Here is a 126,092-nt window from a genome sequence, read left to right as displayed (position 1 = left end):
CAAGTTCTCTAAGCATATATAATTGACCATCTTGGACTCTTCTAACTCTAAATTAAACTCTCTTTCAAATAGAACAACAACAATATTTTTTAAGTCTTCATTTATTCTCTTTGCCCTTGCCTTTGTGATTAGTCTTTGAAGTTTTTTCAATGCCTTCAAGCTTTTGTCTTCAATGGGTCTTCTTTGATTCTCATCAAATGTGACGTGACAGATTTGAGAAAGATGGTTGTGGACACTGTTGAGCTGGCAGAAAAGTTCAATGTGTAAAATTTTATTTGGGGTGAGAAAGGGAGTGGTGCGGATGGTGGTAAGAGTGTGGGTGTTAGAGAGAAAGGGATGTGAGACAGGGAGAAGGGTGGTGCAGATGTGAGGAATGGATGTGAGTGTTGGAAAGAGATAGAATTGTAAGTGTTGGAGGGAGAAGGATGTGGGAAAGGAGTGGAAGTGTGGGGATGGTGCGGATAAGAGAAAGGAAAGGGGTGATCTGAATGGTGATAAAAGTGTGGGTGCTGAAGAGAAAGGAATGTGAGAAAGGGAGAAAGATAGTGTAGATGTAAGGAATGAGTGTGGGTGTTAGAGGGAGATAGGAGTGTGGGTGTTGGAGGGAGAAGGGGTAGGGATGTGGGAATGACGTGAATAGGAGAAAGGAAAGGGGTGAGGGAGGGGGTGGTGCGGATGGTGGTAGGAGTTGGGTGTTGGAGAGAGAAAGATGGTGCAGATGTGAGGAATGGGTGTGAGTATTGGAGGAAGATAGGAGTGTGGGTGTTGAAGGGTTGAAGGGAGAAGGAAGTGGGGATGGCACGAATAGGAGAAAGGAAAGGGGTGGGGGAAAAGGTGGTTGATGAATCCATATTTTTACTAATATTTTAATATATTTCTAACCCATTTGAGAAGAAAAATATATAAGAAAAGCAGAAAAATTCAGAAAAATATAATGATTGAAGGTTTTCTCTGAATATGTAGTTATTTTAGCATTTGTAAAATTTTCTAAAGAATTTAAGAATCTAATCTTGTTGTTGTAAGAATAATCTGAGCAAGGTTCATGGAAATGGAAGATCAATAGAAAGAAAGGCAATTCTGGACTCAAAACACAAGAATTATGGAATGCAAGTTAGGCATGATCACTATTGTTAGTGAAAGTGATCACTCCATAGCTTAAAGGAGAAGTGGAGTCTGGGTGTGGTCACTTTTACCAATAAAAGTGAGTGTTCCAGAAAAGCCTCAGGCTTAACAGCCTTTGCATTACCACTTTTATCAGCAAAAGTGAGTGTTCCAGAAAAACTGAATCTCAGCAAACCTCTGCTTGACCACTCTCGCTGGCGAAAGTGAGTGTTCCAGAGAGATTAAATTTCAGCAAGCTCTGCGTAACCACTTTTACCACTGAAAGTAGATGCTCCAAAGAGAAGTGTTTCAAGGCAACTAACGCGTGGTCACTCTTGCTGGCAAAAGTGAACATGCGCACTACTCGACTTCCTGCATTGCTACTCTTATCAACAAGAGTGATTGTTCCAGTCTTCCAGAATCACATGAGCCTCTGTGTGACCACTTTTGATGAGAAAAGTGACAACACGCAAAGGCTGGAAATTCTATAAATACTTGTTTAAGCTTAGAACTCAAAGTCTTTTGTTCATTTTTCGTTTTTTCTATTAGATTCTCTTCTTCTCCTTCTTTCTTTTTCTCTGTTGCAATGTGTGCTTAATTCTTCGTAGTTAGGAGTTTATGGACCTTGAATTAATGTATTGATTCAAATTTTTCTTATGAAATTTGAGTTCTTGGATTAATTGAGTTATTAATTTTGCTGTTATTGCAATCTTTGAATGGAAATTCGTATGATTAACCAAAGAGGAATATTTGCCAATGGAAGTTGGGTTTGCTTCTCTGATTTGAATTAGCAATCAGAATTAGGGATTTCTTAGAGATAAGGGAACCTAATTCTGTAATCCTAAGGTTATAAGTCTTAATGCAACTTGAAATTAAACTTCACCTAAGGGATTAGGGTGGTTTAGTTGCTTGTTAGGGTCAATGATTTAAGGAATTAAATTTTGACTATTAATAAGAGAAATTGATTGTCAATTAACCAATTACTTGAATGTTCAAAGGCATAATTGAATTAATATTGACATTCTTGTGAAATAAATTTTTAACTATCTTTTATTCTTGTCCCATCTCAATATAACTGTCATACTCTGTTTTTACTACAAGTTTCGTACCTTTTAATTATTCTTATTCCTTACTTTCTGAATTATACAACTCTTCCAAAATTGTTTGGCTCAACTTGTCATTATTCTGTGACGTGATAATTGATTTTCTAATTCCCTGTGGAGACGATACTTTGATCTTAAAATTTACTCATTACTTGTTGCAATTCCTAGTGCACTTGCTAGTATTTAGAATTGTAACAACAGTGGTGATAATGGTAGGAGTATGAGTGTTGAAGAGAAAGAGATGTGAAGAAGGGAGAAGGATGGTGCAGATGTGAGGAATGAGTGTGAGTGTTAGAAGAAGAAGAATGTGGGGGAGGGGTGGGGGAAATAGGTGATAGAGAAGGGGAAGGGGTAGTGCGAATGGAGGATTGAGAGTGAGTGAGGGAGAGGGTGGTGCAGATGAGAGCGTGGGGGAAGAGGAAGGAGAGGGGGAAGGAAAAAGGACTTTTTTTATATAATTATATAAAATAGCTTTAGGAATTTATTTGTAAATTTTAATTTTAAATAAATAAAATAAAAAATAAATAATGTAACATATCATGTGGAGTGCTGAGCTAGTTAGCTCAGCACTTAACAGAGAATGACTTAATGACAGGAATTAAATCCTAAATTTTAAACTTTCTAGAGACTACTTATTAACAAAAATATTTATAAGACTTATCATAAAATGATCTACATTTATAGAGACCAATAATATATTTAAGCTTAATTATTTTTAATATAAAAAAATACTAAATATTTTTAATATACTAAATTTATATATTATTATACAAAAATAAATTAAAAAAAAAAAGAAAATTAAGATTCTATAAATGAGAGGATTTTAATCTAAATCTTCTTTGACAATTATACAGTAAAATAAAAAATATATAAATATTTAATAGAATTTATATGTTAAACAGAATTTATTGAACTTTATCTATAATTTCACAATTATTCTCAAACTTGAGCAAAGGAGAAGGTTGCATTAGATTTTTAATTATTAAATAAATTTGTTGAAATTTATATATTAAAGTGTGCGTGAATTTTTTTTAATAATTAATAATTTTCTAAAGTATTATATTTTAAATAAGATTAATATACCCTCATTTTATTTATTTTTAAAAAGTTAATATAAAATTTACTCTATATTAACAATGGATACTTTTGATTGCTTTAATCATTGAAATTACACTTTTACGTATAAATTAGCCTGATTCTATGTCAACAACTAGGAAGAAGAAGGGTTAACAATTTAGTAGGAAAATGGGTGAAAAAAATTAAGATTATTTGTTTTATAACAAACTATAATTAATTATTATTGAGTATTGGCAACTAATAGTTTTAGAACACCGATTAAGAATTTTAAAATAAATTTTTTATTAAAAAATACGTTAAGATGTATTCAAAATCATAAAAAAAGAGTGTGTTTATAATAATATTTTGACAAAAGTTTGTTACTTTTAAAAATTTGTAATCAATACTTTAAGGGCCATAGTTAGCATTTTCTTTTACTATTTTATATATAAAAAAAGGAAATTGGCATAATTCATAAAACTTTTACTTTCCATAATTTTATTAAATAATATTAAAATTTTAACGAACATTAAATATTTGTAAATCATCAAAAAATAAATTTACACTAATTAAAATAATGTTTTAGATTTAAAAATTTTAAGTATCTATATATTTATACTTATTATCAGCAAAAAGATTATTTATCAATTATATTAATTTCATATACTGTTTTTTATATTTTTATAAATATACCTCACCATTGAACAAAATATTTATCAATTATATTAATTTATATTATAACTTATGATTTCTCCTTATATAAAAATATACGAATTTTTTATAGAGCATAGAAGATTGAATTATTTGCAGACATCAGTTTAGCTCTTGAAAGGATACCAAAAAAATGGAAGGATTGTTAATTGAAAATTTTATTTTAATGCAATTTTCATGAGTTTTGCAACCCTTCTTTTGATTTCCAAGCGTAATATGATCATAGCTTTATTTTAAAGCATATTGTCGTAGTCTCAAATTGCAATACACAGCAATATTGTCATTTTCTAGGTTTTCTCAATAATTTTCACAATTTGATAATTGCGTGCAACCGCAATTACGAAAATCTTGCTTACTATGCAATTAACAACAATTTAAAGACATTTTAAGTTTTGAATTTAATTTAAAAATTAATATGAAAATGGCCTATAAGCGAATAAAATAATTGTTTTAGCCTTCACACGAAAAAATATACTATGAATATAATTTTAATTTAAAAATTTTATGGGCTAAAGATAAATGGTTAATAATAATAAAATTTTATTAAAAATATTTATTATATTTTTATAATTTTAATATAATAACTGTATATTTTTTATAAATTTTTTTATTTATAAATACTTAAACTTAATATTAAGAACTTAAATTAACAAAATTCTTAATTTAAAGTATTTTGTAATATTTTTCAATTGTTATACACAATCATACTGCATTTTAAAGTTGTTTGCAATTATGGTAATTGCTTGCAACCACAATCATCACTATAATTTTAAATCTTTACAATAATAGATTATTGTAGGTAGTTTTAGAATTTACACATGTTCTTGTATTATAAGTTCTTACCAAAGAAATTCAGCAAATTAGTGAATATTTATATATAATTTGAGTCTTAATTTTTTAACGAGAATATTTTAGGGGTAAATTTTATTTTAGTTTTCAATTTTTAATTTTTAATTTAAATTTAAATTCATACTTTATATTTTTAAATATATTTTTCTTTTCAATTTATAATAAAATAAATGACAGGGGGATTACCTTTTACGGTGAGAGTGTTTGTCCCTGTACCCAACTTTTCACACACACACTCTCTACCCACCGAACCGAGAACAAGAGAGAGACACTATATATTCCAAATTGTTACACCCAACTTTGATTTACTGATTAGTGCCTCTTCTCATCGCAATCCAATTCTATGTCTCTGTCCATCTTCAACCCGAGATCTGCTCCTTCAAAACGGTGCCGTATCAGATCCTAGCAACAATTTCAAACAAGGGTTAGTGAGTGACATATAAATTTGCTTATGATTTAATGGATTATTTGATTTGTGGGGTACAATTATTTGCTACTTGGTTAATTGTTTTGTTTGTTGGTGTTGATTAGGTGAGGCATAAAAATGAGTGATGATGATAAGGATCCTGATTTGATCAGTGACCTTCCTCAAAGCATAATAGAGAGCATTTTGATTCAGCTTCCAATAAGGGATGCTGTGAGAACTAGCATTTTGTCAAGTAAATGGAGGTACAAATGGGCTTCAATTACTCAACTTGTGTTTGATGATAAATGTGTGCCCTTTAGTAATGATAGAGATGTTGTTGAGAAGAGTATTGTCAAGTTCATTACTAGGGTGTTGTTTCTTCACCAAGGGCCAATTCATAGGTTCCAAATAACGAATTCCAAGCTTCAGAGTTGCCCTGAAATTGATCAGTGGATTCTTTTCCTTTCGAGGAATGGGATCAAAGAGATGGTTATGGAATTGGGAGAATGCGAGTTTTTTAGAATACCCTCAAGCCTTTTCAACTGTGGGAAGTTGATTCGATTGGAGCTTTCGCGGTGCGACTTGGATCCGCCGCATAATTTTAAAGGATTTATGTGCCTCAAGAGCCTCAACCTTCATCAGGTTTTGATATCCCCTGACGCAGTTGAGAGCCTCATTTCGAGTTGCCCTCTATTGGAGAGTTTATCACTGTCATACTTTGATAACTTGGCGCTTACTATCTGTGCCCCCAACCTCAAGCACTTGTATCTTGAGGGTGAATTCAAGGATATATGTCTTGAAGATACTCCACTTTTGATTGAGATATCAATTACAATGTATATGACTGATGACATTGCTGAGCACTTTGAACAAAGCTCAAATTGCAATTTTGTCAAGTTTCTTGGTGGTGTGCCTAATCTTGAGCGGCTCGTTGGGCGTATCTACTTGACAAAGGTAACATTGTGATATCTGTTTATAATGTTAGTTCATTCTCAAACGAAGAGGGTGTTTTTTTATCATGTATGGCCAAGCTCTTTCTTTTATTCATCTCTGCACTTTCTTGAAGTATTTGAGCATAGGTATTGACTCGGTGTATCTTCCAATAATGTACAACAATTTGGAGACTGTTGAATTATATCAAGTAAATTTCGAGGATACGAAAGAGATACTTGTCATCCTTCGCTTGATTACAAGCTCTCCCAGTCTGAAGGAACTTCAAATTTCAGTAAGTCGTTAGTCCTTGTTCATTGCAAAAATTAGAGATTACCCCTCCCCCCTAGATTTTACCAAATGATGATGAATGCTTTTGTTATTCTTTTTTTCCAATCAGGCTTGTAATCACATATTTAAAATTTATTGCTACACATTTTATGCAATTGACTCTGGCAGGGTTCATCAAACATACCAGTTGCCATAGATACCCCGGACGTGGATTTTTGGAAAAAAGAGTGCCGTTCAGATTCTACACTTTGCAGGCTTAAAATTGTGAAGTTGTCAGAAATGGGTGGTTGGCCACATGAGATAGAATTTATGAAATTTTTGCTTGTCCGTTCACCTGTGCTTGAGACAATGAATATTATTCCTTGTGTATTTGATATGGAAAATAATTTGAAAATATTGCTCGAATTGGTGAAATGTCGAAGAGCTTCTACTAGAGCAGAAGTTGTTTTCGCACATGAGTAAATTGTGGACTATGTTCTGAAATGCATAATTTTATACTTTTCTATCAATTCCAATGTTACTTCTCCTTGGTTACAACAATTAGGATATAGCTTTGCATAAGCTTTAAAATACAAGTATTACTTATCGGACAACTTGTAAATTTTATATAGATGGACTGAGCACATAAGTGTAAGATGCAAGTTCGAGTCCATTTTACTGACAGAAAACCCAAGTATGCACCTAGAAAGTCAAAACAATAGAGCTGCTGAAATGCTAGCGACATACTATTTTTCATATGCTCCTGGTTATTGGTTAAAATTTATTACAAAATCATAAAAATTATGTGAGTTAACACTCATACTTGATTTAATGATTTTTACTCCTAAGTTAATAATTCTTTCTCATACTTTTATAGTGTACATTAATTTTTAACTAATAATTAGAAGTGTGTTCTTAGCACACCTCTTGAGCTGATTAATGATATTCAATTTCTATATAGGAATGTCAGTTAGAATATCATCTAATATAATTTTTTTAACCCCTGTTGGCAGGGAAGCTTTTCCTTATGGTAGTTGCCCGTCTGAACTTGATATGCTATCTTGAATCATGGCATATTTACAACAAACTCAATTCTTCTCGACTACTTGCTTGCAGTCTTTGTAGTAACTTCCACGAGAGACTTGAATATCATCTTGTGGTTGTGGGTATGACTGGGAGTAATTCTAATAAACATTTATCTGCCATTTAGTGTGGTTGTATGAAGATTATGCAAGATTGAAACTAGTCTGAAAAAAATGGTTTGGGAGGCAGTATGGCTACCGGTTATTTTCCCCTGGCAACTTTGTTTTAGGATTTTATTCCACATTGAAACATTCTGGCCTCTTAAACCATGTAAAGGTTTATGCATTAAGACTTTGTTTGGCTTAATATAAGATAGGTCACACTGAACATTTCAGTGTGCTACGAGTTTCTAATTTACAACAGCTCTTGCCTTTTTATTTTCTCTTTTTCCCCATCAGCTATTTCCTCTAGTATGGGTGCCCTTGGCTGGCAAAAATTCCTGCTTATTTGACATCATGGGTGTCTTATTTTAAGAAGAGTTCTTTTCCTCGGCTACTCGTTGATTCAGTTCTGTGAGGCTTCCCTTTTCTTAGCAATCTTATTTCCTTCAAGCATCTGAACTACTTCTGACATGTTGGGTCTGTGTGGCTTGGAAGGTGTTTAGTACATAAAATAGATGAAATATTTCAGCAAGATCAATACTGTCATAATTGTTTTTCTTGTCAACAAACTAGTCAAATTTCTTCTCTCGATGCACTTTTTTCACATGCGTTTGTAGTCAACTTATTGTGAATACATTTTAATGAAGCAAAGAAATATACAATAAACATGAATGAGGATAAATAAAGCAATTCTGTTTAGCTCACCCACGGCAGCGTGAGTTCTCCTTGGTTTTCTTCTTTCCCTAAATTAACAGCTCTTAGGCTAGGATATTAATTTGAGTAAAAAGATTTCAAACTCAAAAACTTTTGTTTTCTAAGAAGATTGGCCTGTTAAAAGATATTGTGGGGCTATGTGCCCTAAAATTTTCCTCAGTGCTATTGTCACATGTGAAAACCTTGTGATCCAGCAGCTTTACCAACTCAAAATCTCCAACTATCTTATCACAATTATCATCAAGCAAGATATTTGCAGCCTTCACATCTCTATGAATAATCTTGGGGTCACTACTACACATGCAAATATAGCAAGCATCTTGTGCAAGTCCTAAAACTATTCTCTTCCTTGCACCTCGAGTCCAAAATAGGCTTGGCTATCTCAAAAAGTATTATGCATAAATTTAAGCTAGGATCTTTTTGAAAATAAATAAATAAATACGCATCTTATAAATGTGTAAATCTTTAAAAAATTAATGAATCACCATATCAAAAATAACTTGAAGTGTCTGCACAAAGAACCACCAGTCTTGTAGAGTCAATAAACAATATAGTATAGATGATAAGTACAAAAAAAAGACAAAGAAAAATTGAGATCAAGCCGTTTTTGACCTTTTTGGGACTCAAGCAAAATAGAAAATTAGAGTCATTTAAAAAAAATTATAAAATATAATAAACAAATAAAAGTAGATATTAATAATTTTATTAAAATAATACTTTTTTTAAGTGGCTATAATTTTTTTTAATAAAATTATAAAAGAAAATATTCTTTCATTCAAACAACTTCCATGTTATAATTAATTACAAAAATACAAAAAATCATAAAAAATGGATTCTATAAGCATTCTGAGATGCAAAATCATTAATGATAACATTAACATCAATATTTTCTAAAAATTCTTTATCAATTGATAAAATTGCTAGACCATTCAATTGTTCTTGTTACATTGATGTCCTTAGGTAGGTTTTAAGTAACTTTAATTCTAAAAAACTTCTTTCAGTTGATGATGTAGTCATTGGGACCGTAAAAAAAAATTTTATAAGTAATTAAAACATTTAGATAACAATTTGCAGATTTGAAAAACTCAATAACTTTAATTTTTTTGGAGAAAACTAAAATTCTCCATGAGCTTTAATGCTAAGAAGAGTAAAATTTTGGAATTAAATGAAGTTTTGAGTTTATAGAAGTTAAAGAGTCAACTACGTTTATAGCAAGTGAAGTGCGAGGAATTAAAAGGTCTTTTTTGTTTATTTTTTTTCAACTACAAACTGCAAAAGCTTAAATTTTTTTCAAGTGAAAATAGAATACGATTTTTACTTTGGACCCTCTTTTAAACTTGAGTTCTAGGCAATGGCACTTCTGAATTACTCTCAGTGCTGGGCCTGATTGAGATTTTAAGTGTTTTGAAGTAAAAAAAAAGTGTAAAATGAGAAAGTAATGATACCTTTGGTTGGAATTGAAATATGTTAAAATATTAATCCATTTAAAAATAAGGAAGAATACATTTTTATGTTCGTATGTTATAAACTACAAGTGCGTTTGAATTTACAATTAATTTCTGCGTTGATGCTTTCAACTCATAGTGTTCAATTCAGTGCACATTCTGAATGTGTGCAATGTGATTCCAAACCCTAAATACTTAATCTGAAAAATAGATGCTTTGTAATAAGATTCAGTGGACAGCTAAGTCAATCATCTCAACCTCATTTTGGAATGGTAACTCATCTCCAATGGCATTGTCAGCTTTAAGCCCTTTTACTGCTATAACTTTGCCATTAGGGAAATACCATTTGCAGACATTTGCAAAATCATCTTTGCCAGTCAAGTTTGAGCTGCTGAACTTATTTGTAGAAAGCTGAAGTTCTTCATAATGGAACTTCTTAAGGTTACCAAGGCAAGTATCATGGTGTGGTTGTTCTCAAAGTTTTGGGATAGGGAATTACAAAGAGGAAATTAATTATATGCCCACCAAGTAGGACTAGGATCACTAACCAATAACATCAATGCTAATTTCTTGTAGATCTTGGTCTCCACCATATGAAGAAGTCAAGCCCCAAAATTACTATGCACATGCAGCTTAGGATTGAAGCTTGCTCAAAATCTTAAGAAGCATTTCAGGCAAATGCGTTAGCATATGGGGTAAGTTGCACGCAAACAAATAAATACAAGAGGGACAAAAAATGAAGAGCAGGATTATAAATATGTTAAAACAACTTAAATGAAAATTGAGAATTTTGAAATGAGAAAATTTTAATAACGTTATAATTTGACTCCATATTTTTTCTCCTTGCTTTAGGAAAGTCAAATTGATATTTTTTGTCACAGCGCACTCTCACCCATATTCATTGTGTTTTCCAGCGTTCAACCAGATATTTCTCAGGACAAACTACTAAATAGATTCTATTGTATTGCTTAAATTAAAAATTAGAGAAAACGGTCAACAAAAATTAAAGCACTAAGGATGTGAAGTAAAGTGAAAAGTGAAGCGAATAAGCAACCCAAAAGTTTGGTTGAAAGGAGCTTAGTCAACGCTAACTAAGTGGATCGTAGAATTTTGCTGCAAGTAAATTTTGAGAGAAATAACAAACGTGCATCACTTTTAAAGGAACAAGTGGGAGGTGAATTCATTCTCAGCATCTTGAGGAAAAGAGAAGTATGACATATCAGGTATCAACGAGGGAGGACGGTTTTTAATTGAATATATTGTATCCTAAGCTGTGACATCCTAGATATTAAAGAGGGAGGACAGTTTTTAATTGGATATGTTGTATCCTGAGCATTGATGAAGGCGGAGCGTAATCACTAAGTGCAATGAGACAGGAAAATGAAGACACATGAATGAATTGAATATACATCAAAATAAGAAAAATCATAAGACTGTGTAAGTATAAGATTATATAGTTGAGGATAACTTAATAGGAATTTATTATTATTACCTATACCAACAAAATATATTTGTTTTTTGATAGTCTATCACTTAAGAACGCTAAGGTTAAGTGTGCTTAATTTGAAATAATTATGAGATAGATGACCTTTTAGAAAGTTCTTAAAAAATGTGTGAGTAAGAACAAATCATACTAAAAAGTCTTTTGTTAGTTTGTAAGAACAGTCGTTAATTTTATGTGTTAGTTTATAAGAACAGTTGTTAATCTAAATAAGTTATTAAATATTACAAGAAGTATTAGGAACACATTTTTTAATAAATACTAAATAAAAAATAAAAAATTATTTATACACCCTTCTACTTCATACAAGTGAATCATTTATGATGGATTGTATTTTTTGTTTCCCCAAATAGCATAAATATGCACACAAGCATCGTTGATCAAGTTGGGTACTGTTGACCAAAGAAAAAAGAAAGTTAGGTACTGATTTGGCCTCTTCTAGTCTTGATGCACAAGTTCAAACCCAAAATCACATATTGCACTACTGTTTGTAATTAGGGTGGTGCAACATATATCAAGCCTAAAGTTTAGAAAAATCATAAAAGAAAAGTCTAAAGTAAAATTTAAAATGAGACTTTTCCAAAAGTAATTTATTAATATTATTATAGTTCTATTTGCATTTTATCTTTTAAGCATTTTGAGACACAATAATGTTTCCTTTTCAACTAATAAAAATTTTAATCTATTTAACCTTTCTTGAGACATTATGTCTTAGGTGAAGTTTTCTTAAGCGATAGTTACTACACAAGATTTTCAATGCTACTCTACAAGAAATATATGTATTTAGAAAAAAAAAATTCTAATATAATGGATCATGTCAACTGTTGTTTCACTTTCTACTTGCATAGATTATTTAAAACTTTTAATTATAAAAAAAAATTTCATTTATATCTGATAAATCATTATGTTCTACGAATTTTTCAAGGTCAAAATAATTTTCTTATAATCTCTCTATCTAAATGATTCTGGTGAAGATTATATAATTTTATCATGAACAATCTCTTCGAATTATTGGCTCATGAAAATAGTAAAAAGAAGGTTGAGAGGTAAACGAGATTAGCAGAAAGTCACTTCAGTACTATCTTGAATTACAATTTGAGAATGTTCATACTGCTAATGGAAAACGTAGCAGGTTTTTGGACTTTAGCATTGAAAGCGTTCGATAATAATTAAAAATGTAGATTTTAATTGAGATTAATATTAGTAAAAAGTAAAGTAAAGAAGCAAGTAGAATAGTTGTTTACTTGAAATTAAGTTTGATAAAATAAGTGACCTAATTTTAAGGAAAGAATATTCACTTTTATTCCATATTTTAAAGTAATTAATTTTCTTTTATTGTGTGAGAAGAAAATATTAGTGATAAATAAATTTTTGAGGCCCTATTTAGTGGGGGTTAAGCATTATCAACCATTTTCAAACTTGAACCACATGACAAAACCAACTACCAATGTCGGCTTAAAGGCTTCTAATTTTCTTCAAAACAACTTGAAGGCTACCTGAGCACGTGAAAGTTAGATAAAAAGTATAATATATTTGTGACCAATAATGAGTCTTATGCTACATAACTTGATTGATATGTTTGTGACCAATATTAAATCAATTTGGGCAACAACCAAGAAGTGTTACATTGATGATTCAAGAAATTGCAAGATGTTATTAATGGCTGCAATTTCAAATAGTCAGTGATAAATCAATCATAGAGCAATTACATGAATGTAAAAATAAGGTTACTAATGCATTAAACAAAGGTACGAAACTTTACAAATTCACGCTATATGAATCAAAAGAACTTTATTGATATAAATCGATCGTTGTCAAATAATTTCTAGCAACAGACAATTCTTATTTCACTATCAATATCTATATGAGCAATCAAGTATAGCTCATTATTAACCCAATCATGAGCTTTGCTTATCAATAATATTTCATGACATAAGAGGTAACAATTTTGACACACTCCAATTATTGGCTCGTGATCTATCTTTCCTTCATATTGAAACTGAATAATCAAATCGCTTGGAAAATGCTTTCAATAATCTATCCCAGGTACCTTCACACTTTCACATGGTTGTTAATGCTTGCAGATTGGTTAGTGTGTTGGGTTGAACTCCCAACTATGTGTCTAAAAAATCTAAATTTTTAAGCTCATTTTTTCATTTAATTGAGGGGAGTGAGAAGTCAGAAGAGTGGGTGAGAGAAGTCTAAATTAGAGTGTTTTTTCCTGCAGCCAAGAGTGAGTATTTTTTGCAGAGACATCAAAAGAGAGAAGGGAAGTGAGAGAAGAAATATGCTCTAGACCAGCTACTTCATTCCTACGATATCCTATTCGAAAACCGTTGGATCAGGCTGAAACTTTTAAAGCAGGTTCGTAACATAGTGTTCTTTGTTCTTACCGTTCGGATTACCATTTGTAAGTCCGAAGTTGGAGATATTGTCTTCGATCAGAAGCTCTATTTTGGTGACTCTGCACAAAATAGTCGCAGAGAAATTGTTATTTCTCCTTATTCAACCGTTGGATTGAGCTAAAACTTTGATAGTAGTTCCCAGACGTATAGTTCTTCATTCTGACCGCTGGGATCGTCAATTGGAGGTTTTTGCTGAGAGAAATCGTGTCTGAACAGTAGCCCTGTTTTGTGAGATTTTCTCTCTTTGGTTCTTCACTGTAGGCTTTATTGCTTTGTTGTATTAGGTGGTTGTTTGCATGAATTTATGCAGTATTTTGAGACTCTCTTGTAACCTCATTTGATTATAGTGGAGCTTGATTGACTGTGGGGGGTATTTTTCGCAGAGACATCAAAAGAGAGAAGGGAAGTGAGAGAAGAAATAAGCTCCAGACCATCTACTTCATTCCTATGATATCCGATTCTATCACCGTTGGATCAGGCTAAAAAGTTTACAGAAGATTCGTAACACGGTGATCTACGTTCTGACCGTTCGGATTATCATCTAGATGTCTGAATTTGGAGATATTGTCTTCGCACAGAAGCTCTATTTGGTGACTCTCCACAGAACAGCCGCAGAGAAATCGTTATTTCTCCTTCTTCAACTGTTAGATTAAGTTGAAACTTTGACAGTAGTTTTCACATGTATAGTTCTTCATTCTGACCGCTGGGATCGTCAATTGGAGTTTTTGCTGAGAGAAATCGTGTCTGAACAGCAGCCCTGTTTTGTGAGATTTTCTCTCTTTGGTTCTTCATTATAGGCTTTATTGCTTTGTTGTATTAGCTGGTTGTTTGCATGAATTTACGCAATATTTTAAGACTCTCTTATAACCTCATTTGATTATAGTGAAGCTTGATTGACTAGCTTGTGCCCGTGAGTTTTTACTTCTCACATTGAGAGGTTTTTCCTACGATAAAATTGTGGTGTCTCTTATGCGTGATTATTATTGTTGTGCTGCTATTTGTTGTTGATTGTTGCTCCTCACAAATTCTTGCAAGTATGGGAATTTATATCTGCTGCGTATTTGGAATATTTGGTAGAGTGTGTGTGTTGTTTTTCCTAAAAGAGTGGTATCAGAGCTCTTTGAGCTCTAGTTTTGGGATTATTTGACTTGCTTGAATGATGGAGGCAAATACAAAAATGGTAGCTTTGAATGGTACAAATTATCATTTGTGGAAGGGCAAGATGAAAGACTTGTTGTTTGTGAAGAAATTGCATCTTCCAGTCTTTACTACTCAGAAGCCGAAAAATATGTCTGATGAAGAATGAACTTTTGAGCATCAGCAGGTATGTGGTTTTATTCAGCAATTTATAGAAGACAATGTATATAATCACATTGCTAATGAGACACATGCTAGAACTTTGTGGGAGAAGATTGAGTCCTTGTATGCTTCTAAGTCAGGGAACAATAAATTGTATTTGTTGAATTGTCTGATGAATTTGAGGTACAAGGAGAGTTCTTCCATTTCAGATCACTTGAATGAATTTCAAGGGCTCCTAGATCAATTGTCTGGAATGGGTATCAACTCTGATGATGAGGTTTTGGGACTATGGCTATTGAATACTCAACCTGAGTCTTGGGAGACATTTCAGGTTTCAATTACAAACTCAGCTCCTAATGGTGTTGTTTCTTTGCAAATGGCAAAGAGTGGTGCTCTTAATGAAGAGATGAGAAGGAAGGCATAGGGTTCTTCATCTCAGTCTGAGGTGTTTTTCACAGAAAATAGTGGGAGAAACAAGAAAAAGGAACCGAAAGGTGGTAGAGAAAAGAGCAGGAGTAATTCCAAGTCAAGATACAAGAATGTGGAGTGTTATTACTGTCATAAAACAGGACACATCCAAAAGAACTGTTTTCTTTGGAAAAAGGAGAACAAAGGCAAGAAGGGCAAGCAGAAAGAGAAGGATCATGATGATGATGATCGTGTCACTACTACTAGAGGTGATGACCTTGTTCTTCTTCGTGACTATGAGTCTGTTAATCTTGTATCTGACGAGAGTATGTGGATAGTTGATAGTGGTGCTATACTGCATGTTACACCAAGGAAGGAGTTCTTCACATCTTACACTTCTGGTGATTTTAGAGTGTTAAAGATGGGTAATGATGGTGTGTCTAAGGTAATTGATGTTAGCGATGTTTGCTTGCAAACCAACATGGGAGTGCAGTTATTACTTAGAGGAGTAAAACATGTTCCTGATGTTCGTTTTAATCTGATATCTGTGCCTTTGCTTGATGATTGTGGTTATGACAGTCACTTTGGTTCTGGAAAGTGGAAACTCACCAAAGGTAACTTGGTTATGGCCAAAGGGGAGAAACATTCTAAACTGTATTAGACTAAAGCTTTGGTGGCTAAAGAGAGTGTGAATGTTATGTACATGGAGTCATCTTTGTGGCACCGAAGGCTTGGTCATATCAGTGAAAAGGGGCTTAATTGCTTAGCTAAAAGGATGCTCTTTCGGGATTAAAGAGTGCAGAATTAGAGAAATGTTCTCATTGCATGGCTGGTAAACAAACCAGAGTATCCTTCAAGAAGCATCCTCCCTCTAGGAAGTTAGAGTTGTTTGAATTGGTACATTCTGATGTTTGTGGCCCATTAAAGGTAAAGTCATTTAGTGGTGCACTTTACTTTGTTACTTTTATTGATGATTGTTCTAGGAATCTATGGGTCTATGTATTGCAGAGAAAAGACCAAGTGCTTGAAAAATTCAAAGAATTTCATGCTTTGGTTGAAAGACAGTCAGGTAAGAAGCTGAAAAGCATCCGTACTGACAATGGTGGTGAGTACTGTGGACCCTTTGATGTTTATTGCAGGCAGCATGATATTAGACATGAAAAGACTCCTCCTAAAACTCCTCAGCTGAATGGTCTAGCTGAAAGGATGAACAGGACCTTGGTTGAAAGAGTTAGGTGTATGCTTTCTGAAGCAAAGTTGCCTAATCATTTATGGGGTGAGGCTTTGCTTACTGCAGTGCATGTTATTAATCTTAGTCCTGCAGTTGCTTTGAAGACTAAGGTGCCAGACAAAATTTTGTTTGGCAAGAATGTGAGCTATGATCATTTGCGTGTCTTCGGTTGCAAGGCCTATGTTTATGTTCTAAAGGATGAAAGATCCAAGTTGGATGCGAAGACAAGACAATGTATCTTTATTGGTTATGGTCATGAATTTGGCTACAAGTTATATGATCCTATTGAGAAGAAGATTGTTAGAAGCCGTGATGTGCAGTTCATGGAAGATCAAACCATTGAAGATATTGGCAAAGTGGAAAAGACTACACCCAAGAAAGATAGTAATCTGACTGATGATAATCTAATATGGTTGCCTGTTCATAATTTGGATCATGCTGAGACTAATTCTCAGAATGAAGAGCAACATGGTGATGTTGATGACCAACAGGTTAGAGATGGATTAGAGGTTCCGATTGATGGTGATCAAGGGGAACATGATGATGATCTTGATGATGCACTAGAACAACCACTAGTTCCACCCAGAAGGTCCAACAGGCTGAAACAACCATCTAAAAGGTGTGATCTTAAAGATTATGTGTTTTTGACTGATGATGGAGAACCTGAGTGTTTTGAAGAGGCTATTGAGAGTGAAGAAAAGAAAAAGTAGCTGGATGGAATGCAGGATGAGATGAAATCCTTGCATGATAATCACACTTATGCCAAGTTGCCTAAGGGCAAGAGGTCCTTAGAGAACAAGTGGATATCGTAGGAATGAAGTACTCAACAGCTATGTGGAGGTGACTACCAATCCGATGATCTCACAACAGTACTCAACATCATGTTCCCCTTGATCACCATCAATCGGAACCTCTAATCTATCTCCAACCTGTTGGTCATCAACATCACCATGTTGCTCTTTATTCTGAGAATTAGTCTCAGCATGATCCAAATTATGAACAGGCAACCATATTATATTACCATCAGTCAGATTACTATCTTTCTTGGGTGTAGTCTTTTCCACTTTGCCAATATCTTCAATGGTTTTATCTTCCATGAACTGCACATCACGGCTTCTAACAATCTTCTTCTCAATAGGATCATATAACTTGTAGCCAAATTCATGACCATAACAAATAAAGATACATTGTCTTGTCTTCGCATCCAACTTGGATCTTTCATCCTTTAGAACATAAACATAGGCCTTGCAACCGAAGACACGCAAATGATCATAGCTCACATTCTTGCCAAACAAAATTTTGTCTGGCACCTTAGTCTTCAAAGCAACTGCAGGACTAAGATTAATAACATGCACTGCCGTAAGCAAAGCCTCACCCCATAAATGATTAGGCAACTTTGCTTCAGAAAGCATACACCTAACTCTTTCAACCAAGGTCCTGTTCATCCTTTCAGCTAGACCATTCAGCTGAGGAGTTTTAGGAGGAGTCTTTTCATGTCTAATATCATGCTGCCTGCAATAAACATCAAAGGGTCCACAGTACTCACCACCATTGTCAGTACGGATGCTTTTCAGCTTCTTACCTGACTGTCTTTCAACCAAAGCATGAAATTCTTTGAATTTTTCAAGCACTTGGTCTTTTCTCTGCAATACATAGACCCATAGATTCCTAGAACAATCATCAATAAAAGTAACAAAGTAAAGTGCACCACTAAATGACTTTACCTTTAATGGGCCACAAACATCAGAATGTACCAATTCAAACAACTCTAACTTCCTAGAGGGAGGATGCTTCTTGAAGGATACTCTGGTTTGTTTACCAGCCATGCAATGAGAACATTTCTCTAATTCTGCACTCTTTAATCCCGAAAGAGCATCCTTTTAGCTAAGCAATTAAGCCCCTTTTCACTGATATGACCAAGCCTTCGGTGCCACAAAGATGACTCCATGTACATAACATTCACACTCTCTTTAGCCACCAAAGCTTTAGTCTAATACAGTTTAGAATGTTTCTCCCCTTTGGCCATAACCAAGTTACCTTTGGTGAGTTTCCACTTTCCAGAACCAAAGTGACTGTCATAACCACAATCATCAAGCAAAGGCACAGATATCAGATTAAAACGAACATCAGGAACATGTTTTACTCCTCTAAGTAATAACTGCACTCCCATGTTGGTTTGCAAGCAAACATCGCTAACATCAATCACCTTAGACACACCATCATTACCCATCTTTAACACTCTAAAATCACCAGAAGTGTAAGATGTGAAGAACTCCTTCCTTGGTGTAACATGCAGTATAGCACCACTATCAACTATCCACATACTCTCGTCAGATACAAGATTAACAGACTCATAGTCACGAAGAAGAACAAGGTCATCACCTCTAGTAGTAGTGACACGATCATCATCATCATGATCCTTCTCTTTCTGCTTGCCCTTCTTGCCTTTGTTCTCCTTTTTCCAAAGAAAACAGTTCTTTTGGATGTGTCCTGTTTTATGACAGTAATAACACTCCACATTCTTGTATCTTGACTTGGAATTACTCCTGCTCTTTTCTCTACCACCTTTCGGTTCCTTTTTCTTGTTTCTCCCACTATTTTCTGTGAAAAACACCTCAGACTGAGATGAAGAACCCTATGCCTTCCTTCTCATCTCTTCATTAAGAGCACCACTCTTTGCCATTTGCAAAGAAACAACACCATTAGGAGCTGAGTTTGTAATTGAAACCTGAAATGTCTCCCAAGACTCAGGTTGAGTATTCAATAGCCATAGTCCCAAAACCTCATCATCAGAGTTGATACCCATTCCAGACAATTGATCTAGGAGCCCTTGAAATTCATTCAAGTGATCTGAAATGGAAGAACTCTCCTTGTACCTCAAATTCATCAGACAATTCAACAAATACAATTTATTGTTCCCTGACTTAGAAGCATACAAGGACTCAATCTTCTCCCACAAAGTTCTAGCATGTGTCTCATTAGCAATGTGATTATATACATTGTCTTCTATAAATTGCTGAATAAAACCACATACCTGCTGATGCTCAAAAGTTCATTCTTCATCAGACATATTTTTCGGCTTCTGAGTAGTAAAGACTGGAAGATGCAATTTCTTCACAAACAACAAGTCTTTCATCTTGCCCTTCCACAAATGATAATTTGTACCATTCAAAGCTACCATTTTTGTATTTGCCTCCATCATTCAAGCAAGTCAAATAATCCCAAAACTAGAGCTCAAAGAGCTCTGATACCACTCTTTTAGGAAAAACAACACACACACTCTACCAAATATTCCAAATACGCAGCAGATATAAATTCCCATACTTGCAAGAATTTGTGAGGAGCAACAATCAACAACAAATAGCAGCACAACAATAATAATCACGCATAAGAGACACCACAATTTTATCGTAGGAAAAACCTCTCAATGTGAGAAGTAAAAACTCACGGGCACAAGCTAGTCAATCAAGCTCCACTATAATCAAATGAGGTTATAAGAGAGTCTCAAAATATTGCATAAATTCATGCAAACAACCAGCTAATACAACAAAGCAATAAAGCCTATAATGAAGAACCAAAGAGAGAAAATCTCGCAAAACAGGGCTACTGTTCAGACACGATTTCTCTCATCCAAAATTTCCAATTGACGATCCCAGCAGTCAGAACGAAGAACTATACGTATGGGAACTACTGTCAAAGTTTCAACTTAATCCAACGGTTGAATAAGGAGAAATAACGATTTCTCTGCGGCTGTTCTGTGGAGAGTCACCAAAATAGAGCTTCTGTGTGAAGACAATATCTCCAAATTCAGACATCTAAATGATAATCCGAACGGTCAGAACGTAGATCACCGTGTTACGAATCTGCTGTAAACTTTTCAGCCTGATCCATCAGTGATCGAATCGGATATCATAGGAATGAAGTAGATGGTCTGGAGCTTATTTCTTCTCTCACTTCCCTTCTCTCTTTTGATGTCTCTGCGAAAAATACCCCCCACAGGATGCGGGAAAAACACTCCAATTTAGACTTCTCTCACCCACTCTTCTGACTTCTCACTCCCCTTAATTAAGTGAAAAAATGAGCTTGAAAATTTGAACTTTTTGAAATGTGAGAAGTAAAAATCGACAGATACAAGTCAGTCAATCAAGCTCCATTATAATCAAATAAGGTTATAAGAGAGTCTCAAAATACTGTACAAATTCGTGCAAACAACCAACTAATATCACAAAGCAATAAAGCCTACAATGAAGAATTAAAGAGAGAAAATCTCAGTCTGTTGGAGAAAGAGAAAAATTCTCTATATTTTTTATTCCTAATAGCATTCACATAAAAGAAAAAAAAAATAGAAATATAAAAATTTGAACTTGTTTCAACACCTTTTGTCTATATCTATAAATTCTCACTATAATTTTATTATTTTAAATTTTTTTGTAAAATAAAATTCCCTTGTCATTTTTAAACGAATAAAATTTTAAATCCTTAACCGATAAACAATTGTTTAAGTCTTTAATATATTCAAAGAATTACATGCTATTGTGATGAATAAAGATAAAATAAATTTTATATTTAAAATACTTTTTAATCGTTTTATTTTAAATTTTTCAACATGAGACTTAAATAAATAATTTGTCTTAATCTAACATATTCTTCTTTCATTTAAATATTCATATATTTTTTAACTTTATCATCAACTCTCCTTTTACTCTTTTAAAGAAAATTATAATTACAGGTTAACATGCTAATTCGGACAAGATAGATGACAAAGTTTCCCTACTATCAACCTAGGAGAGAGAAGTAACATAAGTTTTTGTGTTTTCCTAGGACAATATAGGAAGAGGAAAATGTCCGAAAAGTCAGAGACTAGTGCCTAAACGAAAATTGGATCCGTTGCTTCAACATGTAACGAGGAATTAGGCACCGAAAGGTCCTCTCGATTCTGAATATGCATAGCTTTTCTATAGAAATAACGAGAGTGGTTCACTTTGATTTGAAAATTGAGAGGCTACATATAAAATATTGAATAAGGCTAAGGATAATTGAACTATAGGCTGGTGTGAACTTATGCAGTTGCAAATGCGGTGTTAAAATAGGTTGAGAGTCAGGGTTAGTCCAACATAAAATATAGAGCTTAAATGAATTACAAAATGTTTTTTAAAACAATTATTATGGAAGAATTATTTTTTAAAAATAAAGAGAAACCATGCCATTATCATTTACCACAACTATAATGTTCATAAGTTCCGCAATTTAAAACCATATTTTTGAGATTTAGATGGTCAACAATGAATATTTTAGATCCAAATCCCCTTATTTTTTAGCACAAACTTAAGGTCATGTTGCTGTATTTTTACATTTTTGCTTAAATAAAAATACAAAAACATAGAATATAAAGGTTATGTAACAGGAGAGAATTTTTTCCGCGAATTTCACTGCACCAAGTTCAGAGTCAATTTTAACTATTCATTTGATATTTTTTATTTTAAAAATAAAAAAAATAACTATTTTAAGGGTGAAAATTCTCTCTGGTGATAATGTTACTGCGTGGGATCCCTTTTCTATATCTTTGTATTGTATTTAATCTCCGTGCCTTACCATGCAGTGAAAATACGTGAGAATGTAAAGCAGAAAACATAATTAAATTAATCTGAGTTATATTATAACTAAAACTCCAAGATCTCAAAATACTATTATTAACAGTTATAAGTACACTCTATTTTATGAACATTATTCTTCTAACAAATTGAAGGAGCCAGAAGGAAATTTCCCACAAAAATCTTCGCCCCAGAAATTAAGAAAAACACACAACACTTGATCTATATGTCAATGTCTCCACTCCAATCAGATTCTATACAGTCAGAAAGTACTAGCATATCTCTTTGAGGTGCTACTTTGAAGCTAACTAATATACAGCAAATTCACTTGAACTTAAACTCAAGGACATGCATTTGAATTAACATCATTTTTTTCTTCCACTGCTCAACTTAAATTGAATGTCATCTTGGTCCAGAAAGTTCCATTGCTTGTGCAAGTAATGAAGAGTCATCAGTGAGATCAGAATAGCGTTCTGAAGAGGAGAGTTCATTTCCTCTACTTCTTGTGGATTCAGCTCTTTGTGAGGCTTCCCATTTCTCTGCAAGCCCATCTCCTTCAAGCATTCTAACTACTTCAGACATCTTTGGTCTGTGACTTGGAAGGTATTGAGTGCATAAAAGAGCCACTTGAACTATCTCATCAAGCTCAATCCTATCATAGTTGTTCTTTAGGTCCTTGTCAACTAACAAGTCTATTTTCTTCTCTTGATGGATTTTCTTCACCTGCAAGTATAGTTAATGATGTTTGGTGAATACCATTTAGTGAAGCAAACCAATAAAACAAACAAATAAGGGTCTGTTTAGTTTGATAAAACGTTTTCTATTTTCACTTCCCGTTATTGAAAGTAATTGCAAAAATAGAGACTTCAATTTCACTTTTCTTCTTATTTTTAAAGATTTATATAGGAAATTTGAAAAAACAATTGTTTTCACCTTTTTTATAAACAAGTTTTTAGAAATCAAAATAATGCAAATTTTTTATGATTATTTGTAAAAAGTTTTCTATTTTCATTTTCAGTTCTTGAAAATAATTACAAAAGATTGAGACTTTGATATCACTTTATTTTTTATTTTAAAAAATTTGCACAGAAAATGGTGAAGAAAAGTTGTTATCACCTATTTCTATACGATTTTTTAAAAATAAAAAGAAAATAAAGTAAAACATAATGTGATATTTTTATAATTATTTATGAAAACAGAAATCATTTTCTCCCACCAAATCTATTTGGCTCACCCAATCAAGCATAGCTCCTTTTTGGTTTGCTGCTTTCCCAAATTCAAGAGCTCTTAGGCCAGATATCAATTCAAGAAGAAGAATTCCAAACCCAAACACATCTGTTTTCTCTGACGATTGGCCTGTTGAAAGATACTCCGGAGCTATGTGTCCCACAGTGCCTCTAACTGCTGTTGTCACATGTGAATCCCTGTGGTCTAACAGCTTTGCCAACCCAAAATCTCCTACCACAGCCTCACAATAATCATCAAGCAAGATATTTGCAGCCTTCACATCTCTATGAATAATCTTTGGGTCACACTGTTCATGCAAATATAGCAAGCCTCTTGCAGCTCCTAAAGCTATCCTCTTCCTTGTAGCCCAGTCCAGAGCTGGTTTGGCTGCATCATCAGAAGAAAAATGAGCACTCTTGCTGCATAAACCAACAGTTATGGTTGGAAACTCAAAACCATTTCATGTGCATGCAAGCACAACCAAGAATTATGTATCACATATATTGATATGAGTTAATATACAATTTGGTCCTTCAAAAGTGATCAACTTGTGTTGTTTAGGACCTTGAAAGTTTTCATCCATGTAAATTAATACTTTGAGGAATGAAAATGTTTACAAGTTGACAACTTGGTAGGAGTAGGACTAACTCGTTAGCAAGTTAACACTTCAAGAAAACAACACACGCTTTCAAGAATTAAAGGTGTGTTTAGATACATAACTTATTTAAGTGCTTGTTCAATTAAGTTCTTTTTAAACAATAACTTATGGCATAAATTTAATGGAAAACTTATTGAGACAAGTTGAAAACAACTTATTTTGATAAGCTATACCAAGAAACTTATTGAAACAACTATAACAAGCTTATGAGAGTAACAAGCTGTTTTCATAAGTTGTCCATAAGTTCTTCCAAATAGGTCCAAGCAACACGAGTTGCCACTTCCTAAAACCAATTGTATAATAACTATACATAGTAACTGTGATCTAGTTACCTTTTAAACGGGAAGCAACACTACCATTTGACATGTAGGGATAAACCAAGAGCCTCTCAGTAACTGTCATACAGAACCCGTAGAGGCGAAGAAGATTCCGATGGACGGCTAAGCTGATCATCTCAACTTCAGTCTGGAATTGGATCTCACCTCCAATGGCATTACCATCTTTAAGCCTTTTTACTGCTATAACTGTGCCATCAGACAGATAGCCTTTGTAGACATTTCCAAAACCACCTTTTCCAATCAAGTTCTTGCTGCTGAAGTTATTTGTAGCAAGCTGAAGCTCTCTGAAATGGAACTTCTTGAGGTTTCCAAGGCAAACCTCTTCGCGGTTTTGTTCTGAAAGTTTTGGAAAAGGATATTAGAAAAGAGAAGAATAAACCATTTGTATGCCTACTAAGTTGGCCCATATGTGCTTCAGTTTGTGATTTCACTAACCATTAACATCAAAGAATATTTGCTTGCTATATCTTTGTCTCCACCATAAGAGGAAGCCAAGCCCCAGAATTAGTAAGCAGATGCAGCTTAAGCTTGAAGCAAATGCCAAGGCAACTTTGTGACTTTTTGGCCTATTGGAGGATTGTGAATCTTGAAAAAGCATTTCAGGCAATTGTGTTAAGGTATGAAGGTAATTCCATGCAAACAAAAATAAATAAAGAGGTGAAGAATGATGGAAGCAGTGATTAAAAATATGTTAAGACTATTTAGAAATTGATGGTTTTAAGCAATTATGTATGAAATATTTTTGCACCCAAAAACAGTGGTTTGGACTAAAAAAAAGGTTTATACCAAGTCCATCATGAACTTGGTAGTCAAAATGCAATCACTTTATAACAGGTTAGAAGAAAAACTTTAGAGGCTTCAGGAAGCATAAAAAATCTGCAACATGTAAGAGCTATGATTACCTTGAGAATTATTCGTAGTAGAGGGAATTGATGCTGTTCTGAAGCACTTCTGCTCAACTCCAGTGGCACATATCTGAGGATTGCCGACGATACTGAGAAGGAAAAACATACAAATATTTAATCACATGTGAACAGAATTTAGATTTTTTAACTCACATGAGGAAAACACAGAAAATAGTGACCAAGAAAAATAAAATAAAATGAAAGACCAAACCACTTACTTGAATGTTTTTGCATTTAATGTAGGTACAGGGCCGCTCAAGTTATTATAAGAGATATCCCTAAGCAAAATTCAGAAGAAGACAAATTATTGATTGAAAATCAAATTCATGAGGGAGAAAATAAGTAGAAAAATAATTAATAAATTAGTAATAATAAAAGGGTAGAAGAGACTAACAGAAAGGCAAGCTGAGTCATATTAGCCAAAGAGGAAGGAATTGGTCCAGAGAGACTGTTATTGTTTAGCCGCCTGATTGAAATTCAAATTCCTAACATCATATTCTTGATAGGGAAATAACACACATTTTTCTATAAAGCCTATTGTGCAGGATTTCTCAACTTACAAATAATGGAGACCCTTCATGTGGGAAAGAGAATCTGGAAGTTGATCAATGAAGAAATTGTCAGAAAGATCAAGAGTTTGAAGCTTTTGGAGCCTTCCAATCTCAGAGGGTATTGGTCCTGTTATATTATTATCCTGCAAGAGCCTGTAGAATGTCTAATAAGATAACCTTAACAAAAACTTCAAACCATGCTCTCTTTACCAGACATAACAGGTTTACTCACACAGTCTGAAGATTTGTCAAGTTTCCTATACTTGATGAGAGTGTACCAGATATATTCTGGCTAGGAATCCCACTGAGAATAAGAAGAAAAATAAAAGAAAATGATGCAATAAGTAGAGTCTTACGAAGAAGAAAAACAGTTAAAAATAAAATATTTCTTAGCATGACTCACAGGGCAATCACAAAATGATCAGAAGAACAAGTGACCATAGCCCAACTGCAAGGATCCACAGCATCAGCATCCCAGTTATTTAAGACAGAATGAGGATCCGCCAGAGAGTACTTAATGCTCATCAGAGCTTGAACTGCATGTAAAACAAGGGAGATATCAGCTCTGCATTTATTAGGACTAGTGGGTGACCTCACATCCATGTGTGTGCTCCAAAAAATGGGGAAACTTAGAAGTACTCCTAGTCACCTTCGTAGTTAACACCTTTAGGAGAAAGCAAACCAGCCACTGAACTCCACATGAAGAACGAAACCAAACAAAAGAGAGTTACATCCGCTCTTCTTTCCATTGGGTTGAAGTATCACTTGAAACTTATTGTTTACCAATACAAAAACTGGATCAAGTTCTATCTTAAGAAGGCACGTGAGGACTAAGGAGCAGGTTAATTTTGAATGATTCAGCGGTACCAACAAATCCAACTTGGTTTGTTTTGTTACATGTCATGTTTTACATCAGAAGAGAGGAACAAGCAGGACCATTTCCAACCTGCTTTCAAGCCAGAATTGCACTCACTCTCATCCTTGTGTCAGACTCGAATAAGAACCAAGAGTTAAAAGAGAACCAGCATGGCTGCCAATGGTTCAACAAAGAGAGCAAAGCAAAGAATATATAATAAAAAGCCAAGAGCCACTCCTCCCTCCATAAACCTCTTTCTAGATAAAAGCAAAAGACGATTGAAAAAGAAAATTCCTTCAATCATGCATTGGTCTAAAGAACAGAGAGTTATTCTACTCTTAAGATATAATTAAAAAATAATAGTAAAGGCAAGTGAAATATTGTCTGTTAAGCATTGTGGAAGTTATGCTCAATTGAGAGCTTAATCAGAAAATTAAGTGGGGCAGTTAGTTTTGCTGCCAGCTACTTGGAGAGAGAGAGAAATAACACATGTGGATCACTTTGATTTGGAATAAGTACTCACTTTAATTTCTCAAATTAAAAGTATTAATCACTTCAATAGTTGATTTTATATAAAAAAAATTTAATCTATGATTTTATAAAATGATATTTATTTTAATTTTTAATATAAAATGATACTAAAAAATATAATAAATAAGTAAAATGAATATTTAAAAAATAAAAACTAAAATAAAAGTTTTATAAAATTAAAATTTAAAGTAATTAACACTTTTAATCTAAAGGAGTAAAATGAGTATTTCCATCTTTAATTTGTTAAGCTCTTGTGAGTGTCCTGTAGAAATTAGAATCCAAAAACATTCCCTGTCCCTAAGGAATGCATTATCTTTTTTAAGTACCAAACTCCACTTTCTTTCGTTTTATTCAATTATTATGAGAAAAAGTTAGAATCCCAAGGGATTGAGGTTGAGATTGATGATGCAATGGCTCCTCCTCGTGAGATCTTTGTTGTGTCAATTATGTCTCCCATTTTCTCACTGTTCATTTTCTTTAATTTTCTTTGGTCATGTTAATCTTAGTTGGGTATGCTTTATTGATTCTCAATCACTCATTTTGTCTCCAAATAATCACATTCATCAGACACTTCCTCTAATAAACAAGCCAAAAGTAGCCAACTTTTAAAAGTAAAAGCTGTATCTGAATTAGCCCCACTTGGAAAACCCAAAAGTACCCCTCATAACTAACAAGCCAAGTTGAGGGCTTTTTAGTTTCTACCATCATTGCTGTGTCATGAAGTACATGGGGTCTGTAATGTCCATTTCACTCCCGTTTTTATAGGAACCTTTTTCTTTTATTTTTCATCAATTTTTGGTTTGCATATCAGAGCTGACATGCAGAACCCACCAAACAAAAGAACTGACATGAACTTGGCATAAATTTTGTTTTCCTGCTAAGATTTTTTCAACCCTCTAAATTAGAATGACAAGATCTTCATCACCCAAATAGGATCCAGTAAAATGCCATCCACAGTCACAACTTGCAAGTTCTCTGTTGCACATAGTTCCATTTCAATTGAAGTGGTTTTATCTATACATTTTTTTAAACATAGATGAAACTCTTATCTAGAATTAACTGTTGTGTATATAATTTTATGGAGAAAATAAAGATAGCCATGTATTGCACACATGTAAGGCTAAAAACTTATTTAAATAAATCAATAGTGACCTCTACCCATAATTATAAATTCAAAAATGATTATTGAAAATGTGAAATAGTATTTATGCAGTGCTCAATGCTCATCCCTGGAACTGGAAGGTTTCCTTTTTCATTTTTGGGTGAAAGGGCGTTCAAAGTTCAAACACCTTTTCCTTTACAGGTGAAATGGGTCCCATTGTTTCCATCTGAAATAGGACCAGTTACTCCTTGATTGCATGCCGTGCCTCACTATGGCACCTTGGTGCACGTGCAATATCGACCCCACATAATACCAGTTTCGGCTATCAATCATTCTACCTCATCAATCGTCAATCCATATGAAGAAAAACTAAACACTCTCTGATTTTTTAATATATTTTAAATTATTTGTTAAAATTTATTATAAATTATAAAAAATCAAAAAATGAGACTTATATAAATTTTAATTAATAATTATAATATTTTTAAATATATATTATTGACACGTAATAATTATATGTTGTCTTTGAAATGAAATTTGTTTATGCATGGATTATATATGATACACGATAACACATAAGTATTTTGATTCTATTTTTTGTACAGTATTTATCAATTAACAATCATATACGCTTACGGTTACGTACATGTATTGATATTAAAGCAACTTAAATTATTTAAAGAGCCTTTTGTTATTTTATTTTGTAATTTTATATATTATATATGATGCTCAAATATTTATATTAGAGTTTACCTTTCATAAAAAGAAGAAAAAGTCATCAGTCGTACATTAATATCTCCAATTAAATTAACCATAGCAACTTTATATTATTCCATTTTTTCAAATACTTTGGGTGGCCAATGTTGCTTATGCGAATAATTTGATCATATAAATATTTTTTATAAACTAATTATTTAAAATTGCAATTAACATACTAATTGTTAAACTAAGATAAGTTTAACTATACAAATTAATGATGTCACGTGACATCTCTTAACAGAATATATAAATTTAAATAATTCAATTTAAACTTATAATACTTCTTGAAGAATTATCACTGAAAATATTATACACTATTTAAAATATTTACATGACATGCAGCGTCTTAACAATATAATAGCTAATTATATTTTGATTTATTTTAATTTATATTAACTAAGGTGGTATGTAAAAGTATTTTATAATATAAATTCAAATATCATAATAACATTATTTGCAAAATAATGAAATTAAATTAAACATCAACAAAAGAAATTTACATGAGTAGACTCACAAATAATATAGCAACCAGAAAAACAAATATTTAGAATATCTTTATATTTGAAAAAAAATCATTTAAATACAAATTATAAGATAACGACTCAAGTAAATATGATATAAGACCAATAATCATATAACTCCATCTTAATTGATTTTATAAATGATTTAATGACTTTAAATTATAAGATCTTCAAATAAATTTTAAGTCAAATTAAACTTTTAAAAGGTATAATCTTATATATATGTACATATGTATGTATTAAAGGCACCCAACATCCGTTAATTTTGTGTGCAACCATATGACCACTATGCACACCGTATCATATGATTTCTTGAAAGCCATTGGGGTCTTCTCTTGTTTAGTGTCAACATTCTTGTTCCTTTCTAATTTGCATGTTAAAAGCTTAGAACCTTTGCTCTTACCCTTCCTTGATTAACCAAACTCTACTTCCAAACCTGAAAAAATACTAAATATTTTACCAAAAAGTTAAAAATAATGCGGCATAGAAAAAGTTCTTTGAAGCCCAAGAACGAGAGTCAAAGCAATGGATTAAAGAGAAGTTGACCATGACCTTAATGAATATATTCAACATAGAGTAGCCCAAATGAGTGGGAAATCATTGTTCTTTTTACTCACTATAGGAATGTTTCAATGAAGGAGGAGGAACCCTTATCATCGTACCAACCCACCACATGATTATGCCGTTCGCCATGTTCATTAGAAAAAGACGACAATTATAAAGCTTCCAAATTTGTTGACAATTGACACCTTGCTCCACCAGCTTGTTCCCCTCATTGCATCAATTTCTCACCTATTCACTGCATTTTACTTATCAACTTCTTCCCTACAAACAACAATTTTCGTACTAAATACACATTTATGTCGGTCACGATGTATATCAAGATAGACTAGTCCCATTGCAAGTACAATTTAGTGTCTTTATTATACAGTATATATTACATAACTTTAATATTAGTTTAGCAATTATGGAACTATGCTTATATAAGAGAATATACATAGTTCGATTAATATAAGATATTGAGGCATCTCAAGGGCTGAACTTTAATTGATTGATTGGTGAAGCAAATATGTGGATGTAGTGTGATCACTAAGTAAAGAAAATCGTGCAAGTTCGAAGTTGATCCCAGGAATATTACACTTAAAAGATGTCTAGAAAGAACCCACTATAAATTATATAATAAGCTTTGATTTCATTGGCTGTAGTGCATATCAAATATGAAAAAATTTCACAAGCTTTCAACTCATGTGAACCAGCCAATGAAGAGTTAAAGATAGAATATATTCTCAGCCTAGAGGTACACTTTAAAGCTTTGGATACTAAACACGCTACCCTTACTTTTATTTTTCCTTTTCCTTTAGTAGTGGTTACAAGAGATTGACACCCCAATTAAATTCTTGATACCACCCCATAAAGTAAGACTCTGCTATTGTCTTTTTCTCTCCTTTCAGATCAAACCCCACTTATGCACAAGCTACTAGAAATTGTGAAAAATTCTCAGCTGAGAAAGTGAGAAGATGTTCTTCTATACTATTTAATATCAAAGTAAAACCAACATGACAATAAAGTTATAACTCAATTTCCGAATTTTGGTGTGCTAGTAAGAGTTATGAGGCTTAGAGGTTCATAAGCTAAAAATAAACTAAATTGATAGTAAAATAAACTAAACATTGTTTATAAGCTAAAATTAATTTACAATCATTTATTTTTTTAAATTGTTTTCTTACAATTTCTCTCAAAATTGATTTGTATATAATTTTATATTAATTTATTTATAAAATAAATTTTATGCTCCTTACTTTTTTATTTTCTTCTAATGTTTGCTAAAACTATCCTAAAATCACATTGATTTTTGTTCTAGGTATGGCTGAAGAAGACAACCAACTAACTTAATTAGATCACTTACTACTCACTCTCAAATGGGTCGAGATGCCAAAAATGCATTATCTACGACCTATTAAGACACCTCAGCTTGCAAACACACCACACTTCATGTAAGATTGTTTCATATAAATATAGAACACCCCCCACTAGATGTGAGATTAATGTTTCATAGAATATTACTCTATTAAAATATATACTAACTTAACTATTAATGTCTTTACATGGACCAGATCAATTTTATAAACATTAATTTATAAATAATTTGTTTCTTCCTTAATTTGTAAAGATAAGCTTATTTTTTATTTTCTCTAACTTTCAATGGCTTATCCTCTCAAATTATTTATTTTTTATTTATTTTCATGTTAGATTTTTGTTTTGTTCCAAACTTTAACTGCTGATACTCTAAATTTATCTTTTCTTTCTTTATGTGTTAAATTAGAGTATATTCTTTGAAGAGTGGTTTCGTTTTTTAACTATTTACTTTCTTTAAGACTGATATCATTTTGATTTTTTTTTTTATAAATATCGTTCTTAATTTCTTTTAAATATAAATCCTTTGACTTATCTGTATATTTTTTATAATCTTAAGAATATGTATTTTTAATGTATCTTTTTTAGATATTACATAAATTTATTATTCATACTTCTTTTGTAATTTTGAGCACTTTTATTATATAATTATCTTTATTTTAAATTACTCACATAATGCATGATGATCTAGAGTCAAATAATTGTCATATCTCTATCATTTTATCTACATCCATTGGAGCTTCTCATCGAGTTTACTACTCACTGCTCAACCTTTAGAATCTACTTGTACTAATTGAGATCCTAACCATGATTAGATATTCAATTAATGATTTGTGTTAAACGAATAGTTTGATCTATTTATAAATAAAGAAACAATTTGACAACACTTTTTTTACCATGGATAAAGAACAGCTAGATATTGCAGCTGAATGTAGGGTAGTGGAGGGGATTGAATTTGGGTTATCTATGAGGGATTGAATCCAGCTAGATCAAATGTGATTATTCTGTAACTCTTGTATCATGTGATCACCTAAATTTATATTTACTTAATTTACAAATGCCACTAATTAGAAAAGTAAATATTCGTTAACATTCAACTTTCTGCGATGCTTATGCTTTTTATTCATAAATCAACGACAATTACATGATTAGTACAGCTGTTTCGTAGCTTCAGCTTTTAAGAAATGACTTTGCAGAGTTGACTTTTAGTCCATGCTGCATACTATTTTCAAATTCGTACTGGATCTATTTATTTGGCACGTCTAAAAATCTAGGTAATAATTAATTAACTTGTTCTAAATTATATTTAAAAGTCTATACCATCGAATAACACCCTACATCAACGTTTGTGTATTGACATATACAGATATAGATATAGATACACACTGATTTAATTATTGAACCAATAAACCTTCCATTAATATCTTTACCATTTTAATAACTAGTCTGAAACTTAAATCACTGGGTACAAATATAATATATGATTAGTTGGAAATTTTTTACTTAATCTATTGACTTAGGTTAGGCCAAAAAGTTTTATTTATTTATTTAAAATAAATTAAGGTTTGGTTTATTTAAAAAGTTTTTAAATCTAACAAATTTATCTATAATAATAATAATAAATTAAAAAGTATATATTTATATATTTTAGAAGCATTTTAGCAAGTTATATTTTTGTGTATAGATTTTAAGAAAATGATAATATCTAATATGTTCCTTCTTAAAAAATAAGAGATTGTACATTAGCAAATTAAATGTTGATGATATACAGCCACTTATTTTTTACATTAACAAACATAAATGTTAATGTAACAAAAATAAAATAATAATGCATATAAATAGACCAAACTCAAGTCTTAAATTAAAGAGGGAAGTCAAACTCAAACTAATTCATTAACTTTTAATTAAATTCTGAGAGAGAGAGAGATAATTGGAATGGACATTACAACACAGACCCTTTTATCAATCATGTAAGCTGAAAAGGGAAAGGATATTATTTTGGGAGGGAAAAAATTTATCAGCTGTGGCTGCTGGGATTCGAGCCCAGGTCTCCACGGCCACAACGTGGAATTCTTACCACTAAACTACAGCCACTTTCTGATGGGCGGTGCAACAAGATTAAATAAGACCAATATTTAAATAACTTTTACCCATTATTAATGATTTTCTTCTAATATGTTTTACATGTTATAATAATACAAATATTTACACTTTCCCAAAATCTCTTAGCTGCTGTTAGACCGGGTTCAAGTTTGCACATTTAGTGGGAGGGAAAATTTTTCATTTTAGTAAAAACAAAAAAAAGACTTTGAATATGTTTGTTTGCAATTTTTAAAAGAGTTTTTTTTTTTTTAAAAAAAAAGTACATGTATTTTTTGTTTTTGAAAAGAAAAAACTCTTTTAAAAATTATAAAAAAAACATATATTAATGATAATAAAATGAACGAATTTAATGTCTATAACATTTTAGGACTGACATGGTCTCATTGCCACAAGTGTGGTACATGATCAGTTGATCACCAGGTAACATTTTTGTCCCCAGCAAGATGAAATGTTTTTAAACCTAAAAAAATGAAATAGAACTTCCCCGTCTTCAATTATGTGCATACCACAAATAGAATGAAAATTGAACCTGTAAAAGCTTGAAAATAGGAGATTTTGGGTTACCAAGAACCGCAATTAACAAGATTGCTTGTGAGGGTTGATTGTTCTTAAACAAACGAAACTTAAGATTAAAGTAACTTTGGATTGATCTTAATTGGAATTATTATAGATTATAAAAGCTTTTTTTTCTAAATATGTAACATATTTAGCATTTTTGGTACTCGAATTTGAGACTAAAAGTTGAATTAAAATAACTTTACACCAATTGATTTACGTGCTTTATTATTATGATTTTTTATAAATAATTATACTATTTATAAATATTTTATTTTATTTTATTTCTTGTTTTTAAAAGTTTTACGTAAGAAATAACAAAAACATTTTTTATTTTTATAAAATGAAATAAAATGAATTTTCAGTTATTTAATTATAACAATAAAAAATGAAAATACAGTTTTTTGTTCTTAAAAGCTGGCCTTTAAAGTAGAGAAACTTTGCCACCAAAGCTAATTATGACTTTTACTATGATTTGAAAAGAGAAATTACGTTTACGTAGCATTTGCATTGCCATTTCCTAAATAGTCCAATAAATTTATAAAATATAATTGCTACTGTTCTGAGAATGTGGAAGCATTCTAATCAACGAGACCCATGATTTTCCCCTTCCATCTTTCCAGTTCGATGTGCTTACAAAAGCGATAATGCATGATAAAGATGATTTAATTATTGAAATGAGACAAAAATTTTGATCAATAACAGTGGCTACAAATTGATTTCATTGGATTTGCTACGCAATTTTCTTAATGGGTAAAAAATAACAGTGGCTACAGTTTTGAACCATGCAAGCATTAATTATAATCAACGAGACCTATGACCTTGCCCTCCCACCTTTCCAGTTCGAAATGCTGGGAAAAGCGATAATGCATGACAAAGATGTTTTAATTATTGACATGAAACGAACATTTTGATCAATTGGATGGACTTTGTGAAAACACTGTAACTGGAGCTGTATCTAATTTCAATTGCTAGATTGATGCGCGGATGAAAAATAACAATCAAATCATTTAGATGGGATTAAAGTAAAATTATTTTACCAAACTGGTGCTCAGTGTTTACATAGGAAATCTCCAAAATCTGATACACAAATGAAATACTAGGAAGTGGTAATTAATTAACGGTAGTTAAATTAGTATCTAATTACGTTATGTGTCAAGATGATATATACAAGTAAAAAAGTTTTGAAATATATAGGTGACAAGAATTCATAACTTAATAACTTTAAATTTTGAATTTGATATACTATTTTAAGTCTATTTGTATGATTTGTTTGTATTTTATTAATGGAGATATTCCTAGTGTTTTAATCCTTTATATCCTTTAGTTTTGGTATCACTGTCAAAACTTATGGTTCACTGAGGTGACCAACTCATATAAGTATTGGGAATTGTGAACTAGAAATGTGTTTCTATAGTAGTACAAGTTGAAAAGAATATTAGTTAACACTACTTGCTATACTTTTATAGTAAAGTATGACCTTTTTTTTTTAATTACAATTATCGATGTAAATAATAAAATCAGAAGATGCATCTATCTTAATGGAGATGAAAGTTGTTAAAATTGATTAAAATAAAACATCTTGAAATAATTATCTCACGGTCCAAGTTTATAAAGGAAAAGATAATAAAAGTTATTTATTGACTTATATCTGTTATTTTAACTTGCACTAGTCATAACTTATTTAAGTTTTATTTGACTTTTTTTCTTTATTTTATACTCCTTGTCTTAGAAAATTAGGAACTTTATAGATATATGGTTTGAAGAGTGTGTGTATTAAAATTGTAGGGTGGTTAAACAAAAGTCTATGCATGTATTATAAAAAATTGTACATAATAATATTCTTTAGTTGTTGTTAGATAAACCCATGATTTTTTTTTTTTCAATTTTAAAGTAGACGATAGTTCTTATATTATGATTATATTATCTTATTTTTTATTTAAAGAAAATTATCTATGAGAATTAGTTTTTTTTTTCCTTTCAATAATGGTATTAAAGTTTATGAAACTCACCTAAGTGACCAACTCAAATGAGTATTAAGAATTATTGATAGATCAAAGACGTGCCTTTACATAAAGTAAGGATTGATCTACTCAAGTAAGTATTATGCTTGGTGATTTTAATACAATTTTCGAGTTGCAAATCGTAAGTTACAAAAGAGAAGCTCATGCTAGGATCTAATAAGCAATCTTTGCTTTCATGCAATCAAATTCAGCCTCCCCATTTCATAAAGTAAGGTTTGATCCTTGCTTTAGTAATATCCCCATCCCCCACTCCCTTGTGACCAAAATAAATAAATAACCACGGCACTAAAAGTAGGATTTTATTTCATGTTTCCATGTCATTATGTCGGTTTTCATATCTGTAGTACCAACCGCAAGGCAGAAACAAATGAAACAGTACCAAACTCGTTATAAGTTACTAGTGTAGTGTAGGTGTCCAAGTCATTAAATTTTAACCACTCAAAACGGTAGCTTTGTAAATGTTTCTATGCTTTATTAAAATAGCCATGAAAATTTTGATTGTCAATAAGAAAATCCAAACTTGCGGGGAAAAAAGTTGTTCCAAACTTCGTAGCTAAGCCTTTTCCTCTGCACTTTGAAACAAGATTTGAGCATCTAATGGAATAAGTTACAAAATTAACATATTGCATAAGGTTTGTGTGTTATTAATTTACAACCAACCCGGTAGAAATTTTCGTTCAATTTCCTTAGATTCCTTAAAACAGCAGACAATACCATTCACACAAACTAAACGACCTCTCAACTCGAACATACCAAACGTGTTCTGCAACAAACTGCTACATCTGCTAAACGAGTCAAATAGTAGTGAGCACAAATCGTCCAACAAGTCAACCTTAATTCACAAAAAATGGGCAACTGGTCCGCAATTCAAATGTCGTTGTATTTTAATTTTATATAAATCCAAATTAAGTTTATTTAATGCAATCAACATTTATTATCTCAATTTTGTAATTAGAGCAATTTATTTAAGGTAAAAACGTAAGTAACTCATGTTTAACTTTGGGAACTAAAGTTCCAGACGTCTTAAGCCAAAAATAAGTCTAAAGAGTGAAGGTGAAAGAAGGAAATAATAGCAAACACAGTAGGATTAACATCACCCAAATATTTGATTACATGAGTTAAAACAAAAACTTAATAGCCATCGAAATGGATTCAAACCAAATGCTTTGATGTTCAAAAGTAAAGACCAATAGGTGTACCTTCCACACAAACAAGTCTAAAAACGGACAACAAATGAAAACCACGAGATAACAAGTACATCAATGCCTGGAAGACCAGACTTATTTTTAATTAAAAGAAGGACCATAAAGACACTGAACTACTCTTCTTCATCTTCTTCATCTTTCCAGCACTTAAGAGTTGATCTAGGCGAACCACAGTCACAAGTTTTGACGAATCTTTGGAAGACAACAGTACCACCCATTCCAAGCCCCTCGTGGCTCCTCTCTTCGCGACAGTATCCCTTAACATCCAGCAAAGAACTCTGCTCAAATGACTTACTTGCTCTGTCCGCATGAACAGCTACAGAAAACTCAGTTGGTTGGAAACATGCCAATACTCTCTCAACCAAATCGTTCAGATTCACCACTTTCAGGTCGTACCCCACAGTTTCAAAGCTTGCATAGCTGAAACCATCTTCTGGCGTAACATGAATGGTAGACACAGCAGCACCTTCAACAGAATTCATTGAATAACCACATGGGTCGAAATCAAAATCACATATCTGAGAATCTGGAAGAATCTTTCTAATGCCAGAATTGACAGTCATCTGGGCTGCTGAATCAGACTGTTCCTTGAAGAAAACCAATGATTTCTCTCTGTCTAAGCCCGTCATGCACATCTCTAGAGTGTAAACATTGTCGGTTGGAGTCAATGAATCAGCCGAGGCAGAGTAAACATGCCATTTCTGTGCTTTGTCTGAGCCACCCATAATATAAGCCATGCTGCCTGACCCAAGCCTCCCAAAGTAGCCATCAAGGATAGCTACTTCCTCAGAAAAATTCCGATGGGGATATGGCTGAGCACCAGGAAAAATGAAACTTCCCCTCGTGTACCGTACAGATCTAACATTAAGGGAAAGGACCCCAGCTAACTTCAATATGGGTGGGATCGCATGCAGTAACTTGGTAGTGCCACAGGTTTTAATGATGATCTTGTAGGGATAAACAAAGAGGCTAGACTCAGACAGAACATAGGAGTCAACGTCATCATTTGAAAGAGAAGAAACAATGGTGCACGCAGCTGGTGTTAGAATCTCATCCAACTGGGATTTTGTAAGAGCTCTCAAACCCCTTCCTTCGGGGTCAGAAAAAACTCCTGGTTGGAAAAAGGATATTTCCAACCTCTTTTCATAACCTTCAAAACCAATTGCAGACACAGGCATGGCCATGTTTCAGGAGATATGAATGCAATAGGAACCAGCAGAGAGTACAATCGCAAAGAGAGGGATTGGAAAGATGTTTGAAGGAGAGTAGTAACTAAACCTAAAAGAAAACAAAAAAACTGCTAATAAAACACTGGTTGCATGCAAGGAAATGTCTATCCGGTGGGATATCAGGATGGCTTGCGAGCGCACTGCACAAGAATCATAAACAAAATAGGTATTAGCACAAATCAAAGACTCCAATACAGCAAATAAGTTTAAAGCATTAACCTCTTCGTATACACAATTATTTAAATCTGAAAGAAGAGAACTTACGTTGGAGTAAGCAGCAGATCTGAACTTCTTGATTCCACCGTTTGGACGAACGTCTTCAATGCTGTAGCCGAGGGGAGCTTCGTAGAACAATGATTTACTACTACTACTAGACTTCTTCTTACCACCTTTGGACTCCATTAGTTCATTCAGACCTATGACAACACAATCAACAGACATATATTAGCATTTGTCTGAACTCCTAAATCAATCCAGGAAAATAAGAGAAACAGAACGCAAGAATACCATTGGCAACAAAATAACTAAATCTAGGAAAGGGTAGAGACATTGGATGACTAAATATGCCGTGATCACCCCGAAAAATTTTATACATCTTCTAATTCATACAAAATATATATTTATAAGAATCCTCTTATTATTATTCAACAAATCATTTATTTATTATAATAATTAAAAATAAAGAAAACAAAAAAAACTAATTGAGATTTACGAAGTAATTGTTGGTTGACAAATTGCCACAATTAATTTTAATTCTTCTTGTGTATATAACCAAGATGAATTACTCTCGCTCCCATGAGTCATGACTATTGTAAATTATACTTTGTAGCTATGAAGGTATAAGAAGTAAGGTTCACGACAACATACAAAATGATTTCTTCTTCACAATGTGATGATTGATTATGTTATTTTATGAAACAAGGCTAGCACAACCTTAAAAATAAAGGTTTATTTTTTTATCATATATTATACTCTCTTTCTTAGCCTCCTTGAAAAAAAAAAAACTCTAGCTCCACCAAAATCTAGGGATTTATCATGCACTTTTAATTCACAGTTCCCGTACGCAAGACAAAAATTTGATTTATAGATTCCAAATAATGATGTATAAATTCTCTAACATCAAAAGAGTAAAAACAATTTGCCTCAAGGTTGGTAAAATCGATTGTGGGTGAAAGACATGAAAAATAAATGGAAAGTACCTGTATTTACGTTTAAAAAATTATGCTACCTCACTATTTAAATAAAATTAATTATTCTAAACTCACTTTTAAATCAATCCTTTAAACATCAATCTTTTAAAAATAATTTATTTCAAAATAAAATCATTTAAAATAATTTTAAGTAAAATCTAAAACAACGGGCCTAAATTTTCAATAATTCGTACACATCGAAATCAATGAACAATGAAAATTTTTTATAAAAAAATAACAAACTAAAGAAAACAATAAAAAGGTAAAACCAGAATAGCAAAAGAAAAAGATTGAACATACAAGATCAACCAATAAATGTATAACAGGTCCCAGTTATACAGTTCGACAGACATGACAATTATAGAGCAAATACATCCACAAACCGACACATCGAATGGAAATCTTAAATAACAGACGCAAATGATAATCATAAAAAAAAAAAAAACAACGATCAAAACACAAAAAACAGAAATATAAAGGATCAAAACACAAAAAACAGATATATAAAGAACGGAAACAGAATAATATTTATACTCCATGAACAATAATAAAATAAGCACACAAATCAAATCAAAAGATCAAAACATATAAAGTAAACCAACAAATAAAAAAGATCATCGAATCCAAAAATTACACAATCATTACAACAAAAATACAGATAAAACGAAGAACGCCATAAAATCAAGGCGGCGAAAACGAAAACAGATACCTGATTTGATAAATTCGGATTACAATGCCGCAACGAATTAAGCTCTCAACAACTTCAATCCAAGAAAAACAAAACGCAGAGAATCTGAAAATTTTAACGATAATAAAATCAGAAGCCGCAAATTACAAAGTTGAAAAACGAAAATAAATCGAACGCGGCATCATCAACACGAATGAAGAAGACTAAAAGAAGAACAGGAAAAGCGCTTACAGATACGAAGCAAAAGAGCAAAGTATATGACGGCAAAAACCCTAGATATTGAAACGAAGAATCGAGATCGAGAGAGAAAGAACGAGCGATACGGAATAAAAGAGTTGCGTGTGGTTGATTTACGCTGGTGAAGCTGAATTTATAGGGTTGGCGGTGCGTGGGGAAGGGTTTGTTTGCGTTTTTAGGGCCGTCCGTGACTAGTGTGGCGCGATATGCATTTACGGTCTTGCCCTTGCCTAGTTTCCGGGACGTTTCATCATTATTCTAGTGATTGGCGGCTGCTTTTACTATAATATCCTTTCCGGGCTTACGGGTTCGACAGCCGAAAATAATAATATCAAAATTTTACATTATCAATTAATATATCAATAAAAAATACTCATTTCACAATAATTAATTTCAATTTTATATTTTTATATATTTAACTTAACTGATGATATTAAAAATTTTAAATTAGTATTTAATCATAAGTACAAATATTTTTATATTTAATAATTTAATTTTTTTTAGACTTATTTTTAAAATATAATTTTTAAATTTATTTTCCACTTTTCAATTTTCATTTAAAGTATTGTATTTAAATAAATATATTGTATTAAATTTAATATATAATATTTATTAAATATATTTTAATACTGTGTTACTGCATCTAATGAGTCACAATAAAAAAATTCATATTCATTTTTGAATGAAAACGTCTGTAAATTATCTTTAATTTAAATTCATTTTTTAAAATTTAGCATAACATATCTTAATGTCGATATTTTTATATCAACTCTAAACGTATTAGCCCTTCGATTTGTTTTCATTTAATTTAACAATCATTGATTAAATAAATTTCATTTAAATTCAAAAATACTTGTATAAAGGATAAAAAATTGTTAATCGATCTCTATATGGAATTAGTAACAATTTGACATATTATATGAGTACTATTAAACTAAATTAAATTAAATTTTTAAATAATTAGAAAATATAATTTTTAAATTTATTTTCCACTTTTCAATTTTCATTTAAAGTATTGTATTTAAATAAATATATTGTATTAAATTTAATATATAATATTTATTAAATATATTTTAATACTGTGTTACTGCATCTAATGAGTCACAATAAAAAAATTCATATTCATTTTTGAATGAAAACGTCTGTAAATTATCTTTAATTTAAATTCATTTTTTAAAATTTAGCATAACATATCTTAATGTCGATATTTTTATATCAACTCTAAACGTATTAGCCCTTCGATTTGTTTTCATTTAATTTAACAATCATTGATTAAATAAATTTCATTTAAATTCAAAAATACTTGTATAAAGGATAAAAAATTGTTAATCGATCTCTATATGGAATTAGTAACAATTTGACATATTATATGAGTACTATTAAACTAAATTAAATTAAATTTTTAAATAATTAGAAAATATAATTAAATTGGAAATTTTGAAAAAATAATTTCCATTTTTAGATGATGTAGGGATAATTTAGCTACTTTTTTTAATTGATTTTTTATTCATAACAACAAAGAAATATAAAAAATAAAATTAATTCACTTAATCAATTTTTATAAATATTAAATTTTATTAATTCAATTATTAAAATATTTTGTTATAAAATAAATCGTGTCTATAAAAAAACTATATAAATAAAAATTTAATTATAAATTTATTAGACTCTTTTATTTTAGCGCCTAATATATATTTATAAACTACCAATACAAATAAACGTTAAGTATGTTATGTAATTACGTATGTGGAAGGTTTAATTTTTAAATAATTTAATATGTATAATATATGAACATATTACTTTGTTTAAGATAAAATTTAATATTTTAAAAAAACAATTAAGCAAGTAACATTAGTATTCCTATAATAACTTCATTATTGTCCTTGAAAGTAATATTATAGAGATTGAGTTATGACTGTAACTTCATAAATAAAAATATTTTTATAAGTATTTTTAAACAATATTATTTTTATAAATTATTCTTTATTTTGAACATGTCGAATTATCAATTTTTATATATAATTTATGAGTACAAATACTTAAACAATAGCATTTTTGTGAATTTTTTTAAATAGTGGTACTTTTAGAATTTTTTATATTAAGCATTTTAATTTAATTTTTTTAAAATTAAAATTTATTTATTTACTTATTTAATTTAAGATAATATTTATTAGTACCTGTAGTTCTATTTCTAAGAAAGACTTCCCGATATATTTTTTTCAAACTATAAGAAACAAATATTTATTTTCAAATACATTAATGATTATTTTTTTCATATTTTTATTTATAGTGAGAGTTGTATTATTAAAATATCCACCATTTATCTATGTAAGTTGATATATTTATTCATTTAACACACGAGATATCAATTAATACTATTTCACGTTCACATACAAAATTGAGGGCATTGGAATCAAGTAAAATAAAGACATAACGAACTGTAGTAAATGATATTAGGATTTTAATATGGGTCTAATTTAATAAAGAGAGTGTTTGGATTATAAGTTTAGAGTAAATTATATCTTTCTTGTATAGTTTTTTATTTGTCATTAGCTTAAAAACGTGGACTTAATATATCAACCGTCTCTCCTTTAAGTTCAATTAGTTTTAAGTTAGTTGTTGCTTGCAATTTATTTTAATTTAAACTTGTAACTTCAAAAAAAAGTATATGTATTACTTTAAGGCTTTCTTATATTTTATTTCACATATATCTTTTTTTTTTTTTACCTTTTTTCAGTTTTATTTTTGAATCTGAGTACTAATTCCATACTATAATTTGAATGCTTTGTAGTAAAGTATTTCATTTTTCATTAAAGAATGCATACATAAGACAAATGTGTCAGAGCTTCGTTAACGTCGCTAAAACAAAGTGTATGAACATATACATAACAAGAGAGAGTTAATGAACATATAGATGTAGGGTAGATTTTCGTCCAAATCAATGAGTTTTGGGTGGCTTTTAAAAACACACTTTTATTAATGGATAAATAAAGTAACCACTAGAAAATACCCATTCTTAGTGGTTGCCAGAATAAACAACTAAGAACTACCTACATTTTTTAAGTGGTTTTGTTGTTTAATCTTTGAGGGATTATTTGATACTTTAACCAGGTGGGGTATCTTGTATATAAATTACAACTTGGACTTACTTAACTTTTAATAAACAATATTTTAGGAGTTTTTGAAATAAATTGAATAAAAAATGTGTTAAATAAATTAATTATAAACAAAAAACTTTAAAAGTGAAAAAAAAAATCATTTCAACTAATAAATTTATCATTACACGTGTGAGGTAATTCAAATTGAATTTATATACTTAAGCCTTTTATCTTGGGCATATCCACAAGGTCTACAACAGAATGATATTTTATGTTTCTCATTTCTCACTTCCCCTTCTTAGATTCTAAGATATGCATGATTATGATGATCTTTTGAGCTATTTCAACTATTAGTCAAACTATTCTTTTTCTCACAATTATTAACATCATCATCATCATGAAACTTAGCTTTTCCAAACATTGTCCTCGTTTCTCTTTTTTTCCGTTCGTACTATCGTATCATATTCCAGCTTTTGTTACAATATTTTGTAGTAAAATAAAAGGATGATATTCCACCATAGACAAAATTAACCACGATAAAAGGAAATATTAAAGAATGGGCATTGAAGGTTTAAAATATTATAGATTAGGCATTTTTATATGCCTTAAATTGACTTTTGTCAAACTATACGTGTAAAAATAGAGAGACAGAGAGAGAGGAATCAGATCCAAGTAGGAAAAAGAAAGATAGGGATTGGTGAGATTGGGAGGACAAGATTGTGCAGTAGGCGGTGGTGGATAGGACTGAAGCCTACTCATCAAAAGATTCTACCTCACGTGACACACACCCAATCTCACTATTTACATTTAATTATTACATTTTTATATTTATCTTTAAACTTAAATATATTTTGTTAAGTGAACCGCGTATAAATAACTCACTTTTTGATCAGTTTTAAATCGTCGTTTCAGAAAGTTAAGTTTGGTTGGGCTATTACAAGTTAAAAGGATTTGGGTCCTACTGCGTAACATTCACGCATAAACAAAGTGTAATATAATATAGTCAATACAAATGTGTAGATATCCACAATAACTATTTATATTTTAATGACTAATAATTTAAAATTTGACTAGAATCTAACGCAAAAGAGCAATAAGATGAGAGAAAAAGATATGGTTTACTATATATGGACAAAGAAAAAAACTTATTTCAATGAAAAGTGATAATGACTTGTATTTATTTTTCCAAAACTTTATTATAGACTTTGGAATTGGGCAAATCAATTTAATAACATAAAATAAATTTTATACAATTGAAGTTAAATTCTGCATTTTTAGAAATGGCGCAAATCAAACTTCAGAAAAGGAAAATAAAATTAGAAGAGAAATCTCACATTTGACGTTATTTGAATTTTAATGACAAAGATGGTGTGGAATTACACTATCTTGGGAAAATTTGTTTGTCGTTTTGCTGAACGTTTTCTGTGCCTCACACTTGGCAGGCTAGAAAGCAAAGTTTGCCTATTAGGCATGTACCAAATGGATGACAGCCATTCATTTTTACAAAAAGTAAAATGGAGATTTCCTCCCAATCAAGAAAAGAGAAAAAAATAAACATAAAGTTATCTCGTTCCATTGTTTGGCATCTGTATTATTGCCCCTCTGCCAACTGTTGTTGAATAATGAATGCGTGTTCAGGATTTTTTTCATATTTCATGGACATGTTATATTCACTTTTTTTATTTAATAAATTTTTATATTATATTTTTTTTACACTTCTTTTATTTCATATTAATTATATTATTAAATCTTAAAAGATATGTCAATGGTCGAAGCCTATCCATTGTTGTGAGTTCACACTTGCATCACAAAAGCAAAGGAAACAAGAAAGAAAATAAAACCAGTAACGTAGCTGTATTGCATTACCCGTGTTTTCACACACGTCACACTAAACCTTTACCTATTTTAGGGAAAAAAAATATTCAGATGAACAAACGCTTTTTTATTTAATATAATTTTGATATTACTAATTAATCATAAATTATATATTAAGAAAAATAATTAGTTTATAAACGCGAATATACCAGATTCATGCTTATCCTAACACACTGCTCACGCAGATGTAAAATTTCTTATTTTCTTATTTTAATATTCCTATGCAACTCTGTCACAGCTTAAAAACAGAGATTCTCTGTTGAATTCACGTGTGGGATTGTGATTCACACAATTTATGCTTCATACCATCTATTTTGAGAGTTTCGGGACTCTCCTTTTGATTTACTTGTCAAGCTAGTGAGTTATAAGTTTGGTTAAACTTAATTTCATAAAATTAATATCAGTGGGTTTAAGTTATTAGATTTTTCTTTAAGAAATGAAATATAATTTTAAGATAGTAAATATTATTTAAATTATATTAATAGAAAAATTGTAGATCTATAATTGACAAAATATTTGACTTTTCCAAGCATAGCTGAAATTCATTTTAGTTAGTAGTAAGTTTGAGTGAATTGATGCATCCCCTGAAGAATTTATTTGAAAAGTAATTTTGATATTATATATGCATTAAAAATAACTTTATTTATCTATAATTATTGAAAGGGCATGTCAATTTTTTATGCATATATTATTAAATGAAGAAGATATTTTCGTCATCATGCATTTAAACATAATTTTATTCACTACAAAAATAACAAATGTAACGTTTACGTTTAAGGACTTCAATTTTGATTGTCTTAACAACGTCAGAGACATTATACACATGTTCGACACAATTTCTAAATCCTGAATGAGATTTTGGGTTAATTATTGTGGAACCAAACATAGCATTTTCCCCATAGGAACATCACTAATTTGTCAAAATCTGCTAATTTTTTTAACCAAAATAATAAATTGTTTATGAATTCCTTGGGGTTAGTTGTTGGGGGCAATCTTTTTAATAAATGGTGTTTTCACACCAACGTGTTCGTTATATTTTACAAACAACAATTGATATAAGGATTAACATGTTATGAAGAAGTTGTCACTTTTAGTAACACATATGCTTATTTTTAGAGACCAACATGCATAATATAAGTTGTCACTTCTTAGTTCAAACTGTGTATTACGTCCATATTGAGGAACAAATTTTATATCAAAATCTCTCATAATTTTTTTTATGTATAACAGATAAAACAAAATAAAAAATTGGTAATACTTTTTTTTATAAAATTTAGAATACCAATTATTTTTATAAAAATATAATACATAGACATAGTTTTATGCATCAATGTAGACTACACCAAAATAAAAATTTACCGACAATTATTTAGTATGCATCATCCAATGGTTATTTTAATTAAAATACTTTGTGACTATTAAACCTTAATCAGTGATATATCATCTTAGTATGGCAAATGCTTTTGATTACCTCCAAAAGTAAATATAATCTCACCAAAATATCTTTGATAATTTTGCTCCTTTCATTTTTCTATTTTTGCATAATTTCTTTCAATTTATATCAAACCTAACACAGAACGACCAACTCAAATTAGGAAAAATGAGCTCAGCATTTTCCTATATTTTCTCAGCAGTCTCTATTGATTATTCTCAAATTTTTGAAACTGCGAATGCTAAGTTACGTAGAATTTTTGCGTCTCTGCTGAACGAAACAAGTTGATTTGCGTCATGCCTAAACAACGACCGAGGTAGCTTTCAACTCATTTATTCTTCACTTCTCTATAAAATTCACTTTTTCACACTATACTTCAATTAGTGCCTTTCATACTACAATTTTTCTTGATATGATTCTATGGAGCATGGTTCCTAGCATTCGGGTTTTTCGGAAGCCTAGTTCCATTTGTTTCGAGTTAAATTAGTATTTTTTTAATCAACTTGTGGTTTGTTTTGTTTCAAGAACAAATTGTTGTTTGTTTTATGTGTGAATAGCTTTGGGCCATAAGAATGAGAGGGTAAAGGGAATTGGTGTCATTTAAAACTGGATTTCTCATGATGCACAAGGTAGCTTTAGAATTGAGATTTGAGAGGAGGTTTTTGAGGTGTATATAATATAATGGTTGCCTTACAATATATCCGATGTATTTACCAGTGGTAATTTTTTAATTGCCTTAGATAAAGTAGTGACATTATGATGTATCTACATTTGACAAATTAGATAGAATAAATATGACCAATTAAAGATAAGGGAACCAAAATCATACATTTAAAATATGAAAGAGGTTGAATGTAAATAATTAAAATTAGGGATCTAAAATCACACATAAAAAAGTATAAGACAAAAAGTGTAATTGATTTTTTTAAAAGGCAAGAAAAAAAAATTTGTTGTGCCAATAAAAAGAGTGTGAATAGACAAAAGAAGGGTATAAAAATAAATTTTATGTTTTTTTTTTTTGTCATTCAAAGAAATTTCTTTTTTTTTTGTCAAAAAAAGAAATTGCTGTTAAATATTATGCGGAAAAAACTTAAGCTCAACTTCTACATGCTCCAATGGAATTACGCTGGGCCCTCTAGCTAGGCTAAGTTGCAAGGCCTATTACCGATGGATCAAAAAGACAAAATTCGTTTGTTGTAAGAGTCACTCAGAAAAAAAAAAAAACTACTTAAATTATTCCCTGCACAAATTGTTTAAGTTTATTATTAATGGAATTTGGAAGGAACAAAAACATTATTATTCAGGATTATAGATTTACCATTTCATAATTACCATTGGTGTCAAATTTTAGGAGAGAAAACCATATTCAAGAATCTTTTATTATGTCTTGAAGTGAATCCTATCAACTGAGATTATGTTACAGTATTTCATAAATACCATTGTTGTCTTTATTATAAAAATTAATAATTTGTACTATTATATCCATCAATGGCATGTAATAGTATATAAAAAATTATTCTTTTGCAAGGCTTATTCATTTATTCTTCTAACAAATCCAATGTACATTTCATAACTTTATGACACTTTTAACAAATCCTATGAGTTTTCACGTGAATCCAATATATTCTTTCAAAAGGACTTAAAAGTTAGCATCATATTGTGATACTTTTGCAATTTAATCCAGTAAAATCCATACCAAGAAGGAAAAAAAAACTCTTTATTTCTTAATATATATCTAACAACAATAAAGGCACATAAATAAAATATTAGAAAGAAAAAAAATAAATGAAGAAATTTATTGTGTTCATATAGCTCTGGGAGGTTTTTCCAGTAAAGCAGAGAGATATACCTCATCCTTTGACTTTGGAGAAATAACCCACTTGTGTTTCTTGTACCTGAGTTGAAGAAACATGTACATATAATCATCCAAATCTTTTCTGTTGCAGAAGAATCTGTCTATCCATAACAAACCTCCTGGTCTAAGAATTCTATCCCAATCATACAATATGAAGTCCAATAAGAGCAAGTCCATCCATCCATCCATGAAACCTGTGGTATGAACCAAATCCATAGTGTTATCAAAGAATGGAAGCCTTTGACTTAATGTGACATATAAAGGAACCAAACCCCTTAGAGCAATCATCTCATTGAAAGGAGCACCAAGGTTAAGAGCAGTTGAGACAATTGTCACATTTTGTTCCCTCATTCTTGCAGCAAATGTGCCAGTGCCAATGCCATAGTCTAGTCCAATCCTAATCTGTCTTGGCTTAACTGCCAAAACATCACTGATCAAAAAGTCTGAAGGAATTAGCGAGCTATTAGAAACCCATTTCACCTTTTCCTTCTCCATTTCAAAACATCCAGTGCATTTTGAATAGCCCCTCTTTGGGTTCTTGCTAGATAAGCACTCAAAATTTCTGCATTGGTAATTCCCCCACATCACGTTTTTGTCATCTGGTAGTCTCCAGAGTGACTCATTGATAGGGTAAGGCTTCTGGTATACCTTTGAAGCCCTTGTCAAACACCTCCTTCTAGGCAAAGGATCACACCCATTAAGCATAAGCTTCTGGGCTAAATTCCAATCATCATCACAATATGAGCCAATGTCGTAGTCCATGTACTTCTCTAGCTCTTTTTTGTACAAAACACAAGCATGACCAATTGTGTTATAAACCTTGTTTGTCCCATAGAGGTTAATCTTACCAACTCTATTCTCCTTTGGGGTTATATACTTTCTAATCTCCTCGGTGATAAAGAAGTTAATTAAAGGATCCTCCTTCACTGTGGAGTTGCTTCCTTCAATCTTTGGAAGCCTAATTTGCCTTAGAGCAACATTTGCACTGTGAAGAGGCCTAACTATTTCATCTTGTAAAAACTTCTTGTCCAAGATGCTTTTGCTTTTCTCCATTTCTTGCACTTCTGACTCAAGCTTGGCCTGCAAAGTTTCCAACCTATCCAACACTTCTCCAACTCGATCAGCAAGTGATTTGGCATCAAAACCATCATAAACAATATCCTTCACATTGTAGAAATGGTGGCATATATCTTCATTGTGGAGGAAAAACCCAGCAGAGTAGAATCTAGTTAGACTCAAAATGCTTACCAAGGTGACCAACCCTCCCAAAATAATCTGCATCCAACCCATTATTCTGGCAAGTTTGCATTTTGGAAGACATGACCTCCCCATTGGACAATCCAGTAAAGATGAAAAATAATTGAACTTTCCTCTACGTATAGATGAGAAACTAGGAAGAAAATAATTGAGGAAATGAAAATTATTATTGGCACATCATACCATAAAAAAACACTAGCAAATGGTCTAAGCAGCTAAAAGAGAAGATTGTGAACAATCATTAAAATAGAATAATTAGGTCCCCCCCCCCCCCCCAAACCATGATTAATGAACTTGACATATATTGTAGAATACTCAAAGTAGTTATCTGACAACTTGTCCATAAAATGTGAACTTGTCACATGATTCTCCCATGATCCAAAGAAATATACGCAATAAAAATCCTTGAAAATGCTCCGATCCAGGTTTAGTGGTAGAAATTCTTAGATTACAAGAATTCACAAAGTAAAGGGAGGCGAATGGAATAGTCATCCTTGGTTATCGATTGCAATGCTCCTCATGATGAAACTCCATTGGTAGTTTGTGTTGAAATTAATTAATTGCCTCTATACTGAGGTTTATAGCAATTAACAAATTATCGATTTTTTTATGATATTTTATTTAAATATAATCATGATAAATTTGTCAAAACTTACACACTGACATGGGAAATGACGGTGATCCAAGCCAAAGAATTTCAAGGTCTCAACTTCTTCATGACTTGGAATTGACAATAGTAAAGGTAACGAGATTGTGCTGATGAGCTCACAAATTAAATGAATTTTAACAAATTAAGTTTGCTTAAATAACTCAAATATATCAAGTTATAAATACTAAAATTATTCTTTTCATTTATAATTAATTTCGCTCAGATTTTTAATATTGACATTAATAGCATTAGTCCCCTAAACATAATCTATTAAGACCTCTTGGATTTGTATTTTCAATTTGCTTTCAATAAAAAAATTGATTAGAGACTAGGTCATAATTGATTAGTGAGTCTTTGAGGGACATCCTTTTTTAATTGGGTGAGGAATCCCAAGATTGTGACAACATATCATGACTAATACTTTTATTTGGTGGGAAATTTTTTTCAAATTATACTTGAGGATTAAACATACAAGTCAATCACACGTGATTAATGACTAAACTAAAATAAATAGAACTTACTTTTATCTTCAACTATTTTAATTTCCTAAATTCAATTATTGTGTGTTTGAATTATTTTTCAAAAGTGTTTTTTTATGTGAAAGGTGCACAACTCAAGCCATGAGAGAGGAGAATAGATTCTAACTTTATATTACAATACTAATTCTAGTTTCAATCTATCACGAGTCCTAGGTTATTTAAAACAAATCTCATTATAAATTGTAAGTTAAAATATTTATATTGTTTAAAACATAAAAACATATTTAATAAAATTATTATAAGTTAATATTTATATATAAAAATATGCGTTTAGTCTATTTATAATTTGTTTGATGTAATATAACTCTAAATTTAAAAATTAAAATTTAACCGAATCAAATAAAATATAATCTTTTAGTTAAGAATTTGGTTAACTTATAATTTCTTTAGCATCCACTAATCGTTTGACACATTTAACATTTTGAAGATGCAAAGTTTATTTTAACTAATGTATTTTTCTGGAAAGAGCATGCAAATAGAATCTTACATTAATTAAACTAGGGAACATGCGTCAACAATACTTCATCCTCTGAAGTACAAGTTGTCAACTTTATCATAAATTCAAAGTCATGCACACGGCTAGAGGGAAATTGCATCTTAATATTCACGCCAAGGAAATATAATAAGGATTTTGCTTACGAATAAGTAATTAATAATAAAAAATATATTAAAATATATTTATTATATTTTTATAATTTTAATATAATAATTATATATGTTTATAAAAAAATTTATTTATAAATATTTAAACTCAGTCATGAAAACTAAAATTAACAAAACTCATATAATAAAGTACTGAAAATTTTATATATAATAAAAATATAATTCTAAATCTTTCTATTTATAAATGTGCTTAATTATTATTTTATGTAGTATTTTAAGATAATAAATCCAGGTATTTTTTAAATATTTTTTATAAAATAATAAAAATATAAGAAAAATTAATAATAAAGTTAACTACAACTCTCTTTTATTTATTCTTTATTCGCCTTAAAATGATGACACAGCACAAACATGTCTTACTTAAACTTGTCTACCCCGAAGATTTGTTTTTCTATTAAAAGTATTGTATACTTAATTAGGTAAGAAATATTTCTAAAATAATCTATTTAATTTTAATTATATAAAAATCATAGTTTATGATAAGCTTGTAAAATAACATAAAATTACGAGAAATACTTAAAGTATGCTTGTTTCTAATTTTTAAAAACTAAAAATACACATGTTTTTATAATTAATTATTAAGAACAAAATAAAAATTAACCAAAAATAGCCAATAATTTTTTTGTGATAGATTTTAATATATTTAATTTTAAATAATATATTTTTATAAAAATTAACCATAAATTTTAAAATCTTTTTTTAAAACAAATATCAGATTAAATAGAATTTTTAACAGTTTTTTTATACATAATCAGAAAAAATAATTTATTCCAAATATACTTTTGTATTTAAAAAAAAATCTTGCGCATGGTGATTAATTTTTACGCATGATTTACACGCATAAAAAAAAGTTTTATGTAAAATTCAGAGTGAGTTTCATATATACTTAATTAATAAATGTGTGAAAATATCTGAATTTGGTGATTAAATTGAAATTATATTTTCTATTGAATGGATGCACGAAATTTAAGAATATTATTATTTACACAATTTTGGAGACGTAGTAGCACATGGTGTGCCTTTTTTGACCAAAGGAACCAATTTCTAGGGAACCTGCAAATTTATGAACACGTTGCAATGTCAGTGATGTTAAATTATTTGTTCGATTCTTTTAATGTGGGTAAAGAACATTAAAAAAAAATAACGATATTTTACAAATTTATAACATTTAATGTTATTATCAGATATTTAGTGTATTAAATTATAAAAAACTATTATTCAGTATTATTAGATGTACATTTAAAATTTTATTATTCATTTATAATTTTTAAAAATTAATTTAATAAATCATGCAATATATATATATATATATAATTTAATAATAAAAATGATATTTTCTAAATATAAAAATCAAAATATATAAATATTTACAAAAAATTATTAATATTTGTTAAATAACACTTTCATTTATAATATAAAATTAATTAATTATTGATAAAGTGAGATATTTTTCTTAGTTTAAAAATAGACTTGAATTAAAATTATACTGATAGTATAATAATTTTTTACATCTTGTTTAATTATAAAATATTATATAAAATTTTAAAGTTTTAATAATTGATATAAAAATTTAAATTTTTGTATAATTTAATTAACAATATAAAATTAGGTGCATATCGAATTAAATATGATTAAGAATATTTTATTAAGATAGATTAAAATATGTTATATTAATAAATTTATTAAATAAATTTCAAATAATTTATGAAAGCATAATTTATTTTCATGACGTATTTATAAGCCCTTCCAAAGATATTAGTTTTCCAATAATATGTTATTGAATTTTGATGTAGTAGTAGTAGTGGTGGATGCCATTGGAATATTGATTAATTGGTATATGAGAAATCCTTAAGAAAATTTGAACCACATGTATGATATGTTTAAAATAATAAATAAAACTTAATGACTATTTATTTTGAAAACTTAGAACATCGTGCATTATATGTCTCATCACGGATGATTTATGTTTTTCTATGTACTGATTAAAGTTACAATGAATACATGCTTTTTATTTTCTATACTAATTTAAATGTTTATCTTAATTGTGTGTGTGAAATTTTGTAAAATCTTGTAATTTCTTAGGCCTCTGTTTCTTTTGCATAGGTTCATGTATGCATGCTATAAGGACAAGTTTTCAAAAGATTAAACTTTAAAATAATAATATTTTTTATAAAATATTACTAAACAAAGTAAATGATTATAATATATTAATTTATTAACTATATAAAAAAGTAAATTTTTTTACTAATATAAAATAATAATTTATCTGAAAATATTATATTAATTAACTATGATATATTCACGAGATAAATTAGATTTGTATTAAAAATTAGTATCAAACAATAAAATAGTAACATTTTAATAAAAAAATCAATTATCTAATAAATATACTATAGTCAAGTAATATAAAGTTTAATTGAACTATTAACATTTAATATATTATTTTTTATTAAATAAACAATATGTCGTGTTTATTTAATAAATACAACGTTTAATATTAATGTACAATTCATTTTATTTTTATATAATTTATTAAATTATTTTATTTGTATACAAACATATAATAAAATCTTATTTATGACAAATTTTTTTATTGTAAATCCTAAAATATCAAAGAATTCAATGAATTAATAACGTTAGTTATATATTTTTGTTGTTCTTATTTATATGTTTAGAGAAAAATTATTTATATTTATCTATGAATATAGCTATTTAAGACAAAATTAATTGTTAATATTTCACTAATATTGTTTTATTTATTTAAAATATTTATATTATTTAAACAGTGTAAAAATAAAAAGATATATTAATAAAGAATAAATAAATAAGTTAGCAATTAATTTTAATAAAATATTATTTTTTATTTGTGTCATTTCTTACAATATTTCATCGGATAAAAATTATCTGGTTTAATGAAAAATTATAACATTTAATAATATCAATATATTAAAATTTATAATTTTAAATAAAAATATAGTAATATAAAGTTTTATATATAATGTTATATTAATTATAAAAATATTTAAAATATAATACATATTTTTAATAAAAATATGATTTTGATGTGCTAAAAATGAATCTTAAAGATTGAATGTTAACACTTCCTAGTTATTTTCGATCTTGTATCTAAATTGTAAATAACAAAAAAACGATGAAAATAAAAACTTAAACGTGCTGAAAGGGTTGTTTGGAAAAAAATATGCGATGACTCCAAACATAGGAAGACGCTTTATATTTCAATGATTCATTCCATTTGCTTAGGAGAAGTGCTTCCATTCCCTTTTCCCTCCCTCGCTTTCTCTGGTCAGTTTTCATTTCACCCCTTTCATTTTCCTTTGCATTTCCCATTTCTTCATTCCACATTTGAAGCTTCCCTCCATGCTATTATGCTTCAACAAATTATTTGTTAATATTGAGATTGAACTTTTGTTTTTATTTACAAATATTCCCTTTTTTTTTCCTCCAAAAGCGCATCATTATATGCTTTTACTTTCCGGATCCGGTTGCATTTTTGTAGCAAAGTTTCCTTTTTGATCTTACCCTTTAAAGTGTTTGTGTTTGGTTTTTGAGTGGTCTTTCCGCAGTGGGAATGATAAAATTCTCGTGTGCAATTTTGTGTGTTTGTATTCAGAGGTGCTGTGCACGTGTTGATTGAAGTTTCATTTTATGCGAGGTTATAGCACAATTGGGTTTCTAGCTCTAGCTTCAAATTTGAGGTTTTGGCATGGATCCTCTGGTTCATGACCTATATTTGTGTTGTGCGGATGCTATGCTATAAGCATTCTACTTTGTATTTGTGTTTTTTTATAAAGATTGGATGGATTGTTGCTGTTTAGATCAATGGAAATCAATATTCTGGAGTATTCTTTTTGGCGTTGTTTTAAACTCAAGTTGATAGGTTTTTGTGCTTTTGAATTAAAGAGAGGATCAGTGAGTTGAAAGATTCCAATTTTTATTATTCTTTCCAGTGAACTGGCTTTTTCCGTTGATTTGTCTTCTGCATTTTTCAGCTGTCAGTTACGAAATATTGCGTTCAGTGCTTATTTGTGGACAGGAACATCAATTTTATTTTACTTGGTTGGTGAGACGCAACTGAAATACTTGCTGTGATTTATAGATGTTTATGTGTGTTAATAGACAGGCCCCGGCACAAACCTTGAATTCAGTAATGTATAACACTTATTTTTTTATAGATATTGACCAGTTTGGTGTATACCACGGGGTGATTTGAATTGGTATAACTTACAAGTATAATTTGTACTTTTGATAATCTCTTACGATGGTTTAATTTAAGTAATTAAAGTACTTAAGGGCTCCTTCTAATGTTGATTTGTTTTCGGAGGTTGTGGTTTTTATTTGGTTTCAGGGGTTTAAGCTTAAAACTGATGTTGCAAGTCTATGAATGTGTGTTTTCACTTAAGAGACTTTCAGTAATAGCTGAAACTTATGTCTGTGATAGATTGATTGGGTTCTGCTAGTGATTTGTGTAGGAAAATAATTTCAGAAGTTTGATTATTTGTCGTATTCAACCACAAAAATAGGATTTGGTACAAAGAAAATGAATAACATCTTATTTTTAATCAGGTTGTTTGATTATACTGGTGATTGACTCTTAATTGTGTCGAAGTTTTTTAATTTCTAAGGTGAACTGAACTCTGTTTAAACAATGCTTTCTACTAATAGTCAAAGGTGAAAAGCAGCCTTAAGGCACTAGTAGGTTTTAAACTGTAAGATGAGACCATGTGAGGCGTTAAAACGTGCATGCCCCACCGTAGAAAGGGCACCTAAAAAATGAGGATAACTGCAAAATATTGACCGTTTTGTGTTAATTTTCCACATAGATTAACTAATCGAGCTTAGCATTCTTATTAAAAACAAATAAAACAATGACCATATTAGCTGGTTACTTTTACTAGTCCAAATGACTGACAACTTGTTTTTGTTTTTTTTAGAAGCCTTGCTTCTTCTTCTTGTTCTGTTTTTCTCCCAGTTATCAGTAAGCTCTGAACACTAAAGGCATGCCTGAAATAAAAATTGGAAACAGTGGTTTATTAACTTGATTGATTATTACCATTTATGTCCTTTGATTCCCTCTTTGTTTCAAATATAGCTTTTAAGTACAGTTCAATTTTCCCTTTTTCTGCTTCCTTCATGGGTGCTTGTTTGTTTTCCATTTTCATGCTTTTATGTAAAAAGATTGTTTTCTTCTTCATAACTTCAGATCAATTAGTGTGTTTGATTTGGACGCCGCTTAGAAAAATGTATCCTTTCACTGTAAAATACATTTACAGCTCTGGCCATTTCTTGTCAGTTAATTAATTTGCATTGTGAATTCCCTTTTGAATTTGTTCAAGTTGGTTTTTTTATCTTGAAGTTCAATCTGATTTTTATTTTTTTTCAACTGGTCATGTGGCTAATTCCTTTATTTATTTGGTCTTGTTCTTGTTCAAAGTTCAGCAGGTTGTGCTGAGGCTTAACTAGTCCTTGAAGCATATTTCAGAGTTTTATCATAGAGAGAATGGGTTATATTGGGGCTCATGGTGTTGCAGCTCTTCATAGATACAAATATAGTGGAGTAGATCATTCCTATCTGGCCAAATATGTTCTACAGCCGTTTTGGACTCGCTTTGTTAATTTTTTCCCCCTATGGATGCCGTGAGTACTTTTATCATTTGGAACTAAAGTTCTTTCGTTGTTTTGACTTACTTATTTGATAAAAATATAAATATCTTTCCACTTCAAGGATTATAAATCATATAATGAATTTGGGCAGATTGAGTGTTATTATTCTAACCATGGAAAATTTTCTCTTGTAAATATTATGTTATTACTATTATTGTTGCTGTTACTTGATACTATCATTATCAGTTTGAACTTTTAATGGACATGCACAATGTTCACTATAGCCTTAGGACTACACAATCTTTTCCTATATTAGTAATATAGATCTTGGTTTATAAATGAATGGCTGGTTTATTTGCATTGCTAGTGTTCCTTTAATGACTTAAAAATGCTTTATACAGCCATCATTAGAGTATTACCTGCCAGATCATTTACTCTTTGGCAATACTTTGGTTTATTTTTTCTACAACTTTATTTTGAGTTCTGACTAAGTAACTTGTCCCTTTTGCTTTTTATTTATCACCACCTCTTGGCATTTGGCGAATCTTTGCAGTCCAAACATGGTACACCTTTGCCTCCTTTCTTATTGTAGTGTCATCTGTGATTGTTACTGTTATAAAAAACTATAACCTTGGCACTGATGATTCATAAATTGTTTGGTTACAGATAACTCTTACAGGATTTATGTTCTTACTAGTGTCTGCATTGCTTGGTTATGTAAGTGGAACCGAAGTCCTTTAGTATTTATACTTCTTAAAGTTCAAGTCATAACAGTTATCATTCCAATGCATCACTTTATCTCTCATTTTCGTGAAATTAAAGAAAGCAATTTGCAATTATTTAAACAAGTATATGAAGCGTTTATAAGATTGTTGGTTAATTTCACTCTATTGATACTTTCTTTCTGGAACTGTTCTTTACATGGTTAGTGAAGGGGAATCATAATAGTCAATAGCGGCCATAGAGGCCTCTATTGCGGTGGAGCAGAGCGCACAGCACCGCAATGGAGACCCAAATAGCGTTGTGGTTCAGAGGAGTGTCTGTCGTGCCGCGGATTGCAGCCATAAATGGCGGAAATCGCTACTGTTGCTGCCGCCGTTTTATTCTTGCAGAAATTTTGAACTTTCCCTTTGTTTCTGAATGTTGGGTGACTTTTAAGAGTGACAATCTTGGGATTTCGTCTCCCTCTTGTTTTTTGTTTTCTGATATCTTTTCCCTCTCTCTTTTGCGGCCCTAAGTTTTTCATTTCATCTCTCAGCTCTCCTCTCATTTCATCTTTATTCTCTATGATTCCACTGCCTTTGGTGGCCTTCATCTCTGATGAGGCTTCTTACATGACATAGACGTTCTTCGGTTATCTTCTTCTACATCTCCGGTTGTCTTCTTTTAGTTTAACAAAGCTTCCAACGTTACCCAAATATTTTTCTGTCATTTTCTACATCTCTGGCGAACTTTCCAGCAAATCTGCATGTTTTCCAGTGACTAAACATTTGTTTTTTATATTTCCTTCTCTGTTTTGATTCTCTTACTCTGTTCTGTTTCAAATTTCAAAACTTAAAGTAGAAGCGATGATTGCTCCTGCATCCTTCTTTGTTATTTATTTCCTTCTCTGATTTGAGTTTTTCTTTTTTGTTTTGTTTTAAATTTGTGTAATAATTTTGTATTTTTTGGATGTATATGTGTGTATTAAAACTTCAGAATAACTATCATCTTGTTACTGCTATCCCTGCTATAGCATTTATGAGGTTGGCTGCTCCGCGCTGCTATTCAAGATTGACTACTATGAGGGGAATATGGATATAGTGTGAATGGCTGTGGTGAAATTCCTAGACACATTATGCATAAATTTCTTTATTTATTGATTTTTCAGATATACTCACCTCAATTGGACTCAGCTCCTCCAAGATGGGTTCATTTTGCTCATGGCCTACTTCTATTTTTATACCAGGTTTGATTATATTCTCAAACTGAAATACTTGTTTACTTCATTTTCATTTTGACTTCTATCTTTATGTTGCATAGCCCTGTTTTCCTGTCTTGATGGCAAACAGCCTAATAAGTTTTACTTATGCTATCATTTGCCTTGAATCTTGATCTCATTCCAAGCACACCATATTTGCTCTATTGAATCTCGGATATCATGGCTGTGGTGTTGTTTCACAATGAATCTAAATGATTTGAATTCCAGAATTTGTCAAATGCTTATGCCTGGATTTATAATGATTGAAGCCTTTTAGTTTTATATTTATGATTGTTTGACATTATCGAAATTCTTGAAGTGAGTCTGAAGCATGTTTACAATTACATTTGACCTTCTGTTTCTTATTCCAGAGGAATTCTCAGAAAAAAGGAATCTATATTTGAACATTTTTATCTTTTCCACAATGCCTTTGCGATTATTTATACCCTAGCAGGTTTTGTTGTTCCACATGCAGTTTTTGCCTGACAACTTAGCCAGACTCTTATATTTTATCCATGGAAGAAGTTTACTACATGATGCCTAAGTTTCCATATTTTGCTGTAATTATTTTGGTTGTTGTTTTCTTGTATGTGTTTGTGCACGCTAGACATTTGATGCTGTTGATGGGAAGCAAGCTAGACGAACAAATTCTTCAAGCCCATTGGGGGAGCTCTTTGATCATGGTAATTTTCCTGCACTATGCTGTTCATTATATTGCTTTTCATTAAGCATATTATTAACGAAGATATTTTCAACTGTGTGTGCAGGGTGTGATGCACTTGCTTGTACAGTATGTCTCTTTTAACTTTGGACATTATTTTTAAATTGTTGAAAGAAAATATAGATGATCATCTTTGAGAGCTTCTTTTCAGTTTGAAGCATTGGCTTTTGGGAGCACAGCCATGTGTGGAAGAAGTACTTTCTGGTGGTGGTTAATATCAGCAATTACATTTTATGGTGCAACCTGGGAGCAGTAAGTTATCATGTTAAATTAATACATGATAGTCAGAAGACGTGTTATATTACATATATATATATATATATATATTTATTTTATTTTTTTTTTCCTTTTCTTAAACTGTTTTTTTAAGCTTTAATAGAAAGTCGTACAGTACTATACATTGCAGTCTGTGCTGAACATAAAAATTAGTTTTTGCTTCCCCCTCTATCAAATAAAAAATGGCTCTAAGTTCTAAATGAATTGTAATAGTCAGTAAAAATAAATTTTGCATTGACTCTGGAAAATGATTATATGTTCTCCTGTTTATACTGTTGTATTTTTATGGAATATCTCTTAATCTGAAGCCAACATCTTTCCTTTTGTAAAACCATACCATTGGCAATTTGGCATGATTATATATTTTAATACTATATTTCATACACACTGTTACACAGACTAGGAATATTGATTTTCTTTTGAATATTGTTTTGGATGCAGCTATTTCACCAATACTCTAATACTGCCTGTTGTAAATGGACCTACAGAGGGTCTTATGCTAATATACGCCTGTCACTTTTTCACTGCCATTGTGGGTACGGACTTTCCTTGTGTTTATACATACACTCACAGCTACAAAGTTTAAAATCTGATGCATGTTATTTATGTTATTATTTTTAATATTATTGTACAGGTGCTGAGTGGTGGGCTCAGCAATTTGAGAAGTCCGTGCCATTTTTAAATTGGATTCCTTTTATGGGGGGTATGACTCGTTCATTATATTCTTTCTAAGTTTTGGACCAAAAAGAAATGTCTCTATTCTTCAATGCTATATGTGATAATTATTATACTTTTCTAAGTTTCATACTACTACTAAGAAGTATTTTTGGTATTTCCTTTTCAGAAGTTTTTTCATGCATTTGGAGACAACCTTTTGTACATTTGATTATTTCTTTTTACATGAAAAAATATTAGATTTACATCAATATGCCTTCATTTTCAGTCCAACTATTAATTTTGCATGCTCACTGGATACCCTGATGTTCTTGTTGGTCAAGATGCTTGATAGTGTGTTATATGAGCTTCAGATTTGGGTAAAAATATACAACAGGGACATATCTAATTGGAGTTAACTTACCCATAAGTGGGGAAATCATCTGTATGGCTCGATTAGATCTTTAGAACTGTTTGGATGTATATATTTTTATCTAATTTTCTAGTCTTCAGCTATGTAGAATATGTTCTTAACTTCAATGTCTGGAATGCCAGTTTTTTCCTCTCAAATTCTTTGCTATATGTACTGCAGTATGTTCTTTACTTCAATGTCTGGTCTGGATAGCCAAATTTTTCTTCTCTTATTAGTGTATATCCCTTTATTTTGAACTCCTCAATTTATATTTATTTTTTGTGTATCTTTTCATTTCTTCTTAACTAGTGAGAATCCATGCAATCACTAAGATCATATTGTTGGTAGAAACCAACAGATACCGAAAAGATCTTACCACGTTTATTAATACTTATGACTACATGGGTGCATCTGGTTTTATTTTCATTTTCAGTTGACACTGTTTTACTACTACTTACAAAAGTGCCTCCTTGTTTTCACTGTTTCCTACTTTAAAGAATTTGCAAAGGAAATGGTGAAAACAACAAAATATTGTGTTCTCCACTTTTGCAAAATCAAGAAGCAGAGTGAAAACAAAAAGCAATTAAAAAACATATCAATTTAAAAATAAAAACAAATATCAAACTGATCACAATCTTATATATTCATTCTTGTGTACTTCACTTGTCTGATAAACTTGGACGAATAAAGTTAAGGTTGTGTAGTCCAAATAACATAAACAATCAAGGCAGGTTCCATTGCTTGTTCAGTATGAACTGAGCTAAATGACCTTTGGGCAGTGTAGTAGAGCTCAACTTAAAAATTATTGGTTTTTAGAGTCAATATTCTCTTCTTATAAATTACTGCTTGACTTAGTTTTCTTTCTGGATTTCAGGAATCCCAACATTCCAAGCTGTATTGATTTTAATGATAGCTTTTGGTGTTACGCCAACTGTCACTTGCAAGTATGTATAGCTAAAACTGTTAGTTAAATTTTCTCTAGCTAGCCATTGGCATAAACTTTGTGTGTTTAAATTTTCTCTAGCTAGCCATTGGCATAAACTTTGTGTGTTCTTTTCTAACTCAGATATTTTCTTTTAAGTTGAACTATACCATTTGGTTGTTTTCTTGTTACTAGTTATACTCATAGCATTGAAGGACTGCAACTGTAGATCCAAATTATTAGAATCCTAACTCATAATATGCTAGGATATTTTTAAGTTTCTTAGATGATCTTGTAGGAGTGGTTTCTTGATTTCATTGTATTTGTTGATTTGTTTCCTTATTTGATTTGATTAGGATTTTGAATACTAGTTCTTACATAGATGGGGACTAGTACTTCAGATTTTGTATCACATTATAATAAATCATAATGTTCTGATATTTTGAATCTCTATTCACCCTATTTTTTTCCTTACCTAAACCCTATAATTTCAACATGGTATCAAAGTTAGTCTGTGTATTCTTTTTTTGTAAAGAGGTCTAGGGGAGTTATTATGCATAAGTTATCAGGTTATTGAAGTTTTAATATATATGGGTTGAAGTACCCCTTGCACTCTATATTAGTATATTATACCTTATCTGAAAAAATAATTTCAGCTTGATGTCAACGGTTTTTGTATGAAATTTTTTAAAATAGATCTATTTGATAAGAACCTTCAAACCAACGGTTGGATTGATTAATTTCTCATTCTATGAAAAGTTATTAAGTAGTGTAAGTATTCAAGTGTGAAACTTGGTGTCGATGAATCATGACTTATGTGTGTGTAGCATAATCTACAATAAGTGTATGTCAAATCTTCAAAATAGTGGTCATTTTGCTATCATCTGTCCTGCAATTGTATTTTTGGTGTTTGCCGCTTTGCACTGTTGTATGGGATTGACAACGTTTCATAATAGATTAATATTTTTATATTATCTTAGAATAATTTAGACTCTTAGATAAATTCTTAGGAGAGGCTTCCATATTTCATTATATTTCTGGATTTGTTTCCTTTTTTAAAATTAAGATTAGAGTATAATATGAGTATAAATAAGGGGCAAGTGCTTTATATTTTGTATCACATCATATTACCCCATATCAATTTAATATCATATTATTTTGAGTCTATTCTTTTTCTCCTTCCTTACCTAAACCTGAAATCTCAATTAAATCTCTTCATCTATGATAGAAACCAAGAGTTTATGATAGTTAAGTACAAAATGATCCTTATGTTTCTATAGCCCGTTATCCTTAATTTATTTGATGGTCAACATTATCTTTTGTCCATACAGTGTTTGCAATGTTTACAAGGTTGTGAAGGCAAGAAATGGAAGCATGCCACTTGCATTGGCAATGGTAATACTTTTTTCATATTGAAAATTCTTTCTCTAAAATCTGGTTGCTTTGTTGATGTGTGCTTTTTCTTGGGCAGCTTTACCCATTTGTTATTCTTGTCGGAGGAGTGCTTATGTGGTATAACTTAACTCAAGATGCACTATTTTTTTACATTCTATTATTCTTTCGTTCATATAAGCACTTGTGTGATTTTTATGCAGGGATTATTTGTCACCATCAGACATCATAGCGAGATATCCACATTTAATTGTTATAGGAACTGGACTTATATTTGGATATCTTGTGGTAAGACGGTCATGTTTTAAATTTGAAAAATTGTGGCCTTTTTCTTTTTAATGGAGAGCTTCCTCTTAATTTCCTTTAAAGTTTTTGAGAGACCTAGAAGACCCTTAGAGAATGTTGTTAAAAGAGATCTTTTGATTAATAATATTTTTGAAAATTTAATTTTTGACTGAGTTTAATAGTGTTGTGTGATTCATATAATTGATTTCATTTAGTGGGATAAAGCTTTGTGGTTGTTGTTGTTATTGCTTATTTTAACTTGTTGCCATCCATTAGTGTAACTATTCTTGGTAAGGACTCTTTTGAGGATGAACCAATTTGCATTGGACTAGATAGCTGTCAAATTGCAATGTTAATTAATTTGGTTTAGGGCCTTATCAACTCATGCACAATCTGGTTTTCAGAAGCCATTTTTGTTTTCCTTATCAATAACTATGTTGACTTTGTAATTTATATGCTTTTTTGTTTTTGAGTGAGTCTTAGAGCTTCTTTGGGTTAGATTTGGGGAATTGATTGTTGCTAGCAGATTGCGAATTTGAAAGAAATGGGTTCTTTGGAAAAACAAAATTCATGTTCTTTCTGTCTGTTATAGAACCTTTCTTGGTTATCTGTTGTCTAGTATCTGAGCATATAACTTGTCTTGGTTTGTTTTGGGATTGCAAATTCCATAGTGGAAGGTGTATTACTTGATTTCAATTTTTATTCATGTCTACTTTACCTGCTTATTTGACTTTGTAAAAACTGATTTTAATGGTCACATTATTTGGGGGGTTAGATATTCCTCTTACTGTATGCTATCTACATTCGTAACATTATATTTAGTTCAGTCCTCAAAATGCTAATTTAATTGCTTTTTTTTATTATTATTATTATGAAAAGTATTGAACTGTAAATTGTTATAATATGTTTTTCATTGCCATGACTAATATTTATACATATATTATTTCTTATGATGTTTTTGCTAGTACGTTTTTGCAAAATTTGTGTCAAATTGAAAATGTGTTCTCTAAAGGCAAATTCTGCCGGTAGTTGGAGCTCAAGATCTTATATGATGTGAAATCTTGCATTGGCTGCCTGGTTTGTGAAAATTTGATATACGCAGGAAGTTGTCAAACTCAAATCAAACTTTTTAAAACTTAATTGAATAAATGAGATGAGTAATTAGAAGTGTTTTTGATTATGCAAATAGCCTTAGTAACTTTGTTCGTAAATTCAACTACATATGCATATTTTGAAATAAAAGTTCTTCCCACTATTCTTGTGGTAGGTTCTGTTCCTCTTGGTGGGGTTTCTTAGTAACTCTTCTGAAGATTATATATCTTGCCTTTTGCATACGAATATAACTTCATATATTATGATTTTTAATGAGGGAAGCTTAATTTTGCAGGGGAGGATGATTTTGGCTCACTTATGTGATGAACCAAAGGGTTTAAAAACTGGAATGTGCATGGTATTGAACTGTTCTACTTAGATTTTACATTCTGAGATGCTTTTATTTTCATATTTGGCTGTTGTCCTTCATTATAAAACTATAAAGACTGAATTTGATGATATTGCCAAAAGTTCTCTACAGTTTCAGCAAGCTTCACTTTCATTTATATGTGTTACCTACACCAATTATAGTGACAAAATATAAATATTTTCAAAATTAGATGGAAAGTCCACAAGGAACAAGCCCCAAGTAGAAATAGTATGTGAATTAGGACAGGAAGGCTGAATTTCAGAGAAGAAAGATGCTATCCCTGCCATATGGCTACAACACCCAAATTAACCAAGTGATCCCATGTCCCTTAGGCCCTTCATTCCCTTCATATTCATGTTCCCTTTCATGACACCAATTCTGCACTGTCGAGTGTCCTCTCTGTTAGTGCCACCTTTTCCTTGCATAACAAGATCCTACACTACACTTCCCTGCATTTCCATTCTACTATTGTGCCCCCTCTACGCTCTTCTGTACTATGCATGAATTGGAGGCTGAGGCACGTTACCTTGAGAGGCTCATCATGTTGCGTAAATTTTAAGATCATCACCTTGTCTTTAGTTGTTATGCATGTAGGCCCAAATAGAACATATTTATTACTCTAGCTAATTTCATTTATGTGATTATTTGTCCAAGTTTTAATTACACTAAGATGATGTAACCGTTATTTATATTGTACAGTCCCTCGTGTATCTCCCATTGGCCATTGCTAATGTACTTGCATCAAGGCTGAATGATGGGTATGTACTGTGTCTTTGCTTTCTGAATTTTGTTGAGATGCTGTTCATGTTCATCTGTTTCTTCTCACAAAATTCTTTTATATATTTTTGCAGGGTTCCTTTAGTAGATGAGAGACTAGTTCTTCTTGGTTACTGTGCATTTGCAGGTACAACTATCTTTTTGTTTTTGCTAGAAAAGCAAAATATTATTAGAAAGAGAAGAAACAAGTACAATAGAAAATGATAAATGTCCTGAAGGTAACCCCTTTGCACAGTAATCTGAACAAAGAGGGCAAAGTATCTAACCAGTACAAACTAGTAAATAAACCCCTCAACTTGCATCCTGAGAACCATAAATTGGCTAAGGAAACTTTATATAACAAATTTATTAATTATCCTTGAATGTGTTCATATTCTTTTCCCACAAAAAATAACTGCATTTTGCATTCTTGAAAGCATTGACAAATTCAACAAGCTTTTTGAACGGATCCAACATTCATTAAAATTACCAAGAGTTGTCAGTGAGCACAAATATCTAGCATACACCAATATTTTGCTGCTATGCTTTTATTTGGTGAATTACTTTTGTATCAGATGTTGGATCTGATTTATCTCACCTAGTGAGATAAGTTTTGGTTGCTGTTGTTGGATCTGATTTATGACTTATGACCACTGCTTGTAGTACGAAGCAACTCATCTAACTAGGAAACTACTATTCACAAATATTTTGAACTTGAGAAATTAATGCATTGGCCATTCCTGTACTTTTGAGTTAAAATTTTGTTTTTGGTTAACACTTGAGCTGTATATTATTAATTCTATTCTCTTTCTGGATGATTTTGTTTTTATAAACAGTGGCACTCTACTTACACTTCGCCACTTCTGTAATTCATGAAATTACAAATGCCCTGGGAATATATTGTTTCAGGTAAATTACTAGCATTATATTAGTGTGCTTGATGTGAAATTTGGCATTTGTTGCCCCCTTCAATTCATTTCTACTCTCTGAAAGTCTAATTTATTCTGTTAAATGCATATAGAAAATTGGTTTTTTATGGCATAGTGTATGGATTATTTGGTTAAATTAATACACCAGTCCATGTTTTTTGTTGAACTTGTATATTTGGAATAGTAAATGACAACTTGTCCTTGGCTAGTTTTACTATGGTTTGTACTTTTATATCATCCAAGAATAATGACCTTTGATACTTAATGTCTTGCCTTTTGTTCAATTGCAGGATAACTAGGAAGGAAGCTTGAATGTACCCAAGATTTCCTCTAGGTATGCATGCCCGTTTCTAAGTCATACCTGTGCTGTTGTTCCAAACTGTCAAATTTCAATTTATAAAACTAGCATTTTGTTTGCACATACTTCCTTTCCCATGTCTTGCTTAGTCTTTTAATCTTGTGATTTTTCAGCTTGGAACTCAAGAAAAATACTGGCAAGGCTTTGCTCAGTACTAATTTTGCTTTATTTGACAAATTTGACTAACATGGAACTTGTAATTATATATTGGTTTAGTTTTAGACTAGGAAATCTATTTGTGGAAACTGTAGTTTTTCAATTCAGCAACTACAACTATTAATTTTATCTGTCTTTCTGCATATTTTTTATTTTTTTAATATATGGATTAGTATGTGGATTTGGCATGGTTATTTGCGTATGGGAACTGAATTTAAAGTAATCCAAAGTGGAACTACAAATAGAGAGAATCAGCTACAAATAGTAGAACCACAAATTCTGAACGCTTGTGTCTACATATTTTCATCTCCATCATAGTTGTTAACGCGTTACTCCTAAAGTGACTCATCTACAATTTTTTAGCTACGTTTATTACACTTAACCTATAATTTGATGGATCTGACTACGATTAAACTATTCCTTACAAAAGTATCCTACAAACACTACACACCATAAACCAATTCATAAAAGTCAAAGTCAATGTTCACGGACCTAAGTCAAAGTAAATATCAACTTAATTGGCATTAATTTCAGAAATTATATTCTTAAAAATAAATACGTAAAGGTAAATGAATTATCAAATTAAATTAATTTATCAATTTTTTGCTATTTATGTCAGGTAAATGAAGTTTGGGTGCTAGTGTTTCTGTTTTGAAGCTTGATTAAGGATGCTTGTCAACTTAGATTTTGAGAATTCTTAGGTTCTGACTCTTTTTCTTTTATTGGTCCATGTATAGGATTTGGTCAAGGCCCATTTTATTTTTCTTCAATAATTACTTATTGTAATGAATAATTTGAAATATATTTCCTAGATTCAGTCGTCAAATCTGACTCAACAAAAAGTTATGTTAAATTTTAATTGGGCTTAAAATTGTCCTAGCCCAATACACCATAGTCGTTCAAACCCACCCGCAAAAACTTGTGACTTGCATACCTGTAAACCACTTCACCCGAATGTTACATTGGACAACAATGGCCCAACATACTGACAGAATCTGCTCGATTAACAATAATGAGTAGAATAAAACAGTATGAACTAATCAATTTTTGTCAGAATTAACTTTTTAAAATATGAAACAACAATTTAGAAACAATAAAATAATATAAAATTATTAAAAATTAAGTTAAGCAAATTTTAGAATAACATAAAATATCATATACAAATTAAAAATTTAAAATGAAAAGTTAAATAATAACAATTTATAAATACATATTTTGTAACGCTCTAAATTTTGTAATATAACTTGTTTATTAATATAAGTGTTTACATAGACTTTGATGTGTTGTGTATTTATTATATATTCACATATATGTATGAAGTGAATGGATTGGATTGACTGGACTGGATAGATTGAATATATATATATATATATATGTGTGTGTGTGTATATGTTAAGTATGGATGTTGCTGCAGAGCATTCTCGCTGTAGCGAGAGGGCCCTAAACATGAGGCATGGAAACTGTGTCGTTCTCGCTATAGCGAGAAGGCACTGGGAGAAGATGATGAAACTGTTGCCTTGTCACTGTAGCGAGAGGTTCCTTGCTGTAGCGACAAAACTACAGTTTGAGGTACATTTTTGAGTGTAGTCATACTGTAGCGAGATTTTGCAGAAACTTAAGTATAGTTTTGTCTAAGTTTTTCGCTGTAGCGAGAGAGGGTGTCGCTGTAGCTAAAGTGTCGCAACCATAAAATGATTTAAATGGGTTAGGGTTTGGGGAAGCTTCATTTCTCACTTTTCCTTCGAGATTTCTTTGATTCTCTTACTCCTAAATCCTATTCCACCGATTAAATTATCTCCAAAGTTATTCGTGAGCTAGATTGAAGGTTAGATTTGTGTTGGGAACGCTTGGAGGTGAGTTTCCATGGTTAGGGTTTATGATTTCTCGTTTCACTCACTATTTTCTCAGTTCTCATTGGGTTCTCATGGGGTTCTCATATGTAATTAGGTCAAAGTTTATGTGTGGGAGCGCCTACCTTGTTGTTTTAGTGCGTGGGTCTTTATTTGAGGTAAGGGAGACTCTACCGTATCTCATTTTGCTTAAAACCTGTATAATTTCTATGTTTTGTAATGTAATTGAGATAGATAATGTGTGGTGGATATAATTGTGATGATTTGAAAGTGATTTGAGTGAATTTTTATAAAGAATTGGTGTTGAATGTGATGAGTGGAATGATTGAGCTCAATATAGATGAATAAGTGTATTTGTGTGTCCCTTAATGATGTAAATGGATGGAAATGAATATAAATAGACATGTGTGTTGTGTGTGAGAATGAATGTGGGCACTTGTGGCGTGTGTGCGAATGAATATGGGCTTATGTGCCATGTAATGTTAATAATTATGGATAATTGTGCTGTGTGTTGTAGATGAGTAATATGTGTGGTTAAAATGTGTGTGAATGAGGCATGTTAAATGCTGTTGTAATGATGCTGTGAATGGTTCAATGATACACTGGAGGTGTGGAAGATGAGGACAGTAGAAATACCTTGGGAAAGAGAGAGTGGTGGTTACATCAACAGTGAGCGTGGGTGCACCATGGGTCACACACTCTCCTCTTGATTAGACCTCTGATCATTATCTTTGTTGAGTGACCCGTGACTGCTCACGCGGTATCCGTGAGGCAGGAGTAACCGACGACCATTCATGGTGTGAAACTATGATCACATTGCTACAATGAATGTGGCTAGGTGCGGTAAGCGCACATGTGAATGTTGGTGCAATGAGTGTACCGGTTGTGTTTTAAATTTGAATAAATGATGAATGATGATTGTGACTTAGATTGAGATGCTTGTTTTGTGAATGCATAATTTAAATATGTTAGTAAATGTGTAGTATTTGAGGTGAATCTTTATGTTTGTGTGTGTTGGATAGTGTAGAGTACTTACTTTTACATTTATTTTTCAAGTAACCAAGATGATCATCACTAGACTTAGTGAAAGAAAGATGAACTGCTATAGGGCATAGATTGTATTTTAAAAAAATGATGTAACTAAATTATTCATGTAGCAGTCTTTGATATAAATTGTAATCTTTTATTGTTTTGAACTGTTTGTGAAACTCTACGAGAAAATCTTTTTATTTAAATGAAAATTTTATTACCCTTATTTTACGAATTTATTACTTGAAAATTAAATTAAGGTGTTACATATTTCATATATATAAGCTTTTATTCATTTTGGTATTTTAGAATTAAAAATTTTAAAAATTAAAAAATTCAGTTTACTTTTGAAAAAATTATTATTTTAGATTCGACACTTGGATTAATTAATAACGAAGAGAGAAAGCTTCAGTAATTAATGTATTTGTCGTAAAATAGTTATAATTGAATAATAGTAACATCTTAGGCAATAGAAGAATATAAGAATTTAATAAATTTTTATATAATGTAAGATGAATGAATTTAATTATTATATTATTTTTATAATGATGTATATTAAATTTTAAATAATTACAGGTAGAGAAATGGTAACAACACAATATGTAACATATTCTTTTTGACACACTTTTTGTTATTAATTAAAATTTATTAAAAAATACAAAATTATGTGAGTTTTACTTTTTTCACTCCTAATTTAATATTTTTTTATATTTGTGTAATTTTTAATAAATTTTAATCAATAATTTAAAATATGTTAAAAAATATATTATTAGTATTTATCTTTTTAAATATATTATCCAAAATTTAATATTTACATGAGAACTGTTTGGTAAAAATGATAAGAGAAAAAATAATAAAATAAATAAATAGATAAAAATAAGATATAATAAAAAATGGTAAGCTTTTATTCTATCATGTATTTGATGTACATTAGAATAGTAAAATAAATAATATTATGTCATTTAATTTTATGTTTAAGATAAATAAAGTATAAATTACATTTAAATGACAATATTAATCTTTTATCAAATTTAATACAATTTTTAAAAACTATTTTATTTAATTTTTTTACTTTATATATATATATATAATAAATTTTGATATAAATTATAATAATTTTGTTCAAATTTTTAGGATTAAAATTTTGTAGGTAATAAAATATAATTAGAACAAAAAATTAAAAATATTAAAAATATTTTTTTACAAATATTTTTTAAATTATACTTTTATTTTAAAATATTTTTTAGTAAAAATATTAAAATAATATTTTAAAAATTAATTTGTTTTTATAAAATATTTAAAAGTATAAAGCATGAATAACAATGTAATAAAAAAATTATCTTATTCTTATATTTCCTAACTCATTACCCTCCTTAGTATAAGAATTTAAATTATGATGATAAGATATGATAGCATAACAGGAATCATCATATTTTAAAAATATAATATCTATTAAAATAAAATAATATAATAAATTACATATTAATTTTATTTTTTATAAAAATTTAAAAGTTAATCTACCTTACAAAAACTTTTGTTAAGAATTTCCCGTCATTCGATCTCTATAAATATTAAACTATTGATTAAATATAAATTTATTTTAATTTCTCTAATTATAAGAGTCAATTATTTTAGCCATCAACTTTATAAAAATCTCATTTTTTGTTTTCATTGTTTTTAAAGAACACTCATTTTAATCTTTCATAAAATTTTTTATCATCGTTTTGTATACAGAAAAAACTAAAGCGAATGTCATATTTTATAAAGTAAAATGAATGTTTATTGTTAAAGTATCCTACCTGACATAAAATTAGTCGGAAATTTGATTTCTATTATGTTCATAATTTAGCTTTTTGGTTGTGTTTTATTTTATTTTCATATGGACAAGATAATAACTGCATTCCACTCAGAACCTAAAACTACATCTCAAGAATTGAATAATAAAATAAAAGTTGAAAAGTTTTAAGAAGATGGTGATATGAACATTTGCATAAGTATTCATCCTTTTATCTGTAGTATGTCAAATTGTTATGCCATTGTAAATAATATACAACCTCAGCCATCTATCCCTTCCCAAACTCCAATAGAGAAGAATAACTTCTCAATTGAAAATATTGAGACAACTTGAACACATTTTATGGTATCAGATGGCCCTCTCCAGCCATCTTGGCAATCTAAGTGAAGACTTCATTCCCATTCTAGTAAGGAAAACGGAATACAACAGGTGGAGCAAGAACATGAAACATCCACTATTAAGCAAAACCTGAAAGCAAAAACCACATCAGAGTTTATAGACTCGAGAAACAAGTCAATACAAAGATCCTGTCAGAGAATAGTGACATACCAAAATGCCAAAAAGGGTATATATCGCATTCATTGAAGGAATAGCATTAACACCAGAGGCAGCGAGGACAAACGTGAGAGAAGCATGAATGTTAATGGTGATCTATGAGCCACGTTTCAAACAAAACAAGAGGAAGAGAACAACACACGTCAGTGGCTGCGGTATAAGATGATAAAAAGAATTAGGAGAGAATTGCAGATTTGATTACCAAAGCAAGTATATTTTCCCTTATCAAAAAAGATGAAATCAAGACAAAGCCAACCGCACCTAGTGATCGTACCTGCAAACATTATTAAGATTTTATCATGAGTAAAAGAAGAAGCAAAAATAATAACTTTAAATAGAGAGTATAAGATTTTTGAAGCAAAAGGTGACAAACATTACAATTGTGCACAAGAAAATTGACAGGTTCCAACTCGCTTCCAACCTGCAAAAAGAAGACAGCGAAGTAGTTATAGCATTATTTAACTTATTTCATTTTCAACACAAAAAGGGACTAATGGTTCACAGTTGTCATGCTTATTAGAAACATTTCAGTCTTGTGATAGGCCCCCACCATTGTCTAAGGTATATATAAGGAAAAGATTTTGGAGAGATCGGGGATCTGAGCCGCAGAGCAGCAAGGGAAATATGGTGGCTCCAGATAACTAACTGCCAATGTGACAGGGGAAAAGATTGGAGGTAAAGAATTCAGTTAATTCTAAAATGTGTGACTGAAGGTGAGGAAATTGCCTGGGCTATCTGTATTTTCCTATCTGAGCTTATCTTGATCAGCGTATAGTAAATTCACTAATACTGATAAAAAGAATATATCAAATGCAGTTGTCTATTTTACTTCTATAATTGTCCAGTTCTATCATCTTGCCACCTAACACAGCGAGTATAATATAAGAAATCAAACAACATCTGATCCAACCAAAGCAACATACAAAAGCAACTATAAATTGCTTTTTGCCCACTTTAAAACAATAGCATCTGTTTGTCATCAGAAGATTCAATGTTATACTACAAAATTCAAATTTAAGAATTTCAATAAAAGTGTGGTGAAAAGCCAATACACGTTAACTTAAATTGAAAGATAAATACCATGATCAATGATCTACAAAATTATACTACCAGAGCAGCAATCTAAATGCAACTAATTCCATTACAAAGTTTGCCACTAAGCGAAGTTTAAAAGAACATAGATTTGTGCACGATTGTAAAATACTTTACCTCCACAAAGCACCCATTGTGAAACCAACTATACCATGCTTAAGCTGCATGAAAGAAATATTAACAAATTAAGTAATTTATAGGTGTTTCACTACAGTATGCAAACTATAAAGAACCCAGCATAAAATATTTGTGAAAAGCAGATCAGTAATCCAACAAGATTAAATTGTTCAATGATCATGCTACAATTCTTACAGAAATGGCCCATGGTATACAGGTTTTTAATCCATATGCAAAAAATTGTCATGTTATGTTTAAGGTACAGTAAACCTCTTTATTGGCTATTACCATCTCTAGAGGGAGAAAATATAACCCAGGTGAGATGTTCAGCTCGGAATACACTTTATATTGGTACATAACAACTTAACACCACATTTACAGGAATGCTATGTTATATTAACTGTATACCCGCACTACTTCGTAAGCAACTTTTCTCCTCCTAAGATATAAAAATACTCGTCTCATAAAATGACAATTTGTCCCACTAAACTACATTTATGTTCTTTTGAAAACAAAATAACAGGCAACAGGAAGAAAAACACAAAGGCCGAGTTGAGAGTCTTATTGCCTAGTTCAGTTAGTTGATAAAGTTAAAAGCAAGCTCACCAGATAGGTTAGAGCTTTAAATGGACCAGACAAGACAAGCAAAAGTATAGTTGTTGCCACCTACACCAAGAACAAAACTACAACATTAAATATCAAATAGTACAATAAGGCCCAATTAGGGTAAACTTCTAAAGAAGTACTTATAGGAGAAGAAAATAAGGAGTTAAAATGAATCAAACTTCTCCAGTAAGTTGAAAAGAACTTATGCATGTTGTGTTTGAGAGAAGTTATAAAAGAGCCTCTAAAAAATAAAAGAGCAAAAGTTGATTTTAACTTTCGGGAGAAGTTTGGTTTATTTTACTTCTTTATTTTGTCTCATAGAAGTATTTATTGAGAAGTTAATCCAAATTAGGCCTAATTCAATAACAATTCAAGAATTATCTGTCACATTTTAGAAAGCAACAAGCAAACAAGTCTAACCAGAGTTTTCCTTCCAGCCTCAACACCCCATCTCATTGAGGATATCACTATTGGCAATGAGAAGAAACAACTAAAATAATTCTGCAATCAGAAAAGAAAGCCAAAAAGTGAGCTAAAAATAGCAATAAACATCTAAAAACTGATAAGAACTCCTCTACTCTATCAGCATAACTAGGAACAAGAGCGGCATCAGCTAATCAATTTCTGTAAGAACTAACAAAATTCCAAGCCCCCAAAAAATCACACTCATTTCTGAACTTTCGTAACCAAACCTTATACATATACAAAGATTCAATTTTTATGAGAACCAACCAAAGTTCAACCAGAAAAACACATACCCATTATTCTACATCATTAACAAAACTTCAAACACAAACAAAAACCCAATTTTGATATCACATTAACAAACCTCAATGGCAAGAGAATTGCTCAAGAAATAGACCAAACCAGTGAGTGCAGCAAGCATGGAACACTCAACCAATTGCAGTGTTTTCTGGTACACTGCTCCATTTGGCGACAAGTCATGAACTTGTGGTGAAAGCCCCTTGTGTTTTTGTTCATGTTCTTCGCTTCTGCAAAGTGGCACTCCAATTTTTGAAACCCTGAGAAGATTGGGAGACACAGAGAGTGGAGGTGTGAGGGTGAGAGAAGAGTTAGAGGGAAATGGCAGAGACAGAGAATGTTGATAAGTTTTGCAAACGGAGAAGAAGAAGGAAGAGGAACAAGAACGTTGATAAGTTTTGAGGGGAATCATGGAGAAGGCTTAGGTCGCGTTTGGTTCAATGAAAATTGGTTTTAAAACGTTCGTTGCAGTTAAGTTTTTGTCAAAAATTGAAAATGATTTAATGAAAAGAATCAAGGATTCCCCAATGTAAGGTAAATATTAGTTTTTGATAATTTTTTTTCAAATTTCATTTCTCACGTTCAAATAAGATAATATTTTCTTCCTCAAAACTCTTGTAATTTTAATAAAAAATATTCATCATTATCTACATAATTTTAAAAATTAAAATGGACCAACCTATTCGATTGATTGAATTAGAATATGATCAGGTTACTAACTCAAAAGACCTAATAAAATTAATGTGACCATATCGACTATAAATTGATACTAATGAATTGATTCGAACTAATCTGTTTGGAACAAAAATATATTTTGCTTTTTAAAATTTTTAATGCTAAAATAATTTAAAAATAAATAAAAAGTAACATATAATAAATAAGTTTTTAAATTTAGAAACATATAATACAATCTTTTATATTAATTTAAGAAAACTAATTAATTTTTTATATAACATTAAGAAATATTATTTAATTTAAACATGTATAATTTCGATTCAAGTGTATAGAATGTTTGAACCTTCAAATAATATTTTCATTGATTGACCTGTATTGTTTCTAAAAGACTGATTACATCTCCATAGACTACTGTGTGGTGTCTCTGTCTCTTTCACTTCTACGAAACGCTATTCTGAGTAATCTTTTTCTTCTTCAAATATTCATAAATTAAAAAAAAAAAAAAAACTCAACAACACTTACAATTAAAAATATCATAATACGTAATAAAAAAAAATCAAACATGTACGTTAAATTTAATAGTCCTTAAGCATAATAAAATTAAAAATAAATATTTCACTTTCATGTATAACAAACTTTTTACAAGAAATAAGTTTTTTTATCTTTTTTTTTTTTCCTAATTAGCACTTTAAAAGCAATTCTAATGAAAAAGAAAGAAGTTAAATATAGTAAAAGAAAGATAAAAAAAGAAAAAAAATCAAACAAGAAAGATGAATTGTTACCATAATAATTTGATAATAATCGGGCCTATTGGATTAGTCTGCGTCTCAATTGGGTTATTTAGAATTGCCGACCCGAAAACAAAAAAAGTTTTTGGATTGGAATTATTAATTTGGATCAGTCCAACTTATTGGCCCAGGTTGTGGATTAGTAATTACTTTTTTATTATAATTAACTATTATCATCTTCTTCTATTAACTTCATAGATCTCATCACATATGCCTTTTATCATGTAATACTTTGGTTTATTTTTATATATTTAAATATAAAAAAGTAATTTAAATAAATAAGATTCCAAATAATTGTAAAAAAAAATATTGGGCAAGTGAGCTCGCCTAACTCAAAACAGGTCAGTCTACATCGGGTAGTCAAATTCTGAATTAAAGTAAATGAAGATCAAGTTTAAATTTTTAAAGTTCAATCCACAACACATATCATGTTATTTAAGTCAACTCATCGAATTTGACCCTTCTTTTTATTGCCATTTATTTATTAATTGTTTACATAATTTGATAACTTAATATATATCTTAGATTTATTGGTCTTATTTTATCTTTCATGTTAACCATCAAAGAATTGGAAAATAGCAGCACAGAAAAGAAAAGGCATATATAAATCAATGAGATCTTTATATTTATGAATAGATTATTAGACACATTCGAATTTAATGTAAGGCTTGGTTTAAAAGGAAGGATAAACTTAATGCTTGTGTATGTTAAGTTTCTAGTGGATTGTTATTAATATATCACACGTGTTTTTTTAATCTGGTGTAGGGATTTTATACAACTCTCATAAACCCAAATAAAAAGTTTGTGTTTATCCTAAGATGACAAAATTATTCAATGCTATAGCTAAGATTGACACGGTTGTACTTAAAATAGCATGTAATTGATTTATTGAATGTTGTAAGGTTGTGGATGCCTAGATATATACATCGAAAAGGGTTGGTGGGAATAGTTCAATACAATAAAGAAAAAGGTTGATATTTTTTGGTTTAAAGATGAAAGTTAAAACATGAGACCAACAAGCCAAACCTTTGCAGCGATTTCATTCACATATTTGCATCTCATATTATTGGATCAAGACTTGGTTCTTTCAACCAGATATATAAAAGTTGTATGGTTCTCATGTATCATCTTAAGCATGGGAACAAATTAAGCCTATCCCATTTAGTGATCAAATACATGATTTTTGGAAGTAAAGTGTCAAGAAGACCTCAAGTCTATCCAATAGAATGTTTGTTACTAAGGTATTCAATTACTACAATGTACAACTTATTGGATAGAAGGTTCTTAATGAAGGTTGAAGTAATTAGGAAAATAGTTGATCAAGGTTTCTATACTAATTGGAGCTGTTCTCCTAATCCACAAAATAAAGCTGAACAAGATGTTGCTAATGTTGGTGTTAGATAAAAAAAAATGAGGACAATAAAAAAGAATGAGAAAAAAAAAAAGAAACAAAAAAGGGTCTAACATTGCATGCATTGAGAACGAAAAAGAAAGTGAAAAGAAAAAAAATATAAATAGTTGTTTAATTTTTAAAAAATATTGTATTTTTTGTTTTATTTTTAGTTATAAAATATGTACATTATTTAGTTTTATTCAATTTTACAGGGAAATTTTACTTAATGTACTTTAAAATAAGTAAAATTTATATAATTTTTATGTTATAAAAATTCTGCAGTTAACATTACAAGATGAATTTAATTTCTGTTTTAATCTGCTACCACCACTTTCATGTAATATTACATTTGAACTATTTTTTTTTAATAATAATGAAACTATTATAATTTATTTTTCTATACATATATAATACTCAAACTCAAAGCCTTATAAAGTTAAATACTTTCATTACTGTCAGCTCTTAAAATTTAAAAGTTATAAATTTTTACCAAAAAATTATTTATTTTACTGAGAATTATAAATATAATAAATGTTTTAAAGATTTAATATCAATATTTTCTTAAATTGAGTGCTTGAAACAAAACAAGAAACTTGGAAAATTTATATAACAGCTGTGTGGAAAAGATCTTGTATTTACCTGGTATTGTCTGTCTACTATTATTAATTACTTGAAATAATTGAAGTATTGAACAGCAATAAACAAGCTTAGAGCATTGGTGAAAGTATAGGACTAACATGGGCCCATAAGATGTGCATGTCAGACAGCCAACATGCCCATAACTTTGTAGGTTAATTGCACTTAATCATTCCTCATTCAAAAGAAAGCACATAGACAAATCTTTGTTTCTTTTTTATTTCCCCTTCTTTTTCTCTCTTTTATCTTTTTTTGGGTCTCTTTCACTTTTGTTGGATGGCTCGATGTAATTGTATTTTATTAGGACCCCAAATCATTTAAAACTTAATTGATTGCAAAAACAACAAAATAATTAGAAAACAAAGGCCAAGGAAACATCATGATTACCCTAATATTTATAAATTACGACAAACTCAAGAGATTTACTATAGAGAATATTAGCTAGGGAGAAAATAAAATTAAAAAAAAAAGAAAGAAAAAGCAAGGGACAATGAAGCATTGCTTAAGCAATATACTATTCTGCCTCTTTGTCCCAATGATTCAATAGGATTGTGCATGCTTTGGGGCGTGCCACCCCAGCTATTATGTTTGTCTCATGGTCATGGAAGAGTTTCTATTGGTCCTTAGAAGTGATCTTGTAGCCATTTGCAATGTTTGATTGTACCATGCTTCCACCGTTAAAAATTGCAATTGACATGGCACTGTTTTTTGAGGGTGAAATTGAAGACCGTTTCTGAAGCCACTCAAGGATCAATCAAAAGCATTGACTCTTCTTTAACCATTATCATTTTCTTATGAATAGAATCTTTACCAACACACAAATTAATGGCACAATAAGATGTTACTGAAAATGAAGGAAGTGAGCTTAGCATGTTGATTTGTATGGCCTCTATCTTTCTATGTTCCTGTAAGCAAATTGCTTAAGAAATTCATAAACAGAAGGATGGAGCATTCAAATCAAAACATTTTCTTTCTCTTTAGTTTGGTACATCAACGTGGCTAATAAAATGAGAAGTAATTATTTCTCTTTTTCTATTCGATCGCATCTTCTTTGGTTAAAGTAAAATTTTATCAGTATGAAAAATAAAAAAAAAATTAGTTTCTATGAATTAAACATAAAATAAACATGACTAAAAATTGGCAATCTTAGATACATGTCTCGCCTTTAATGGAATAAAAAAATCTACTTTGATCGAATTTGATTTTTTTCAAATTAATGTATAAATGATAAGTTAGTGACGGATTTTAAAATATCTATACTCGTTATGATTTCAAATTCAAATCTAATGTTACACAACAATAATCAAGTTCTCTCTGAAAGAATTATTTTTTAAATGATAACCTTTTAGGAGCTTTCTTAAATAAGAATATCTTTGAGAATTAGTTTTCTTTTTTATTATATCAAATAATTTTGTTTAGATTAATAATTATTAGTTTTACTCTTCTTAGTTTATAAAATTTAAAAATAGTCATATAACATGTTTTTAATTAGTTATTTAAAATTTTTATTTTAATTTAATAATACCAATGAAAAATTTACTACTAATAATAAAACTCAACTTATATGTTTGTATTAAGGATTGAATATCAAAAAAATCTTTATGATTTGCTTAATGTTTAAATTAGCTCCCTATAATTCAAAAACCTACATATATTTTACTTTCCTAAGGTTTTGATAAAAATTTAACTCAAACAAATTTAAATTAATGTTTTCAAGAAAAAAAAAATCACCCTTGATTATATTTGAAGGCTCTTCCGTCTATTTGCTACAATAGCTAGTTTGCATATTTCTCGTTCAATTTTATACCAGTTTGATGATATCAATCTCATAAATCTATGATGACATTAATTTTGGGGTTTTATAGACAAAGTTATTCCCAATTTTATGAATAAATCTATATTAACTTTTAACGAATAACCTATTCAAGAAACTCGTTCATCAATATCAGAATACATTTATTATCTCAAGCCTTATCAAAATAGAAAAATGATACCATGAAATGAACATTAAATTTCCTAACCACATGAACAATGTCTTAATTTATTCATAAGGGTAAGATAGTCAACAACATAGGATAATTAAGTCTTTTCACTAACAAATTTTAATTTGGACATTTTTGTTTAAGATGTAATTTATTCAAAATTATACAAAGTTAGAATGCTATACCAATATAAGTAAAGTAAAAAAACTTTTACACTTAATCTGAGCTATTATAACCGTTAAATTTAAGTTAAATGAAAGACTTTAATTGAGTGTAAAAAATTTTAAATTTATACAGATGTAAAAAAATCTGCTCATATATATATATATATATATATATATATATATAATTTTAAGGTTTTAATGTTCATTTATTATTTTTAAAAAAATATGGGTCTAGCTCAAGAATTGGAACAAATTAAGAATGAGAACAAAGATGTAGCCAAATTGATTTAGAACTGTTTCTGGAGAGACAAGATTGGAGGCAAGGAGGGTGAAACCTGTTACCATCCTGCTCCATTGCCATATCTACAAAAAGGACTTCAAAAGATTTGAATCGTACGCGGTGTAAATGTCAATGAGCTGAGTCTAGTTTTAGGTGTTTTTTGATTCAACTTTATAAATAAAACAATCCTAAATAAGTTTGATTATATGTTTAACAATTTCAGTAAATGTTAGCCATTCCATCAAATATTACAGGGGATATTTATTTTACATTTAGTTTGCCTTTGGTGTAGGAATTTTTTTATTTCCAATTAAACTATTTTATTGAGAATGAAATTTCTGTAAAAAGTTATAAAGTGTATTTGATTATCGTTTAAAAGTCATAAATAATATATTTGCTATTAATTATCAGAAATTTTAATAATTTTATTTGAGAAAGTTTTGTTCTCATTTATGAAAAGAAAAGCTTTTATACTATCCTATCCAGTCCTTACTAGTTGCAGTTAAATATACACTTGTTAAAATACGAAACTAAAAAGAAACTCCCTTAAAAAAACTAAAAAGAATTTCAGATCGTGTCAAATAACTTTTGTTTCAATAAATTTTAGTGATTAAAGTGAACTAGGTATCCATCGAAATATTATGATAGTGATCTTACATATTTGATCTTCTAATGGGCCATAGGAATAGATCCTCATACCAAAAAACAATGGTTGTGATGTAATAATAATAATAAACAAGTAACGAAATTGAACAAGTTTGAGTCAATAAATAAAGACTACCCTTTTGCTATTTGTTTTCTCTTTCCTTGATTCCCCACATGTAAAACTCTGATGATGAAGGGTAATGGCAAAGGGTTACTTGGGAGCATGAGGGAAGAAGAAATGAAACAGGGTCCTACAGTCTATGTGGAAAAGACAAGATGGAGAATTGAATGAATACGGCACGCCAAAGCTCTTATCTCTTGGCCCAATGATGGTTCAACCTAGTCCGTGACCTCAAGCAAGTCCCTCCCCTCACCAAAGACTAGCATTAGCATGGTTCAAATTGGTCAAAATAATGGTGACCCCTAACATTTTAAATTACACTTCAAATCATAATTGTAATATCAACATATAAATATTTAATATGTCTTAGTTTATGAGAGAAAATTAGAAAGGTCTAAATGAAAATGAAGAAAGAAAAATGGGGAGGGTGATATTAGATTCTTGAATTTTCAGTGAGAGAGACCCACAAGGTAGATGTGTCGGTGGGACACGTGGTTATGATCCACGAGGAAAGGACAGAGTTGATGAGACTAGTATGGCTTGGCTATAACGAATGATGGTAGGGAGCGAAAAAGAGAGTGGACAAATGAATATGCGTGCCACACTCATGTTACTCTGAAGGGTTGCTTTCTCAACCCACTAATCTAAGGGGGGGACACATGCAAAGTGGCTATTGGGAGGGTTAGGATTTATTGTCAAACCTCAATGCAAAAGTCAAGGGAAGAGAGAAAGAAAAATCCTTGGGAAAATGTTGTTGACAGTTCATATGAAAGAAAGATTGATGGGTTTTCAAGAGCAGATATGATTCTAATTCTAAGGCACTTTTTTTCTTTTTATTTTAAATTTGATTAAGGGAAGAAGGGTCTTTGAAGTGGCACTTCAACTTTGGTAATATAGTATTTTGATGGGCACACACGTTATAGACATAGTTATCAATCAACATATGTGCATGCAAGTGTTGAATAGCTAGCAAGTGATGAATAGAGTTTGTTCACTTGTTCACTCAATTTTATTGTTTCAATCTCTTCCCTACATAATAATGCCTGCAGGAGCTAGTGCTTTATCTCTTTTCTTTTCTTGCATCACCCTTTTTCTCTTCCTTCCTATCACTGTTTTTTCTGCAAAGAAAACGTAAAGGAAACGCCTCTGTGCTTACTTGTTTCCCCTTTCTCTCTCTTTCTCTCTCTCACTCTACACTACCCTTTATTCATTCAATTTCAAAATTCTCTACTTTTTACTCATAGGGTCAATAGCTTCAAAGAGGAAGCTCCTTCTTGAAGCCAAGTATTTGGTTCTTTGTTTGTTTCTTTCATAGAGCTAAACTCATTGCTATATTTTCATTTTACTTTTGAAGAGTGAAGAGAGAAGAAGCTATGAAGGAGAGAAACAAAGGGGTTGAAGCTTACAACAACAATGAGATGGATTGCTACTACTCTACCTCTGAACTCCCATGTAAGAAGCACCCTTCTTCTTCTTCTGTTGGTATTTGTGCTTATTGTCTCAAGGACCGTTTGGTCAAGCTTGTGTGTTCTGATTGTGGGGAGCAAAGGCTTTCTTCTTGTTCTTGCTCTGATGAGATGCTCTCTTCCCATCGAAATTCATGCAATGTTGATGTGGGGAGTGTTGGAAGGGTCTCATTTCTCATTGAGAATGAGAAGAACAATGAGAACCAAGTTGTTCAGAACTTGAGTTCAAAGGCAAAGTTGCAAGATAAGGAGGAGGAAGAGGAGGAGGTTGTCGTGTTGAGGAGAAGCAGTAGTAACTGTGTTGAAATCAAAAGGCATCATCATGGGTTTTGGAGGATTGTGAAGTTGTTTAGGAAGAAGAAAGAGAAGGATTGTGGAAGAAGTGTTGGTGGGTTTGATGAGAGGACTGAGATGTGGATGATGGATCATGGAGGTGTGTCTAGGTCCAGGTCTTTATGCAGCTTTAGGGGTGGTGGATTATATGGATCCGAAGATGGTGGTGATTCAGTGTTATCAGGTGCTAGAAGTTCAATTTCTGCAGCTAGGAGTTCAGGTGTTAATGGGGGTTTGATGTTAGAGTCTGGTAGGAGAAGTGGATATAGTGAAGCTGAACCAAGAAGGAGTGGTTTTGATGGGTTTCTATTTGAATCTGAGAATGGTAATGATCTCAAGGGTGTGAAGAAGGGTGGACCAATGGAGGGTGATGGAGGGTTCTATGGGGTAAATAGGCGGGTGTTTTCACTAAGAGAGAGTGATTTCAAAGGCATGGATGAGTCTAGATTTATTGATTTGAAGCTTGATTATTCGTCAGAATCAAAGCCAGAGTTTTCTGCTGCAAAGATGGGTGATAACCTCTCAGCTTTTGGTAGCATAAGAGGTGGGAATTTCATGGCACATGATGGAGGAGGTTCTTATGGTGGTTTGGTAGGGGATGGAGTTTTAGCTAATGGAGGGTCATGTAGGATCACTGTGAATGACAGAGGAATCAAAAGGGGAAGGAAAAGCATGAAGGGTTGGAGATGGATTTTCAGATACCATTCAAATTGGGGAGGCTCAAGGAAAAGAGATGAAGACCTTATGTTCAAAACTTGATATAGTACCATCAAATACACAATACCAAGAGAAAAAAAAACCATCTTTCCTGGTAGTTTCACTAGGTTAGTCATAGTTCATGGTTTAAATTGTCTTGTAGCTTGGTCATTAGTCATTATCTTTCATGTGTACTAATGTTATTTTTTCTTCAGTAAATGCTTAATAGAGGGAACTTCATACTTCTTGGAAAGTGCCATGCCATATGTTTCTATCATAAGGAAGAAGGAGAGGAAAGTCCCTCTCAATGCTAGTAAAAGAATGAGCCAAAAACCAAGCCAGAATTTCAAATTCAATGTAGAAAAGTATGTAATAGGGTAATAGACATATGATTACAAGCTCTACAACAAAAGTGGTTGCCAAATTTGACACTTGACCCGTTACTATCACCTATCAATATGATATAAATCTCAATTGCATTTATTTATTTATATAAACCCTCGTCACAAGTGAGACCCAGTAATAAGTACTGTGGCAACGACTTTGCTTTAAACGTCAGTGAATTGCATTATTGAAAGAAAGGGCCAAGAAACTGAGATGTGGAGGATTCTCTTTTGACTCGTCCATGTCTTGGTTTCAACGTTACTAATATTTTGTACTATTACAACTATTATGAGGACACATCTTGTGAAGGTAATAGCTGATTTCTTTTAAGCTATGAGCTCAGCTTAGTTACGTAATATGTGTAATTTTCAAACATAAATATGATCTTTTGTAGAATAATATAATTTCCAACTCTTTATGGTACTCACTATCTGTATATTTTTCAACAGAACATGTACTTCAGTCAAAATATAACAAAAATGAATTCATTTAAAACTAATTACCATTCGTTTATTTTTAAGTTTTGTTAGAAATGGTTAAAGATATGCAAAAATAAATTTATTGTAAAAAATTAATGTAAAAAAAAAAACGTTGTGTTTAAAAATGATAGTCCCAAAATAATTTAAGATAATTAATTTTATTTAAATAAATAAATAACTTGTGAAGTAATAATGTACGGTCTTAAAATATTTGTGATCTTATATATTTAAAATCAATTTTTTTCACTTTAAAAATAAAAATTTTTGGCTTCTCTTACGATGAATGTAACTAATGTGTAATTGATTTTTATACACAGTTTTTTATATAACATATGAAATTATTTACTGTATATTTGAATGCAAGTTAAAATGCTATAAAACCAAGTTAATTTCATTATATGATTTTGCAATAAAAATTATATTTAATTAATTTTGATTAAAGTTAATTTTTCTTTCAAATTCAAGTTTAAATCAACATGAAAAAAAATGTAACAATTATATTCAAATTTGATATAAAATTATTTTTAAAAAGTTTTTTTTAATATGATTTACATCACTTTAAACATACTTTTAAACAAAATTAATTTTATTCAAAGTTAATTTTTTAAACATTTACCCAAACACATTTACTGAAAGACTCATGTTATTCTATAACAATATTCCAATGTGAATTGGAAATATGATATTTTGGTATCCAAACATGCTCAATCTTAGGGGAACATCGAATTGTTTGCAATTATAAATTTTAGTACAAGGGTGATATTTTGAAATGATGTGAAATGGATGTTAAAAGGAGAAAAATAGAAAGAAAAAAAAGTAAACAAATAATAAGTGATGCAATAAAAAACTAGAGATAAAATAAAAAAGGGAATTAAGAGAATTAAGACATTAAAATATTATTATTAATTTTAGTAACCTGTCTGTTTTCACGTTAAAAAATTTGCCTATATTGTCCAATCAGCATCACGAGCTAGAAAATTTGAAGTGGTATTCTTAACCAAACACAATTCCTTTTATGTATACGAGCGACCATAGTTCAAAATAGAACAAGCTATGGCCTAACTTGTTAATCATTAAAAATGTTGACCAAAGATTTGAAAGAGAACCAACCATGTCATGAAGTGTTGAACTCACCAGCATAGCACACCTAACAATCTTTGTTTAGGTGAAATGCTGGGTCTAATCTTTTCAACTTGACATCTCAGCATCCTATTCTAATCCCCAAATCCTTTTTGGCTGAAACTATCCAAATAGACAAAGCCAAAGCCAACAAAGTTGACCAAAATGGACCCTTTTAAATACTTACCCAGTTGCCACCGGATCCATATTCCATGCAATAAAATAATATTATACATTTGGTGTAGTTAATAAATTAGAACCGTTAGATGAAGATCCTATGGCTAAAATTTTGATCACATTAAATCGGATTTAAAGTGTGATGCAAAATCTGAACTATCTGATTTCATCCAACGGCTTAAATTTACTAATTGCATTAACTTTATTATTATTTTTTTAACTGTATGAATCTGGATCCTCTGTTAGTGACGCACCTTTGTTATCATGTGGGGGCCACACTGTTAACAATTCCTAGATATGGCTGTACTAGATTGTGAGAATTATAATTTTCTTCACTAAGCTTGGTCAATTGTGAACATTTTATACACGTTTTGGTAATATTGGTCAAGGTTGACTATATTAAAAGTAAAATTTCATCTCATATATATATATATAAGTGCGTGTGCATCTAACAAGATCCACATTAAATCAAGTTATTTCTAGATACAGAACTAGGAAGAACAGGAATCTTTGTGAGTGAAGAGCAAAAAAGTGAAGCAAAATTAGAATCATAGAATGTATGTGACTAGGCCTTTGTCTCTTTATAAGAAGTCCATAGAAGCACTCTCCGTGCCTCCACCTGAAGGCCCAAATTCTGGTATTCTTGTAATCCAAGATGAAGAATTGAAACCAACCTCTTGTTTTGGGTTGGGAGAGCTCCATGAAGTAAAGGAGTTGCCTTTCCCTCAAAATTTGAACCTTGAGTTGTTTTATAGATCAGGGATTTCACTGAACAGAACCACTCATTACCACCATGTGGCCTTCATTCCAGTTCTTAATCAACCATTGTCTTCCAACAAATACTATGTGATACAACTCAATGGGAAGAAAAGAGGGTAAGCTTAATTTTTATGAAAAAAGTTGGATTTTCGTTACTTGGTTGTGTTGATAATTTATTCTGTACTGTCTGACTTAAACATCAGTTATATGGGATGAGGGTTATTTTGATGTTCCCAAGAAACTATATAGCTTTCACCATAGGATATGATCTAGATCCAGCTTGTAAGATTGAACCAAAATTTTTGGCATTAAATAAATGAATGTGTTAAATTTGTAGCACACATTAGTGATTAAACTTTTTGACAAGTTTAAGGAATATATTGACGTAATTTGCATTTCGTTTTGCAGAGAAGTATACATTAGCTCAAAGGAGGAAGATTTGGAGACCTTCTGTTTCTACAATGCTGTTGCTGATGTACCACTACACCCAATAGATATCAGTGATACGCATCAAGAGTTTGAGATATATCCTAGAAGAAGCAAAGTTACTTTGAGGAGTGGTTTTTCAGCTGAATCTGTTGCTCCAAATGGATACCCTCCAAGATTTTTGAGTAGAAGGTGGAAAGTGAGTGCTTCAACTTCAAGTGATTCTAGGCTAGGAGAAGCATCAGGTGTAAATCAAGCCCTACGTGCCAGCAAGCCAGAATTCAAATTCTCATTGGCAAAGGAAAGTTCAGAAAATGTTGTTGTGGGAAATTGGTATTGCCCCTTCATTTTTATTAAGGAAGGAACTCACAGAACATTGAAAGAAGAAGTGAGAAAATCAATGTTTTATGAGATGACACTGGAGCAGAAATGGGAAAAAATCTTTGCATGTGAGAATGAGCATGGAATGGGAAACACTGTGAATGTGAATGCTGTTGTTCAAAACGAAGTGGTCGTGATTGCTGGCTGGGAAGCTGTGACTGATGAGATGGATATTGCTGAGGGTGTTTTGTGGTTCCATAGTTTCAACAATGTTGGAGAAAAGAATAGTGTGGGATTGAACATTGCGATAGTTGAAAGAATCAAGTGGGAGCAGGAAAGAGTTGGGTGGGTTGGAGGGAAGGAAAAGGAAGTTAGAGTTGAGAAAGTGGAAGAATTTAGAGGGACTAATGGATGGAAGAAATTTGGATGTTATATGTTGGTTGAGACTTTTGTGCTAAAAAGATTGGATGGAAGCATAATACTAACTTATGCTTTCAAACACCATCATCAAATTAGAAGCAAATGGGAATAAAGATTTCTGGTACTGGTTTTAGACCAAGCCAAACTCATCCAAATTGGTGTTAAGTGTATATCCCCTATGTCTTAGTGAATGAAAAGAATGCCTAGTCTTGTAGTCTGCATATTCAATTTTGTGCCAGCTTGTTGATTGATTCATTCAGTTTTGCAGTGTAATCATTTTGATACTCCATAAAGATTATAAGGATAAACTATTGAGATCTTTCTTCATGTTTTTCTGCATTCAGAAAACATTGTTGCCTGAAGGTTGGAAATATCTCGTTAATTTATGAACCAAACACTCAATATATTGGATCCCGGGCGTAAAAAAAAATACATATATTAGATCATGAGCCTAAACCTCAGATGTATTGTATGAACTTGAGGACTGGATGCACTGACCTTTGAGCCGAAAGCTTACACACAATCAAATACTATAGGTGCAAACAAAAGCTTTAAAACTAATAATGAAAATAATCAAATTCTAAAAGTACATGACACAAGCAAAGCAAAAATTGCATATTTGACAGGTTATACTGAAATTATTTAACCTCATAATCACACTAATATGCACAAAAGAAGAAGCGATGGAAGGTTATTATTTATGATCCTAAATTCAAAGGGATTCAAAAACTTGCATATTAGCAGTGTGTTCCAATATGAGCTTGGTTTCACCCTTATTAAACCAAGTCTACTATTGGAAGAATATATGATGAAATTAACCAAGCACAGGAGTTTACCAAGAGATGGATCAAGAAGCCAGCTTCAAGTGTTGAAAATCAAGACCAGACAAGAGCATACTGAGAAAAATAAATGATCACCCCGAAATGCACTCACAACTTGAAATGTTTGAATAGCTTGGGCTCGGTTGAAGAAGTCAAATGGTTGAATCACACAAAGGGACGAGAAGCGGCAAATGTTTAATTTTTTTATCCATTTTCCAGCATTGGACACAAAACAATTAGCATTTTTGGTTTCAGATGAAATATCTAGACTGTAACTGCAAAGAAATGTAGTTTCAAAAGGTGGTCATCATTTATCTGGACTTAGTTTGACTCGTGTGCTTGAAATTATAAGTTTATGAAAATATTTTATAATTTTGTTTGATTATAGTTTGTTTAAATGAGTTTATAGATAATTTATAAAACTTATATAAATTTATTTTAATACACTTTTTATAATTTATCAAAATTTTATTTTTAATTCAAAAAATTATATCATTAAATTTATAACATATTATTGAAAAACAACTTATTAATTAAATAAGCATCTAGTTAATTTGTTCCTCTAAACTTCTAGACTTTACCACTCTCTCTCCACAACTCTTTTTCCCTTCCACCTAGTGAGTTAATGAGATCTTCTCAGCACAAACGATGATGCACTTCCAAATATTGGCGAAGAATATAGTATTAAAAAAAAATAATTGGGTGTCATAATTGATGTTGAGCTTCTTAATTGAGCTAATTCAAGATACAATATTTGCTGTCTCATAATATTATATTATTTAAACATTCCATTCAATGTGTTCAAACTTCAAACTGCAATTAGCAGATGAAGGTGCAGTGCGGCTCTGCTCTTCCCAGCGCTGCAAGTAACTTTTGTTTCAGGTGTTGGAAAGTCAACAATTCAATTCTAGTGATATCCAAATCCAATTACAAATTAAAATAACTTTAGCTATTATTTTATTTAAATATAGTCTTTTTTTAATAATATATATAAAATAATGTTTTTAGAAAATTAAAATTTTTAATTAATAATTAAATTTTAAAATTTTATATTTTTAATAAAAAATCATTTATAATAAATTTTCATTATATAACTTTTGACATATGTTATAAATGAGAATTGAGGAGTTTAGAGAAATAAATGGGAGAAGCTTAGCTTGTGTTAATAAGAGTTATTTTTTAATGATAAGAGACTAAAATGATTGGACAATATATATATCTTTTTTTTAAAGTGAATATATAACAAAGTGTGAGTAATCGAAATTATATGATTTTAGATCCCTCAAAAATTCCTTGTGTTTGTGTTGGAAGAGGATTTTGTAAATAAGAATGAATGGAAATTTAATGCTAATTTATGATTTTAAATAAATTTTATTAAGTGTAGACGAAAACGAAGACTTTAGAATTTTAAAATTATTTTGCTTTGCCATTCTAATTTAATGTGAAAGGAAATTATTTAGAAGAATATTTTGAATATTAGAAACTTTTTCATTTTTGTTTGTACTTTTACAACTCATCAATTTAAAGGTCATACAAATACAAATCTAATGCCAAAGGAAATCGAAATTAGTATCTCGGTTCACAACAATTGAAGAAGTCCATGGCAGGCTAACTTGGTGAAACAAGGAAATGCCAGAAAAAAGAAAAAAAGATTATTTGCTAAATTTCCAACAAATTGAAATAGTTACATTAACCTCATAATTTTTATCATAAAGAAATTTTAATTAGCTTAATAATATCAAATTAAATTCGTATCTCACAAATATATATAAAAATAATATCAATTAATATAGACAAAAAAATGAGTTTAAAACAACTCCATAAGCTTTCTCATAGAGTCTATCTTTCTAATTTCTTCTCAACAATTATCTCTAATTATATTTTAATTAGAACCAAATCCCAATCATTATACTGCATCTAAGATTTATTCTCTAAAAATTAGGGAATAAAAAAGTCAAAGTTATATTTTTCTAAAATGAATTCAAGTAAGCAAAGGACTAGAAAAGTCAGAACACGACTCTTGCAGGATATTTCCTAGAACTTGCAACTATAGAAGATATTTCCTGGGCTAAGAATGTATTATAAAAAAAAAAAAGGGAAATTGCGTTTGTATAATAACATTAACACTACTCTTACCCGTTATTTTCTCATTAAGAAATGATGTTCAAACATTATTATTCTATTGATAAATAAGAAAATCATTTCATAGGCAGCCGGAATCATCAAACAGGGATGAAGGAAACAAAAATTGTTATTTTAACATTCATTTTTGAATATTTATAACAGATATTTACTATTTTTGGATGTTAAAATATTTTTTTTTATAATTGTTTTATATCATTAAATTAATATTATTTTAACTCTTTATACATTAAATAATTTTAAAAAATATTTCGAAATTACAATAACGACAACTGTCAATTAATGTAACCCAAAACAAGACAAAACAACTGTAGCCGTACACAATTGACTAGTATTCAAATTATTTTATTTTAGTAATACATATTTATCCTTTTACACACACATATATATATATATATATATATATATATATATATATATATATATATATATTTTGAATTCCAAGGAAATACAACACAAAGATCAGAGAGTGAAAAAAGAAAAAAATGTATGTGACAAGACCAGTATCAATGTACAGGAGGAATCCTGGTGCTCTTTCAGAACCTCCATCAGGACCAAATTCAGGTTTTCTTGTGATCTGGGATGAACCTCCTACTTACACTTGTTTCGGTTTGTGTGAGGACCCCAGAATCAAGCATCTTCCATTTCCTCAGGACAAGAACTTGACCATAAGCTATTCAGTTAACCAAGATACTGAATACTATGATAAAGTCTTGTTCATTCCAGTTCTGAATAAGCCCTTGTCTTCAAACCAGTACCATGTGATAAGAAGGCAAGGGAGACATCAAGGGTATGCATAAATCAATTTTCTTATTATATCATTTAATCTTGTTACTTTCAACTTTTAGACCATTAGAATTTGGCCTGCATAACCAGGTAGCTAGCTCATTTGTTGCATGTAAAGCTTATGGATTATACTACACAAGATTGGAAATTTTCATCTTTGAATTGAAGTATTTAACTGTCAACTTTAATATTTGAGACTAAAGTGATTCCCACATTCTTTTCTGCTTTTGAAAGTTCACACACATATTTAGAGTTAATATTAATTCCTGAATTGATTATATATGATGATGGTTTGGTTCTTAAAAGTTATTGTTTATACAAATTTGGTCCTTTCAATGATGAATTTGTTAACATGTTGAAAACTTGACAGGGTCAATTTGTTAATGAGCTATCAATTTTAGAGACTAATTTGTATAGGCGTATACTTTTAGGGGTAAAAGGAACATAATATGCTTCTTTCAAGGACCATATTTTGTATATTTACTTATGAATTAATGTTGGTAGCTAAAATATAAATTTGAAATGATTTCAGCCAAGCAAGCACAAGCTCAAAGGAAGAGGACATGGGAACTTGTTTATGCTGCAGCTTTGCAAGGGATGTTAAACCAGCACCTTTGGACCCCTCTGATGATTATCAGCAGGTTGAAATAATAATTGTGAGTCACGGTTTCCAAGCAAAGTCTGTTGCTTCAGATGGAATTCCTCCTGACTTCTTGAGGAGAAAAGGTTGGAAGGTTGCGGCTAAAACTCCGCGCAATTACCATTTGAAAGAAGCTTTGGGCTGCAACGATTCCTTACGTGCCACGCTACCGGATTTCAACTTCCCATTGTCCAATGATTGTTCTAAATCTGTGGTTGTTGGGAAGTGGTACTGCCCTTTTATGTTTGTGAAGGAAGGAATGAGATTGAAGGAGCAGATGAAAAAGTCGGTGTTCTATGAGTTGACACTTGAGCAAAGATGGGAAAAGATATTTTCAAAGGAAAATGGTGACAATGGAAAAGATCATTCTGTGCTTGTGGATATTGCGGTTCAAACAGAAGTTGCCAAGGTTGTAGGAAGGGAAGCTGTTTGGGATGAAAATGCTGTGGTTGATAGGGTGTTGTGGTTTAGGAGTGTTGATGATGTGGGAAGAGAGATCAGTGTTGGATTGAGCTTGGAAGTGTTTGAGAGAATGAAATGGGAGCAAGAAAGGGTTGGATGGAAAGCAAGTAATGAAAGGCAAGAGAGGGTGGCAAGAGTTGAGGAGTTTAGTGGAACAAACAAGTGGGAAAATTTTAGTTGTTATGCGCTGGTGGAGAGTTTTGTATTTAAGAGAATGGATGGAAGTTTGGTGCTAACGTATGATTTCAGGCACATGCACCAAATTAAGTGCAAATGGGAATGATCCAAAAGACTGATTGTTCTATTAAGTTCACAATCAGAATATAGTTTGAACTTTTAAGTTCCTTCTGCTTGAATATATGCTTTATATAGTTTTGTAGAGAATTATAGACCAAGGAGATACTTTGTATATGCAAGAATAATCATTGTTAAACCCATATTTGTGTGTGTATAATTTTATACTGAATGTATTTCTATAGATTACATTGCTCATATGTAATTAGCTTATGGTTGTGTTGTGGATGTGTGTGTGTGTGTGTGTGTGTGGGTGTGTGTGTATACCATACAAATATATATACATCCTCAAAACTCATGAATCTATGAATGCGCTATTAGCTTCATATGTGGATTACATCCCCATAATTTGAGACTTAAATCTTGCTCTACATCGCCTCACTTCCATTCTCATCCTTCATTGCTAAGTTGTGTTTCGGTGTGATCAACCATTGACCTCTTCAACCATCTCCCCTCCTCCAGTCTATTTTTGGAAAACACCGTCTTTTTGGCCTGCCAATGCTTCTCTTATACCAATACAACTAGGATTTCTTTACTCGGATTCATTCATTCAGATATTTTAACTTTTTTATACTAAAATCCTTCCAGCAAAATTTAAAGCTTTGTTCGACCTTAACTTTCAGAATTTACATGATTAAACTTTAATATTAAACTTTAATAATTTTGCTGGTTAAATCACCAGTTTTGATTTTAAAAATGTTAATAATAAGAGGCATTTAATATATGCCTTGTTTCAGTTTTATTTTTTAATATTTTATCTTTTCACATACATACATACATCTCGAAAATATATTTTAAAATTGAATAAAACAATCTTTTATTATCTTATTATACTGTTCACAAACCATTTTCCTTTCTTTTCTTTTTTGGAAATTGTAGTCTTATCAACAATCCCCCTTCATACATAACACGTATATAGATTCACACTTCTTGCAAGGATTGATCCATGTTGTTCATGGTTAATCGAACATGAGATCCCAAAAACTTATGCCTAACTACTTCATCATTTTAACTATTTCCCAAATCCAAGTATTAATCATCCTTAACAAGCTGCAGGCGTCCCTGCTTCAGGATCCATAGAATAGAAATAGACAACATATCATAATTAACAACATTAAATAGATAGATACAAGGTTGAAATATTGAAAGGACCAAATCAAAGATAATGGAAAAATACTACATGAAAATTTCAAAGAACCAACACTCACACATTTATATACGTCATTGACTCATTGTCATTAGTCAAATTAAACGGTGTTTACAATGAGCCTTGAACAAGTAACCCAATTAATTATTGATCGTGGTCCATTCAAACGGTTGTTCGAAATTAATTACATGGATAAGAAGCACACTGCACACCTAGCATTTTATGTTCTTGGAACAATGTATATAAATCAACATGAGTGCATACAAAATATACATAGAAAATAAAAGCAAACAACAAATATTAAGGTGTGAACAGTTTTTAAGTGTGAGAGAAAATGTATATGACAAGACCACTATCCATGTACAAAAGGAATCCTGCTGCTCTTTCAGACCCTCCTCCAATAGGGCCAAATTCAGGTTATCTTGTAATCTTCGATGAAGAAGCTCAGACATACTCATGTTTCGGTTTGTGCAAGGACAACTCGATTGAGGATCTTCCTTTTCCTCAGAATAAAAACTTAACCATCAATTATTCAAGCGACGATGAAGAAGCCTTGTTTGTTCCCGTGTTGAATAAGCCACTCTCTTCGAACCACTACTATGTGATAAGAAGGACGGGGAAGCATCAAGGGTATGGATAATCACTTTTCTATATATATCAATTAACCTTCATACTATTTTTTTAAACTATGTGCGTGTTTAATTTATTTTTTTCTCTAATTTTTTTAATTAATTTATAAATAAATCGAAAATAAATTTTTATTTATTTAAAATTAAGCGTTATTAAATTGATTTCAGTCAAGCTAGCACCAGTTCAAAGGAAGAGAACATGGACACTTGTTTATGTTGTAGCTATGTCCGAGATGTAAAGCCAAAACCTTTGGATCCCTCTGATGATTATCAACAAGTTGAAATAATCAAGAAGAATTATGGTTTCCATGCAAAATCCGTTGCCCCAGATGGAATTCCTCCTGGTTTATTGAGGGAAAAAGGTTGGACAGTTTATGCTCAAAGTCCTAACAATTACCATTTAGGGGAAGCTTTAGGCTCCAATGATTCCTTGCGTGCCAAGTTTCCAGATTTTAACTTTCCATTGTCCAATGATTGTTCTAAATCTGTGGTTGTTGGAAAGTGGTATTGCCCTTTTATGTTTGTGAAGGAAGGAATGACACTGAAGGAGCAAATGAAAAAGTCAGTGTTCTATGAGTTGACACTCGAGCAAAGATGGGAAAAGATATTTTCGAAGGAAAATGGAGACAATGGAAAAGATCATGCTGTGCTTGTGGATGTTGTGGTGCAAACTAAAAGTGCCAAGGTTGTAGGAAGGGAAGATGTTTGGGATGAGAATGGTGTGGATAATGATAGGGTGATGTGGTTTAAGGATGTTGGATCAAAGACAACTAGTGTTGGATTGAGTATGGAAATTGTTGAGGGCATGAAATGGGAACAAGAGAAAGTTGGGTGGATTGGTGGGAGGGAAAGGCAAGTGAGAGTGGAAAGAGTAGAAGAGTTTGGAGGAATAAATAGTTGGAACAAATTTGGCTGTTATGTGCTGGTTGAAAGTTTTGTGTTCAAGAGAATGGATAGAACATTGCTCCTAACTTGTGATTACAGGCACACACATCAAATTAGATGTAAATGGGAGTGATTTTACACTACCGTTGAATTTATTGTTTTGTTTGACAGTGTTTCTTATTGTGCATATATTACGTCTTTGTTATAAAATTTTGTTCAAATTCTGGTGTGAAAAGCAAGAGTCAATACTCGATACAATACATTGAGAATACTATCAGGATGCTTTTTTAATTTTAATTCGATTTAAGTTCTTTAATATATCTATAATTTCTTTTTCAATCAAGTCTTTTGCGTGGGAAAAAGTAATGAAAGATAAACCATGTCACATATGAAATGCAAGATGGTCACCTAATAATTGTATTTATTTTTTCTAATATAATAACAAATTCATTATTAAATAATTAAAAATTAATTCAACATATTTACCTTAAATTAATATTTGTCAAATATATATATTCTAGTGTTTTAAAAAGAAGAAGATCAACTTATTTAAGGGTGAGTTTTTATTACTTATTCTTTATAGATGTCAAAAGTTAAATTTTAGACAAATTAAATATTTATAAATATATAATATTATGGTCGACAATTGTCAAGGGAGCTACAGAAAGTTGAACTTAACGATTACTTTACTAATTATAAATGTCTGATATTGATGCTCGATGACAATTATTCTACTGGACAGACTTCTGAATTGTGAGAGTTTTCAAAGTAAAAGAAGAGTTTAAAATCATGAAGAAGGAGGAGTTTTAATAGAAAGAGATGATTAATATGAAATAAATAAATAAATTTTAAAAATGTTAATAATAAAAAAGAGAAGAGTAGTATACTAGGTAAAAATCAATATTAAAAGTAATTACTAAACAATACTCTAACAATAAACTTTAAAAAGTTAATAAAAAAATATAACATTAAAATAATATTTAATTATAAATTAGTTCTACGCACTTGTAATATTTCTTATTTTAATCTTTACATAACAAAATTTTGTATTTCAGTTTATATATAAAAAAATACTTATAAATTAGTCTTTGCCATCTTTTGATATTTGAACAACATTAAATTTAATTTTTATACTTAGTATTATTTTTTATTTAAATTTTTATGCATACCCTTTATTTTGTTCTTTTTATATAAAAACTCTTAGACTTTATTTGTTTGAATATGTTGATTCTGTGAGGAAAAAAAAATCAGAGAAGTGATTTTATGCGTACGTACCGGTGAAATAAATCGTAAAAAGGGAGGAAAATATTTTATTTTATTATAATATCATATAATTTTTAAAATAATGTAAAATATAAAAAGTAATAAAAAATTAGAAACGTTAAGAAAAATAGTATATTAGAAGGCTAAAAATAAAATGAAGGGGTAGGAGACTGGGAACTATTGATGAAAATTTCATTTCTGCCACTGTTGAAGCACTCTATAATCCTCCTTCCATCAACTTGAAAACACCTTCCCAGCTGCACCTCTATATATTCCTTCAGCAGAGCGGGAAAAAGCAGCGCGGCCAAAAACCGAAACTTCGCCGTTCCGTTCCGTTCTATCGCGCTCTAGGGTTTTTGGTTCCGTTTTGTTTCGCGCATGGCCAACGTGGTGGATCAAGATCAGCAATGGCTGCTTAGTTGCTTGTCTGCCACACTCGACCCCAACCCAGAGGTTCGCTGTTTCGCCGAGGCTTCCCTCGATCAAGCCTCTCGCCAACCAGGTTTCGTTAGCCAGCTCAATTCTCTTAAATCACTGAGAATTTTCCTCTTAGTACACGTTTGGGATGGATTATTATTGTTAATAATTGTTTTGTTAGCCCGGGCAAAACCGATTGTTTATTGGAAATATGCTGAACAGAATAGATACTTGTTTGGTTTGTTAGGTGTGCTCTGATTGGTGTTTGTGTTAAAATGTTGGTAGCATGGGAATGAGTGATGCAGTTGAGGGGAATAGTGATGGATTTTGGAAGCTGAATTTGCTTGTGAATGCTGTTTGTTGATTTTGTTTTTAATGTGTAATGAATAGTTAATTAAGATGAGCGAAGGGGTGGATTTTGGTATTTAGGAGGTGGGAGGGGGGAGGGGGGGGGGCTATGGATAACCATTTAACAAGGATATGAGTGGATGCTTTCAGTCACTGGGATGGCCGCCTGTTGAATATATGAGCAATTGACAATGGTGTTATGCATCAGTCTTGGCTTGAAAATTATCGTACTTAAATGGGAATCATGTTTTATTTTCTTAAATGAAGCACTGCTGGCTGTTTTGCTTTTTCTTTTATAATGTGTAACTTATCTTTTCTGAAATTTATCAACTGGAGATGGAGCGTAATCGGTAATACTCATTGCTGTTCAACTAAAATTTTCCATCTTGTTCAACCATGTTTATGTGATAATTTTGAATGTTCAATTGTTGTGAAGGTTTTGGCAGTGCATTATCAAAAGTTGCTGCAAACAAGGAGCTTGCGGTGGGATTGCGTCAGATATCCTTTTTCATAATGATCACATACTTATTATGATTTTTGAGTCACAACCAAAATATTTCCTTTGATTTTTTATTTCATTTTTTCTTTCTGAAAGAAAGAAATACCTATTGTGGCAGTTTCACAGTGGATGTTGATATAACAATCATTATGTTAGTTTTCATCATTTGGAAGGGATTGCTAATATATAACTTGCTGTAATTGAAGGTGAAAACAGCTGATTTTACAACAAAGGAGGGAAACATTTTCTTTTGTATGCAATAATGCTAGTCATAGAGTTGACATTTTTGTTGTAATCAAGTTATCTCGTCTTTAAATTTACAAAGACATTCATGCTACGAATCTTTCACTCTTTAGATATTTCATTCTTGTAGGAGAAAACAAAAGTTTAATTTGGGCTTGTCTGTTTCTTTCTTCCATCCATCTGTGAAAAACTTTACTAGAGTTACAACTTAAATGTTTGTGCTAGTAAATTACTCATCTGGCTTCTTCCATGAGCTTATGAACTTGGATACTTTAACCTTCCTCTACTTAGCTGCAGTCCTTCTTAAGCAGTTAGTTAAAAAGCATTGGCAGGAGGGTGAGGAATCTTTTGAACCTCCTGTTGTTTCTAGCAATGAAAAGGTAAATATGTTTTCATTTTTATTGTGAACGTTATTGAAAAGTCAATGTCTAGAAGCTATTTCAGGAAACTACTTTCCAACCTTGATTTGATTTTAGATTTAATGATAGGGAAACTGATGAGATCCTTGAGCCCAAGACAAAGTGTCAGTAGTGCACCAGTCAGGTCATGATTCTAAGATATGGAAAGTATATTCCAGAAAAGGGAAAAGAGGGATAAGTGGAGGTCAAACAGGAGAGATTGTTATGCTAAGTGCAAGTGTGAGAGGGGTCCAATAGGAGGTGCACAGATTTGGAAGCAGTTATGATTTTGAGAGTGAAGGGGAATGGGGACAGATTTTTTGAAAAACTTGGATGGCCTTGGGGCTTGACAGGAAGTAGCATTTTGTAGCTACCAAGGAAGCCAAAATTGAGATTTTACTTAGGATTGGAAAAGGAGTTAAGATTGTAAAACATGGGATCATAAAACAGATGTGTTTGAGTGTGTGAATGTGCATATACATTCATATATGTGCATATAAAATGGCATAACTAATCACAAAAACCCTCTAAACCACTAAAAATAAAAACAATTACACTAAATTCAAAATCCATAAGAACTTAAGAAGGTCTTTAACAACTCATAAGTGACAATATAACATAAGAAAATACAACCCCAAACTTCTTAAGAGGTCCCAAAATGTAAAATTAAACACCAAAAGGGACAGCTTGGATTTCCCTATACCTAGCAAACCTGATGTAGAAGAGATGAGAAAAATGTGAATCCAGCTGCCAGCAAAATACAGGTACAGAAGAGAAGGAGAATCACCCAGTGAACCCAGCAAATAAAGGCTTGGAAGAGAAGAGGGTCAATGGAGGAGTTGAAGACCGATGCAGGAGAAGAAAGCACGCTCCAAGTACTATTATAAGAACACCTTTTGTCTAGCCTTATCCACATGCACCTATATCTTCTCCCATTGAGCTTTTGTACTAAATGATTTCTCTTTCCACTAGATAAGGATGGAGGGTAGTAGCAAAGTTTGAAAGCCCCTAATGGGGCTTGATTTGATTTCAAGGTTCCAATGTTGGCCTCATGGATCTCATATCTGCTACTGCAAATATTATCTATTTTCCAGAACCTGAATTTCTTGAAAACTTAATGATAGGTTCATATGTTACTGATAAAATTGTAAAACTGTTTCTTGTTCTATGTAAACCTGTAATTGTTCTTTTCAGATACAGTTCATTTAATAAAACTGTCTTCGAAAATACACTTTTTTCATACTAACTAAAGTATGTTCCATTATCAGGAAATCATCCGCAGAATGCTTCTATTGACATTGGATGACCCTCATAGGAAAATCTGCACAGCTATTGGTATGGCTGTAGCTTCCATTGCAACACATGACTGGCCAGAGTTATGGCCAGATTTGTTACCATTTCTCCTGAATTTGATTAACAATCAAACAAACTTGAATGGAGGTAAGTGTTTCTGCCTGATTTGGTCATTTTTGGGATTTCTACATATGAATGATTGTGGAAAAGCCGTGGGTGGAAAAAGGGCTTCATTTGGTTGTAGAGACTAGAGACTAAATATCAGATGATAAGAGCCCTATCATATCCTTGAATTAAATTGTTTGCTTTACGTTTTTCTTAGCATGTTTTTCTAACTTTTGGATCATCAGCCAGAATTTTCAGATTGTACATGATTAATCAATAAAATAATTGAATTGGGCCTGGATGCTGGTGACTAGTTGATTCCTTCACTTTCTTTCTTAAGTTTTCTGGAAATAATTTTATAATAAGTGATTGCACTGTTTTGGGGTTACAGTGTTTACTGGAGTTTATGTATGTTAAATCCACTTATTTATTTATTTTTTTAATAATTTATTCCAGTGCATGGAGCTATGAAATGTTTGGTTCTTCTCTCTGTGGACTTGGAAGATAAAATGGTTACAACATTAATACCAGCTTTGTTCCCGAGTTTGCTGACAATTGTGTCCTCTCCCCAGGTTATTTTTTGTATATTTTTCTGTTAAGCTTCTAATTATCCTGTTTTATGTTTTTCTTTTTGGTGTATTGTGTTACATGTATAGTTTTCATAGTTTTTTCACTTTCTTGTTTCATCATTATTTCTTGGTAAAGTTTTTGAGGATTTCTTATCCTCTTGCATTTTTTCCTTTCCTTTATTTAATACATTCTTTGTTTTGTAAAATAATGTTTTTTCCCCTTTTTAAGTTGATTGATTTGGAAGAATTAAGTTGCTTTTGGAGGATTATTCACATGTGCATAAGTGCTTATGCTAATGTGAAAAATTCTATAAATTTTCTTAAATTAAATGTCTTACCACAATTGCAGTAAAATGCCCAAATAAAATGGGAAGATGATGCTTTAATGGTGGAAAAATTGAAGTCCAAAGTATGGTTGAATAGTTAAAATAGAACCAACGTGCAAAAGCTTTGAGCACTAGTGTGGGAGAGCTGAAGTCCAGAAAAGAGCAATTTTGCGAGATTCAGAATCACTGTTACATGTGAAGAGGAGACCCACGATGATCAAGTGTTGTGAGTTGTTAGAGACAAATTTCCAGAGAGTTTAAAAGTTTATAAAAGGCTTTAGGAAAGGTGTTAAGAAATAGATTAGCTTTCTAAATTTAATTTCTGTTTTTATTTTTCTGTTATTATCTTTCGGTTATGATGTTTGTTTTTCCATTAGAGGTAGTTTAAATAAAGGTTATGATAGATAGAAGAGATAGCGTGTATTATTTTGAGAATAAGGCAATTGAGCCGCTTGAGAGCTCAAACATTCAGAGTGCTTTAGTTCGACTGAGCCTATTCAATACATTCTCCTTCATTCAAAATTCCTATTCTATCAATTTGGTATCAAAGCTCTATCCTGGGGTGCGAAGATACCTCTTTGTTGAAATGGAGTCTGAACGTTTAGAGCTTGTGGAGAAGACGTTGGAAGAGCTGCTGCAATGAATGACTATGCGGGGCCGATCACGCCGGCGTGACCGCGCACCACCCAGGGCCGTCCGCCGCCAATCTGTAGGAAGGTGGAGACCCACATCTAGATCGGAGGTCTCAGCCTCCCCCGACCCCCACCACGGACAATCATCCTTATCCCCTCGCAAACCTAAAGATTCCTCCAGATGCTGGCACCACTATTCCCCGTTTCGAGACTGCCAACGTTACTACTCCCCACCCTCAGACCGTGATCGGCACCACCATTCCCCGTTTCAAGACCGTCGACGCTACTACTCCCCACCCTCAGACCGTGATCGAAAAATTGAACTAATTTTTTCCGGCGACGACCCAGTTAGCTGGCTGGTGAAAATTAAGAGGTACTTCACCCTCCAACACATCACCAGTCATGAGCGCCTCGACGTGGTGCTCCTCGCCTTGGAAGGAGCGGCTTTGAACTGTTTTACGCTTTGGGAGGAGCATACGACGGCCCCTTCGTGCCGCCAGTTCAAAAGCGCTTTGCTAGGTCGCTACCAACCAAGTGCGAGCAGGGACCCCTTTGGAGTACTATTTCGCCTAATACAGACCAACTCCGTGCGGGAATACATAGAGGAGTTCGAGAAACTCTCGCGTCCTCTTAAGCATTTGGACATGGAGGTGCAGATCGGAGTCTTCCTCAACGGACTCAAAGAGAAGATTGGGGCAGAGCTAAGGAGCTTGGAGCTGGAGTGTTGATGGTGATGAAGGATAAGGCCATCCTTCTAGAAGAGAGAAACCGAGCTTGGAGAAATAACCAAGTTGCCCAGTGGGCCAAAGGGGCCAGCAACAATAGGCCCAATAGCTCGCCCTACTCAAAATTGGGACAGACAACAGCCAAAGCCTGGCCCAATAACACCACGCGTGACTCGCAACCCAAACGAGACCCACCACATAATCAGAAACATGACCACGCTTATCTCAAGCCGAAATCCATGATCGAAATCGTCGAGGACTGTGCTACAAGTGTTGGGACCCATGGAATAAGGAGCATGTGTACAAGTACAGACACTTTTGGCTCGAACTAGTGAAAGGAAGTGAAGGCGAAGGGACGGGGGAGGAAGGAGACGAGACTCAGGTAGAAGAAGAAGAAGCACCTCCCCTGGAAACCAGACTTCGCATATTGAAGATTTCACTGCAAAGCTTAAAGGGGTTCACCAACAAGAAGTCTTTCATGGTGCGGGGGAGTCTTAAAGGCCGCGACATCACTATTCTGGTGGACTGTGGCGCTGAAGGAAATTTCCTGCACACAGCGTTGGTCGAGCAATTGAGGCTAAAAGTAGCAGAGACCCCAGAATACAGAGTGGAACTAAGAACGGGAGCATAGCACCAGAGTACAGGAGTGTGCGAAGGAGTCGAGCTCAAGGTGCAGGGAGTGACAATAATACAAACATTTTTCCTCATCAAACTGGGAAGCATGGATGTAGTACTAGGTATGGACTGGTTGCAAAGTTTGGGGACAATCACAGCAAACTTCTCTCAGCTCTACATTAGGTGGCACTAGGGCGTAGAAATCCTGATGATACAGGGAGACCCATCTCTGAGCAAGAAAGGAGCCACGTTCAAGACGACCTTGAAGGCGCTGAAGGAGGAAGGCGTAGGTGTTTTGGTAACCCCAGTGGAGCCTCAACCCGAAGAAGAAACCTCACAAAAGATACTTGAAACCATGAGTGAGCTGCTCAATGAGTTTTTCGACATCGGTAAAATGCCCAGGGGATTACCCCCTGCAAGGAGATGCGATCATGCTATAGTCCTAAAGGAGGGAGCTTCCATACCAAATATCAGGCCCTACCGTTAGAAAAATGAGATTGAGAAGATTGTGGATGAGATTTTAGAGACTGGCATCATCAGGCCTAGTATTAGCCCGTACTCAAGCCCCGTGTTGTTGGTAAAGAAGAAGGATGAAGGGTGGAGGTTTTGCGTTGACTACCGAGCCCTGAACGCCATCACAAGACCGAACAAGTTCCCCATTTCAGTAATAGAAGAGCTGTTAGACGAGCTGGGCGAAGCTAAAATCTTTACTAAGCTGGACTTAAAATCTGGGTACCACCAGATTAGGATGAAAGAAGATGACATTAAAAAGACAGCCTTCTGAGCACATGAGGGGCATTATGAATTCTTGGTAATGCCTTTCGGGTTAACCAATGTCCTTTCCACGTTTCAATCCCTCATGAATCAAGTACTCCGACCCCACTTGAGGAGGTTTGCGTTAGTTTTCTTCGATGACATACTAATCTACAGCAAGATCAAGGAAGAGCATGTATGGCAAGTAAGGGAGGTGTTGGAACTATTGTGACAGAACCAGCTGTATATCAACTAGAAAAAATGCTGTTTTATAGTAGCAAAGTTGGAATACTTAGGGCATCTTATCTCTAAGGAAGGAGTAGAGGCTGATCCCAGGAAGATTGAAGACATAATTAACTGGCCTGCACCGCGAGACGTGAAAGGATTGAGGGGATTACAGCAGATTCGTGAAGAATTACGGGAAGCTCGCTTGGCCTCTCACAACGTTGTTGAAGAAGGATGGATTTTGTTGGAACATGGAAGCCCAAACAGATTTTGAAACTTTGAAGAAGTCCATGACTTCCTTGCCCGTGCTAGTAGGCCCCAGCTTTGAAAAGGAATTTGTGTTGGAAACCGCTGCTTTAGGGACAGGATTAGGGGCTGTCTTGATGCAGGAGAGAGGGCCTATTGCTTTCTGGAGTCATACACTCTCAAGCAGAAACCAAATGAAATCTGTGTATGAGAGGGAGTTAATGGCAATTGCTCTAGCAGTGCAGAGGTGGAGGCACTACTTGCTTGGAAGGAAATTCACGGTGCACACAGACCAAAAATCCCTCAAATTTTTAATTGATCAACAAGTATTGGGTGAAGGGCAGCACAGATGGATATCCAAACTCATGGGCTTTGAGTTTGAAATCAAATACAAAGCTGGAAAGGAAAACCAAGTTGCAGATGCGCTTTCCTGGAAGCTTCAACTAGAGGCCATTTCTACGATTACCTCCCAAGAGTGGGCAGGGTTAGAAGAGGAGATCAGAGGGGATGAGAAGTTAACAGACATCATACAAAAGATTATACAAGGGGAGCCTACAGCCAACAACTATGAGCTAAAAAATGGAAGGCTTTTCTATAAAGGAAAGTTGGTACTCCCTAAAAATTCTTCCCAGATTTCACTGCTACTCCAACAGTTTCATGATTCCGCCATAGGGGGTCATTCAGGATTTTTCAGAACCTACAAGAGGATTGCAAGCTTAGTTTGGTGGGAAGGAATGAGGAAGACTATTCAAGAATATGTGGCTGCTTGTGATACTTGCAACCGGAATAAGTACCAGACTTTAAGCCCGGCTGGACTCTTGCAGCCCATGCCGATTCCACAACAAGTTTGGGATGATATCTCCATGAATTTCATTGGAGGACAACCGAAGTCACAGGGCTAGGATACTATCCTAGTGGTGGTAGACCGACTGACTAAGTACAGTCACTTCATTGGCTTAGCTCACCCTTACACAGCCAAGGACGTGGCTGATTTGTTCAACAAAGAGGTGGTGAAGTTGCATGGATTCCTAGCCTCAATTGTTTCAGACAGAGATAGAGTCTTTATGAGCTCCTTTTGGAAGGAGTTATTCAAGGCAGTAGGGACCAAACTAAGGTTCAGTTCAATATACCATTCACAAACAGATGGCCAAACAGAAGTAACAAATAGGTGCTTGGAGGCTTATTTGAGGTGTTTTTCTAGCACCAAGCCGAAGCAATGGGCTATATGGTTGAGTTGGGCTGAGTTGTGGTTTAACACCACATATCACAGTTCAACAGGAACTACCCCCTTCAAGGCATTATATGGTAGAGACCCGCAGACTATCATACGAGGGGAGGTTGGTGCATCCGCAGTGGAGGAGGTCAACTCGGCTCTAGTGGAAAGAGATTGCATCCTCAGAGATTTAAAGTGGCAGCTGAATAGGGCACAAGATTGAATGAGGGCCCAAGCTAATAAGAAAAGGAGAGAAGTGGAGCTTGAAGTAGGAGAAATGGTTTACTTAAAGATCCAGCCTTATAGAATGAAGACTCTAGCCACCAAAACCAATCAAAAGCTCAGCCGTAGATACTACGGCCCCTACAAGGTGATGGAGAAAATTGGTGAGGTTTCCTACAAGATAGAACTACTGGAAGACGCAAGAATACATCTTGTTTTTCATGTCTCTCTGCTTAAAAAATGTGTGGCAGCCGGAGTAAGGAGCCAGCCCCTACCCCCCAGTCTTAATGAAAATTTGGAGTTACTAGTACAACCGGAAGAGGTCCTGGCAGTAAGGACCAACAGCCAAGGAGACACGGAACTGCTGATTAGGTGGAAGAACTTGCCAGATCATGAGAGCACGTGGGAGGTTCCTGAAGACATTCAGATAGCATTTCCAGCATTTCACCTTAAGGACAAGGTGGTTGTTCAAGAGGGGAGTGTTGTTAGAGACAAATTTCAAGAGGGTTTAAAAGTTTATAAAAGGCAACAGTTTAGGAAAGGTGTTAGGAAATAGATTAGCTTTCTCAATTTAATTTCTGTTTTTATTTTTCTGTTATTATCTTTCGGTTATGATGTTTGTTTTTCCATTAGAGGTAGTTTAAATAAAGGTTATGTTAGATAGAAGAGATAGCGTGTATTATTTTGAGAATAGGGAAATTGAGCCACTTGAGAGCTCAAACATTCAGAGTGCTTTAGTTCGATTGAGCCTAGTCAATACATTCTCCTTCATTCAAAATTCCTATTCTATCTGTTGTCAACCATCATCATTGACCTGCAACTTGCCAGTCATCACCACTGACCTGCAACCTAGAAACGAGTGATGTTTGCAAGATCCAAAACCACTTCTATGTGTGAAAGCCTTGAGCTCTATAACAGAGTTGGTTTTGATTTTGTGAGAGTCGAGACTCATGAGAATTGCAACCCTTATTTGTGTAAAGACAAGACCCATGCTGCAACAAGTCCTAGCTGTAGGTGAAGAGTGGTGTCAAACAGTTGTGAAAATCTTGAAACAGACTGTCTCAATTTTAACAAAATTAAACGTACCATATCCACTGACCTAAGCCGTATTCGAATGTATTGAGCCACATCCTAGTCGTATCAAGGAAGCAAATTGTTTTTTAAAATAAAATAAAAATTTGGATAATTTTGGAAATGTATCCAGCGTATCCAATATGTATCGATATTAGATACATGTTTGATACTGATACTTCTGCTTGGAGTATCCGAGCTTCATAGCTTTAAAAATAAGAAAGGAAGGACTATGCTTTAAAAATAAGAAAGGAAGGACTATATTCAATGACTTGACAAGTTTGGTTGTAGTTAACAGTCATTTCTGTTTACCTTTAGTTTGATATATTTCTGATGTAACTTTTTTTGATAATTCGTGTCAATACTTCTCCCAGATCTGTGATTTCTTAAGAGGAAAATGAAGAAAAATTATTTACATGGTAGATTGAAACTCTTCTGTTATCTCTGACATTTTTTTTTATTTTCTTATTGCCATGCAGATATATGACACATACATTCGAACAAAGGCCCTTTCAATAGTCTATTCTTGCACTTCTATGCTGGGGACAATCAGTGGTGTCTATCAGGTATTTTCTTGGTACTAAATGACACGGCACAGTTCTTGTGGTTGTTAGATTAGTTTATTTATTAACAGATCAAGATATTCTGTTTAGGCAGAAACAAGTTCTCTGATTATTCCTTTGCTTAAACCATGGATGGACCAATTTTCTTCTATTCTAGAAGTTCCAGTTCAGTCTGAAAATCCAGATGATTGGAGTATTAGAATGGAGGTTAGTTTGGTGCTTTTTAGTACTCTATCTACACACAACAATTTTTTAACAAACACACACTCTCTCTTCTCTTCTCCCTCCCTCCCTCCCTCTGTGCGCATGTGTACACACACATATTGTTTCATATATAATAACATGATATTGCATTTTTCTTTGTTAAGGTTTTGAAGTGTTTGAATCAGTTCATTCAGAATTTTTCAAGCCTCATTACAAGTGAATTTGAGGGTATGTTTATTCCCCTAGTTAAGTTGCTAAGATTCGTTTCTGGTTCTTCAGTTTATTTGTTTTACAAAATGCTTTTCACTGTAGTTATGTTGGGACCTTTGTGGAATACATTTATCTCTTCTTTGAGGGTTTATGAGCAAGCATCTATAGAAGGAACAGAAGATTCATTTGAGGGAAGATATGATTCTGATGGTTCAGAAAAAAGCCTTGATTCATTTGTTATCCAGGTGATGATAGCAGCAGTTTGTTATGTTTATTATGTTAATTTTTTTCTAATGCAAAAAAAATGACATTTTGCTGTGAAGAGATACTTTCATGCCAGAGTCAATGGACTGGTTTTAGTTCTTGCAACTTTGCAAGTGATTTCTTCAATCTCCTTGTCAATGGCTTTTCATTTCTGGTTTATGTTATTAAGTTGATGGCCTGCCCCTGCAAATATTTGTTTGCTGGGTGATATTTTAATGAATTAATCATCAAATTGATTTGAACTGTTCTTTTCTGTTTCTATACTTCTTATCAATGACTAAGTGGACAAACTTTAAAATATCATCTAATAGATGATACCTATTAGTCAACCAGCATGAATTTTTGAAATTCATATATAGCTCCTTTTTTTGTGTGGAGAAAATCGAGTGTAGATTCTCTTTTATAAATGACTTTCATTTTCCTCTACTCATGTATTCTAATGAGTTTTTAAAGAATCAAATGATTGAGTTTTCAGCTGTCTATTGTCATAGAATGATGCAAATTGTACAGGGGTATTCACCCATGATTTTTGGGCTCTAGAATCAGATAGAATTAAGCTGTACAAAGCTAATTAATGAGAGAGAGAAGACAAACTTAGATACTCAATGAAAAATAAAGATTCTACAAAACTATCTAATACTGAGCACAATTCATTCTAACTTGGCTGCTTAATCAGAACTGAGCATAATTGTCAGTTTTCCAGAGAGAAATGTTATTATGAATTGTCAAAATCAGTCAAACCAGAGTGCATAGAGGATACTGAAGTTGCTGAACAACAATAGCCAAGACTATCCTACTAAGTGCAGTCAGCTACATAGATTATATGACATCATTGAGCTTATTCAAAAACCAACTTCTCAGAAATATTTATCATTAGATCTCTTTTAATAATTTCTTCTAAAGTTTTTTCTGTGTCTTCTTCTACCCCTTTTGTCATGTCATCTACTCTTTTCACTAATACTTCTAGTGGCCTGACCAAACCATCTTAAACAATTTTTTGTCATTTTTTTTACTATAGGTGCTATTGGAAATGATGAGAATAATTTTGTTTGATACTGTGGCTTTGTTAGCTTATTAATGAAAAATGAGTCTCTTTGTTTGATCTACACATTTTGTTAGTGTGTTGGTTGTTTTGCTGAATTTTTGTATGGAAAAGATCAAAGATAATAATAATAGGCTTTTAAGTAATCAACTGGCTGAGATCTGTCTAAACTTATGTATTCAGGTCCATGTAGTTATATGCTTGTGTTTCCTTGATTTCTTGTAATAACTTCTGAATTATTTTTTTGCATCTATTTTTTATTTACAGCTGTTTGAACTTCTGTTGACTATTGTGGGTAATCCCAGACTAGGAAAGGTTTGGTTCAAAACATTCTTGAAATCTTAGTTTTATGCTAAATGTTTCCTATTGCACCATACTTTAATATGTGGTTTTCACTTTTATAGGTGGTTGTGGCTAATGTCAAAGAATTGGTTTACTATACTATTGCTTTTCTTCAAATGACTGAACAGCAGGTATACCATTTTAAAGTTTCTCATTGCTCCTAATTCATGTTTGTCATCATTTTGCGTGGTAGTATCTGATTAGCTTTCTGCAGATTTATTTTATAATATTTTTTCTATTTAAACTGTTGTGATGTCATTTGAAAGGAAAAGGCTGCAGCTTCCTTGAGTGCAGATTGATCTATTTCTCAGTATCCACTATTTATTTATCTATTTTTTACTATTTAATCATGAATGGATGCTCATGCAATAATCAAGTCCTTCACTGCTTCTTGTAGCAATTTACAGCTTCATTGCATTTGTGATTGTTTGTGAGAGATATAATGGAAGCAAAGGGTGTATTAGATAGTCTTTTAATTGGTTCCATCCTGTATAGTTGGTGTTGCACCAATGTTTTTGGATTCACCCTATTGCTTGTCTGTGAGGAGGGAGAGGTGCTTAGTTCCAAGTTCTATTAGAAATAAGTGCAGAATATTCTTCCTGCGACCTGAGAGAGCTTGTGCCACTGAAGATGGTTCAGTTGGTTCTAGGTGAGACAAAAGACGTGTGCAATGTAACTGGTTTAAAGATAGCAGATTTAGACCTGGTTTGCATTAGATGAGTGGATGGAGCATTGTAAGAGTTGCTTAGAGGATTGTTAGGTGCAAAGGTAGGTTGAAGTGTTGATATGTGTGCAATGGTAGAGGGTGGGAAAGAAAGGGAAGATAATTTGGTTTGTGAGGCTGAAGGTGTAAGGGAGTAAAATTTTTCTCATCAAGCACAACATCTTTGGAGATATATATTTTCCCATCAGCAGAAAGACACTTGTATGCCTTGTGATTTGTGGAATACCAAGAAATATGCACTCCTTTGAATGAAATTCAAACTTTTGTTGATTGTAAGGCTTGATAAAGGGTAGTAGGCATATCCAGAGGTGTATAAGGTGAGATAGTCGGGTCAGTTTTGAGCAGCTTAATAAATGGAATTTCACCATTCACAGAGGATGAAGGCAAACAATTGATCCCAAAATTTGTAAGGAAGAGATGCTCGATTCAGCAGTGTTAGTCCAGTTTCCACCATGTGACAATGTTTTCTTTCATTAGTTCCATTCCGGTGGTGAGTTTGTGGACAAATGACCTTATGCATGATTCCAAGGTCTGTTAATAGTTTGGTAAAGGGTTTGTACTCACCACCCCAATCTGTTTTGCACAGATTTTTTAGTTTGGGAAGTTGTGTTTCAACCATCTTCTTGAACTGCTGAAATACAGTCAGCAACTCAAATTTATTTTTAATTAGATATATCCATGTATAGCAGGCACAATATAAGTGTCCATAAAATTAATGTAATAATAGTAACCCCCTACTGATAGAACAGGGGCTGCCCCCCCTAGGACACTGAAGAATGAAGATTGGTGACAATGCTTTTTATTGTCCTATCACTTTTAGGTTCATACGTGGTCTGTGGATGCTAACCAGTTCATTGCTGATGAAGAAGATGCTACTTATAGCTGTCGCACCTCAGGTCAGTTGCTTCCCTTAAGATTTATTTGCCAGTTTAAGTTTCTGATAGTGGTAATTTATTTCAATTGACTGATAGGTTCCTTTGTTGAGTTAGTTTTGTTCTTTGTAATTATTTTGGTGATTTTTATGATAATTTTAGTCCTTATCCTTATAATGAAGTTCTGTAATTTCTTTGACTTTAATCATTCAAGAACACTTAGAGTCTGTTTGGATATAAAGTGAAACTCCGTCAGCATTTATGTTGGCGAAAGTTGAAAAATTTCTCCTCTGCAGAAACCTTGTTCTGGGGTCTTGTAATTTGGCACAACGGAGTTGGCAACCTTCGCAATGCCAAACCAAACAAGTTATAAACAGCTTGTCGTTCAATAATGTTTTCAAATGGATGGATTTTGGATTGGATCATTATGGATTGATAATTTATAATACATTATTCCATTTAGTATTCCGTTAACAATTTAATGTAACTCTCTAAACTAAATGGATCTCCATTGGTTGTCCAATAGATATTTTGGTTGGTGTATTAGCTATTCATTAACTAAAACTAGCCCAACCCATACAATCCATTAAATTTACTATTGTAATTGTATGGCTTGAATTTAACATTTGTATGGATGAACTGACTGAATGGATAATGGATCCAATTGTCACCCCTAGATTTGGATGATTTCAATTCCTCATTTATTGTTCTGTGTTCATATGAATGCATGTATCTGATTTAGTAGTGTTTCATGAGCCTTGTAAAAAAAAAAAATGCTTCTTGTAGGTGTGCTTTTACTGGAAGAGGTAGTAAATTCTTCTGATAGTGAAGGAGTTTTGGCCATCATCGATGCTGCAAAACAATGGTTTGCTGAGTCTCAAATCAGAAAAGTGGCTGGCAATGCAAGCTGGTGGAGGGTAAATACAGCATGTCATTTTTCCTTGGATCTAGAAATTTAGCATATTTGGTATATAATGTAATTTGCAAAATTTGATTGGCTTGCTGAGTGCTGACACATGCTATTTTAAAAATATTTCTGATTCTCAATCCTTTTATATATATATATATATATATATATATATATGCTCTGTTAATCTTTTTCATGGTATGCTTGCCAATGATTCCTGAATAAACATGATACGAGAGACAGATTTCTTAGTTCTACAGTCTAAACTTTGTTATACATGCTAATTTTTGTCAGATAAGAGAAGCTACTCTTTTTGCCTTGTCATCTCTTTCAGAACAACTGTTTGAGACACAGGTTTGGTATTTTGATTTTGGTTTTGAATTCTAAATAGCAGAATTTGTAAACCTTTTCATTTCCATTTTCAATAACTTGTGGTTTTGTTTTACAATAGGATAAACTATGATATGATTTTTTATTGATATAGGAGTCTGGATTTGGGTTAAGCAGCTTGAAGCACCTGATTGAGCAGATTGTCACTGAGGACTCTCTAATAGGTCACTTCTCAACTCTCCCCTTGCCTCCTTTAAGCTCCCATTCTGCTACAGTGAATGCAACTGTGCGTGGGTGTATATGTATGTCTTTATATAATCTTAGTTTTTCGTTTTTCTCACAGGTCCTCTTGAATGCCCCTTTTTATATGCTCGCATTTTTACTTCAGTTGCTAAATTCTCCTCTTTGGTAAACGTATCCCTTTGTTTTATGACTGCTTCTCTCTCTCTCTCTCTCTCTCTCTCTGACTTCTAACTGATCATAATGTTTTACAGATAAGCAGTGGTGTCCTAGAGCACTTTCTCTATTCAGCAATGAAGGCAATTACAATGGATGTGTAAGCACACTTAACTTGCCTCAGTTTGTATTCTTCTTGTACTATACTCTTCTAACATTGCATTTAACAGCCCCCCACCTGTAAAAGTAGGTGCCTGCCGAGCACTTTCCCAGCTCCTCCCTGAAGCGAAAAAAGAAATTGTCCAATTGCAATTGTCGGGTTTATTTTCATCCCTCACAGATCTTCTGAATCATGTACTCACAAATACATCCTTTTTCTGTATATCTTTTACTATTGTTGCATGTGATAGTTATCTTTTGATTTCCAGGCATCAGATGAAACCTTGCACATGGTACTTGACACATTGCATGCAGCAGTAAAGGCAGGTTAGTATCTAGTGAAAGTATGTATGCGATGTATCTGGTGAGAGGAGCAAATCTGAACCATATAACTATACATGGATGGTTAAAATTAAGAGTTTTTAGAAGTTACATGATCACTTAAAAAATTTATGCGACTTTAAAGAACTCACATGACTTCTGTGTTTTAATCTTAACCATTCATAGTAAGATTTAATGATCAAGATTTGATTCTTTCACTTTCAAATAAAAAAAAAAAATCCTCTCTGTCTATCTATCTATTCAGGTAGCTATTTGTTGAGATTAGGCTTGATATTTTCTAATTTGTTATTTGTTTTGGCTTGATTATATTGACTGTATTTCCTGTTATTAGCTTGAATTTTTGTACATATTTGTAATAGGTAACTATACTGTAATCTTGTTTCTTTCCCAAAATTATGGGATTCTCTAGTACAGAACCTGTATTATAAATCATTTGGCTAAGAGGGTATCTCTCAAGCAAGTTTTCACTCAAATCTGTCTCTTGTCTCTGTTTCAACTGGATTTATTCTCTCATTGTTGCTTATTCAGGTCATGAATCGACGGCAATGGTAGAACACATGATTTCTCCTGTAATCCTTAATGTATGGGCATCACATGTTTCAGATCCTTTTATCAGTATTGATGCACTTGAAGTTCTTGAGGTAATGATTTTGATTTTTTTTGTTTTGTGAATATTATCTGCAGAGTTCTGTTATTGTTTCTCTAGCATCCTACATTAGTTATGACTTTGGTTGTCAAATTTGTGATCCTATCTTGAATTGGACGAGGAAGGTAGGAATGTAAAAAATGATATTTTAACATGAAGTGTTCTATCATACCTATTGTCTATTTTATGTTAGAGATTGTGTATGCTTTATACCAAAATGAAGTTCCTCCACATTCATAACATAGCGCTTTCTGCCTCCTCTCCATCAGCACCTGATAACTCAAATGGTAAAATCCCCCATCTCAATTCCCGTCCTTTTTTTCTCCTTTGTTTTTCCTTGAAATATTATTTCTACCTCGTTGTCATCCTTTTTTCTGTTGAAACTCTTTCTACCTGTTATGTTCTATTATTCTATGGCTGGACTTATCACCTTTTGTAAATAGCGAACTCCAATGACTACGACCACCACACCCATGCTCTAATTTCACAAGAACTCATTGCAAAGAATTCCCCCCAGCATCAGCAATCAAGTCTGCTTACACTGCATGTGCTTATTGCAACATTCAAATCGAATTTGGTGGATTGTGGAGACCTTCGATGGAAACTTCCTTGAAGATGATCATGCATGAAATAAGCCATAAATTTCTTCTCCACCAACTGAGGGACTTCCACATTCAAATTGTTCAATGTATTCCTCCATCAATCCAAATCATTGCAGCTCATAGAGACTTTCAAACAGATTCTCCACTTGGAGAGGAGACCTCCAAACTGCAAAAGCAAAGAAGAATGCTTCAAGCTCTCCCATGTTAGTGTCTCTTCATTCCTGCGCCACAAATTCAAGCAGTGCATAGAAGGTCCACTCATACTCACTTGTGCAAGTCTAATCTTAGTCTCTGATTGCATCTCCTGAATTGTGAAGGCTTTTTTCCTTAAGATCCGCCTTGCAGGATCAAATCCATTGAAACAGGTTAACTCTACCTGCTTCTCTAACAAATGCAGATCCTGCACCGTATCCTCATCCACATTATTTGAATCTCGTTCATCACCACTACTTGACGAACTGAAGTTCTCACATGAGAATGATCATGTCCTTTCTCCCAATGAGCTTCCATTTTCTCCTCCATCATTATTTTGAAAACTATTTTGGATGACCCCTTCATCTATTCCTGCACCTTAGATGCCCTTTTGGACAAGGACTTTGCAGCTGCTTCCAAAGAGGCTACTCAAACATCCATGGCTGTTGGAACTGGTTCTTTGTGCTTGGGCATACACCTTTGGTGAGGTTATTCAGCACATTGAACCAATTGATAGGAGATGCAATGAAAGAGAAAAAGAAATGTATTTAGTATTTACTTGAAAGGAGGAACAATTACAGAAGGATCTCTTTTGCCATCCTATAGCAAATTTCCTCAGAGAGAGCATTCACTGTCTCCATATTACACACCTTACATGTGTATTCTCACTCTCAGCCTGTAACTGAACCTTTGCCTTTTCTTCCTTACCCCTCCTGACATAAACATTCTAGATTTTAGATCCTTGTTCACTCCCTGCCTATGTGTTGCTTCATTTGTGCCTTTCAAACCCATGGGTTTCATCTCAGGGATAGAAATTTTTTAGGACCTTGAATGACCTTGTTCACTCCCTGCCCATGTGTTGCTCCTCTGCTTTGAATTTGGCTTGTTTTCTTGTAATTACCATATTTGTGTACTTTTTTGTGGTCATTAGAGGTTTTACATTCTTGTAACAGTTGTTCCAACTTTGACCACCCTTCAGATGCAAATTTTAGCTTTGTCTATGATGCTTTCTGATCTGAATCTATTACTCGATATGCACCATATATGGTTATCTAGGTTCATAACTACATTGACTTTGAAAGCAGTTTTTACAATAATTTCTTTGTTATCTGATGAAACTGGTTTTTTTTTTTTTTTTTCCAGGCTATCAAAAGCATTCCTGGATGTATACATCCATTGATTTCCAGAATTTTGCCATACATTGGACCAATTTTAGATAAAGTATGACTATTTAAAGTTATTCAGTGTCAATGGTTAATTATTTTAGAATAATAGCTTTGTTACTTATGCATTCCTCTAAATGTTCTGATAGCCCCAAGAGCAGGCTGATGGATTGGTAGCTGGGTCATTAGATCTGGTAACTATGTTACTGAAGGCAAGTATACTTACATGGAAACATAGCTTTGACCTTTGAGCACTGTATTTATCTTATGATTGACTAATCTCAGTTTGTTGTAGCTTTACACAGAATGCCCCTGCTGATATAGTGAAAGCAATATATGATGTCTCTTTTAATGCTGTTATCAGAATAATCCTTCAAAATGATGACCACAGTGAAATTCAGGTCATTTGTTTTTTGCTAGATACACACATGCATACATCCTATTTCATTATTTGTATTTGCAACGATTTCTGATTGGAACATGGGATTAAATGTTTGCTTTCACTTGACATGAGCAGAATGCTACAGAATGTTTGTCTACCTTTTTATCTGGGGGAAGACAGGAAATTCTTGCTTGGGGATCTGATTCTGGATCAACTATGAGAAGTTTACTTGATGTAGCTTCAAGGTAAGGCAGTTATTTTACATTTCTTAGTAAATTGACTATGTCGCTTCAAACTTCCTTTTGTGATAGGTAATTTTCAATGGCCTTCAGAATGAGTCTTTCGACTAGAATTGATATGCATGACACAATCCTTAACTAATTACGTAGTTCAAGTTAAGCATACCTAGTAATTCATGAAATATCGTTATGCTTTTAAAATTGTTTTTTTTTTGTATTGAACCTTGTAGGATATGGGAAAGGAGAAAACCAGTATGGGAAATGTGTAACTAGTCATTGCTGTTTCTTTTTTCTATGGAAAAATCAATTTGTTGCCCTAGTTTATACAAATCTATGTCTAAAAGTTGTTCAAAGGGTAGTGTTCACTTTTTTTGTGGCTAGAAATGGAGTGGAAGTTTCAACTACACCAACAAACAAATCAAGTCTTTTCCTAATAGGTGGGGCTGACAACTTAGATAAAATAGCGCATTAATGTGATTTTTGTATGTTAGATTTGTAGACAACCTATTGACCTTTAACAGCATAGAGTAGTCCAACTCTCACATTAAATTCATTAAACCATGTTTTGAGATATTCAGTCTCCCCCTTAGCGACAAATCTAGGAGGTTGCCATAGTTGCTAAAAATGGAAGTCTTTGCCTTTTGAGGGGCAGGGATAGCCATGGATTAGTACCAAATAGTGTCGAGCAGTGTTGAATAGTACTGAATAGTACCAAACGACCTAAAAATGAGTGACCCAACTCAAAACAGACCAACGAGGACAATAAACTGACATAAATGATATTTTACCAAGGAACCATTAATAGGGAATTATTGCTGACTGGTTTGACTGATAAAAAATTCAAAATTAGAAAGGCTTACTTTGCCTCTGGTTTTCTTTTGAACTCTCCAGTCTCCATTATAGTTTCAAGTAGGATAGGTTTATTGCTTGTGTGTTTATCTGCATGTTCTCTTTTTAAGTTTTTGATTTGTTGCTTGATTTATTCTAAATTTGGAACAGACTACTAGACCCCAATTTGGAAAGCTCTGGGTCTTTCTTTGTTGGCAGTTACATTCTTCAACTTGTTTTGCATTTACCATCACAAATGGCAGTACATATACAAGACCTGGTAGCTGCTCTTGTCAGACGTATGCAATCTGCTCAAATTGCTGCTTTGACAAGCTCATTGCTTGTTGTTTTTGCCAGATTGGTAATATAGCCAATTTTTCAGATTGATTTTGAATGATTCTAGTTTCAATTTTCAGTGTTAATGGAAAATCTCTATTTTTATTAATAGTCTTTAGAACTAGAAAGCCAGTACTTCTAGGAATAGTCATTTTTAAAACTTTTTTGGAACTAGCCAATGCTTCTAGAAATGATCCATTGCATCTTATTTTAAATTGCATTATTTGTTTTGCAAGATCCGTCACTCTCCTTTTTCCTGTAGAGATAATTTTCTCCTATATTACTTTAAATTTAGGTACACATGAGTGTTCCTAATGTTGGACAATTTGTTGATTTACTGATCTCAATTCCTGCCGAGGGACATGCTAACTCCTTTGCTTATGTAATGTCAGAATGGACTAAGCTGCAAGGTGAGCAGTCTTCTACTATTATGTTTGTTAAGGTATCTTAGTATGTGATTTTGTTGTCATTTGCTACTGTGCAGATTATAAACTTGTCAGTTGTCACCACATACTACGTCCATAGCTCTGAAATACTCCCTCCATTTCAAATTAAGTGTCATATTAGGAAAGAAAAACAATTCAATACTAAGTGACATTTTTGGATTTCAATGAAACATTAATTATTTCATTGCAATTCTACCCCAATAAATAATGAATATAATGATTTTTTAGTATTGAGTTAAAATTTTAGCAGTCAAACTGTTAAATATGTAAATTTGTTAATTAGAAAAATCAGTATATTTGTAATTATGGTAACTAGGTAATCGTATATTCTGTAGTTATTATGTAATTATTACTTTGTCATTAGAAATAAAACTCTTCGTTGTGTATCAAACACACACTGGTTTCATTCTATGTCTCTCAATCTTTTCTCTCTCAACATGGTATCAAAGTCGGCCTTAGATTTGATATTGGGCCACCCTTGACTTGAAAAAAGAAAATTTGGCCCCATGAATTTTTCAAGTGCAATTAACCTGATCCCATGGATTTTCCAGTGCAACTGCAACTTACCTAGTCCTGCAGCTTTCCTAGTCCTACCTACCTGGTCATCTTGTGGCTTATCCAATGCCTATATTAAAAGAAAAATAGTTTTATAATTTTCATGGTCTAGATGTCCAAGCTTGAGTGTGAGGGCGTGTGTTGAAGTCCCACAATGATTATAGATATGGCTAAATAATACTTTATAAGGCTGAAGCAATTCTTACCTTATGAGCTAACTTTTGGTTGAGTTAGGCTTAAAGCCTAAATTCAACAGATAGGTTTCCAAATAGTTCTATATTGTATCCTGCACTGTTCTTTCTATTCATTTTTTTTTTTCATCAGAGTAAATCTTTTCACTCATGCAGTAAGTTATTACTGATTTAGTGACAGTGAGGAAGGACTAAGGAGACACAGTGGGAAGAGGGTGGAGTCCATGAGAAGCAACACTGGGGGGAGAGCGGAAACAACATTTTGATGAGAAGAATAGGGTTACCTTCACTTGGGACATGTCATTGTCAATCAAGCAATTTAAAATGTCATGTGTGTGCTTGCATTAAGTGCAATAGAGATAGTTGATAAAGACAAAAAAGAGCAAAGTAAACTAATAGGGACCTTGTGTTAAGTTATTGTTAAGGGACTAAGCTGTCTGTTGCTTTGTGTTTTTTTAGGCACCGATTTGTATCTTTACAGCAGTTCCATATTTTTAGAATGTGGCAGTGAGACTGTGATGGGGGAGGGGAGAGGGGGAGAGAGAGATTGCTTTCTTAAGCAGTACATTATCAGGGACCTTGTGTTTTTGTTTTGTTTTATATGGGACTAGTGTCCCTCCTTGTTTTTGTTAGGTACTAATTGGATCTTTTCTCCAATTTCATATCAAGGCAATTGAACTGTAATGGGATTGGTCACAGAGGATTTCGACTCCAGTTTAATTGACATCAATATCAGTTAGTTGTAGTTCAAGCTGTCTGTACAGTCATCACCTTCTGTTAGCTGTCGCATCATATAGAAGTTATAGCAAAATGTTTGCTTAGCTGTCTGTAACAGATCTGAGCTTTCAGTTGCCTATATATATTTGTCTATTCTGAATACTTCGTAACAATTTTTACAATCAATACTATTCATTCAGATATTCTCTTTATCTTCTCTCTCTCTCTCTTTTCCAAGTCTTCAATAAAGTGTGTGTGTGTGTGAGAGAGAGAGATTGCTTTCTTATGTTGGACATCTTTTATGCAGAACATCTGTAGGCTAAGAATAAGTTAGTGCTGCTTCCTGCTGATTCAAAATAAAAATGCTAGTGCTACTTCCTAGGTAGTAATTCTTATAAACATTAAATGCATTTAACACGACATGAATCGCATGTTAATATTCTAACGCCCCTTGTTGCTTTTCACCACCTCTCTTTATCAAGCTTCTTATTGTTTTAGCAGTATTGCTTTCATGAAAAGTATTGACACAAATAACTGTGCTATCTGATGAGATCTGCCAGTGTCTTCTATGTTTATGTTGAGAATACGTCTGCCTCAAGCCAAAGAAACAGATATGTGTGTGTGTGTTTTTGTGTGGATAGTCTTCTTTTTTTTCTCATGAAAATTGGGTTTATCTTATTTATAGCTTTTTCTCAAAAAATGAAAATGATTAATAAGGAATCAAATGTGCATAAGCTAGATCAAGTAAATTTGCTACCACTTGATATCTGATTGCAGGGGAGATACAGGGGGCCTATCAAATAAAAGTTACTACAAGTGCCCTGGCCTTGTTGCTATCCAGTAGGCACAATGAACTGGCAAAAACACATGTCCATGGTTATCTGATTAAGGTATTACTGTTATTTTATTTATTTCTTCTCTATTGTTTTTTTGTGGTGAGGGGGGGTGGTGGGATTTGAATCCTTGCTGACTTCTTCAACTTATTTGTCTTATGAAGTCTGGTATGGGAATAACCACAAGATCAAAAGCTAAATCAGCTCCAGATCAATGGGTAATGTGGCCACTTCCTACAAAGGTAATTTCATTTTATTATATATAGCGCTTTGAACTTTTGGAAGAAATCTGTTCTGTTCATCTGTACAGGTTAGTTGTTTGGACATGATATGTTGAAATCAAATGGCAGTGTTAGGCATGTTTGTATTTCTTCAAGAAATTCTTTTGAGGATCTATCTTGCAAATTATTGGTGTTTTGCATAATTTTTTTCTTTGGTTTTTGTTAGCAAAGCATTTTTCATAAACCAATTATTCCAAAAGTTTAAACTATTAGGGGAAGACAAAAAGCTTTATTTTACATCTCTTACACTCCTCATCCCCTCACACACGAGTCCTTGAGGGTTAACATGTGGATAATGTACAAACCCACCTGTTGTGTGCTGAAATTCAACTTTTTGGTATAAGAATGGGACTGACAAGAATGAAACCATAGATCAGTTGGTCTTGTAGAGGTTTGACATCATGCCATAAACCACTATTCCAAAAGCATAAGCTATTAGATGAAAACACATGAATAGTTTCACATTACTTTTCTAACAGTTGTTAAATCAGTAAATGAGTTTTGCTTTTAGAACCCAGAGCTCAGTTTTGACAAAATGTCTAGGCCGAATTTTAACAACGCTACTTTTGTGGTACAATCATGGTTAAAATTTATGTTTGCCTGTAAAAGGAGACAATGGGGATAGAAGTTAAAAGAAATTTCTTTTGTAAATAAACCTCGTGCTTTTTTTAAAATATCTTGCAGATTGTGGCTTTATTGGCAGATGCATTAACTGAAATACAAGAACAAGTTTTGGCTGCCAATGATGAGGTAATTTAATGCATGTTGATATGTATACTAATTATACAATAATTAGTAAACTTTATATAAACTGTTTTATTCAGGACAGTGACTGGGAAGAAGTTCAAACAGATGACATTGAAAATGATAAAAAATTTCTTTATTCAGTGTCTACATCTGCTTCGGGAAAACCCACATACGAACATCTTGAAGCGATGGCAAAAGTATTTAATGAGGTTTGTTTGAGTTGCAGCTGTTGTCACTTAATTTCTCTATCGTGCAATTATATCATCATATATTAATGCTGAAATTTTAATTTATTCTTTTTATTTTGCTGCATTTGCTTCAAAATTGCTAGGATCAAGATGATCAGTATGAAGATAACCTTCTAAGTGTTGCCGATCCTCTTAATCAGGTCTGTGCTCTGGAGTTATGTTTCATTTGTTCAATGTGTTGCACTAACCCGCAATATGTATTTATTAACAATTATGGTTGCAACTGACAGATAAATCTGGCAAATTACCTGGTAGATTTCTTTGTTAACTTCTCTCAGTCTGACAGACAGCTCTTAGATCACATTTTTGAGGTTTTCATGCAGTTGGAATTATTTTCAGTATGTTCAACTTTTTAACACTTACAGACGAATGTTACTGAACTTGTGCAATGTATTGTGTTTTGCACTGCAGAGCTTGACTCAGTCTCAACGAAATGCTATTCAAATGGTACTGAAGAGATGAGAATTTATCGTGAAATCACAGGGTGAGTGCTGTCATAGGGATGGGTTGATATTACCAGGGAGAGTGAAACAAAGGGATGTTTGGAAACGAATATTTTCCATTATTCAGCGTGGGGAATCTGTTTGTTCTGAAGGATGCTTTCTTTCTGCTGCTATCTCCCCCCTTGTCCGTTTTTTTATTCTTTTTGTTCGATGTGTTATATATGTATCAGTTATCAGTTTTGCTTTTACTTGGTTTCTGCTTATTCTTGATTTACCAATTTTTTGTTTGTATACCAATTATGTCATTTATCACAGAAAAAGGAGCAAACATCAGTTGGTAGCACAAAAGAGCATAAGAAATCTCATTAAATACTCAGTTTTGCTTTTACTTTGTTTCTGCTTATTACTTTTTCCTGTTGGGCAAAAGTTTAGAGTTTATTCCCTATAGGTTTTAAAATCTTAACTTTCATTGCCCCCTTTGTTGTATAAAGCAGTGCATCATCTAGGGTAAAGTTAATCATTTTTTGTTCAGTATGGATTCCCTTCCTTCCCTCCCTAGTTTGTTATAATTATCCTTTTCATTTCTGGAAAAAATGAGGATAAAAAGGCATGAACTGTTCCCTCCAATTTGTGAGTGGATGTTGCTAACTTGTGGGACATCAAACTTTATGGAAATGGTGCACGAGTAAAATTGGTTTTTTCATAAAATTAACAAAAATTCAGATTTTTTTTATTAGACTGGAAGTTAGTTGCTCTCCAAAGATTTGATATATTGCATCATGTCTTTTGAAAATGGCTGCAACTACACGATTTTGTGTAAAAACTAAAAGGAAAAAAAGAAGTGTTATGTATAAAGGTTTAAATACAATTCAAAACAGGTTATGATAAATTATGATATGCAATAAAGGATAATTTATCAACTTTAAAAAATATTATTGTAGTTTAACATAGTTGTGGTTATTATTATGAGAAGGTGTTTGATAGTTGGATAAAAAATATTTTGTTTTTGTTCATTGTGGAGGTTTAAAAGAAGAGAATGTGAACTAATTTTAAATTTTCAAAGCTATTATTATTTTTTTTACTTGAGAGTAGTTAAAACCTCTTTGTTAGTTCCATTACTTCATCTTATAAACCAAAATTCATTGTTAAATTTATTTGAACTTCTAAATACAATTATGAATGAATTGTGTTTTATAGACAAAACATAGATAAGGTTTTTAAGGTGCTTTCAAAACTTTTGTTGCTTGTTTCTAATTAAAATTTTATTTTGATAATCAACATAATAAATGTTAGTATTAAAGCTTAACTCTAATTTTTGAGATAAAATTATAATTTTAATTAGAGAATAATGCCAAATATATTTAAAGTACTGCATATACGTTTTACTGTAAAAAAAATCTCCTAAATAATCTGTCAAAAGTATTAAAGGTACCATATCAAAATGTTTTTTACTCCACTCTCCAACGTCATCTTATAATAACAATCTTCGTAATCACATTAAAGTATAATGATATTATTAAATTCAAGAAATCACCGTTTGTAATTTGTAATTAATCTATATAACTTTTTTTAACTTGTTTTAATGGCAAATTTTTAATTATTACCATTACGTAAAATATATTTTTATTTTAATTCCTATAATATTTTTCATATAATCAAAATAAAAAATATATCACATAAAGGGACCAAAAATAATAAATATTTAAATGATACTAATGTTATAATAAAAAATAATAGCAGACTTATTTTTTAAATATTTTTATACCGATGTAAAAACTTTTTTTATAAAAAAAGAAATTAAAAACATAAATTTTATACAGGGACTAAAGTATTTTAATTATTAAAATATAAAAGCAATGTGTTAACTTTTAACAAATTATATGATGATTTTAAATAAGGAGTTGTGTCGCTATTGGCAGTCATGGAGTCGGGTACGGTTGCACTTTAGATGATTTTAAATAAGAAACGTGTCGTTGTAAAATGATAAAAAGCCTTCTTTCATACTTTTAGGGAAAATGTTTTGTAAACATGAAAAATAAGAAAATAAAAATCTTTTTCCTTTAATATCAAGGTATATTTTCAAAATCAATAATAATATACGTATCATTTTTTATGTTTAGTAAATGGAACTAAAGTTGATCTCTATATGCATTATATAATTTTAATTTAGATGCAGTTTTGGTCAACTTTTATAAAATATTTATAAAAAATTAAACAAAAATAAAATAAATAAAATCCCCTTTATTAGTTAAAATCAACTTATTCATCTCATATGTTAGAGAAGTTAAATGAATTTTTTTTATAAAAATAAAAAGGTGTAAGTTAATTTAAAATTGTACGATAAATTAAATTTATCACACTTCTTTATTTTTATCTCATATAAGTATTTATTGAAACTAAACTTTAATCTAAATACATGCAAACTTTTTTGGAATAATACCAATTGTTTGGATCTGTTCTAACATTGTTCTCTTCTCAGTAGTTACATGTTTGTTTGATCAAATATATTTTGGTTTTCATACGTATATGTTACATTATTTTAATTTGATTCTTATATGTTTATGTTACATAGTTTTAGTTTGTTCCTGTATGTATAAAAAAATCCAGTTTTGTCCCCACTAGTGCAAAGATTTTCTAAAGCCATCATCTTAGTTCTTATAATGAAAAATGTAGCTTCAATTATACTTTTAACCCTTCCACTTTTTTATTTTTCAAAGTATGTTTCTCACCTCAATCTTTTATCAGATAATTAATATAAATATAAAAAAATATGTATGTG

At 31.9% G+C, this 126,092-nt stretch overlaps 11 protein-coding genes and 1 non-coding gene across 22 annotated transcripts; 7 read left to right on the top strand and 5 right to left on the bottom strand.

Annotated features, from left to right (window-relative positions):
* Nucleotides 1–5,011: 5,011 nt before the first annotated feature.
* Nucleotides 5,012–7,597, top strand: LOC113869192 (F-box/FBD/LRR-repeat protein At1g13570). Of its 2 annotated transcripts, XM_027505397.1 has the most exons (5): nt 5,094–5,244; nt 5,353–6,180; nt 6,293–6,451; nt 6,616–6,905; nt 7,440–7,597. In XM_027505397.1, the coding sequence occupies exons 2-5, from the start codon at nt 5,365–5,367 to the stop codon at nt 7,489–7,491; spliced, it is 1,317 nt and encodes a 438-aa protein (XP_027361198.1). In that variant the 5' UTR covers nt 5,094–5,244; nt 5,353–5,364; the 3' UTR covers nt 7,492–7,597. The 2 variants fall into 2 exon arrangements, with proteins under 2 accessions (XP_027361199.1, XP_027361198.1); XM_027505398.1 differs by lacking the exon at nt 7,440–7,597 and having other exon boundaries at nt 5,012–5,244; nt 5,352–6,180; nt 6,616–6,959.
* A 14,679-nt stretch (nt 7,598–22,276) lies between these two features.
* Nucleotides 22,277–26,926, bottom strand: LOC113868424 (protein NSP-INTERACTING KINASE 2). 2 transcript variants are annotated; one of them, XM_027503990.1, is made up of 11 exons: nt 26,533–26,926; nt 26,287–26,419; nt 26,116–26,187; nt 25,893–26,036; nt 25,727–25,798; nt 25,551–25,610; nt 25,330–25,421; nt 24,863–25,012; nt 24,422–24,763; nt 23,439–23,818; nt 22,277–22,927 (listed from the first exon to the last, which is right to left on the bottom strand). In XM_027503990.1, exons 1-11 carry the CDS (start codon nt 26,630–26,632, stop codon nt 22,607–22,609), a joined length of 1,866 nt encoding a protein of 621 aa, XP_027359791.1. In that variant the 5' UTR covers nt 26,633–26,926; the 3' UTR covers nt 22,277–22,606. The 2 variants fall into 2 exon arrangements, with proteins under 2 accessions (XP_027359791.1, XP_027359792.1); XM_027503991.1 differs by having other exon boundaries at nt 22,397–22,927; nt 25,727–25,802; nt 25,894–26,036.
* Nucleotides 26,927–33,588: 6,662 nt separating this feature from the next.
* Nucleotides 33,589–33,660, bottom strand: TRNAH-GUG. Its single transcript has one exon. It is a non-coding gene; the product is annotated as a tRNA-His (tRNA).
* Nucleotides 33,661–37,337: 3,677 nt separating this feature from the next.
* LOC113868613 (S-adenosylmethionine decarboxylase proenzyme) lies at nt 37,338–41,052 on the bottom strand. 3 transcript variants are annotated; one of them, XM_027504356.1, is made up of 4 exons: nt 40,792–41,052; nt 40,582–40,665; nt 38,947–39,098; nt 37,338–38,822 (listed from the first exon to the last, which is right to left on the bottom strand). In XM_027504356.1, the coding sequence occupies exon 4, from the start codon at nt 38,635–38,637 to the stop codon at nt 37,567–37,569; it is 1,071 nt and encodes a 356-aa protein (XP_027360157.1). In that variant the 5' UTR covers nt 38,638–38,822; nt 38,947–39,098; nt 40,582–40,665; nt 40,792–41,052; the 3' UTR covers nt 37,338–37,566. The 3 variants fall into 3 exon arrangements, with proteins under 3 accessions (XP_027360157.1, XP_027360158.1, XP_027360159.1); XM_027504357.1 differs by having other exon boundaries at nt 40,582–40,898; XM_027504358.1 differs by having other exon boundaries at nt 38,947–40,665; nt 40,792–40,898.
* Nucleotides 41,053–49,006: 7,954 nt separating this feature from the next.
* LOC113870008 lies at nt 49,007–50,389 on the bottom strand. Its single transcript, XM_027506595.1, has one exon. The coding sequence runs from the start codon at nt 50,387–50,389 to the stop codon at nt 49,007–49,009; it is 1,383 nt and encodes a 460-aa protein (XP_027362396.1).
* A 4,986-nt stretch (nt 50,390–55,375) lies between these two features.
* On the top strand, nt 55,376–68,179 carry LOC113868883 (choline/ethanolaminephosphotransferase 1-like). 5 transcript variants are annotated; one of them, XM_027504850.1, is made up of 22 exons: nt 55,379–55,469; nt 56,054–56,063; nt 57,121–57,161; nt 57,623–57,820; nt 58,341–58,350; nt 58,454–58,504; nt 59,658–59,735; nt 60,355–60,430; nt 60,515–60,537; nt 60,620–60,720; nt 61,186–61,280; nt 61,379–61,447; nt 62,685–62,754; nt 64,064–64,127; nt 64,204–64,244; nt 64,328–64,412; nt 65,797–65,859; nt 66,571–66,629; nt 66,723–66,775; nt 67,464–67,536; nt 67,847–67,890; nt 68,028–68,179. In XM_027504850.1, the coding sequence occupies exons 4-21, from the start codon at nt 57,684–57,686 to the stop codon at nt 67,866–67,868; spliced, it is 1,170 nt and encodes a 389-aa protein (XP_027360651.1). In that variant the 5' UTR covers nt 55,379–55,469; nt 56,054–56,063; nt 57,121–57,161; nt 57,623–57,683; the 3' UTR covers nt 67,869–67,890; nt 68,028–68,179. The 5 variants fall into 5 exon arrangements, with proteins under 5 accessions (XP_027360653.1, XP_027360651.1, XP_027360654.1 ...); XM_027504851.1 differs by having other exon boundaries at nt 55,435–55,468; nt 56,057–56,063; XM_027504854.1 differs by lacking the exon at nt 57,623–57,820 and having other exon boundaries at nt 55,452–55,469.
* Nucleotides 68,180–72,871: 4,692 nt separating this feature from the next.
* On the bottom strand, nt 72,872–77,028 carry LOC113869400. Its single transcript, XM_027505705.1, has 8 exons — nt 75,944–77,028; nt 75,535–75,615; nt 75,115–75,174; nt 74,509–74,552; nt 73,678–73,720; nt 73,502–73,573; nt 73,294–73,395; nt 72,872–73,212 (listed from the first exon to the last, which is right to left on the bottom strand). Exons 1-8 carry the CDS (start codon nt 76,286–76,288, stop codon nt 73,093–73,095), a joined length of 867 nt encoding a protein of 288 aa, XP_027361506.1. The 5' UTR covers nt 76,289–77,028; the 3' UTR covers nt 72,872–73,092.
* Nucleotides 77,029–83,395: 6,367 nt separating this feature from the next.
* Nucleotides 83,396–85,141, top strand: LOC113869697. Its single transcript, XM_027506148.1, has 2 exons — nt 83,396–83,448; nt 83,915–85,141. Exon 2 carries the CDS (start codon nt 83,934–83,936, stop codon nt 85,116–85,118), a length of 1,185 nt encoding a protein of 394 aa, XP_027361949.1. The 5' UTR covers nt 83,396–83,448; nt 83,915–83,933; the 3' UTR covers nt 85,119–85,141.
* Nucleotides 85,142–87,674: 2,533 nt separating this feature from the next.
* Nucleotides 87,675–90,341, top strand: LOC113869867. Its single transcript, XM_027506369.1, has 2 exons — nt 87,675–88,089; nt 88,382–90,341. The coding sequence occupies exons 1-2, from the start codon at nt 87,770–87,772 to the stop codon at nt 89,250–89,252; spliced, it is 1,191 nt and encodes a 396-aa protein (XP_027362170.1). The 5' UTR covers nt 87,675–87,769; the 3' UTR covers nt 89,253–90,341.
* A 2,184-nt stretch (nt 90,342–92,525) lies between these two features.
* LOC113868975 lies at nt 92,526–97,175 on the top strand. Its single transcript, XM_027505023.1, has 2 exons — nt 92,526–92,893; nt 93,422–97,175. Exons 1-2 carry the CDS (start codon nt 92,589–92,591, stop codon nt 94,272–94,274), a joined length of 1,158 nt encoding a protein of 385 aa, XP_027360824.1. The 5' UTR covers nt 92,526–92,588; the 3' UTR covers nt 94,275–97,175.
* On the top strand, nt 95,702–97,281 carry LOC113868976. Its single transcript, XM_027505024.1, has 2 exons — nt 95,702–96,062; nt 96,230–97,281. The coding sequence occupies exons 1-2, from the start codon at nt 95,767–95,769 to the stop codon at nt 97,077–97,079; spliced, it is 1,146 nt and encodes a 381-aa protein (XP_027360825.1). The 5' UTR covers nt 95,702–95,766; the 3' UTR covers nt 97,080–97,281.
* Nucleotides 97,282–98,477: 1,196 nt separating this feature from the next.
* LOC113868400 (importin-9) lies at nt 98,478–123,672 on the top strand. Of its 3 annotated transcripts, none has more exons than XM_027503922.1 (34): nt 98,478–98,711; nt 99,411–99,472; nt 100,004–100,096; nt 101,383–101,554; nt 101,969–102,084; nt 108,589–108,675; nt 108,763–108,879; nt 109,041–109,104; nt 109,189–109,331; nt 110,660–110,707; nt 110,797–110,865; nt 112,279–112,354; nt 113,117–113,247; nt 113,532–113,591; nt 113,722–113,791; nt 113,911–113,975; nt 114,062–114,123; nt 114,194–114,317; nt 114,392–114,449; nt 114,993–115,105; nt 117,048–117,125; nt 117,217–117,279; nt 117,373–117,468; nt 117,585–117,694; nt 118,688–118,877; nt 119,148–119,262; nt 121,539–121,651; nt 121,759–121,836; nt 122,560–122,625; nt 122,700–122,831; nt 122,954–123,010; nt 123,101–123,181; nt 123,282–123,497; nt 123,629–123,672. In XM_027503922.1, exons 1-33 carry the CDS (start codon nt 98,588–98,590, stop codon nt 123,330–123,332), a joined length of 3,084 nt encoding a protein of 1,027 aa, XP_027359723.1. In that variant the 5' UTR covers nt 98,478–98,587; the 3' UTR covers nt 123,333–123,497; nt 123,629–123,672. The 3 variants fall into 3 exon arrangements, with proteins under 3 accessions (XP_027359723.1, XP_027359725.1, XP_027359724.1); XM_027503924.1 differs by having other exon boundaries at nt 98,585–98,711; nt 99,411–99,679; nt 100,014–100,096; XM_027503923.1 differs by lacking the exon at nt 108,763–108,879 and having other exon boundaries at nt 98,585–98,711; nt 99,411–100,096.
* The last annotated feature ends 2,420 nt before the right edge of the window (nt 123,673–126,092 follow it).

Source organism: Abrus precatorius, unplaced genomic scaffold (assembly GCF_003935025.1).
Source record: "Abrus precatorius isolate BTA unplaced genomic scaffold, Abrus_2018 Scaffold6, whole genome shotgun sequence".
NCBI classification, from domain to species: Eukaryota; Viridiplantae; Streptophyta; class Magnoliopsida; order Fabales; family Fabaceae; genus Abrus; species Abrus precatorius.
Note: the sequence above shows the minus strand (reverse complement) of the source record. Positions and strands in the feature narration are given on the sequence as shown.

Bases quoted from the DNA above. Each gene is read 5' to 3' on its own strand.
- LOC113869867 (XM_027506369.1), top strand. From the start codon at position 87,770: ATGTATGTGACTAGGCCTTTGTCTCTTTATAAGAAGTCCATAGAAGCA. The intron at 88,090-88,381 runs GTAAGCTTAATT...TTCGTTTTGCAG, and splicing joins CTCAATGGGAAGAAAAGAGG to AGAAGTATACATTAGCTCAA.
- LOC113868975 (XM_027505023.1), top strand. From the start codon at position 92,589: ATGTATGTGACAAGACCAGTATCAATGTACAGGAGGAATCCTGGTGCT. The intron at 92,894-93,421 runs GTATGCATAAAT...AAATGATTTCAG, and splicing joins AGGCAAGGGAGACATCAAGG to CCAAGCAAGCACAAGCTCAA.
- LOC113869400 (XM_027505705.1), bottom strand. From the start codon at position 76,288: ATGATTCCCCTCAAAACTTATCAACGTTCTTGTTCCTCTTCCTTCTTC. The intron at 75,616-75,943 runs GTTTGTTAATGT...TTCTGATTGCAG, and splicing joins GCAATTCTCTTGCCATTGAG to AATTATTTTAGTTGTTTCTT. The intron at 73,396-73,501 runs GTAATCAAATCT...CGTGGCTCATAG, and splicing joins GGGAAAATATACTTGCTTTG to ATCACCATTAACATTCATGC.
- LOC113869697 (XM_027506148.1), top strand. From the start codon at position 83,934: ATGAAGGAGAGAAACAAAGGGGTTGAAGCTTACAACAACAATGAGATG.
- LOC113868976 (XM_027505024.1), top strand. From the start codon at position 95,767: ATGTATATGACAAGACCACTATCCATGTACAAAAGGAATCCTGCTGCT. The intron at 96,063-96,229 runs GTATGGATAATC...AATTGATTTCAG, and splicing joins AGGACGGGGAAGCATCAAGG to TCAAGCTAGCACCAGTTCAA.
- LOC113868424 (XM_027503991.1), bottom strand. From the start codon at position 26,632: ATGGAAAGAAGAGCGGATGTAACTCTCTTTTGTTTGGTTTCGTTCTTC. The intron at 25,422-25,550 runs GTAAGTGGTTTG...TTTCCTTCTCAG, and splicing joins TTAAATGCAAAAACATTCAA to TATCGTCGGCAATCCTCAGA. The intron at 24,764-24,862 runs GTTAGTGAAATC...CAAAACTTTCAG, and splicing joins AATATTCTTTGATGTTAATG to AACAAAACCGCGAAGAGGTT.
- LOC113868400 (XM_027503922.1), top strand. From the start codon at position 98,588: ATGGCCAACGTGGTGGATCAAGATCAGCAATGGCTGCTTAGTTGCTTG. The intron at 109,332-110,659 runs GTGATGATAGCA...TTTTATTTACAG, and splicing joins TTGATTCATTTGTTATCCAG to CTGTTTGAACTTCTGTTGAC. The intron at 122,832-122,953 runs GTTTGTTTGAGT...CAAAATTGCTAG, and splicing joins TGGCAAAAGTATTTAATGAG to GATCAAGATGATCAGTATGA.
- LOC113869192 (XM_027505397.1), top strand. From the start codon at position 5,365: ATGAGTGATGATGATAAGGATCCTGATTTGATCAGTGACCTTCCTCAA. The intron at 6,181-6,292 runs GTAACATTGTGA...ACTTTCTTGAAG, and splicing joins GGCGTATCTACTTGACAAAG to TATTTGAGCATAGGTATTGA. The intron at 6,452-6,615 runs GTAAGTCGTTAG...TGACTCTGGCAG, and splicing joins TGAAGGAACTTCAAATTTCA to GGTTCATCAAACATACCAGT.
- LOC113868883 (XM_027504852.1), top strand. From the start codon at position 57,684: ATGGGTTATATTGGGGCTCATGGTGTTGCAGCTCTTCATAGATACAAA. The intron at 61,281-61,378 runs GTACGGACTTTC...ATTATTGTACAG, and splicing joins CTTTTTCACTGCCATTGTGG to GTGCTGAGTGGTGGGCTCAG. The intron at 64,413-65,796 runs GTAAGACGGTCA...TTAATTTTGCAG, and splicing joins TTATATTTGGATATCTTGTG to GGGAGGATGATTTTGGCTCA.
- LOC113868613 (XM_027504356.1), bottom strand. From the start codon at position 38,637: ATGGCCATGCCTGTGTCTGCAATTGGTTTTGAAGGTTATGAAAAGAGG.
- LOC113870008 (XM_027506595.1), bottom strand. From the start codon at position 50,389: ATGGGGAGGTCATGTCTTCCAAAATGCAAACTTGCCAGAATAATGGGT.